The sequence below is a fragment of the Salmo trutta genome, chromosome 23 (assembly GCF_901001165.1).
Source record: "Salmo trutta chromosome 23, fSalTru1.1, whole genome shotgun sequence".
In the NCBI taxonomy this organism is placed as follows: Eukaryota; Metazoa; Chordata; class Actinopteri; order Salmoniformes; family Salmonidae; genus Salmo; species Salmo trutta.
The window spans coordinates 7,934,453-8,064,821 of record NC_042979.1 but is presented as its reverse complement, the minus strand read 5'-3'; the positions used below and the strand labels follow the sequence as shown (position 1 = coordinate 8,064,821).

At 42.3% G+C, this 130,369-nt stretch overlaps 6 protein-coding genes across 12 annotated transcripts; 4 read left to right on the top strand and 2 right to left on the bottom strand.

Annotated features, from left to right (window-relative positions):
* Nucleotides 1-13,677: 13,677 nt before the first annotated feature.
* Nucleotides 13,678-35,543, bottom strand: ntrk2b (neurotrophic tyrosine kinase, receptor, type 2b). The gene is made up of 18 exons (XM_029708696.1): nt 35,329-35,543; nt 33,801-33,875; nt 33,620-33,691; nt 31,743-31,811; nt 31,470-31,630; nt 31,081-31,217; nt 29,996-30,128; nt 29,258-29,569; nt 28,850-28,870; nt 26,198-26,206; nt 24,239-24,273; nt 24,031-24,130; nt 23,602-23,790; nt 22,980-23,110; nt 22,506-22,678; nt 20,631-20,871; nt 15,143-15,301; nt 13,678-14,476 (listed from the first exon to the last, which is right to left on the bottom strand). Exons 1-18 carry the CDS (start codon nt 35,532-35,534, stop codon nt 14,291-14,293), a joined length of 2,409 nt encoding a protein of 802 aa, XP_029564556.1. The 5' UTR covers nt 35,535-35,543; the 3' UTR covers nt 13,678-14,290.
* Nucleotides 35,544-41,909: 6,366 nt separating this feature from the next.
* On the top strand, nt 41,910-52,830 carry LOC115159208 (heterogeneous nuclear ribonucleoprotein K). 6 transcript variants are annotated; one of them, XM_029708691.1, is made up of 16 exons: nt 41,910-42,015; nt 43,820-43,928; nt 44,237-44,334; nt 44,473-44,529; nt 47,183-47,226; nt 48,325-48,397; nt 48,550-48,657; nt 48,947-49,075; nt 49,334-49,644; nt 49,923-49,976; nt 50,438-50,480; nt 51,007-51,022; nt 51,214-51,246; nt 51,381-51,448; nt 51,677-51,909; nt 52,028-52,830. In XM_029708691.1, exons 2-16 carry the CDS (start codon nt 43,868-43,870, stop codon nt 52,056-52,058), a joined length of 1,359 nt encoding a protein of 452 aa, XP_029564551.1. In that variant the 5' UTR covers nt 41,910-42,015; nt 43,820-43,867; the 3' UTR covers nt 52,059-52,830. The 6 variants fall into 6 exon arrangements, with proteins under 6 accessions (XP_029564551.1, XP_029564553.1, XP_029564550.1 ...); XM_029708693.1 differs by having other exon boundaries at nt 48,544-48,657; nt 50,441-50,480; nt 51,677-51,846; XM_029708690.1 differs by having other exon boundaries at nt 48,544-48,657; nt 50,441-50,480.
* A 136-nt stretch (nt 52,831-52,966) lies between these two features.
* LOC115159209 (guanine nucleotide-binding protein G(q) subunit alpha) lies at nt 52,967-61,357 on the top strand. 2 transcript variants are annotated; one of them, XM_029708694.1, is made up of 8 exons: nt 52,967-54,328; nt 54,630-54,813; nt 55,608-55,792; nt 56,986-57,137; nt 57,481-57,609; nt 57,884-58,013; nt 58,934-59,087; nt 59,632-61,357. In XM_029708694.1, exons 2-8 carry the CDS (start codon nt 54,678-54,680, stop codon nt 59,820-59,822), a joined length of 1,077 nt encoding a protein of 358 aa, XP_029564554.1. In that variant the 5' UTR covers nt 52,967-54,328; nt 54,630-54,677; the 3' UTR covers nt 59,823-61,357. The 2 variants fall into 2 exon arrangements, with proteins under 2 accessions (XP_029564554.1, XP_029564555.1); XM_029708695.1 differs by lacking the exon at nt 52,967-54,328 and having other exon boundaries at nt 54,338-54,813.
* Nucleotides 61,358-61,999: 642 nt separating this feature from the next.
* On the top strand, nt 62,000-73,301 carry LOC115159207 (guanine nucleotide-binding protein subunit alpha-14). The gene is made up of 7 exons (XM_029708686.1): nt 62,000-62,378; nt 67,225-67,409; nt 67,550-67,704; nt 68,872-69,000; nt 69,232-69,361; nt 69,515-69,668; nt 72,499-73,301. Exons 1-7 carry the CDS (start codon nt 62,258-62,260, stop codon nt 72,687-72,689), a joined length of 1,065 nt encoding a protein of 354 aa, XP_029564546.1. The 5' UTR covers nt 62,000-62,257; the 3' UTR covers nt 72,690-73,301.
* A 4,571-nt stretch (nt 73,302-77,872) lies between these two features.
* On the top strand, nt 77,873-87,431 carry prune2 (prune homolog 2 with BCH domain). The gene is made up of 11 exons (XM_029708685.1): nt 77,873-78,057; nt 79,183-79,239; nt 79,721-79,930; nt 80,522-80,698; nt 81,031-81,133; nt 83,538-83,669; nt 83,886-83,972; nt 85,053-85,151; nt 85,329-85,367; nt 85,851-85,902; nt 86,135-87,431. Exons 2-10 carry the CDS (start codon nt 79,185-79,187, stop codon nt 85,900-85,902), a joined length of 954 nt encoding a protein of 317 aa, XP_029564545.1. The 5' UTR covers nt 77,873-78,057; nt 79,183-79,184; the 3' UTR covers nt 86,135-87,431.
* Nucleotides 87,432-87,632: 201 nt separating this feature from the next.
* Nucleotides 87,633-124,934, bottom strand: pcsk5a (proprotein convertase subtilisin/kexin type 5a). Its single transcript, XM_029708684.1, has 37 exons — nt 124,434-124,934; nt 122,964-123,068; nt 122,477-122,650; nt 121,950-122,093; nt 121,550-121,626; nt 121,158-121,246; nt 119,001-119,173; nt 118,121-118,339; nt 117,656-117,756; nt 117,275-117,378; nt 116,810-116,927; nt 116,272-116,460; nt 114,095-114,231; nt 113,752-113,877; nt 113,343-113,445; nt 112,838-113,028; nt 110,866-110,950; nt 110,477-110,580; nt 110,082-110,223; nt 109,448-109,563; nt 107,727-107,829; nt 106,304-106,440; nt 105,868-106,068; nt 105,568-105,636; nt 105,406-105,448; nt 105,103-105,245; nt 104,698-104,898; nt 104,308-104,391; nt 103,894-104,092; nt 102,224-102,438; nt 97,789-98,031; nt 97,301-97,537; nt 94,915-95,092; nt 92,171-92,388; nt 89,870-89,970; nt 89,066-89,258; nt 87,633-88,765 (listed from the first exon to the last, which is right to left on the bottom strand). The coding sequence occupies exons 1-37, from the start codon at nt 124,614-124,616 to the stop codon at nt 88,323-88,325; spliced, it is 5,688 nt and encodes a 1,895-aa protein (XP_029564544.1). The 5' UTR covers nt 124,617-124,934; the 3' UTR covers nt 87,633-88,322.
* Nucleotides 124,935-130,369: the final 5,435 nt, after the last annotated feature.

The following is a 130,369-nucleotide window of genomic DNA, read 5'->3' as shown; positions in this document are numbered from 1 at the left end:
TGGGGTCATTGTCCATTTGGAAGACTCATTTGCTTTAACTTCCTGACTGATGTCTTGAGATGTTGCTTAAATTATGTGGATATATTGTCCTTCCTCATGGTGTCATCTATTTTGTGAAGTGCACCAGTCCCTCCTGCAGCAAAGCACCCCCACAACATGATGTTGCCACCCCCGTGCTTCACGGTTGGGATGGTGTTCTTCGGCTTGCAAGCCTCCCACTTTTTTTCCTCCAAACATAAGGATGGTCATTATGGCCAAAGAGTTCTATTCAGACCAGAGGACATTTTTCCAAAAAGTACGATCTTTGTCCCCATGTGCAGTTGCAAACCATGGTCTGGCTTTTTTATGGCGGTGTTGGAGCAGTGACTTCTTCCTTGCTGAGCGGCCTTTCAGGTTATGTCGATATAGGACTCGTTTTACTGTGGATATAGATACTTTTGTACATGTTTCCTCCAGCAACTTCACAAGGTCCTTTGCTGCTGTTCTGGGATTGATTTACACTTTTTGCACCATCTCTAGGAGACAGAACGTGTCTCCTTCCTGAGCGATATGACGGCTGCGTGGTGCCATGGTGTTTATACTTGCGTACTATTGTTTGTACAGATGAACATGGTACCTTCAGGCATTTGGAAATTGCTTCCAAGGATGAACCAGACTTGTGTGGAAGTCTACAAGTTTTTTTTCTGAGGTCTAGGCTGATTTTATTTTCATTATCCCATGATGTCAAGCAAAGAGGCACTGAGTTTGAAGGTTGGCCTTGAAATACATCCACAGGTACACCTCCAATTGACTCAAATGATGTCAATTAGCCTATCAGAAGCTTCTAAAGCCATGACACAATTTTCTGGAATTTTCCAAGCTGTTTAAAGGCACAGTCAACTTAGTGTATGTAAACTTCTGACCCACTGGAATTGTGATACAGTGAATTAATCTGTCTGTTAACAGTTGTTGGAAAATTTACTTGGGCTGTGCACAAAGTAGATGTCCTAACCGACTTGCCAATGCTAACTAGTGACTTGCCAAGACTTGCAAGCCAATGCTAACTAGTGTTAGCGTAATGACTGCAGATACCCATAGACTTCCAGTCATTGCACTAACACTAGTTATCAACTGCACTAGCGCTGATTTCCTTCAAACCGGACACAGACGTGAAAACGGAATCCACGAGTTCATCTGACTCTGGGGAAGTAGATAAAGGGCCTCATTGCCAAAATCCCAAAGTATCCCTTTAAGCTCTCACCTCTTATCTATGCACTGCAATGGCTTCCCTTTTTTTACTACCAGTATGACAGCAGTGAGCAGCGCACTGTACTTATTCTATAGCTTGAGGACAGCTGATATCTCCAGGAGTGATAAGTATAATTTTTGTATGTCTGTTGTCTAGTACTGTCTTTTTGCGCGTTAGTGCCGTCTACTTTAAGTGTTGCCTTTCTCCAATCAGGCCCTCGAGGTCTGGCGTTTCCCACCCCTAGCCTATGGGGAGGAGGTCAGAGACCTGACCATGTGGTGCAAGGACAACAACCTCTCCCTCAATTTGATCAAGACAAAGGAGATGATTGTGGACTTACAGGAAAAGGAGGACTGAGTACGCCCCCATTCTCATCGACGGGGCTGTAGTGGAGCAGGTTGAGAGCTTCAAGTTCCTTGGTGTCCACATCACCAACAAACTAACATGGTCCAAGCACACCAAGACAGTTGTGAAGAGGGCATAACAAAACCTATTCCCCCTCAGGAGGCTGAAAAGATTTGGCATGGGTCCTCAGATCCTCAAAATGTTCTACAGCTGCATTATCGTGCAGTAAGATGTAAGAACTGGTCCTGTATCCACAAACCGTCTCAGAATAGAACATTTGTCATAAGTGCTGAGAATAGAGACATTTTACTCCTACTCTTATGGAAAAACATTCTAGCTATGTATGAAGCCTCTTCAGTCATGAGTCACACCGAGTCGACAGATTTAGGGCATCTCGTGAGATGTCCTAACCAGTTAAGAGTTGTCAGCAGGTGTCCTGACAATAGAGAAATGCAGTGAGTCAGTGGTTCCCATGCCACATGCAATTGCTTTGGAGTTGTTAAAATGTTTTGATATTTCTAAACTCAGCAAAAAAATAAAATGTCCCTTTTTCAGGACCGTCTTTAAAAACAATTCATAAAAATTCGTCCTCACCAGACATCACCGGCAACTTCGTCGCCTATGGGCACAAACCCATCGTCGCTGAACCAGACAGGACTGGCAAAAAGTGCTCTTCACTGACGAGTCGTGGTTTTGTCTCACCAGGGGTGATGGTCGGATTCACGTTTATCGTCAAAGGAATGAGTGTTTTTCCGAGGCCTGTACTCTGGAGCGGGACCGATTTGGTCTGGGGCGGTGGGTCACAGCCTCATCGGACTGAGCTTGTTGTCATTGCAGGCAATCTCAATGCTGTGCGTTACAGGGAAGACATCATCCTCCCTCATGTGGTACCCTTCCTGCAGGCTCATCCTGACATGACCCTCCAGCATGACAATGCCACCAGCCATACTGCTCATTCTGTGTGATTTCCTGCAAGACAGGAATGTCAGTGTTCTGCCATGGCCAGCGAAGAGCCCAGATCTCAATCCCATTGAGCACGTCTGGGACCTGTTGGATCGGAGGGTGAGGGCTAGGGCCATTCCCCCAGAAATGTCCGGAAACTTGCAGGTGCATTGGTGGGAGAGTGGGGTAACATCTCATAGCAAGAACTGGAAAATCTGGAGCAGTCCATGAGGAGGAGATGCACTGCAGTACTTAATGCAGCTGGTGGCCACACCAGATACTGACTGTTACTTTTTATTTTGACCCCCCCTTTGTTCATTGACACACTATTCAATTTCTGTTAGTCACATGTCTGTGGAACTTATTCAGTTTATGTCTCAGTTGTTGAATCTTGTTATGTTCATACAAATATTTCCACGTTAAGTTTGCTGAAAAAAACGCATTTGAAAGTGAGAGGACGTTTCTTTTCTTGCTGAGTTTATATGATCACTCCATAAATAATCTAGACCTACAAACAACAGTATCTCTTGCATTTTGTACACCATATTAGCGTCAACATACATTATTAATTCAATTTCACATAATTATTTTGTATTTCATATTTGTTACCTGTAATCTTTTGGTTCAACCTTAATGTATAATGAGCATAATCAACAGGGGGAACATATTAGGGGTACGCTAATAAGCTGTAGAAAGAATATATCAATTTATAAGACTTGTTCATAAAATAAAGAGTTGTTCATAAGGGCCTGAGATCAAAGTCAATATTCAGACCACTAGGGGTCAATGTTTTTAGATAGGATATCCAGTAAGCCTCCCTTTGTAGTAGTAGGATCTCCATGTTACCTCCTCTCCTTGGTAGAGCAACATGCCCGATGTAGCAGCTGGTTTAATAGTGTAAATGAATAAGTCATCTAGTAATACATTATTATTCAATTTCCAGTAACCACAAATATTGCTACTCTTTTCTTTAGAACCAGCAAGACTATCATCTTATGACCAGATAAAGGTGCTCAATGGTGTGAGATTTCTGAAATCGCAAACAAAAAGTTCTGTTAGCATTGCTCCAAGTGAAGTCTTTTCCATTAGGGTTCAAAAACCATCAAGTGCATGATACCAACAACTGGTCACAAATAAATGAGATAGCCTTGAATCTTGATTGTTGTCCTTGGGGGCAAATGATCTCCTAAGTCATCCGGTGCATCATTAAAGCTCCTCTATGTTTATCATGGAGATTCTTGTGTAAACATAGTCATGGCCTTTGCAGTACCGTCACTCGCCAGACAGCTAAACAATTGCTATAAAAAAAGTTAGCTAAAGGCAGACTAGATAGTGAATCTGGCTGGCTAGCCAACAGGTGCACAGAGAAAGTTCCTTTTTGGGTCTTAACTAACAGGTAGATCTTGATTTTGGTTCAAAAGACATATTGTTAAATTCCTTTCGTAATGGAGATAAGTTTGCGGTTCAATAAATCAATGTGGTACTCGATAATTGTCCCAGAGTTCACATGGATGCCGCTGCCCTCGTCGCCATCTTGCATGGCCCCCGACAGCTGCCATAGCTAGGTTATTTATCATGCAATAAGACTACGTCGTACCTGTCTTGACTCCATCAAACCTGGAGAAGCTAGTTTAGCTAGCTAGCTAGGCTAACTGAGGCTGGACGCGCGTTCCCGCCCTACACCGTTAGAAATAAATCAAATCAAAATATTAAGTAGCAGCATACCTGTTGGCTCTTGGTCATTGTAACCTATCCTTCTCCTTTACCTTTTAATTACGTCATTTTAATTCCATCTTCCATTGATTAGATATAGCCTTATTATTATTCCCCAACAACAAGCTACACGTGCCGCACGCCACTCTCGAAAAGAAAGAGCAGCAGCATACAGTAAATTGTACAATTTCTCTTTATTGTTCTACGGGCCAGCTGCCATTGTCACTTAACTGTGTGTTTATTTTTAGATCCCAAAGTTGCCCTTCGGGATGCCTTTCACGACACTGCAAGGGCTGGCTCTATAAAATAGCCACCAGAAGCAATGGCGGGTTTACATGTCAAGTATCAATCAACATTTTATCGAGATGGACATCCCAACACAGTTTTCAGATACTCTGCCTATCAGATGCAGAACAGAAAGCTGGGTTATGTTCATTAGGTACCAAACTTAATAAAATGGACTGAATATCTGAACTTGTTCAATAAGGAATACTCGTTTTCTGTTGCAAAACGTTTTGGTATGGCGTGCCTGAATTAACGCAACCCTGATGGCGGCACTGAAGCAGTAAATCATTGCGAGTTATAAGGTACATGGATCAGATGAGTCCATTATCTCGTGGCTACTGGGGTACAATGACAAATGACCTCTGACAGCAATTCTAGGAGAGATTGGAAGCGCGGTATTGAATTCTGCTGCAGGTCGGTAGCCTACATGCAATAAATCATGTAAATTGATTTGATATTAAAAAAACGGCATATACCTGTAGCCGGTATATGATTTCATATGATTAGCTAACAATTGAACAGCTGCTCAAGGAGGACCAAATCTCAGATGTAATTCAATCAGCTTGGGGTTCTATGAATAAGATGTACAGAACATAATGTATGAGATTGGTAAAGCATAACTCAAAGTGACATTCTGAAAGGAGACAACTTATTGTAAGACATACCACCTTTATTAAATGCACATTATTACAAGGAGCATTTCCATTAATTGCAGAGAAGCTACTCTTATGATGCACAAAGCATAGAATTGATTGATAGAATCGACTATTACTTAAGCAGTGGGATTGAATCTGTCGGGAGAAAAAACACACATACACACCGCAGCTCAGGGGTATCACACACACGTATACACACACACACACACACACAAATGCACGCATACACTCGGACTCTCACGCGACATCATTCAGACAGCAGGTAAAACGTTACCTGCACAGGGATGAAAAAAATCTATTACGCTTTTTCATATTTACAAAATAAATCATTGACACTCCTCCCATCCCAAAATAGATTACATTCAAAAAGGTCCCATCCCTTCTAGATTACATTCAAAATAATATACTATTCATGATGCAAAGTCACTGTTATTCATCTGAAAAAACACCAAAAATAAGCTACAGTCAGAGATAGAGATGAGTGGTTGGGGGTTGAAGATATGGCCTCCGTCCCCATTGGGTCACCTGGTTACTGGATTTGGTCCTTTGACGTTCCAGGTGACCAAGAGTCTATGGCCTTCTCACAGACAGACAGACAGCATCACTCAGTCATAACCTATATGGTCCTTCTATCCGATAGGAAAGCAGAGTGAGCGGGGATATAGGACTCAGAAAACACAGTTTAATGAAATCTCTCCAGTTCCAAAGTTAAAAAAAATACAATAATTATTATTATTATATGAAATTATGAACAAGCACAAATACATTTTTTTTTTCTCACAAATAAATGTGTATTTACATATTGCCAATGGCCCATAACACATATTTCTTTAATGTCACACATTTTTTATATGGTACCTGTTTATAACAGAATATACTATAGACCATACTATTAATTTAGACAAATATCAGAACTGTACAGAATGGATTGCAGATTATAGGCGAGAGTATTCAAAGCAGACACACATGACTATAATACAGAACGGACTACATTGCATTCCGAAAATGTTCAGACAGCTTCACTTTTTCCACATTTTGTTACGTTACAGCCTTATTCTAATAGATTAAATAAATACAAAAATCCTCAACGTACACACAATACCCCATAACGACAAAGCGAAAACAGGTTTTTAGAAATGTTTGCAATTTCTTTTTGCTTTTAAATAACAGAAATACCTTATTTACATAAGTATTCAGAGCCTTTGCTGTGAAACTCAAAATTGAGCTCAGGTGCTAACTGTTTGCATTGATTATCCTTGGTTCTACAACTTGATTGGAGTTCACTTGTGGTAAATTCAATTGATTAGATATGATTTGGATAGGCACACATCTGTCTATATCAAGTATCACAGTTGACAATGCATGTCAGAGCAAAAACCAAGCCATGAGGTTGAAGGAATTGTCCATAGAGCTCCGAGACAGGATTGTGTCAAGGCACAGATCTGGGGAAGGGTGCCAAAAAATGTCTGCAGCATTGAAGGTCCCCAAGAACACAGTGGCCTCCATCCTTAAATAGTTTAGAACCACCTCTTCCTAGAGCTGGCCACACGGCCAAACTGGGCAATCGGGGGAGAAGGGCCTTGCTCAGGGAGCTGACCAAGAACCCGATAGTCACTCTGACGGCGCTCCAGAGTTCCTCTGTGGAGATGGGAGAACCTACCAGAAGGACAACCATCTCTGCCGCACTCCACCAATCAGGTCTTTATGGTAGAGTGACCAGACGAAAGCCACTCCTCAGTAAAAGGCACATAACAGCTCGCTTGGAGTTTGCCAAAAAGGCACCTAAAGGACTCTCAGACCATGAGAAACAAGATTCTCTGGTCTGATGAAACCAAGATTGAACTCTTTGGCCTGAATGCCAAGAGTCACGTCTGGAGGAAACCAGGCACCGCTCATCACCTGGCCAATTCCATCCCTATGGTGAAGCATGGTGCTGACAGCATCATGCTCGGGATGTTTTTCAATGGCAGGGACAAGTAGACTAGTCAGGATCGAGGGAAAGATGAACAGAGCAAAGTACAGAGAGATCCTTGATGAAAACCTGCTCCATAGCGCTCAGGACCTCAGACTGGGGCGGAAGTTCACGTTCCAACAGGACAATGACCCTAGGCACACAGCCAAGACAACGCAAGAGTGGCTTCGGGACAAGTCTCCGAATGTCGTTGAGTGGCCCAGCCAGCGCCCGGACTTGAACCCAATTGAACATCTCTGGAGAGACCTGAAAATAGCTGTGCAGTGACGCTCCCCATCCAAACCTGACAGAGCTTGAGAGGATCTACAGAGAAGAATGGGAGAACTCCCCCAAATACAGGTGTGCCGAGCTTGTAACATCATACCCAAGAAGACTCGAGGCTGTAATCGCTGCCAATGGTGCTTCAACAAAGTACTGAGTAAAGGGTCTGAATACTAATGTAAAATTTCTGTATTTTATACATTTGCAAAAAATATATATATATAGACACTGATTTTGCTTTGCTATTATGGGGTATTGTGTGTCAATTGATGAGGGGGGCACAATTGAATCCATTTTAGAATAAGGCTGTAACGTAACAGAATGTGGAAAAAGTCAAGGTGTCTGAATACTTTCTGAATGCACTGTAAATACTGGTCAAGAAAGAACCAACCATTGACAGACCACTGACAGACCATTATCCCCGAACAAATATGGTAGGATTTTTCAGCGGTATGTTGCAGACAGTCCAACATAGCTGGGGGCATATTTTTGTTGTGTTCAATGAAGAATGCAATAGTGATAATACAACACTTGAACTGACTGTGGCTCAAAGCATAGGAGTTTGGGTGTGCATTTCTGAAGTGCACTTAACATGATCTGTTGTCTCAGCAAACATTACTGCACTGAATTATCTCCATATCAAAAGCCAAAGCTTATGGGAACTGGGAGCTTACGTAGTATCACTGATAAACAGTAGTGTAGAGATCACGTTTATGAGTAAAAGTGACTCCAGTAAAGAGAAAATGGAAAGATTGTTTCTGCAGTGATATCAATGTACAATCTGATTGTACCTTACAATGAGACAGACACATTTAGCAAAGCACTGTGACATTAATGGTCCTTTTCCATATTGACTCATCATTCTTCCTTGGAGGGAATGCATGATCACCATGAAGATTCAGTCAAAATCAGGGGAGATATGGTGGTTGACGTTGTTTTGCTAATCATACTTTTTCTTGCGGAGACACCATTTTTTCCCGCAAGAATTTCTGGGGACCCCCCCCCCCAAGAAATTCTTGCGAACCCACCCCAAATCTACTGACAATGTACATATTTACAAAAACAAATAACCTTCAATTAATTACATTTTTATCTCTTATCAAATGGAAAAGAAACCAATAAATACATTTACTCAATACAATTTTTCAAAAGCGTTTGTAACTGTGTAACTGGAGAGATTAACTTTGACACCCAACAGTAGTCCCCCACCACCACCACTAATGGTCCCGACACCGACCTGGTATATTTAAGTGATAATGCCTGTGACGCCGGTGTTTAGAGGATGTATTGGCATGGGTGTTACGTATATATCCTCCAAACACCGGCTTCAAGGGAATTATCACTTTTATACAACGGGTTACCAACATATTCAAAACGTTATTTTGATTAATTTATTCATACCATTTCATCCTTCGACACAAATCTAGGGTTGCTAGAGACGCGACCCAGTCATTCAGTCTTTTTGTTCTGTATCTATGGACTCGACCCAGTCGTTCGTTCTAAATGTTCCATTGCCATACTGGCTGATAACGTTCTTATCCCTTGCTTGCTAGCCAACTACAGCTATCTTTCAGTCATGTCAAAAAAGTCCAGCCAGAATAACAGCAAAGTAGCAGCATTTGCATAAACTGTTTTCTAGTGACATTTATTTAGATACATCCATAACAATGAGCTAATGAGGCGCGATTTCACCTGGCATAGAACATGTGCTCATTCGTCAGGACACTGTTGTCCAAAGGAGCTAGCCAACAACACAGCTACAGTAACACAATCACTTCAAACTGAAGCTGGAAAGACTGCAAATTAGCTGCGTTTCGTTTTACCTTTTTTCAATTTATATATATATATATATATATATATATATATATATATATATATATATATACATATACACACACATACATTCACACACAAATTATGCCAGCTGATTATTGATTTCGACTGGCTGAGAAACGCTGTCTGCCTGTCTGTCTTGTTCCGACTCCTTCATTACTATGCGACAGCAGATCGAATTTGAATATTGAAAAAAAAATTGCAAATGTTGGAGAGACAGACAGCAAGGTTTATAGAAATATCCGCTGTTGAAAACTAAATGTTAGTCTAAAAGAAATGTGAGATAATGTCTAGATGCTTTTTAAAGTGGAGATCAAGTTTATAAATTACCTGGCTGGGCTGTTGAGACAGTGAATTGCGCAATCAGATGGAACAGAGTAAAATAGGCAGTTTGACTTCCTAGATTTAGCCGGTGGCAACTTGTTGAATAGACACCGGCTGGAACGCGGTTTTAACCAATCAGCATTCAGGATTAGACCCACCCGTTGTATAATGCTACGTACAGTGCCTTCAGAAAGTATTCACACCCCTTGATTTTTTCCACATTTTGTTGTGTTACAGCCTGAATTGATAATTGATTATATTTAAATGTTTTGTACCCTCCTACACACAATACCCCATAATGTCAGAGTGAAATTGTTTGACATTTTTACAAGCTTCGCAAAGGGCAGCTGTTGGTAGATGTGTAAAAAAAAAGAAAGCAAACATTGAATATCCATGGTGAAGTTATTAATTACACTTTGGATAGTGTATCAATACACCCAGTCACTACAAAGATGCAGGCTTCCTTCCTAACTCAGTTGCCAGAGAGGAAGGAAACCACTCAGGGATTTCATCATGAGGCCAATTGTGACTTTAAAACAGTTACAGAGAAAACAGTTACGGAGAAAACTGAGGATGGATCAACAACATTGTAGTTACTCCACAATACTAACCTAATTGATAGAGTGAAAAGGAAGCCTGTACAGAACTAAAATATTACAAAACATGTGTCCTGTTTGCAACAAGGCACTAAAGTAATACAGCAAAAAAAATTGCAAAACAATTAACTTTATGTCCTGAATACAAAGTGTTTATGTTTGAGGCAAATCCAATACAACACATTACTGAGTACCACTTTTTCAGGATAAAAAAGAAATGGAATGGAGCTAAGCACAGGCAAAATCCTAGTGGAAAACCTGGTTCAGTCTGCTTTCCACCAGACACTGGGAGATTAATTCACCGTTCAGCAGGACAATAACCTAAAACACAAGGCCAAATCTACACTGGAGAAGACAGTGAATGTTCCTGAGTGGCCATTCATTCTACTTGAAAATCTATGGAAGACCTGTAAATGGTTGTCTAGCAACGATCAACAACCAATATGACAGCGCTTGAAGAATTTTGAAAATAATAAAATGGGCAGATATTGTACAATCCAGGTGTGCAAAGCTAAAAAAAATAAAAAATAAACACGTACCTAGAAAGACTCAGTGGTGTGAATACTTATGGGAATTATATTTCTGTATATCATTTTCAATAAATTTGCAAGAATTTCAAAAAACATGTTTTCACTTTGTCATTATGGGCTATTGTGTGTAGATGGGTGAGGAAAAAAATATTTGATCAATTTTGAATTCAGACTGTAATAACAAACTATGGAATAAGTCAAAGGGTATGAATACTTTCTGAAGGCACTGTCCTAGGTCCTCTTCCCTATCAAATAATCTGATTCAACTCTGCCAGAGTTATTAAGTCGTCACGTCCCTGATAGAAGCTGTTCAGGAGGCCTGACAACCACATGGGGAATCCTACTAAATATAATCTTACAACTGTCCCTAGACTTAAGATACTCACAACTGATCCTAATCATTGCAATAGCCTATATGATATGAAAAAGTTGACACACCTACTCATTCCAGGGTTTTTCTTTATTTTTTAAATAATAGTGAAGACATCAAAACATATGGAATCATGTAGTAACCAAAACTGTTAAATAAAATACAAATATATTTTTATATTTGAGATTCTTTAAAGTATCCACCCTTTGCTTGATGGCATTCTCTCAAACAGCTTCATGAGGTAACCTGGAATGCATTTCAATTAACAGGTGTGTCTTGTTAAAAGTTGATTTGGGGAATATCTTTCCTTCTTAATGCGTTTGAGCTAATCAGTTGTGTTGTGACAAGGTAGGGGTGGTATACAGAAGATAGCCCTATTTGGTAAAATACCAAGTCTATATTATGGCAAGAACAGCTCAAATAACCAAAGAGAAACAACAGTCCATCATTACTTTAAGACATGAAGGTCAGTCAATGAGGACCATTTCAAAGAACTTTGAATGTTTCTTCAAGTGCAGTCACAAAAACCATCAAGCGCTATGATGAAACTGGCTCTCATGAGGACCGCCACAGGAAAGGAAAACCCAGAGTTACCTCTGCTGCAGAGGATGTTCATTAGTTACCAGGCAACTCAAATAAATGCTTCACAGAGTTCCAGTATCAGACATATCAACTGTTCAGAGGAGACTGCGTGAATCAGGCCTTTGTGAGACACAACAGATGATCTCCGCATGTGTGGTTCCCACTGTGAATCATGGAGGTGTGATGATGGGGGGGTGCTTTGCTGGTGACACTGTCAGTGATTTATTTAGAATTCAAGGCACACTTAACCAGCATGGCTACCACAGCATTCTGCAGCGATACGCCATCCCATCTGGTTTGCACTTAGTGGGACTATCATTTGTTTTTCAACAGGACAATGACCCAACACACCTCCAGGCTGTGTAAGGGCTATTTGATCAAGAAGGAGTGTGCTGGAGTGCTGCATCAGATGACCTGGCCTCCACAATCACCCGACCTCAACCAAATTGAGATGGTTTGGGATGAGTTGGACCGCAGAGTGAAGGAAAAGCAGCAAAAGAGTGCTCAGCATATGTGGGAACTCTTTCAAGACTGTTGGAAAAGCCTTCCAGGTGAAGCTGTTTGAGAGAATGCCAAGAGTTTGCAAAGCTGTCATCAAGGCAAAGGGAGGCTCCTTCGAATAATCTAAAATATATTTTGATTTGTTTAACACTTTTTTGGTTACTATATGATTCCATATGTGTTATTTCATAGTTTGTCTTCAATTATTCTACAATGTAGAAAATAAAGAAAAACCCCTGAATGAGTAGGTGTGTCAACTTTTGACTGGTACTGTATATCAATAAATATAAGATCAGAATTTCACACCCTGGTTCCAAATAATATGCTATACATAATGTAAACAAGTCAATTAGTAATTTAAGTGCATAAATCGCTGAGGGGCATTTTACCAGTGGTCTTTTCTAACTCTAGGGTGAAAACTAAAGCAGTGTCACTGTTGATTCCCCACAAATACAGCTGAAATAAATCAAATATCCTTAAAAGGCTAAATCCATCATTTCCTATTAGCTTCAATATACTGAAACATCTTATCTACGTCGACCTCAACAACATCCACGGCATTTCTAAAGCTGCCTTCGAAAATGCAAAACAAACAGTGTAGTAGATTTCTGGGCCTCCAATAGATTTATACAGTAGAGGATAAAATGATGCTCTCTCTAAGCCATTGCTGGTGAATGTGCTCTTCACAAATGACAAAACAAAATGACAATGTTATTCTATGCTACAGTATGGTCAACTTTCTTACTGCTTTGGTTTGAGTTGAGGCAACTCAAATTCCTCCCTGTTCCAACTTAATGCTGGGACGGTCCTTATTCACTGTGCTTTAGTTATCCAGTCAAGATTGTGACATGTGTAGTGCATACTAACCACATTCAAAAACTAACCTTCTACATGGAAATGGACAATGTCAGTATCTAGCAAAATAGAATCAGATAGAAAATACCACTGATAATGAACCACAACCTGAAATATTAATTTAAAAAAAGAAAATAATTCTGAAAAATGAATTATAAATATGGCATAGAGAATGCCCATATGTTTTAAAAGGTAAATCCTTATTTTTTATAACATTTAAAAGTGTTTTTGTAATATGCACATATGTATATGTACAGTAACACTCAGGGGTTTAACGGTGTTGTGTGGATGGATGGCTCTTGTTCTCTCTAGACTGAGGGTACCTACGTAGACTTTATAACACATGAATAACCATATATAAGCAGTACATAAGCATTTCACGAATGGATGTTTTTTTTTATACTGTGGTATATATGGGTTATTAATGTGATATGAAGTCATTATAAGTCCTAAGAGGTACCCTTCAAGTACCATCATAATCAACTCCACAGCTCTGGACTGGTTGGCCATGATGACAGAATTCAGTCACCAATCAAAATGTAAAGTGGTAACATGAAAACAACAGAGTCAAAAGCACCTGACATCAATAAGAAAGGTCTCACATCATAAAAATAGTCCATGACACTTATATAAGCGGTAAGCCTTACTTCATTGCAATGGGTTTAAAAAAAAAAAAGTATTACTTCGACTTTATATGTCGCTCCACATGAGATGTTCCTCATGTTAGGAGGAACAAGGAAAAGCTCTATCCATGTTGGCACGTGTCCATACATTGTCCATGATCATTTTGACACAGTCATTTTCCCTTTGTTCATCCCCAGCTATTACAGTGTACAAGAGTACAATAATACAGTTAATGATTTGTTTCGCAGACCCAGATTACAATTTCATCAAGATTACTGATCATTTGGTTTCATGGACATGGCCTCAATTATTGTTGGACTATGGTTAAACTTCATTTAAAAAGTTCCCGTCACAGTCCAGCAGTATGTAATTCAAGGTTAATAGATGTTCATTAAGTCATTTTTAGCTCTTGATGAACTAAATCAGAATTGGGCCTACTCCTGGATTATTTTAATCTGGGTTTGAGAAACTGGTCCTAAGAGTATCTTCAAATGGAGAAGGAAAGGAAATCTCAATCAAATTTAAGGCTTTTCTCTATGTGATGAGGAGGCAGAAGCACAGTCAGCACAGTCGGGCACACACGCAAACACATATGCTCACACATGCACGCACACACACACACATACACACAACTCCCCCTCCCCCCTCCACCCATACACCTGCCCAGACTCACTCAGCCCAGTATATCCAGGTAGACAGGCAAGGCCTTGGCCAGACTCTGGAGCAGGCTGTGGATCTCCTTGATGTTCAGTCTCATGTAGGATTCTCTCTGCCAGCATCCCAGCATCAGGTCGTACACCTCCTTTGGACAGGAACGCGGCCGCTGCAGCACGCGCCCCTGGGTGATACACTCGATCACCTGCATAAAGGGTCACCACCACAATGCAATTGAAATTCAGTTCAATTCAACTTTATTTATTCCCTCAGGGGCAATTAAGGAAGCCATTGCTCACATGATAACAGCATCTAAACAAAGTGAGGTTAACCAAGGTGATATGTTTTTTAGACTCAGACGTAGTAGCCTTGGTTTCATCTAATAGATTTCCAGAAAATGTATATTCATAACGCATCAAAATCTACACAGAGAATAAAACATTAGGAACACCTTCCTAATATTGCGTTGCAAACCCCACCCCCTTCTTTAACATGTCTCCTCCCCTTCATCTACACTGATTGAAGTGGATTTAACATGTGACATCAATAAGGGATCAAAGCTTTCACCTGGATTCACCTGGTCACGCCGTGTCATGGAAAGAGCAGGTGTTCCTAATGTTTTGCACAGTCAATGTATATGGACAATACAAATGTGATATACTGTAACTAAGATTAGAAAAATGGAGACTACAGAAGACTGATGTATTTGAAGTTGACGATAAGTCTCATCATTGGAGCTCAGGTGCTATGATACCAGTGTGGTCAATCTGCTGTAGGAAAGGTTTGAGTTTGTGTCTTAAGACCTTGTAATCTTCGGAAACCAGAACCAAATCTCAAGAGTGCTGCCTGTCTGTGATAAGAGACTACTGACCTCATTGTTGGAGAGCTGGTACCAGGGCTGCTTCCCATAGGTGAAGATCTCCCAGAGGACCACGCCCAGACTCCAGACATCACTCTCCGTGGTGAACCTCCGGTACATGATGCTCTCTGGAGGCATCCAGCGGATGGGCAGCATGGTGTGACCACCCACCTGGAAACAGACAAAGGAAACATCAAGAACCATTTACACTCAGTTACATTCATCTGTTTTGTATTGATTCTCCCGAGGGAGGGCCAGGAAGCAGCAGAGGGCACTGTTATCTACATAGACCCCAGGCCTGGGGCTGACTTGGACACAGAACAAGTCTGGATCTAAGAGCCAAATCTGAGCGACTGCCTTTAAAAAGCAACAAATCCCTTTGAAAACGGCCTACATGGCATCGATTTGAGTCATGAACAGTTATTCTAGTGTCAAAATTGACTACAAAGTGTAATAGGATAATTATGGTCATAAAGTCAGTCTCGCCTAAAATGGAGTTTGGAACAACCGTGTGTTACTTCAGAAATACTGCACCAAACACCTTAGTTCGATGTGAAATTGCGCAACTAAAACATCCTCTGCAAAAACGTCTAAATGAATTACAGATTTCTTGAGTTATTTTAGATTCATTCTGAAGATTACGAGGAAATTAAATAGACTTCTTCTGCATCTACAGTGTCTCATGGGGGACAGTCTTGAAAATGAAATCTTGTTTTTCTAATGAGCAACAGAAAAACACACGTGCCAATTGACGTGTTCAGTGGCTCTTTAAGATAATGCCAGCATGGCGCGAAAATATTTTTGGTAAAACAGATTGTTCTGGCAATTCTCACATAAAAACATAATTGGGAGGAAGGTTTAACATGCTTTAAAAAAAGTAAAATAAATAAATAAATAAATATATATATATACACACACGCACACACACACACACACACACACACACACACACACACACACACACACACACACACACACACACACACACACACACACACACACACACACACACACACACACACACACACACACTCTCTCTACCAGTCAAAAGTTTGGACACACCTACTCATTCAAGGATTTTTATTTATTTTGACTATTTTCTACATTGTAGGATAATAGAAGACATCACAACTATGAAATAACACATATGGAATCATATAGTAACCAAAAAAGTGTTACACAAATGAAAATATATCTTATAATTTAGATTCTTCAAAGTAGCCACCCATTGCCTTGATGATGGCATTCTCTCAACCTGATTTCACCTGGAATGCGATTCCAACAGTCTTGAAAGAGTTCCCACATATGCAGATCACTTGTTGGCTGCTTTTCCTTCACTCTGCAGGTCCAACTCATCCTAAACCATTTCAATTGGGTTGAGGTCGGGTGATTGTGGAGGCCAGGTCATCTGATGCAGCACTCTATCACACTCCTTGATCAAATAGCTCTTACACAGCCTGGAGGTGTGTTGGGTCATTGTCCTGTTGAAAAACGATTGATAGTCCCACTAAGCGTAAACCAGATGGGATGGCGTATCGCTGCAGAATGCTGTGGTAGCCATGCTGGTTAAGTGTGCCTTGAATTCTAAATAAATCACAGACAGTGTCATCAGCAAAGCACCCCCACATCATCACACCTCCTCCATGCTTCACAATGGGAACCACACATGCGGAGATCATCTGTTCACCTACTATGAGTCTCAAAGACATGGGGGTTGGAACTAAAAATCTCAAATTTGGACTCAGACCAAAGGACAGATTTCCTCCGGTCTAATGTCCATTGCTCCTGTTTCTTGGCCCAAGCAAGTCTCTTCTTCTTATTGGTGTCCTTTAGTAGTGGTGTCCTTGCAGCAATTTAACCATGAAGGCCTGAGTCACACAGTCTCCTCTGAACAGTTGAGATGTGTCTGTTACTTGAACTCTGAAAGATTTATTTGGGCTACAATTTCTGAGGCTGGTAACTCTAATGAACATCCTTTGCAGCAGAGGGAACTCTGGGTCTTCCTTTTCTGTGGTGGTCCTCATGAGAGCCAGTTTCATCATAGCGCTTGATGGTTTTTGCGACTGCTTTTGAAGAAACTTTCAAAGTTCTTGACATTTTCCACACTGACTGATCTTCATGTCTTAAAGTAATGATGGACTGTCATTTCTCTTTAATTATTTGAGCTGTTCTTGCCATAATATGCACTTGGTCTTTTACCAAATAGGGCCATCTTCTGTATACCACCACTACCTTGTCTCAACAACTGATTGACTCAAACGCATTAACCTCTTACATCTAGGGGGCAGTAATTTCACGGCTGGATAAAAAACGTACCCGATTTAATCTGATTATTAGTCCTGCCCAGAAACTGGAATATGCATATAATTATTAGCTTTGGAGAGAAAACACTCCAAAGTTTCTGAAACTGTTTGAATGGTGTCTGTGAGTATAACAGAACTCCTATGGCAGGCAAAAACCTGAGATGCTTCTGTTCAGGAAGTACCCTGTCTGAACATTTCTTGCCCTTCTTGATTATCTCTATCGTTTACAAAGGATCTCTGCTCTTACGTGACACTTCTCACGTCAACAATGGAGTCTCACAGCCCGGGAAAAACAGGAATGATGTAATTCAAAGCCCTGGCTGAAGCACACGAGAGCAAAAGCTGAGTGGTCAGTCAATGGACTAAGCCTTAGGCGCGTGACACGCCCCGCCCCCGGCTTTCGGTTTTTTCCTCAGTTTACAGACAGGCAGATTCCCGGTCGGAATATTATCGCTTCTCTACGAGATAAATTGCATAAATATTGGTTTTAAACAGCGGTTGACATGCTTCGAAGTACGGTAATGGAATATTTAGAAATTTTTTGTCATATTTTGCGTCATGCTCGTGGCCGAGATTTAGCGTTGGGATAGTGTCTAGAACGCACGAACAAAACGTCGCTGTTTGGATATAACGATGGATTATTTGGGACCAAACCTACATTTGTTATTGAAGTAGAAGTCCTGGCAGTGTATTCTGATGAAGAACAAGCAAGGTAAGAACATTTTTCTTATAGGAAATGTGATTTTGGTGAAGGCTAAACTTGCAGGGTGTCTAAATAGCTAGCCCTGTAACGCCGGGCTATGTACTTACATTATTGCAAAATGTGCTTCATCCGAAAAGCTATTTTAAAATCGGACATATCGAGTGCATAGAGGAGTTCTGTATCTATAATTCTTAAAATAATTGTTATGCTTTTTGTGAACGTTTATCGTGAGTAATTTAGTAAAATCACCGGAAGTGTTCGGTGGGAATGCTAGTTCTGAACGTCACATGCTAATGTAAAAAGCTGGTTTTTGATATAAATATGAACTTGATTGAACAGACATGCATGTATTGTATAACACAATGTCCTAGGTGTGTCATCTGATGAAGATCATCAAAGGTTAGTGCTGCATTTAGATATGGTTTGGGTTTATGTGACATGATATGCTAGCTTGAAAAATGGCTGTGTGATTATTCCTGGCTGGGTACTCTGCTGACATAATCTAATGTTTTGCTTTCGCTGTAAAGCCTTTTTGAAATCGGACAGTTTGGTTAGATAAAGGAGAGTCTTGTCTTTAAATAGCTGTAAAATAGTCATATGTTTGAAAAGTGTAAGTTTTCGGATTTAGAGGAGTTTGAATTTCGCGCCCCGCCCATCATTGGATATTGGAGCAGACGTTCCGCTAGCGGAACGTGTAGATGTAAGAGGTTGGAAAGAAATTCCACAAATTAATTTAACAAGGCACACCTGTTAATTGAAATGCATTCCAGGTGACTACCTCATGAAGCTGGTTGAGAGAATGCCAAGAGTGTGCAACGCTGTCATCAAGTAAAGGGTGGCTACTTTGAAGAATCTCAAATATATGTTGATTTGTTTAACACTTTTTTGGTTACTACATGATTCCATATGTGTTATTTCATAATTTTGATGTCTTCACTATTATTCTACAAGGTAGAAAATAGTAAAAAATAAAGAAAAACCCTTGAATGAGTAGGTGTGTCCAAACCTTTGACTTGGTACTGTATATAAATGATGAAAGTGTCAGTTTTAGGCCCTTTTTAGACCTATACATGCCTCTTGTAAGAAACAAATGATTTGTGAAGAATCTTGTCATTTTACTCCTTATAATGTGTGCTCTAAAACATGGAGTATATCTATATTCTGAAATAAAATTCCCATTAATTTATTCAACATAAAAAATATGAATAATATCTCAAAAGTAACCTTTTTGCTTTTGCTAATTTTTAGACATTGTTTGGAACAATATACTATTCAAACATCAACTTTCCAGTGTGGGCTCTCTGGTACTTTTGAAGAAATCATCAATTTTATACAAAGAAATTGACATTGTATGTCATTAACCAATCACAGCCCTCCTGTAGGATTGCACATTCAGCAAATCACCAGCAGAGGGAGTTCCCTTTGAATCCATTTCCCCATTCATTATGTTGGTGGTGCTCATAAAATGTATCATTACTTTGAAAGTAGCAGAGAGCCCACTTTAGAAATGTGATGTACTTGTAGAATATATTTTTTAAAACAATATGTCTAAAAATGAGCACACTATTAGGAGGATAATGACACCAAGGTGTTGTCTGTATCATGTACGGTTCACGGATCATTAAGTCTTACAAGGGGCATGTATAGGTCTAAAAAGGGCCTAAAATTGACACTTTCATTATGATTTTCAAAAAAATAGTTTCTTACACAAATGTAAAAAGAATATCAAACATCCGTCTTCCCAATTAAGTTTCTATGTGAGAATTGTCAGATCAACCTGAGATGGCCAAAATATTTTTGGGCCCATGCAGGCATGAAATCGCATTAAAGCCAGTAGTGTTGCCTATACTGTTCTAGTAGAAGCTAGACAGTAGCAGATAGCAGTTAGCCTGTTAGCCCAATCTGTTTGTGCTTTAAGTAGCCAATATCATGCCAATTTGACATAACAACAACAAAGGAGTTGGGTAAAACAGAAGCCGGTTAGGCTACCAGGCTATCTGCTAAGGTAGACAATGTTTTCCTCACTCATTTTATAAGAACTAGGTTAGATACTGGATAGAAAGGGGGGTGATAAGGAGAAGCGTGTTCATGAATCTAGGTATTTTAAGAGCAGTAGCTTGCCTCTGAAAAGGCCTTAAAATAGAGAATTCAAGGCTAAATTTGCATCACAGCATAAATGCAACGTCAAGCATGAACTCCTTGCTCAGGGGAAAAAAACTGCCAGTGCATTTTGCACTGTTGCCCCCTATTACCATGGAAACAGCAATTCTATGCAGATTATAGAATTTGCATTTAAATGGCATTAAAAATAGATTTAAAACATTTGTTGGTTAAAATTATTGCTGTAACAGCAAATTCTAATTACACATGAGTGTATTCCTGTCTTTCTGTTTTGCGTGTGTGTGTGTGTGTGTGTGTGTGTGTGTGTGTGTGTGTGTGTGTGTGTGTGTGTGTGTGTGTGTGTGTGTGTGTGTGTGTGTGCCCACAGACTCACTCTGTAGTAGTCGGTACTGTACACATCCCTGGACATGCCAAAGTCCCCAATCTTGACGAGCAGGTTCTCTCCCACCAGACAGTTGCGTGTGGCCAGGTCTCTGTGGACAAAGTGCTGGGAGGCCAGGTAGACCATGCCTGCAGCGATCTGCTGGGCGATGTGCAGCATCTGGGACTGGGTCAGCTCCACCATCAGGCTGTGCTGCCCATCAGCCATCAGCACTGCGTCAGGACCATGGGACCTACACCACAACACAGGTGGGTCAAACACAATGCTAACTATAGTTATCTACAATTGACTACAAAGAGGACTTAATCGGATAAGTGCAAACTCATTCGCTTCCATTGCAGTTACCCAGTTTCAATTCAAATAAAGTATTACATTTACATACAGTACTAGTCAAAAGTTTGGACACACCTACTCATTCAAGGGTTTTTCTTTATTTTTACTATTTTCTGCATTGAAGAATAATAGTGAAGACATCAAAAATGAAATAACATATATGGAATCATTTTGTAACCAAAAAAAGTGTTAAAACAAATCAATATAATTTTATATTTTTGATTTTTCAAAGTAGCCACCCTTCGCACACTCTTGGCATTCTCTCAACCAGCGTCAACTGGAATACTTTCCAACAGTCTCGAAGGAGTTCCCACATATGCTGAGCACTTGTTGGCTGCTTTTCCTTCACACTGCGATCCAACTCATCCCAAACCATCTCACTTGGGTTGAGGTTGGGTGATTGTGGAGGCCAGGTCATCTGACCTCCACTCTCCTTGTTGGTCAAATAGCCAATACACAGCCTGGAGGTGTGTTTTGGTTCATTGTCCTGTTGAAAATCAAATGATAGTCCCACTAAGCGCAAACCATATGAGATGGCATATTGCTGCAGAATGCCATGCTGGTTAAGTGTGCCTTAAATAAATCAGACAGTGTCACCAGCAATCACCCCCACACCATCACACCTCCTCCTCCATGTTTCAAGGCGGGAACCACACATGAGGAGGTTATCCGTTCGCCTACTCTGTCTCACAAAGAAATGGCGGTTTTCTTTCTGATGAGTCCAAATCTCAAATTTGGACTCATCAGACCAAAGGACAGATTTACACCGGTCTAATGTCCATTGCTCGTGTTTCTTGGCCCAAGCAAGTCTCTTCTTATTATTGGTGTCCTTTAGTAGGGGTTTCTTTGCAGCAATTCGACCATGAAGGCTTGATTCACTTGGTCTTTTACCAAATAGGGCCATCTTCTGTATACTACCCCTATCTTGTCACAACACAATTGATTGGCTCAAATGCATTAAGAAGGAAAGAAATTCCACAAATTATATTTTAACAAGGCACACCTGTTAATTGAAATGCATTCCAGGTGACTACCTCATGAAGCTGGTTGAGAGAATGCAAAGAGTTTGCAAAGCTGTCATCAAGGCAAAGGGTGGCTACTTTGAAGAATCTAAAATGTAAAATATATTTTGATTTGTTTAACACTTTTTTGGTTACTACATGATTCCATATGTGTTATTTCATAGTTTGATTCTTCACTGTTATTCTACAATGTAGGAAATAGTAAAAATAAAAAAAAACGTTTGAATGTGTAGGTGTCCAAACTTTTGACTGGTACTGTATGTGCCAAAATCTCCCATAACCTTTCATGACTGATTAGATTAGACACCTTTATTATACATTAAGTTTGCACAGAATGTAAATGTGTCTTTGGCGCTCTGGCTTACAGTGAAAGGATAAAAACAGACACAAAACATACACATTGCACACATGGAGTATTTACGTCAGTTGGTACTTTAATACAGTACACGTGAATTGGCAAACGTAAATCACATGCACATGCGCACAAAGGCATTGGGACACAGGACAATACCTGAGGAACTTGTTGAGGTCGCCGTGCTTCATGTACTCGAACACCATGATGAGCGGGTCACTCTCCACACACACGCCGTAGAAGGTAACGATGTGCTCGTGCTGCAGGTTGGTCAGTAGCTCCGCCTCCCGGTGGAAGTCGGCTCGGCCGCTCTCGCTGGCCTCTTTCAACGTCTGAGGACAGGGATGCACGTGCACGTGCAAGCACACGCACACGCACACCATCATTTAATCATTGATTGATGGGATTGTTGATTGTTTCAAAGTCTCCTTCCTACAAAATTCGATTAAATCCTAATATACTTGTTTGCCGTGCTATTATCCAAAACAATGTACATACAATCCTCACATATGGGAAAAGCACAAACAGCAAAATAGTTTATACTTAGCTGTTCTTTAAAAAAAAAAAATCTAAACCAGGACTTAAGTGTGTGTTGATTGTTTGAAATGGCATGCATAGATGGCCATACTTTACCTTGACAGCCACCAGGATCTTGTCCTGATCTGGGATCAGGTTGTAGCACTCAGCCAGGAACACCTTCCCAAAGGCCCCCTCTCCCAGCTCACGCTTCAGCACAATGTTGTGTCTCTTGATGTGCTGGACAACTGGGATGTAAAGAGAGATGAAGTAAGGCTAGCACAAAGCCCAAGTCTAGAGGCCTGAGTTTTTCCTGAACATCGTGTGAACTGACCAAGAAAAACTCTGGGCCCTAGTTAGAATTAGTCAGGTCAAGTGGTCAGGAAAAACTCCTGGCCCTACACATTACATGCACTAAAGTTAACAGCCCTAGTCTACTACTGTATAGAGGAAACTGTGATATTCTGGTCACTTGTCAGACAAGTATGGGAATTGTAGCCATTACAGAACTACATTTCTTACAGGGCTACAAGTGAAATAGTCAGATGTGTGTGTCTGTCTAGTGTCATCCTCTGTGCCGTACAGTCTGATATTACAGCATTAACTGCAAGTCATCTGGCAAGAGGTCAACCAAAGTCATCGCCATGAAGTCCATCCAGTCGCAAGTGGCCCTGTCATGGATTTATCAGAAAAAGACCGGGTTACAACAACAGCAGACCTCCGCACCACGGTAACTCACACGTGTCCGATTTCAGCATGCTGCCAGATTGGCGGAAATACTGTGGATTCTCGATGACAGGGATCTTTGTCATTCCAATGATCACCGCATCGTGGCCCATCTCTGAGGACGACGGGGTGTTGTTGCCATTGGAGACGTGATGAAGAGGACTGGCGGAGTCATCGTCGTTACTGATGACTGAGGAGGAGCCTGAGGAGGAAGGGGAGGACCCCAGTGGGAGGAAATACAATTATGAGGAGAGGAGTGTTTGACTTCTGTATGTTATTATGTGGCCGAACATAAACTGGAATGTGGTAGGGTTAAATAGAAATAAAACTGTAGAAATGTGCATCTAAAACAAGATGTTCATTGTTATCCAAATGGGAGGCCTGCAAGTCTCAATACTGGTTTGAAAAATGACTAAACTAAGATGAAAAATAAAATCTTTACCCTTCATCCCAAACTTTGAGTTTCTTCCGTATTTCAGAATGATCACCATCAGAACGCATCCAATTAATGCCACGCCAGCGATCCCCACCACTATGTACACCTGGAAAAAGACCATTCAACAATGCAAAATACTTACCAATAACAGTGCACAACATTATAGTATGCACATAACCATGCATGACAAATTATAACGTGTATGTTAACTTACTGCAACACTGTCCTCTATTGGGGGTAGTGGTAAGTCTGAGACAAAAAGACCAAGCACAGGTCATAATTAAAACAGAATGAAACAGCATTAAACATACAAACATTAAAGTACATAATCTAATTTCTTCTGATTTCTTCTCTCACATTAAAATTAACCTAGATTTTTTTCAAACGCTAAAAATACTGTCTGGTTGTGATGTAACCAGACAGTAGGTGTGTTAGCTACAGTGCCTTCAGAAAGTATTCACACCCCTTGACTTTTTCCATGTTTGGTTGTGTTACAGCCTGAATTTAAAATGGATTATATTTAGATTTTTTTGGCCTACACACCAACACCACACAATGTCAAAGCGGATTTTTTTTCTCGAAAGTTTTACAAATTAATAAAACATTTGAAGCTGAAATGTCTTGTCAATAAGTATTCAAACCCTTTGTTATGTCAAGCCTAAATAAGTTCAGGAGTAACAATGTGCTTAACAAGTAACATAATAAGTTGCATGGCCTCACTTTGTGCGCAATAGTGTTTAACATGATTTTTGAATGACTACCTCATCTCTTTACCCCACACAGACAATTATCATTAAGGTTCCTCAGTCGAGCAGAGAATTTCAGACAGATTCAACCACAAAGACCAAGGAGGTTTTCCAATGCCTCGCAAAGAAGGGCACCTATTGGTAGATGTGTAAAAAAAAAGAAAGCAAACATTGAATATCCATGGTGAAGTTATTAATTACACTTTGGATGGTGTATCAATACACCCAGTCACTACAAAGATGCAGGCTTCCTTCCTAACTCAGTTGCCAGAAAGGAAGGAAACCACTCAGCGACTTCACCATGAGACCAATGGTGACTTTAAAACAGTTACATAGTTTGAGGATGGATCAACAACATTATAGTTACTCTACAATACTAACCTAATTGACAGAGTAAAAATGAAGCCTGTACAGAATAAAAATATTCCAAAACATGCATCCTGTTTGCAACGAGGAACTAAAAGTAATATTGTAAAACATTTGGCAAAGCAATACACTTTTTTCCTAAATACAAAGTGTTATATTTGGGGAAAATCCAATACAACACATTATTTAGTACCAGTCTCCATATTCTCAAGCATAGTGGTGGCTTCATCATGATATGGGTATGCTTGTAATTGTTGAGGGCTGGGGAGTTTTTTTTCAGCAGGACAATAACTTAAACACAAGGCCAAATCTACACTGGTTGCTTACTAAGAAGACAGTGAATTTTAACTCTACCTACATGTACATATTACCTCAATTACCTTGACTAACCGGTGCTCCCGTACATTGACTCTGTTCCAATACCCCCTGTATATAGCCTCGCTACGGTTATTTTACTGTTGCTCTTTAACCATTTGTTATTTTTTCTTAACACTTATTTTTCTTAAAACTGCATTGTTCGTTAAGGGCTTGTAAGTAATAACATTTGTTTTGTTGTTCCTGAGTGGCCGAGTTACTGTTTACTTAAATTACTTCAAGATCTATGGCAAGACCTGAAAATTGTTGTCTAGAAATGATCAACAACCAATTTGACAAATGTAAGAATTTTTTAAAGAATAATGGGCAAATGTTGCACAATCCCCAGAAAGACTCACAGCTGTAATCACTGCCAAACGTGCTTCTACAAAGTATAGACTCAGGGGTGTGAATACTTATGTAAATGAGATCTTTCTGTATTTCATTTTCAATAAACATGTTTTCACTTTGATATCCATTTTGAATTCAGGCTGTAACAACAAAATGTGGAAGAACTCAAGGGGCATGAATACTTTCTGAAGGCACTGTAAGTTACGTAATAGACAGGGCCCAGAAACTGCCATTTTGTCCAGTCAAAGGTTTCTCCATGGATTATGCTTGTCTATCCCCTATTAGCTTTTGGGCCACCCTGGATTTTTCCCCAGATCCAATACGTTCCCTCAGGATTTCATACTTCAAGCACATACCAGTGGTGTCTGAGATGCAGCAGGGTGATGACATCCCACAGCACAGGAAGAGCAGTGGACAGAGGAAAGGAAAAGAACAAGGCAGGATCATCAATCTGTCATTATTCCTAAAGATTTTAGGGCCCAGCGTAGTCAAAAACTACATTTTCCTGTATTTTATACATACAGTGCATTCGGGAAGTATTCAGACCCCTTCACTTTTCCCACATTTTGTTACGTTACAGCCTTATTCTAAAATTGATTAAATTGTTTCTCATCAATCTACACACAACACCCCATAATGACAAAGCAAAAACAGGTTTAGATATTTTTGAAAATTCACATAAGTATTCAGACCCTTTGTTGAAGCACCTTTGCCAGCGATTACAGCCTCGAGACTTCTTGGGTATGATGCTATAAATTTGGCACACCTGTATTCGGGGAGTTTCTCCCATTCTTCTCTGCAGATCCGCTCAAGCTCTGTCAGGTTGGATGGGGAGCGTCGACGCAAAGCTATTTTCAGGTCTCTCCAGAGATGTTCGATTGGGTTCAAGTCCGAAGCTCTGGCTGGGCCACTCAAGGACATTCAGAGACTTGTCCCGAAGCCACTCCTGTATTGTCTTGGCTGTGTGCTTAGGGTCATTGTCCTGTTGGAAGGTGAACCTTCGCCCCAGTCTGAGGTCCTGAGCGCTCTGGAGCAGGTTTCCTTTGCTCTATCCATCAATCCTGACTAGTCCCCCAGTCCCTGCCGCTGAAAAAGATCCCCATAGCATGATGCTGCTACCACCATGCTTCCCCGTAGGGATGGTATTGGCCAGGTGATGAGCGGTGCCTGGTTTCCTCCAGACGTGACGCTTGGCATTCAGGACAAAGAGTTCAATCTTGGTTTCATCAGACCTTAGAATTGTGTTTCTCATGGTCAGAGTCATTTAGGTGCCTTTCCCTTTTGGCAATCTCCAAGCAGGCTGTCATGTGCCTTTTACTGAGGAGTGGCTTCCGCCTGGCCACTGTGCCATAAAGACCTGACTGGTGGAGTGCTGCAGAGATGGTTGTCCTTCTGGAAGGTTCTCCCATCGCACAGAGGAACTCTGGAGCTCTGTCAGAGTGATCATTGGGTTATTGTTCTCCTCCCTGACCAAGGCCCTGCTCCCCCGATTGCTCAGTTTGGCCGGACGGCCAACTCTAGGAAGAGTCTTGGTGTTTCTAAACTTATTCCATTTAAGAATGATGGAGGCCACTGTTCTTGGGGACATTCAATGCTGCAGAAATGTTTTGGTACCCTTCCCCAGATCTGTGCCTCAACAGAATCCTGTCTTGGAGCTCAAGGGACAATTTGTTCGACCTCATGGCTTGGTTTTTGCTCTGACATGCACTGTCAACTGTGGGAACTTATATAGACAGGTGTGTGTCATTCCAAATCATGTCCAATCAATTGAATTTACCACAGGTGGACTCCAATCAAGTTGTAGAAACATCTCAAGGATGATCAATGGAAACAGGATGGACCTGAACTCAATTTCAAGTCTCATGTCAAAGGGTCTGAATACTTGTGAATAAGGTGTCGTTTTTTTAAATAAATGTGCTAAGTTTTCTAAAAACCTGTTTTCACTTTGTCATTATGGGATATTGTGTGTAGATTTAATCAATCAAAACATTTCCTCATCACTTTTAGAATAAGGCTGTAATGTAACAGAATGTGGAGAAAGTCAAGGGGTCTGAATACTTTCAGAATGCACTGTAAACACACACACAATGTTGGAATAATACTGTAAAATTGTGAAATTTATGATAATGACCTTTTAGTGTAAGAGCTGTTTGAAAAAAACGTCTAAAATCTTTTGACTGTTTTGTCGGATGGTGTTGGCCTGACTGGTGACATCACCAGGTGGTAAATTAGTTAACAGACCAATAAGAAACAGTTCCAAACCTCTATCAATAACAGCTAGTTTTCAGTTTTCCCTTCCCAGCTCAGAACACTCCCAGACAGTCCCCGCAAAATTCTTGCTTGAGAAATAGCTTCTTAGCAAAGAGCAATGTTTGTTTCTTTTTGACAATTTAAATTGAAAACCTTCACAGTAAGGTACTTAATTGTATCCCAAAATTATTTGATATTGAGATAAAAAAAACGGCTGCGTTGGATATTTAAAATTAAAGTAACTGTCCAGTGAAAATCTCACTTTTAAAAAGTTCATATTCTGTTAACTCATACCTAAATAATGTTGTTGACTCGTGCTATACTCATACTGCATGTTGCCAAAGCATAATTTGGAGGGGGGGGAAAAACACCTCAAACTTCTATGTCAAACAGACCTTTTAAAAAAAATGCTTGCAATTTCCTCAGAGGATGATTGCATAAAGGCCAATCGGTGGTCTACTTGCGTGAATATTTTTTAGGATTGGTATACGCCCACACCATTCTGTTGTTGAGGTACGCCCACACCATTCCAACACAGAAAAGCTGCTTTTTAACATTCTTAATTGAAAAAATTTGGAAGGAAATCTATTTCACTCATATTGTAATTAATTATAGATCATATTTCATAGAAATCTAGAAACACTGGACAGTTATTTCATGTCATGTCAAGAGAAAAACACATATATACTTGTCTTTGTAACGGGATGTTTTAGAATTGTAATTCTTTGCAAAATTGCAATGTCTTAAGAAATACTTACAAGGGTAGGTATATGGCGGTTCTGAAATAAGTGAAAAAGGGAATTTACATGTTATTCATGAACATCGATTACACATACCATGCTACATAAAAAAAAATGAATATTCTCAGAAAAAAAGCTGCTAGGTTGAACCATTTGTTCCGGTAGGAAACCTCTGAAAAAAAGTTACAATTTTCAGGTCATATAGAACCCTTTTTGGTTCCACATAGAACCTCTGGTTCCAAATAGAACTCTTGAATTGGTGCTATTTGGAACCAAAAATAGTTTTATTTGACTTGAAATGTTTTTTTGATGGTCCTAGATGGTTCTACATATCACAGATTTTTTCAGAGTCTAAAAACAACTTACATATAGATTATAACATCTTATACAGAATTACAGTAACTATAAACTAAACTGCAGTGAGACCTGTATCGTAGTCTGTGTCTGGCGGGAGCAGGAAGTGGGCGTCGATTTCTTTACGATCCTCCCCATACTCGTTCCTGACCACCAGCGTATACTGCCCATTGTGGATGTGAGTCGGGTTGACAAGCTTCAGGCAGCCGTGGTGAACGCTCCCTGTGCTCTCGTGGATCTCGGTCTTGATGTACTCCTGTTCGTGGAGCTCTTGGTCCTTGTGGTACCACCGTAGCTCGGGCTTGGGGTTTCCGGTCACACTGAAGGGGATACACCAGTGGTGGAGGCGCAATGGCTCCAGCAGCTCCAGGATAGTGGGGCGAACTGACACAGAGACAACAGGAAGAATAGTCACAGGGTACTGGGAGTGGGTGCTAGACATGAGGAAGGAGGACTGGAGGAATGCAGTGGGATACTGGGGTAAGGGGGCTAGACAGGAGGGAGAGTATGGTAGGGCATTGAGGGCAACCAGGAGCTAAACAGAAGGAAGAGTACAGTATGGTAAGGTGACAGGAGACATGTAGAGTCAATCAGATTGTTGAGCAATACTATCATTTCAGTAAGGACACAGAACCACCAGAGGTGGTCTTTCAGAATGTAGACAACCAATACTAGGATGCTACAGATCCAGGATAAAATTACACTGTAGAATCAGTGAAAATGGCATTTTACATTTTGCAACCACAGTGGCAGACTAAAATAAACCAAAAAAATGGTATAGGCACTCAACACAACAGAACACGTCCTTACAGAGGATGTTGAGTTGGAGGTAAGCCTCGGTTTGGCCGACTACGTTCTCAACATTGCAAGTGATCACTCTGCCGTTGTCCGAAGGCGAGAGACCTAACAGTGTCAGATTGCTCTCCAGCTCCAAGGCATTGATCTGTAAATACATTTAGCAATATTAGCATTGTCATGATGAGCATAAGCATTATTAGCTTTAGCATTATTAGTAATAGTAACATGTATTACACAGTCAATACAGTTAATAACAAATCATTGTGATCATAGTGAAACATCTGGAGTTAAAATATTTAATGCTGTATGTTATAAAACGCCTAAAAGTATGGAGTAATGTGCTGTTATTATAATAATAAAATTATAATGTTCTTTACATATTGAAATGTAAAAACTTAACAAGTTTCATGTAAAAAAATTAAAACAAACATAAAATTGAAGTGCTATGGGGCCTCCTGAGTGGCGCAGCGGTCTAAGGCATTGCAGTGCTAGAGGTGTCACTACAGACCCGGGTCCATCCTGGACTATATCACAACCAGCCGTGATCGGGAGTCCCATAGGGTGGCGCACAATTGGCCCAGCGTCGTCAAGGTTAGGGGAGGGTTTGGCCGGGGGGGCATTTCGCTGCACCCGCAATAACATCTGATAAACACGTGAATGTGACCAATAAAATTTGATTTGACTTGGCTCTTCGCACTCTAGCGACTCCTTGTGGCGGGCCGGCCGCCTGCAGGCTGACCTCGGTCATCAGTTGAACAGTGTTTCCTCCGACACATTGGTGCGGCTGGCTTCCGGGTTAAGTGGGCGGTTGTTAAGATACGCGGTTTGTCGGTTCATGTTTTGGAGGACGCGTGACTTGACCTTTGCCTCCTGAGCCCATTGGGGAGTTGTAGCGATGAGACAAGATCGAAATTGGGGAGATAAAGGGGGTAATTTTTTGTTGTTGCAAGTGTTAAGGTGTCAGTTGAGGAAAGTGCATAACATACAAAGCCAAGAGTTTTTCCCTGCCCACATGACCTCATCAGGAACAACTCCTAGCCCTAGTAATAGTCAGAGGGTTGTGTCATAATATACCAAAACAAAGATCATCATCTTACCTTAGTGATGGTAAACAAACTGTCAATATTCCACAAGATGTCAGGGGCAGGAGACCCTGTTGCACTGCACACTGCTCTGCCATCACTTCCCTCCGTCATTTTGATGATAGAGGGACTGACCTCCGCTGCGGGAGCCTCTGTCAAACGTAAACAGAACCTTTAACAATGTTGTTTTACTGTACAAGTTGCACCTAAGTGACCTTCACTTGATTTCTACTTCATGCTGTTTACTGACTATTTGAAAAGAAAAGTCAAAGCAATACACTGGCATTCTAGTATGCTCGTCAATGTTCCACACGTACACAAGCTTTCTCTCTCTCTGCTTTGTCACAACATGTTTAGTGTAGTTCCCCGTCTGTATGCCTGTCTTTCTCTGGGGTTGACATTACCACAATCAGGGGGAGAGAATCTGGAGATGGCCCTCCTCACTGCTTTGTCATCTATGCATTTCAGATCTTGACTCTCTGTACTGTCAATGTCCTCTTGCAGCCTCAGTTTGATCCACATGTTCTCACATACACACTTCAGAGGGTTACCAGACAGGAGAGGACTAGAGGGGGAAGAAAACAGAGCATTAACACACACACACACACATTCATAGACATTGCACTTTAAAATAAGAATTACATGACATAAAATAGTAAATAGGGATAGGTACTTACAAAGATGTCATGTTTAAGTTTTGGAATGTTTTCCAAGAGAGTGTTGACAAGTTATTGTCTCTCAGATTCCTACGAGTCAAAATAATAAATCAGAAATGTTACAATAAACCAACTATTGTAGGTCAGACTGACATAACTAATGTTATCAATGTACAGGTAACTTCCAAAATAAAGGAAACACCAACATAAAGTATCTTTGGGGTGGCAGGTAGCCTAGTGGTTAGAGTGTTGGGCCAGTAACCGGAAGGTTGCTAGATTGAATCCCTGAGCTGACAAGGTAAAAATCTGTTGTTCTGCCCCTGAACAAGGCAGTTAACCCACTGTTCCTAGGCTGTCATTGTAAATTAGAATTTGTTCTTAACTGACTTGCCTAGTTAAATAAAAATATGGCATTGAGATGCCAGAACAGCTCCTATGCTCCTTGACATAGATTCTACTGGTGTTTGGAACCAGTGTTTGACTTGGACTGAAGTGGGTGCCGGTATTGTTTACAATTCATTGCAGGAGCTCCACAATACATTTGAGTTAATATTCTATAAGAGGAACAGGAGCTCAAGCAGTAGAACATTTGAGGTGCCGGTACTCAGCTCCGGTGGGCTCCTGCCCAAGTCAAGCTCTGTCTGGAACTCTACTGGAGGGATGCGACACCATTTTCCACAAGAAATTCCATAATTTGGTGTTTTGTGATTAAAAACACCAGGTGCCACTCCAGAATCTCCCATACATCTGTGTCACCAGGTTGATTTCTGGTGACACACACACACACACACACACACACACACACACACACACACACACACACACACACACACACACACACACACACACACACACACACACACACACACACACACACACAACCATTTAAACCCCCTATGCTCATTTGAGATCCCTCTTTCAAAGTCACAGACCTCTTCTTCTAGCCATGGTAGCCTAAATAATGGGCAACTGGGCACTTATACACTTATACTTATACATGATGGGATGTTAGTTGCTTAATTCACTCAGGAACCACACTTGTGTGGAAGCACCTGCTTTCAATGTACTTTTGTATCCCTCATTTCCTCGAGTTTCCTTTCTTTTGGCAGTTACCTGTATATACTGAACTCAATCCAAAATCAGTGTGTGTGGGATTAAACTAAAATGAAAACGCATGTGACTTTGGAACAGAATGCTTGCTCTATTTTCTCTATCACTTTCACTTGTTTTGCACCTAGCACCTTTTAACTATGCATTAACAAAAGAATATAGTCCGGCCGTTAACTGCTCCTCATTGTTTGCTGAGCTTGTCGTCCCGTTACCCAGCCATGAGGCTAAACTGTATGTGCTTGAACCAGCTCCTTTGACTGTAGTCGACATTATCATGCCAATCCATGCAGATTTGGACAAGAATTACCACATTAGAAGTGTTGACTGCAAGGCTTCACTGTAAGGTTAGTACAGATGTAGAATCTTCATTTGAGACAGTTTGCTACAGCAGGAAAATAATCCTTCAGCAACAGGAAATGTTAATTATTATGTGGATTATAATTAATGGACATTTTTGTAGGGGTTGATACATTTTTCATTAGGGAAAATCAAGTTTCAAAGTGGAAAACACACCGTTTAGAAGCCTATTTAAAACTCAAATACACTACAAGTTTGCATTTCCTACTGTGTAGGAACATTCTCAGCAAAAAAATATATAAATTAAGATCCAAATTAAGATCCTACATCTGTAAGAATCTACATAGTCTATAATATAAATTGGGCTTAATTGTTTTGATTGGATTGGGGGCCCTACATTTGCTCTTTGAAAGTACATTAGCTACATCTGTGAGGAGGAAGATAAGAAAAACACCTAACTGAGGATTAATCAAAGACTATACAGTACTTACAGATATTGAAGTCTTGTATTGTTGAAAAAGGCCTGTGATGAGATAGAAGTCAATCTCGTATTTGTCACAGTTCTGTTCGGAGTGGGGGAGTGAATGTGTTATTTTTAGTCACAATTACATATTAATATAGTTCAACCATAACATAGTCTGGATCATAACCTCGCGTAATACTAATACTTACAAATTTCTGAGATTTGAGTAGTACTTCAAGCTGTTGTCATTGATGTCAAATAGTCTGTTTTGATTTGCAATGTATCTGTAAAAGTTCAACACAAAATAATTACAAATGATTGTTATTACAAACACAATGGAAATATAGTATTTGGCCATCATGTTCATTTTGGGCAGTTTCACAGGTTTCTGAACTGTTTTGTGGGAATCTGTAGCTTCTCTTCATAATAGATTTGATAGCGGTACAAACTGGTGTGTCTTTGGACACTCGGCTAATATCTACTGTTTAAAACAGCTAGGATGATTGATATCTCTTTACACTAGAGTATACAACACCTGGATGGGTGATGGTTGTTCATGTAATATTCATATATGCTTAGAATTAATTATTAATGCTAAATATTCATAATAATGAATGAAAATGCTTTGCATGCCAAGGTAATAGGCCAGTAGACCATCATCAATTAAGGTTTACCTTTGATTAAGCTATGGATGGTATGAGAGGACACAGTTAAGTACAACACCACCCTGTCTAGATGTAGGCTATGGCCTTTGCATGCTGGTGGTGTTAGTTCTCTCGCTATCTGCATCTGCCCAGGAGCAATATAGGTTTCAGGCACAATATTATACACCTTATGGATATATGCAATAGGCCTACTGTACTGAAATATGGTACATCTAAACATATGCTGCGTTAGCTAATAGGCGTGATGAACTAGAGTAACACTTATCACCAACAACATGCAGTGGTAATGCATTGTTTTCTCCGCACATGCATTATCTGTTTATTGTCTATCAAATAAACTCATCCAGTCCAGCTCTGGTACTTCAACAATTGTAGCCTAAACCTAATAAATGGCTTTAAACCTGTGTTTTATACAGATACCACTGTGACTGTGTGCTAACGTGTTGGATATTTACAAGAACCACTTCGTGCGGCATCGATTGCTACTATGGGTATTTTGTGGGGGCGACATAGACCCGAGTCTGTGCTGAGTCTGTTACGTTGGCTAGCCCATTATAATCGTGATTTGGCTAATTTATCTGACATTGTTTTCCTTCGTGTTGTTTTCTTGCTTCCCCCAGGTCTCTGCATGTTGGAGCCACGGCAGCCATCATGCCATTATCCCCACTAAATATCATTACCACTATCCCTGCCAGGGCCTGGCTCCTAGAGAAAAATAGCCTATTCCAAATATTCCCAACAACGCGTGCCCCACCACCTGACACGCACGCTCGAACCACCCCCCCTTAGCATGATAATTATCCTACACTATTATATGCTGCAGCTATAGCCTACTTCTTTTTTGATTGTCGCTTAGGGCAGGCTGTCTCCATACGAAACAGAAAACATGAGATGAACAGCCTATATAGTATGGCAAAGTAAATACACCTTATTTTGTGATACACCTTAGATGTTTTAGTATTTATTTGTTTGAGAAATCTCACATTGGTTTGCTTAAAAACATGAACCGTTCATTGTAGGTTTGCCATGTCTGCAATGGCGTAGCCATTTATTTTAATTAATCGATACTTACATATCGGTGATGTTGATGTCCATTTCTATGTCATCTAACGTAAGGATAGGGAAATCCTCGATCCCTGGTTCAGGATCGATACAAGCAATCCTTGAGATGCTGCAAGTGCAGAACGCAGGGCAAGCAGCGCTAAACCTCCACAGCCCCATCAAAACCATAAAGATTCCCAAGCGAGCCATTCCATATTCCCCTACGTTGGAGTCCATCGCAGGTCCAACGATATCTCACGGTAGGTATTGATCAAATATGGATATTATTAATTTCCCCCGTCCTATAGCCAAATGAATCCGTTCGGCACCACTAACGAGACTACCTTTGATCACGAATGCGCAATCCCCTCAATGTAATATTAGGATGCCATGGAATGGCCTCTATGTCTCCGCAGAATTGGTATCACACTACTGCATATCGATGCGGTGAAGCAAGGTGTCAAGTGCTCCGTCCTCCGTCTCACCCGTCTCTTTCTCAGAGGCAGAGCGACTGTCTCTGCGTGGTAAAACGTGGCGCTCCAGATGTTGAGGGAGCAACCCGTTCTCCTTGTGATTCTTCTTCATGTGCAGTAGTGATGGAGATGGAAATAAGAGACTGCACGGTGGAGTCAGAATGCGTGGTGATGTAGCGACAGAGTGCGTGTGCGAGGAGGCAGGGTACCTGCATTCGTCTATTGATTACCGCTGTGGAAGAGCGCATCTCCGCCAGTCATCGCTGGAATTGCGTTTATACAGAGTTGTATTGCTGACAGTTTATCAACATTTATCAGTGTTATGACTATTCAATAGCTATATATTTGCATGCTTATTGTACACATTGTGAAAATAGATGGGAATAGGTTATCCAAACTATAGCCCTACATTAATTTATTTTATTTAACTATGCAAGTCAGTTTAGAACAAATTCGTATTTACATTGACGGCCTACCTACACAATTATCTTATAATAGAAGGCGTAATAGTTGGTTAAAATGGAATTATATTACCTCTATTTGTAATGTTTGATGTGCCAATTTTATTCTGCATACCGACAACCTCAGCCTACAGAGTGCTTTTTCCAACAATACCACAGCTCCATGGATGGCCATTACGAGTGTGACGTGCAGTTTGACGCACAAGACGGGCTGCATCTACGAAAAATAATTAAACAATATATATGTTTGTGTGTGTGCTTGAAATGGGTCTTCCATCCGAGGAAAAAAAAGACAGAAATACTGGTGCTTCAACCGAAATAGTCGTAATTTGTCAAAGCTATGTTAAGCATATTTTATTTAACTAGGCAAGTCAGTTAAGAACACATTCTTATTTTCAATGACGGCCTAGGAACAGTGGGTTACCTGCCTTGTTCAGGGGCAGAACGACAGATTTTTACCTTGTCAGCTCGGGGGTTTGAACTTGCAATCTTTCGGTTACTAGTCCAACGCTCTAACCACTAGGCTACCCTGCCGCCTGGTTTAAAAAAATACATATTTGTGGATATGTCAGTTATTGAAAAAAATTGCTATTATAATAGCTAACTTGGATAGATTATTTTTAAAATATGTAATTATGCTCAGTTCAACTTTTTCCTCTATGATCTTTTCAAGTAAATCTGCTGCAGACAAAGGTCATGGACAAGAAGAGTCCTGGCACATGACACGATTATTTTCATACCAGGTGTAAACACACACAGGTGCTGTGATGTTGGAAAATTGTATCTCTGAGGGATAAGTGTTATAATTTTGACAAGGTCCTTTAATGATTACATAAATATCACAATAAGCAAGTGAAGGAAATGTCAGATATCAATGGCTATTGAAATTAGATCATTTAAAACATTTGTGATCTTTAATAAATTAATGTTCTTATGACAATGAAAGAAAATGAACTGAACAAAACATTGCAACCATGTGCAATTCGTTTTCTACCCCTGTACCTCAGCTTAAAAAAATCACATGGAACATGAAGAATAGTCACAGAAATAGGATAGTATCAATTTGTGATTTACCCATACACTCCCTACTTACTGGACAGTGAAGCTAAAACTTAATTTGGCTCTATACTCCAGCATTTTGGATTTGAGATCAAATGTTTTATATGAGGTGGCAGTACAGAATGTCACCATTTATTTTAGGGTATTTTCATACATATCTGTTTTACCATTTAGAAATGAATGCGCTTTATATATCTACTGTAGTCCCCACATTTGAAGGTGTCAAGTATTATTTGCTTAACACTTCTACATTAAATGTAGATGCTACCATGATTACAGATAATCATGAAAAAAAATCTAGAAATAATGAGTACAAAGTTAATGTACAAAGATCATGCCCCCAAGACATGCTAACATCTCACCCTTACCAATAACAGGGGAAGTTAGCATTTTTGCTCCACAAGGAGGAGCAGAGGGTATTATTCTGATTAATGAAAAGACTAATGTGGATTTAGCAGTGTATCCAGTAGCAATTGTTACATTGAAATGAAAACCATTGTAATTTCATGTCTGCACCATTAGCTTGCTACGTTTTGAAAACAGATGTTAGGCTACTTTGTTTTTTTCTGAATCATTGCCAGTGGTGGACAAAGTACCCAATTTTCAAACTTGAGTAAAAGATACCTTCATTTTTTTAAAATGACTCAAGAAAATGTCACCCAGTAAAATAAAAGTATTTGGTTTTAAAATATACTTAAGTATCAAAAAGTAAATGTAATTGTTAAAATATTTATTTTAACTAGGCAAGTCAGTTAAGAACAAATTCTTATTTACAATGACAGCCTACCCGGCCAAACCCTAACGACGTTGAGTCAATTGTGCGCCGCCCTATGGGACTCCCAATCACAGCCGCTTGTGATATAGCCTTGAATCAAACTAGGGTCTGTAGTGACACCTCTAACACTGAGATGCAGTGCCTTAGAGCCCTGCTCCACTCGAGAGCCCGAGTATACTAAAGTATCAAAAGTAAAAGTATAAATCATTTCAAATTCCTTATATAAAGCAAACCAGACAGCATCATTTTTTTATTTGAGGATAGCCAGGGGCACTCTCCAACAGTCATTTATGTTTAGTGAATCCACCAGATCAGAGGAAGTAGGGATGTTCTCTTGATAAGTGTGTGAATTAAACAATTTTCCTGTCCAACAAAGCATTCAATATGTAAGGAGTACTTTTGGGTGTCAGTGAAAGTACATAATTTCTTTTAGGAATGTAGTGAAGTAAAAGTTGTCAAAAACATTAATAGTAAAGATACCCCAAAAATCTAGTAGTACTTTCAAGCATTTTTACTTAAGTACTTTACACCACTGATCATTGCAATGATGACTACCACATGGTGCTGCAGCTCCTGACCAATTCTGCTATTTTGTGTTTTTCGAGCTGATTTGAACTTTTTTTGTATATATTGTCTCAACCATAATGTCCTATGACCGAAAACAGCTTCTGGACATCAGAACAGCGGCCACCATCATCAATTTGGATGACCATTTCTACTTCAAAGATTCTACAGGTCTGGACATTCTGCAGACCATACTATTTACCAAGAGTTTTAATCTATATTTTTCATAGCCGTCTATTTACCACCACAAACCGATGCTGGCACTAAGACCGCACTCAGCAGGCTGTATAGGGCCATAAGCAAACAAGAGCATGCACATCCAGATGCTGCGTTTCTTGTGGCCGGGGATTTTAATGCAGATTTTAATGCAGGAAATCAGTTTGATCTCATTTTTTACCAGCATGTCACCTGTGCAACTAGTGACATTGAGGAGTTTACCACATCAGTCACCGCCTTCATTAATAAGTGCATTGATGACGTCGTCCCCACAGTGACCGTACATGCCCCAACCAGAAGCCATGGATTACATGCAACATCTGCAATGAGCTAAATGCTAGAGCTGCCGCTTTCAAGGAGCACGACACTAATCCGGACGCTCATAAGAAATCCTGCTAAGATCTCAGACGAGCCATCAAACAGGCAAAGTGTCAATACAGGACTAAGACCGAATCCTACTACGCCAGCTCTGATGCGCGACGAATATGGCAGGGCTTGCAAACTGTCAAGGATTACAAATGGAAACCCAGCTGCGCGAGCCTACCAGATGAGCTAAATGCTTTCTATGCTCGCGTAGAGGCAAACACTGACCCATGCATGAGTGCACCAGCTGTTCCGGACGACTGTGTGATCTCACTCTCCATTGCCGATGTGAGTAACACCTTTAAACAGGTTAACATCCGCAAAGCCATGGTGGAATACCAAGACGGGTACTTAGAGCATGCGCTGACCAGCTGGCAAGTGTCTTCACTGACATTTTTAACCTATCCCTGACCCGGTCTGTAATACCAATTTGTTTCAAACAGACCACCATAGTCCCTGCCTAAATGACCTTCGACCCATAGCACTCACATCTATAGCCATAAAAAGACACCCTGGACCCACTGAAATTTGCATCCCGTGCCAACAGATGACGCAATCTCTATTGCACTCCACACTGCTCTCACCCACATGACAAAAGGAATACCCATGTAAGAATGCTGTTCATTGACTATAGCTCAGCATTCAACACCAAAGTCCCTACCAAACTCAGGGCCCTGGGACTGAACACCTCCCTCTGCAACTGGATCCTGGACTTCCTGACGGGCTGCCCCTCAGGCAGTGAGGGTAGGCAACAGATCCGCCACGCTGACCATTAACACGGGGTCCCCTCAGGGGTGTGGCTTAGTCCTCTCCTGTACTCCCTGTTCACTCACAACAGCGTGGCCGAGAGCCTCAAGTCCCCGTGTCCACATCACTAAGGAATTAACATGGTCCTCACGCCCACACAGTTGTGAAGATGGCACAACAGTGCCTCTTCCCCCACAGGATTCTGTAAAGATTCAGCATGGGCCCTCAAATAGTTATACAGCTGCACCATTGAGAGCATCTTGACTTGCAAGGCGTTACAGAGGGTGGTGAGTACGGCCCAGTACATCACTGGGGCCGAGCTACCGGCCATCCAGGACCTCTATACCAGGCGGTGTCAGAGGAGGGCTCAAAATATTGTACCAGTGCATCAAGTCTGGAACCAACAGGAGCCTGAACAGCTTCTAACCCCCCATGCCATAAGAATGCTAAACATGGCTGCTAAGTAGCTAATCAAATGGCTACCCGGACTACCTGCATTCACGCTTTTTGCTCTTGCACTGACTATGCACACACACTCTACCCACACACGCTTACACTGACACCAACACATACACTTTTTTGCAATAACTGCGCACACTGGATTCTACCCACACACTCCCCGACATGACACCCCAACTTGGGCTCCCAAGTGGCGCAGCGGTCTAAGGCAGTGCCACTCAGTGCTCAAGGTGTCACTACAGACCCTAGTTCAATTCCAGGCTGCATCACAACTGGCTGTGATTGGGAGTCCCATAGGGAGGTTGCACAATTGGCCCAGTGTCGTTCAGGTTAGGCAGTCATTGTCAGTTAAAAACAATTTCTTATTTACTTGCCTAGTTAAATAAATCATATATATATATATATATTTTTTTACATTGAACCTCTATTTACTAGGCAAGTCAGTTAAGAACAAATTCTTGTTTACAGTGACGGCCTATCCTGGCCAAACCCGGATGGCACTGGGCCAATTGTGTGCCACCCTATGGGATTCCCAATCACGTCCAGATGTGATGCAGCCTAGATTCGAACCAGGTACTGCAGTGATGCCTCTTGCACTGAGATGCAGTGTCTTGGGACACACACACACTTTACCCCTACTATATACATACTACCTCATACCCCTGCACATCGACTCGGTACAGTTACTCCCTGTACGTTTTTTTCCCACTCATTGTTATTTACTGTGGAGTTATTCCTCGTGTCACTATTTGCAAAAATCACTAAAGCTGGAGACTCTTATCTCCCTCACTAGCTTTAAGCACCAGCTGTCAGAGCAGCTCACAGATCCCTGCACCTGTACATAGCCCATCTGTAAATAGCCCATCCAACTACCTCATCCCCATACTGAATTTATTTATCTTGCTCCTTTGCACCCCAATATCTCTACTTGCACATTCATCTTCTGCACATTCTACCATTCCAGTGTTTAATTGCTATATTGTAATTACTTCGCCACAATGGCCTATTTATTGCCTTACCTCCCTTATCCTACCTCATTTGCACATGTTGTATATAGACTTTTTCTACTGTATTACTGATTGTATGTTTGTTTATTCCATGTGTAACTCTGTGTTGTTGTATGTGTCGAACTGCTTTGCTTTATTTTGGCCAGGTCGCAGTTGCAAATGAGAACTTGTTCTCAACTAGCCTACCTGGTTAAATAAAGGTGAAATAAAATAAATGTATATTTTATTTATCTTTAACTGCATTGTTGGAAAAGGACCCCTAAGTAAGCATTTAAATGTTAGTCTACGAAGCATGTGACAAATAAAATTTGATTAGACATAGCCTAGGCTACTATAACATTTGAAAACGAGTGGGAATAAATATCAGAATTAGGCTGCCTGTCTAAACGCAGCCCACATTTCTTTGAAGACGTGTTGATTTTGAAAGGCAGTTGATTTATCCAATCTCGGCACAATATTTTGTTATCTCGAATCTGCACTCTCCAATCAGTGAAAGAAGACAGACGCCCTATTTTGCGGCCCGACTGTAATGGGAAGATTGTTCAACCAATTTCAGGACAAAAATTGGCTGTGAAGAACACGGTTTGGCAGCAGGTTTGTTTCATATTAGTTTAGCTAAAACAATCTAAATAGGTTAGTGGTTGGCGTTCAATTATTTGAGGCTGTTTTTTAGTTAACGTTATTTATTTTACATTTTAATCGGTCATTGGGGAATTAAATCAGTTTTGGGCTCATTTGGGGACACGCCTCGAACTGTATCGCTAATATTAGCTAGCTAGGAGTTGAGCCTAGTTAATCTAGTTACCCAAACGTTTGCGGTTACCTCCGTTGAGAAAAGTGTACCTAACGTTTAGCTATGCAAAACGGCCTTAGTTTTATACTGTAGTTGGCTAACTAGCTAGCTTGCTAACTCGCCTAGCTACATACAGCGCATGTAACGTTACACATATGGGTTTAGCCAATAATCATAACTACCTGGTTAACGTTAACCAGCTAATACAGGTTCAGACAACGTTAACAGAAACACAACAGCTGACTTCTTGACCAAAAAAATATGCGCTAGATAACGCGTTTCTGTAAATGTGTTTGTGCAGAAGTAGCTAGCTAGCTACTATAGGCCTTCAGAGCTACCGTGTAATCTAGTTGGGTAGCAAGCTAACGTTACTAGCTAGATTACTTCCAGTGTTGCCACGCATTAGGTCATTGACTGGCTAACGTTAACTAGCTAGATAAATAGCTTGTCCACATCAGTATTAAGCAGACGTTAACTTGCTAATGTCATCCCTGACTTACACTTTACACCCACGCCAGAAGTTACTTATCTAGCTAGTTACAATGAGAGGTGACAAACTACCCCCAACAAATTGTCGGGCGACTGTACTGTGTTAATTTGAGCCGTTTGACCCGTCAAAATTACATTTAGCTATGTCATCAAGCGGCAACCACTCGTATTAAGGGCGGTGATTTGGGATGTTTTACGTTAAATTACACTATAGTAAGTACATTTGTTTATCCTGTGGCACGGCATTAATAGGAATTAAAGTAGCCTAAAGACCGGTAGATGGCAATATTAAGTTGTGCCATCTTACCGTCCAAATGCATTGTATGCAGCCGGCAATACATTCATATCCTCTGTGGATAAAATAAAAAAAACGGGGGGGAAATGTGTACTTTCCTTTCCATTTCCACCACCATGCTACTGGAGTGGCTAAAAGCCAATGCCGGATGTTTTCAATCACGTTCAGCCAATCAGGTTTAAACTCGGACCAGGGGTTCGGTCTATTTTAAGCAAGCCTGTTGAGTTGGCAGCGTCGCATTAGTGGAAACCAAGACTGTTCTCAAGGCAGACCTGGATGTAACTAGATATGTTCGAGTCCCGGACAATTTTAGCTAACCCTTTTCCTAACCACAATCTAATCGTCCCAACCTGCCACTAATTCTCCTAACCTGCTCCATAAGTTTTCCCTCACCTGCCACGAAAGTAACTTCTGCTAGTCCAAACCAACAGACCCTCCAAGAGAGTCTTGGTTTCCACTAATGAGATGCAGCGTTGCATTAGGTTAGGGGTGAGAAAAAAAGACTGCTGCAACTTTATTGGCTGAACGTAAACAGAACATCCAGGATTATAATTTAGCTAGGAGGAAATCAAAGCCTATGCTGTCTGAATTGAGAATGTTGTAAGAACCGGTCCACGAGGGATACGAATGTATTGCCGGCTGCGTACAATGCATTTGGACGGTAAGATGACATGACTATTGCCATCTGCCAGCCTTTGGGATGTCATTTTAGTTGTAAGCAGGGGCAAGGCAACAGGTTTGATTAGTGACAGGATTGGTGAAGTCTTGTCTGACACATCCTCAAGAGGCATAGCCTTATTTCCATTGTTGCCTCCCCACAGCAGATCCACAAGAGGAGGCTGTTCACGTTTCATCGCTGGTGCAAGACAATGGAGACAGAAATCGAGCAGCAGGAAGAAGAGACCACGTTCAGCAACACTGACACTAACGGTAAGACATGAAGGATATTCTGTCAATGCGTTATCAGACATATCAACTATTGGAGAAAAGAGGGTGTTGTCAGTCTTTACAGAAGGGACTACTGGTATATCTGCATGCTGGCACCATGACTGCATGTCAGATGGCCATGTTGTTTTTTTGTCCAATCACTGCTGTTTTTGGAGCAGTTCTGCCCAGTTTTGATCCAGGAAGGGGAGTGGTAGGGGCTGAACACATGCTGGGTGGATGCTGTCGCTTGGCTGGAACATGTATAGGGCACAGTGTAGCATCAGGCTAACGCTCCAGGTTTCTCCCTCCAGGTAAACGCCCTGCCGAGGACATGGACGAGGAGCAGGCCTTCAAGCGCTCTCGCAACACAGACGAGATGGTTGAGCTGCGGGTACTGCTGCAGAGCAAAGTAAGCCTGTCAACAGAAATGGGATTTTAGGCCTATTCCTTTTAAAAATCAGAAATTCCTGATTGTTCCATGTCTATCATTCAGCGGACTATCTGACCCATTATTCTGTCCCTAAGTAAAACCCTCTTTTCCCCTCAGAATGCTGGAGCCGTTATTGGAAAGGGTGGCAAGAATATAAAAGCCTTACGCACAGACGTGAGTATACAGAATTGGCAGCATCAAATCTTTTCCTCGACCAGGGGATTTGCTGTAAAGCTATAATTATTAGAACTGAGAATTGCTAGGGACCTCAGGATACGATATCACAATACTTGGGTGCCAATACAATATGTATTGCGATTCTCATGATTGTCACAATTCTATGTGTATTGTGATTGGACGTTCCAAATGTATTATTGTTCACCATGTCTGCTGCAGAGACAAGGGGGAGCATAAGGATGAGTTTTGATCACTCAGGGAAATAAAGTTGCTGGCTTACTACTTAAAAAGATGGAGAATAAGCTATAGGATGAAATACCAGAGTTTTGACACAGCAGACTAGCGTGAGCTAACGCTACCTACAGTAGCAAATAAATATGTACAATGCATTCGGAAAGTATTCAGACCCCTTGACTTCCATTGTTAGATATTCTAAAGTGGATTAAACCCCCCCCTCCCCAAATGACAGAATTTAAAAAAAATTTACCAATTTAAACTGAAATCAGATTTATATAAGTATTCAGAACCTTCAGATCAGTACTTTGTTGAAGCATCTTTAGCAGCAATTACAGCCTTGAGTCTTCTTGGGTATGACACTACAAGCTTGGCACACCTGTATTTCCTGCGCTGTCTTGGCTGTGTGCTTAGGGTCATTGTCCTGTTGGAAGGTGAACGTTCGCCCCAGTCGGAGGTCCTTAGCGCTCTGGAGCAGATTTTCATCAAGGATCTGTCTCCTAGTCCCTGCTTCTGAAAAACATCCCCACAGCATGATGCTGCCACCCCCATGCTTCACCATAGGGATAGTGCCAGGTTTTTTCCAGATGTGATGTCTTTCATTCAGGCAAAAGAGTTCAGTCTTTGTTTCATCAGACCAGAGAGTCTTGTTTCTCATGTTCTGAGAGTCCTTTAGGTGCCTTTTGGCAAACTCCAAGCGGGCTGTCATGTGCCTTTTACTGAGTGGCTTCCGTCTGGCCACTCCACTGTAAAGGCCTGATTGGTGGAGTGCTGCAAAGATGGCTGTCCTTCTGGAAGGTTCTCCCATCTCTGGACTCTACAGCTCTGTCAGTGACCATCGGGTTTTGGGTCACCTCCCTGACCTAGGCCCTTCTCCCCGATTGCTCAATTTGGCCGGGCGGCCAGCTCTAGGAAGAGTCTTGGCGGTTTCAAACTTCTTCCATTTAAGGATGATGGAGACCACTGTGTTCATGGGGTCCTTTAATGCTGCAGAATTGTTTTGGTACCCTTCCCCAGATCTGTGCCTCGACACAATCCTGTCTCGACGCTCTACAGATCATTTCTTCGACCTCTTGGCTTGTTTTTTTTTCTCTGACATGCACCGTCAACTGTGGGACATTATATAGACAGATGTGTGTCTTTCCAAATCATGTCCAATCAATTTAATTTACCACAGGTGGACTCCAATCAAGTTTTAGAAACATCTCAATGATGATCAATGGAAACTGGATGCACCTGAGCTCAATTCCGAGTTTCATAGCAAAGGGTCTGAATACTTATGTAAATAAGATCTGTTTTTTATTTTTAATACATTTGCAAAAATGTCTAAACCTGTTTTCGCTTTGTCATTATGGAGTATTGTGTGTTGATTGTTACATTACAGCCTTATTCTAAAATGTATCAATGTGGAAAGAGTCAAGGGTTTTGAATACTTTCTGGGTGCACTGTATATGTATAGATAATATATTGCGATATGTAATTATAATTATTTTTTCTTCTCCCATCACTAATAATTGACGTTGTATACCTAACATTTTCATAGACATTATGGTAGCCAACAACCCCATTTCTAATGACAACCCTAACGAGCCCTATTAAACAAACGTGATCCCCGTATTAAATGGTTATCCTCTGATAAAGGTCATCTCCCATCTATAGACTGACTGTCAATTGTTTGACTTGATTGGTCAAATGGTGCATGTCCGAACACTTGGAGAGACAACAGCAGCTTTATTTTATACAGTAGTCAGATTCTCGCTTTCCCAAATGGCACATCTATAGGTTGGCTCATGTGGACAGACATGGTTTGGCTTGATTGGACCAGATTTGGGGTCGAGGGTGGGTGGGGCATTCTCATGGTTCAGATAAAAGGAAACGGTCCTCCCTACTGAACTCTGAATGTGATTTCTAATGCCCCTTACAGCTTTGAAACTATACCGGACTGTGGCGATGTCCCTTCAACTGGTGTCTCAAAGCCTGAGCGGACCTATAGTCTGTTACAACCTCTATAGCCATGCAGTCCATTTAGCTAACAGTGTGTTTGTTAGAGCTGGCTCAGTCTAGTCGCCGTTGTTCTTTTTTTTTTTTGTATTTTTTTTAAAGCAGTATAGTGATGGAGTATAGCGTGTATTCAATTAAAATGTATTCCTTCTCCCCCTCTTCCCTCTCCTTTACTTTTTTATTTTTGGCCACCTTCCTCCGTTGCCCATGTACTGGATCGACATGCCCCTCCTGCGTTGCCCACCTTGACGTTGGCCCAACCTCCGCCCCTGAACGCCCGCCCACCTGACACCCCGGTTGGCCCCGCCCCGCCCCGCCGCTCGCCCACAAACGTGCCCCTCCTTAAACGGGCACCTTACTTGACATCATGTGATTGAATGCCCTTGCCCAATGCCAACCTCCACGGCCAATGCAGTACAATGCCAGTGTATCAGTCCCTGACAGCAGTGGCCCAGAGCGGTATGTCCCACCAGTTATTGCCTCACTGCCTGATTAGAACAGAGAAACATGTCTTTGATAACCTGCCTTCTGTTTCATTTTAACATTTTTTTTACATATAGAACCCCTCCCCTTCCCCTTTATCAGGAGACGTGTATTGTTCCATTGAATTTTTCTGTCTTCTCCCCCACATTTAGGTATTTCCATTTAATTTGGACCTTTTTTTGTCACTATAAATGAAGTTACTTGTCCCGTACAGCGGGAGATTTAAAAATAATTATCCTCCACTTTCAGTAGTTCATATTGAACTGTTGGATGTTTCCTTGCTGTGATATTATTCGTCTTGAACTGTGGAAAGGAAAGCCAATGATATTTCTCGCTCTGTCCTTCTGGCCCACCTTGCTCCCCCCTACCCCCTGCGCCCCTCCCCCACCCCACTGTTCTCAACATCACTGTTCATGATCTGAACGCTCAAGCTCCGCCCACTCTGTCACTCATCACTGTCGTCTCTTTTTTTCCCCCCTTGTGCTGCATCTCCCTGTTTGGTTTCTCTCAGGCCCCCCCATCGGTCCAGACTGCCTGCCAAACCTCTCATTCCCCCCCTCGCTCCTGTCCGCCACCTAGTGGTTACCACTCGCATCCCCCCCACCCCCTGCTTTCTTTATTTGTTTCTGTTCTACCCCCGACCCCCTGTCACTATGAGAAGGTGTGCCGGTGGCACGATTGTGATGGCGAGTTTATTCTATATTTTTTTTAATTGCTGCACATGATGATTAAAAGAAGGCTTCTCTCTCCCCCTGACTGTGGCCAGCCTTGTGCCTCACGTTGTAATCTAATGCCCTGCCAAACCTGCCCCATTCCAATCTTCCTGTCTTTCTTTGTTGAATGTGAGATAAGCGAGTGCATGTCAAGTTGCTCGTATTTCAGTCCAGTGTTGGGAAAGCCAAAAGATGTACAGTATACAGCAGTCCTCTTCTTCCTTTGCTTTTTGTTTTTTTTAACTCTTTGTGTGACCTTCACGTGAGTGTTAGTCTTAAAGTAAGTTTTTTATTTTACTTATATTTTTATTTTTTTTCTGTTTTGCATCATTACCTTTGGCCACATGCCATTTCCTACCAGGATTCTGAGTGTGAGTGCAGATATTGACACCATCGGAGAGATTCTGCTGAAGATCATACCTACTCTGGAAGAGGTGAGTCCCCCGCGGCCTCCAAAGATATAAGAGCGTCTGCTAAATGACGTAAATGTAAAATGTGTAGGTTTGTATTTTTCCCTGATCCTCAGTCGAGAGTTAAAGGCCGTATTTGACCTGACTGATCTGTACCTGTTTTTTCCTAGTACCAGCATTATAACGGGATTGATTTTGACTGCGAGCTGCGTTTGCTGATCCATCAGAGTTTGGCCGGGGGAATCATCGGGGTGAAAGGTGCCAAGATAAAGGAGTTGAGAGAGGTAAGATGGGATCCTGCTGTCTGTCATGTGTACACCACTGGTTTCAAAATGTTGACTTGACTCAGTCCATAGTCATGGTTAAAGATAAGCTGAAATGTAGTGCATGATCAGTCCTTAATCGTTGTTGCCCACTTTTCCTTAGATGGCTATGGGGAGTGCATTGGAAGATGTATATTATTTCATGCTCAAAGCTGAAGAAGGGTCAAACCCATTTTGAACATTTGGCGTTGTGCGGAGTCTTCCTGTGTTGCGGGTGTATTTCATGCTGAGCTTCCTCTGTCTCCACCAGAACACCCAGACCACCATCAAGCTGTTCCAGGAGTGCTGTCCTCAGTCCACTGACCGTGTGGTTCTGGTTGGAGGGAAGCCAGACCGTGTTGTTGAATGCATCAAAGTTATCCTGGACTTGGTATCTGAGGTGGGTGAGAGTTCAGTTCTGAGCCGGTGACCACAACCCACTTCCCCATCACCCGTGTCTAAACATTGAAACTCACTGAAAGTCAGTCACTTATACTAGAATTGTACCAATTTAACAGCAGACACTTTTTTTGTTTGTTTTACATATTCCATTTACAACAGTTGTGGACATTGTAGTCATTTCAGAGCTACATTTCTTCACAGGGCTACAGACATGTAGCATCTCAATAGTATCATAGTGTTATCCATCTTTCTGTAGGCGCCTATCAAAGGGCGCGCCCAGCCCTATGACCCCAACTTCTACGACGAGACGTATGACTACGGCGGCTTCACCATGATTTACGAAGAGCGGGGCCGGCGGCCCATGGGGGGCTTCCCCATGCGGGGCAGGGGGGGCTTTGAACGCATGCCCCCCGGCCGCGGGGGCCGACCTATGCCCCCCTCCAGACGGGACTATGACGACATGAGCCCTCGTCGGGGACCGCCCCCTCCCCTGCCAGGTAGAGGAGGGCGTGGAGGGAGCCGGGCTCGAAACCTGCCCCTCCCCCCACCACCACCCCCAAGAGGAGGGTAAGGAGATTAGCTTCCTTTTTGTTCTTTCATTGACTTGTTCATGGCTACCTCTATCACATTCAGTTACTCAGTAAAAAAAAAATCTAACCGTGTACCTTCCCTGTGTGTAAGTATCACAGCTTCCCCACTACTGTTAGTCATATACATCATCTCGGATTTCTCCTATGTTAACGCGATCATATAGACCCAAGTCATACTGTCAGACTAATCCTTAAAGTAATCTTTTATGGCACAGTTCCACTGAGTCATGCTGCACATGTTGTGTTTGTTTGCAGAGGGGACCGGTTCTCCCACCAGAGTTATCACGGCAACATGGACGACAGACCAAAGTAAGTCATTTGTGTAAAAGGCATCAACTGCAGAGTGGTTAGGGTGAAACTTTTCCACTTCTCCAAATCAGCATAGTTTTTTTGGAGAATGGAGCTCTCGGCTGTGGAGTTGAAAATGCTGGGTTTACTCTTCTGTTGATTTAATGGGCGTCAATATGGTTTTAGCCATGGCACAGTAGCTATTCTGTCAACATGACCTCTTATCTTATAAGTAGATGACTATATGAACACCACATCTGTATCGGTGTCTGCTTATGAATACTGATTCCAAAACAAGTTGTTGTGGCTCTTCACACTCTCGGGTGGCTAAACGAAAAGCCAAGAAGGACTTGTCACACTTGTGTTGTATAGACTTGTCAGCCTGTTGGTTTGGGGGGCACTATCTGTCCAGTAAAGGTGGTAAACTGAACCCTCTCCATCTCATGCCATGTTAACCCTGACAACCTCCCATCTTATCTAAGCAGCGACAGGAGAGGAAGACCAGGAGACCGCTACAACAGCATGGTGAGTGACCTCAGCATTTCTGCGTTTGGATAAGGGTTTAAGCATGGTAGAGCGAGTTAGTCTGTCAATTGCCTGGTCTTATAATAGTAGGCAAGTCGACACAGTTTGGATTGTCGTAGCTACTCTACTTATGGAAATGGATTGGTATTGTTTTCCTGTTCTAGTGAAAGCACTGTGGTTTGGACACTGTGGCGCTGCTCTTCAACGAGCGAGCGTACTGGTTAGGCCTCTTGTTGCCTGGCAACAGTTGTCTCCTTGGTTACCAAGGAGCAGCTGAGTACATAGTCTGGAGCTGCTAAACTAACAAATGAACTTGAGGTGAAACCAAAGCGATTTCCGGGCAGGGTTGGTAGGGTCGTACCAATAATGTACAAAGTCGAAAATGAATAGGGCAGCTAAGATTCATATGCGCAAATTATGGAGCTCAATCTTAAATGTAAACCAGTATTGACTTGATGTAGGTTTCAGTGTTGTAATAAGCTTCTCATTTTGTCTTTCTCTCTTCCCCATGTCCTGCTGAATACAGAGTGGTGGATATGGTGGTGAGTCTCCTCTCTTCCACATTTACTTTTGGTCACGGTAGTCTCTACCCTGTTTGAATGTCTCTTAGGTCGGTGTAAAGACCTTTCTGTCCAGCAAGCACCACCAGCTGTCCTTTGTCACCCTGTTGGTCTATGTAGTCTGTCAGCCACAATGTGACGTATTGTTATTCTTTTCCTCCATCTTTTCAAAGACAACAATTCCTCGTGGGAGCCCTTTCAGTCGGGTGAGTGCAAATGGATCACATTTGTATCATGTCTCATTTTGTTGCTTCTGTATTTTGTCGTTGTCGTTTTATAAAGGGATGACTTTCCTCACAACAGTGGATAAATTCGAAATGGTATCTCTTGGTCTCTCCAGGTGGCCGAGGGTCATACAGTGACATCGGGGGTCCCGTCATCACAACACAAGTGACCATCCCCAAAGATGTGAGTAAAGGATCAAATAGCAGTCCCAAGCATAATCTTACCACCACACACACACATCCATAAAATATGTACTGTAGAAAAAAAAGATTTGAGAGAATTTCAGATTGATCAGAAACTCCCCACATAAGCCTCTATTCATACGTCGTTGAAATTGCCCCCGAAACCTGGTTGTCATTGTGTCAATTGCATTGTTGGGGAAAAGTAACCCTGGCTCCTCACTTGTCGTAGCTGGCCGGCTCCATCATCGGGAAGGGTGGCCAGCGGATCAAGCAGATCCGTCACGAGTCGGGAGCGTCCATCAAGATAGACGAGCCACTAGAGGGCTCAGAGGACCGCATCATCACCATCAATGGAACACAGGACCAGATCCAGAACGCCCAGTATCTACTGCAGAACAGGCACGTGCTAGCACCCTTTCCTCTTCTCCGGTGGAAACCTATTCAACCCGTCACCCATCAGTGGTAATCAAGGAAGAAAAAAAATAGTTCATGACTAATTGAAATGAAATTGAACATAATGGAGTTCTAGAAATGATTCCTGGGGTTCCTTTATTCACTTTTCCACTGTTTTGTGTTGCAGTGTGAAGCAGTACTCTGGTCGGTTCTTCTAAACAGGGAAGTGGAGTGAAGCCAAACTGCCATGCCCATTCTCTCCCTCAGAGCCAACATTCCCCTGCTTTGGGGAGATGTGCTCTCCCCCGGTCATTTAACACACCATCTTTTAATTAGAAGAAGTTTGGAAATTCTCTCAAAGCTGTCGAATGAATCCCTGTTATTTTTTGCGCTGCTTTTTTTTCTTCTGGATTCTTGTGCTGTTCTGTACTTGGAGTAAACTCATGTGTTCTCTCTCTGCCTCCCCTGAGCCACTCCTCCCCCAGTCAGTACAGCATGCAGAATGTAATCTTGTTTTGTAAGGAACATTTTATGATTAAAAAAATAAATGTAGGTTCTTTTTGCTTATTTTTTTTTTCCCACTGAAAAACTAGGTGCTGTATAAAAACTGAAATATACAGTAATCATTTCATAGGATGAATAAGTGCTAAGATTGTTTTATTTTGTTGGTAGACTGATGGGGCCAAAAGAAAAAGTACTGTTGATTTTAATTTGAGTTTAGTTTTCTACCTGATTTCAGATGTTTAACAAGCCACTCATCGGGATGAACATGATGTAACTCATGCATACATAATAATTGACATTCTGATCCATTTAGACTTGCTTTCGTGTCAGTTTGTAAGCATTTGTTACATTTTAGATGGGATCTTTGTAGACGCCAGTCAGTTTGCAAGGGGAATGTAGCCTTTCTGTTCATATGAGTGGCATGTTCGCTCTACCCGTCTGTAGTATCTGCTGGAAGTCTTGAGTAATAAAATCTGTGCCACCTTTTACTAAACGTGTGGTGGGGGGCAGGCATTTTCTATTGTGACATGTAGGTCTAACGCATCATAATTACAAATGAACTGTTTACTTGCTAGTCGAAACATTTCAGACTTGCTGATTCTTTGAACGCTGCATGTGTATAACTACAACCAGCTAGGTTTCCATCCAATTGGCGACAGATTGTCATGTCAATATTCTAAAATCCGCATAAAAACAATTGTACATTTTCCCCACCAGAGACATTTCCATGAAATTGACCTGTTGTTGATGAAAAGGCTGTACGCGATGACGTAGTTCACATAACTTTTTGCCAATGTACTGAATACAAGTTAAATGGGTTTATATCGTGTTTAACGCTACTGATGGTTTGCGTTGTAGGCCTATTCACTTTGGTCTTGCCACATGAGCTTTTATCAACAGCTAGCAAATACGGTGCGGGTAGGACAGCCTACATGAGAATATTATATATATATTCAAAATGCAGCCAAGCGTCGATCATGTCTCCAGAATAAGACACTCGATATTTATTGGAAAGTAGCATCGATCACCGCGCGCACTTTCACCACCTTGTGAAGTGAAAAACTTCTCTGTAGCCTAAAAACAGATTTTTTTCAGAGTCGTAGTGGGGGCACCACACAACACATCGTATAACTGTTTACTTCGATATGATTCGTATATCAATATTTTCGCATAAAGCCAAGGCGTTTCCATCGCCATTTCTCGCATCATTCATTTTATCGACCGTCTGGTGTGTGTTGTCGATATTTGGAAAGTTTACCGACAAAATGTGCTGTTATCCGGCCCTATCGTGAAATGTTTTATCAGACATACATTAGTCTTAAAATTGTTGGATGGAAACCTGGTTATAGTAACATGCTGGCGCGACATGCCCTCATGAGCCTTCCCCATCTAAACACACCCTCTCCTAACGTCACATGGATCGGGTCTGGAGTGTAGTTGCGTTACGCCAGAACAACACGGCAGCTGCAGCAATAATGGCTAGAATTGTGTCAAAATAAGAGTCCTTTACTACGAGAGACTGTCCGACCCTCCCTCACTCATGGGCCCACACTTTTTAAATTTGGTGAAGATGATTACGACGTATATTAGCATGATGTGGGAAAATGTAAATAAAGACTAGGATGAGTGATGAAGTTGAATAAGGATGAAGAAAAATGTTTTACATGTACTTTTCTGTGTGGAGCACTTTTATTTGGAAGGCTCTTGCCTTTTTGCTGCTAGGTTCACAGGTTACAGAGTAGCCTGTATTCTGTACATAATGAAATTACAAGATTGGACAAGCAAAGGTGAGAATAGAAAAAATGGAGCAAAGTTAAGCAGACAATTTTCAATGAAGACATATTCAAACGCACCATATTGTGGCATGAGATTATTTTTTGATATTCCCGTGCAATAATGGAATTTAGTTTTTTATAAATTTGTGCCGATATGGAGTAAAAGTCCGCCATATTCACTCACCACGCCCGGAGTTCAACATTTGGAGGTAAAGATGTGCTGGTATTTAATTATTCATTCTCCACAGATTGACTGCTACCCAATTTGGCTGCTACTGCATTTCTTTGGAGGACCGCAGTTTATATAAAAAGAAAACAACGTGGTCTATTTCTGCCAAAGTTTTTTTATTTTATTCTGGGAATTGCATTTGCGTTATTATTGCGCTTGGCTTTTACTGCCCAATCTGTACGGCACTGTACTGAAAATCCAAGCTGAGCTGAGGGAAGAATTTTTACAAATATAAATATCGTTAAAAATTATAATTGTTTTCTTTCACTTTGGGAATATAGGTTTACCTCTTCGACTCCAAAGTAGCCAAAGTGTTTTCCAAGGGAGTCATGACTTTGAACTCCGTAGGGGCCTGTTGCCTCAGCGAAGAGGGAAAGGAGGCTCGGCGGATCAACGGCGAGATCGAAAGGCAGCTTCGCCGGGACAAGAAAGACTCGCACCGCGAGTTCAAGCTGTTGCTTCTCGGTAAACTAAGTTCTGAATCCCACTCAAAGCACTGATATGACATCGTATCATTATTTTAAACATTGTTTCATTGTATGACTATCATTGTTACATGGTTGGCTCTGTTATTTCAATGTACACGCCTATAATAAGCATGGCAATTTAAACTTATATTCAAATTAGATATTGCCAAGAAAACAATGTTTATTGTTGTGCATTGTCTTTAGTACTCTTTGATGTTTATATAACTTGAATATGTTCATACAACCAGCTCACAACTGTCAGCTTGTTGGGAGTAAAATAAATGATAACTCAATGAAAGAATGTTGACAGCAAACGGGCCAATGTAGTTTGTTAGGCAACTAAGGAAGTGTTACAATTGCTAAAATAAACACTAGGTTGTTTAATTGCAGAGGGGGACACATTTCTTAGAAATCATCGAATCTTGTCATGGATCACCACCCATTTAAATTAGTAGATCAGAAATCTATTCCAGTGACATACTGTACATACAATGCACACACAGTAGCCAAACCCTCTGACACTTTTGTATCAACATTTAATGGCCAACACAGTCCCTCTCTTCTGTAGCAGGTGACGAATTGCAATTGCTTTAATCTAAATTTCACTTATTCATGAAATTGACAATATAAAGATGACACTATTATAAGCTTAAAATGTGCCTCACTTTCATCAGCAACCTCCGGCTACTGTGTGGGTTAGTGAGAAGAGAGCCACTGCACACATTAATGGTGTTTAAAAGTAGGCATTTAAAAGTGAAACTGAGTTAATCTCCAAGCTTTTTTTCTCCCCAGGGACTGGTGAGAGTGGGAAGAGCACCTTCATCAAGCAGATGAGGATCATCCATGGGACGGGCTACTCCGAGGAGGACAAGCGAGGCTTCACCAAGCTGGTGTACCAGAACATCTTCACTGCCATGCAGACCATGATCCATGCTATGGAGACCCTGCAGATCCCCTACAAGTGTGAAGGCAACCAGGTAACCCTTTTGTTGTTTAATCTATACCGACTTTGCCCGTTTATTGTCAACATTTGGTGTTGGCGCCCACAAGTCTGTTGGTGAGGAGTTTTTGCACCATAATACATTTTATGGACCTGTGTTTTTCCGGACCTTGACACCTTGTAATCTCACCTGGAAAAACTATGAGCATTAGTCATAGCCTCTAGTCTAGAGCAGGGATATTCAACCTTGGGTCTGCGGACCACTAGGTGTCCGCGGAGGTACTGCATGAGGTCCCAAAAATAAAAACATAAAAAAGTATATTACTAGCAATCACATAATAAACACATTTTGAATTACATACCTACAGTATAAAATAGGAGACTATCTTATTTCTAATGATGTTATCTTTAGTTCTCAATTCCTAGTATTGAGCGATTTACATTCATTGGAGCTATTTACACCCACTGGAGTACCTGACATAGGCTGTTAAAAAGTACCCGTGAGCACCAATCGCTGCAAAGTAATGAATAACTATCTACCAAGTCTATTCATTTAAAAAGGTTGATTAATTCTCCTTGCCATTATCATTCACCTTATGATAAGACATGAAACATATTTCTAACGTATGATGGGGGTCCCTGGGCCGCCGGTTTGGCTGGGTGGGAGTGCCTGGGCGAGAAAAGGTTGAAGACCCCTCGTTTAGGGGCTTTCCTGGCAGGTCACATTGTCAGAGAAAACTCCCGACCCTAGCTGTAATGGCTAGGCCCATGTTTGTACAGACCTTTTATTAGTTTCTAGAGGCTCAGTGAGGCTCAGTGAGGCTTGTAGTAAGGGGTTAGGTGATGTCATTATGATATATGTAACTTTGTTTACTTTCTGCCAAGCTGGTGATGTCATTAGTTACTGAGCAGGATGACAGACAAGGTCTTGTAAAAGGTACACTTGGTTGACTGCTGGCCCACACATAAAGTAGGGAATCTCCACGAGAGACAAATATACTTTGCTGACCTTTTCTATCCCGCAAAACCTCCATATAATAATCATACAAATTCACTGCTATGTGCTGCCTGCCTCACACTAACACCCATTTATATTCTAGATAGGTTTGAGGCCAAGCTAACACAATCCCTTGCCTGCCATTTACAAGAATGTGATCACTCAGACAAATGCCTCTCTACGTCTCTCAAGTAATGATCTCTTTCCCCTTCTCTTTGTCTCACCTTTTTCAGGGCCATGCAAATATTGTCATTGAAGTGGATGTGGAGAAGATCACGTTTACAAATCCGTACATTGACGCCATTAAGAGTCTATGGAATGACCCAGGGATCCAGGAATGCTATGATCGGAAGAGGGAATACCAGCTCTCAGACTCTGCCAAATAGTGAGTAAAGAAGTCACCATTACCAGCCTCTAGTCTAGATTGCCAAATAGTGACTAGACACAGAGACCAGTAAATAACTACTCCCTAACTCTTGCCAAATAGTTTCCACTGTGTCCAATACCAGTTATGTTAAGAAACATCTCATTCTCATACATAACAGGATGTGCAGATTTAGGGAAGCAATGAAGAGGTCCAATGACCAGATTGCTTCCTATTGTGATGCTCGGGTGAAAGATTACGTGTCTTATGACCTCTGTGTTTTTCTGAGAAGTGATATAATGAGTAACAGAACTGTAAACAGAATAATAATGATACTAACCCCATCCCTCTCATGCCCTTTCAGCTACCTGAATTCACTGGACCGTATAGCTGAGTCATCTTATGTGCCGACCCAGCAGGATGTGCTCAGGGTCCGGGTCCCCACCACAGGCATCATCGAGTACCCCTTTGACCTCCAGAGTGTGGTCTTCAGGTAAACATTCACATAGCCTACTACTATACTGTCTCCCTGTCTGGTGAACACAAGTGATCAAGATTATCCTAGAATATTAAACTGTTATCAGAGGCATCATTTTGATTTACTCAAATACAAATTGGCATTGTTCCATGTTTTACAGTTCAGTACATAGTAATGACATTTGAATAACTCATCATAACCCATTAGAAAAATAGTTTACTCTGTATTCTCTATACCTGCTTGTTGAGCGTTTCCCCTAAACCTCATCGTGCTGTGCTGCTGTTCGCAGGATGGTGGATGTGGGTGGCCAGAGGTCCGAGAGGCGGAAATGGATACACTGCTTTGAGAATGTCACCTCCATAATGTTCCTGGTGGCTCTCAGTGAATATGACCAGGTCCTGGTAGAGTCTGACAATGAGGTGAGTTTGGCCATTGCGGTTTCAACAGTCCAAAGCATTATGATGTTCTTAGAGGACATTGTATCAGTCCACAGCAGCCATGTTGGAGCCTCCCGGATAATGCTCCCAGATAATGCTGACCAATGACAGTCCATTTTAATCTGTGCTAACCAACTGTACTGCTTGAACTCATGAATGGGTAGATGGACTGCTAAGAGGCAGAACCATGACATCTTACTAGAAAGTTGGCCAAACTTTCTGCCTCTTGCTATCTCTCTATGACTGGCTCTGTTCTAGTGGAGGAGGGGATCAACCGAGAAAGACAATCAACCAGTCAGTCCGAACATAGAGGCACATTGTTCCAGCGCTAATGTTTAATAAGCCCAAACCTGTTATGTGAAGATGACCCAGATTTTCCCAATCCCCCCCCCCAGCTGATCTCCATTCATACGCATTCATAGGGTTGGAGTTGGACCTTGCCTGCTCCCAGATCTCTACTTTAGCCAACCCCTCTGACTGTTGTTACATGACAACTCCAATAGTTGTAGGAGTTGGCTAAATGCACATACAGATCTGGGACCAGCCTACGTGTTCTCTGAGATTTTTTTTTTGAGAATACCCTTCGCACTTTTTGAAAGTCTTTTTATTTTTTTGGTAACACACCTGCTACTTGAACTGGACTTTGACCAACTCAGGGTTTGTGCTCAGTGTTCACCTGCAGGGGGAGCCCTTCAGTCACTGTAATAATTATTGGAACACACTCAAAGCCTGGTTGTTGCACAGTATTTGCATCATACACAATCACTGCAAAGTAATTGTCCACACTGACTGTGTAGATCAGTGGGTCCAACACCAGCTTGAAGGAATAATACAAAAAATGAGTTCAAATACCAGCAGTCTCTTTAACATTGTGTGTGTGTGTGTTCATTTTCTTTACACAGAATCGAATGGAGGAAAGCAAAGCATTGTTCAGGACAATAATAACCTACCCATGGTTTAAAGATTCCTCAATCATACTATTCTTAAATAAGATTGACTTATTGCAGGAGAAAATCTTGTTCTCACATCTGGTGGATTACTTCCCTGAATATGATGGTAAGAACTCCCTTCTTTTCATGGACCTAATGACAAAATGATAAGAGCTTCATTTGCATGTACCGGCTAAATGTGATCATAAGCTACCAATGCAAAATGGATTAGCATTCAGTGATCGTATTACTGATATAGTGTATAGATATAAACACCCTAAATAAACCCTATTAATAGCATACTCACCATAAATAAAGTATTGTATATACGATGTAGCCGTCAAAAACCATTTACATGACCTTGCCCCTTATGGCCTATAATCGATCCTTGAAGGTGCAATTTGCAACCTCTTTGTCCCCTGTGGCCACAGAAGGACATTCACAAACAATGTTTAAACCTCAAGCAGCACACACACAGTTCCAGTTAAGGCAATCGGTGGGCAGTACACTTTCAAAGACCATCCTCTTCTGTCCTGTTGGGCCAATACCTTGTTCCATTAACCGGAAATGAAACAATATTTAATATGTATCGCTTTAGACCAATATAACAATAAAAAAAAGCATCTGTCATAATTTCATGAATCATAACTAATCGTATCTCCTCCTCTCAGGACCCCAGCGGGACCCACAGGCAGGAAGAGAATTCATCTTGAAGATGTTTGTGGACCTGAATCCAGAAAGCGATAAAATCATCTATTCCCACTTCACCTGTGCCACCGACACGGAGAACATTCGATTTGTCTTCGCCGCTGTCAAGGACTTCATCCTGCAGCTGAATCTAAAGGAGTACAACCTGGTTTAAAGACTCCAGCCGACAGCAGTTAGACTTTTATTGCAATCTGCTCCAACAGCTGCAGCCAGAGACCAGGGCCCGGAGCCATAGTACAAACTTCTTCAGTATGACTGGTTGTCTTCCACTACGGTGAAACCCTACTACCCACAATGGGAGTTGAAGACTGCATCTACAGAGCATTTCCATAAATGGCTGGTTTATTTCCAATGGATTTCAACTGCTCACCACTGCATTTTGTTTAAAATGGGCATCTTTGATTTTGTCCACGGGGTGTGTCATGATGATGAATAATACTGTGCCTTTTTGAGGAAAGATGATTCTGGTGTACACCGAGAGTTATTAGGAACTCTTTGTAAACCATTCAAAACACATTATAACAGTGTAAACACACTTCAGATGAGAGTTAAAGTGCTTTGATGTGCCACCTGTCTCTCTGAGGACTGTTGACCCATGGCTCTCTTGTCAGACAATGTCTGGTTGACATTTAGATAACTGCTATGCAGCTCTTCACCTTATATCCTCCAGCGGGTCGCAGTCTATACATTGTTTACGTATTTAAATGAGTAGTCATTCTCTGGGTCAGAGGATAGAATCAACAATCATAATCATCACCTAGGACGTGTAAACTAGCATACAGGTATTATTTGCACATCTGACACATTTTGTTGTTTTTCTATTGGTGTATACATTGTAAGTGGGGCTTATGTGTTGCCAAAATAGTATTACCTCTATTGACTGAATAGCCTGTACTGAAGTGTGAAATCTGAAGCTGTACCACCACATTTTTAGCTGAAATGTGCTTGACTATCAACACTTTGCAGTTGTAAATACTGTACACGTCAACTACCAGTGTTATAACATAACTATATTTACCCCCACTAAACAGAGCATCATGATACTGTTCCTCATCCAATAAGGGAAAGTTATCCACTTAGACAAGGTCTATCGTTGATCCGTAACATTGCTTTTTGTCGGTCCTTTGTATTCTCAGTGGAGATGTACTGTATTGCTTTGGCACAGTTTCAGTTCAGGGACAACTTTGATTAGCATTATTGAGTCACTTTCTGGTTTCAAGATCATTTGTGAAAAGGGCTGAAAATGACTCCCCATACAGTGTTTGTGTGTGTGTGTCTCTCTCTCTCTCTCTCTCTCTCTCTCTCTCTATATATATATATATATTGCACTTTGTAAATACAAACTGGTACAGTGATTTCCTGTGTGTTCTCTTGTTTGAAGGTCCTGTAAAATGAAAAGTGTTGTAATTCTTACCTGCTGAATGAGAACGTTGGGTCCAATGACCTGCTTTGAACACAGGCGTTCATTTCTTGAATCATATGTATATATGTAATATGAGAGTACAAATAAATACTAATCAGAAGGTTCTCTGCACTATTTCATTTGTGTCAATCAATCTGTCGTTACGTGCCATTTTTAAAGTCTGTTGAAAATAAAGCATATATATTTTGCATTTTTTGTCAAATACTTTTTGGAGCAATGTGCACGTTTTGAAATTGTGATGGAATAAATCATTCCAATTTACGCAACATCTTTCTCTGTGCTTTCTTTGCATATTTGTGTGATGATTGCCACAGAATCTACGGCATAGAGGGAATGCCATAGATGGTGTTGGAGGATTACACTGCCACTCATTGTTTGTCATGGGTTTTAATGTCTGTCTGCCTTCTCTCCCAGCTCATCTGTGAGAGTTAATGCTCTCTAATCCTTTCAGTGATATCCATCTGGTCAAAGACAGCATGGCTGCAGGGAGAAATGTACTGCTACTGATTTAGAGAGCATATTTCCTGTTGTGGATACAATGTGGTTCACACTGACAGGGACATGAGTGTAGGCCTATAGGATGTGTGTGTCAGCTTCATATTATTTGCACCAAGGAGACCAGGGTGGCTGCTATCATAGTAACACTTTCCTGTAGACTTCATACTCCATAGGGCTAGGCTACTCCTTTTATGATGTCCTTGTTTCATTGTTCAACTGGCAGGCACACACACGCCTATAAACCCAATGTGTTCCAAATAGCAACAGATCAACCCAGCCTGTGTGGCACTGGTGAGAAACCTTCCCTACTTGGCACAGAATACATGTGACAGAGTGGTCAAATTATAAAGAAATACAACAGAACTTTAGTGGGCGGGTTTAGTTTACACACTACTCCAGGTTTCATTTGTTAACTAACCCAGACAGTATAGGGGCCTAATAGAGAATGTAGCTTCGGTAATTTACCTCACCTTACCGGCTTTACCAGCACGGTAGGAATGCGACCCGGTCAGACCGCTCAGCTCCTCATACAAGTAGAATGACTTCTGAATTTTGACAGGCCACCTGTTACGAGAGAGGACGTTGTCTCTCGGGGAGGTCGGTTGGAATATAAATCATATATCCATCTACCTCACCTGAAATACGGACAGCTACAACACAGCACCGCGATGGGTGAATGCTGTATGTCAGCGGAAGACTCGGAGAGACTAAGGATACACCAGGAGATTGAGAGACAGCTTCGCCGGGAAAAGAATGAATTTCACCGGGAGAAAAAGTTATTGCTTTTAGGTGAGTCATGGCGTACGCCATCACGGATAATTGGTCATTCAGCGGGACCTTACACGTTTTTTGCGCGAGGTGTGCCTATTCAACTAGGCTACTTCATGTTGACCGAGTTTATTACATCAAATAATTGTTATAGGAATAGCATAGATAGCGTTTCCAACAATTATTTGGATCTTGCTAATGAAAAGGTGTCTTTCCTCAAGTGGTAAAGCCTACCAGCCTCCTCTGTGCTATGCGCGTTAGTGTAAACCTCGCTATAGATCAACTGGGGTACGCAATGCCGTCGGGGGTACGCCAAATAAAAATGTGATTCACATTCACGTCTCGCCTGAGTAGCCTCATTTCACTGCCGAAAATAAAAATGAAACAATCTGGTGTTCAGCGAAATAACAACACAAATACAGGTAGCCAAGTCAAATAATGAACATACAATCACATCAACTGTTACTCTCTCGCGGGAATTCCACTAATGGTCCGTCTGGAGCCAAACGTTCCTGCTGCTCTTTCCGGTTGCTCGAAAATGGATAAATGGTTATAAAAAGTGAGGCCTGCGTCCATAGAGACACATACCAGCTCTACTGGTAGTACTGATACTACCAGCAGTACTACACCTGCACCTGTCGACGACACAAGTTGTTCTGCTTCCACGAGCACATCCACTGCTAGCATCAGTCATTCTACATTTGTTGTTGGGCCCAGCTAGCATGGACACTGACAGTTATGAACCTGATGCAACCAAACAGCTACTGCCTCCTTACCCAGGAAAGCACCGAACAACAGACATGGACGTTGGACCATCGAAGAGGCACAAATATGATGAGAACTACATTGATTTGTGGTTCACTTATATATTGGGAGTAGTGCCTTTCTTCAGCCACAGTGTGTTATATGTGCATAAGTACTATCTCACAACTCAATGAAACCTTCACTCTTGTGCAGACATTTAGAAACAAAACATGCCAGTTTGAAAAATAAGCCACAGGAGTTTTTTGAGCGAGAATTAAGACGATTTTCGAGTAGCAACAGATACCATTAATAAGAAATGGCTAGAAGCATCTTATATGGTGAGCTACCAAGTGGCTAGGACAGGCAAGCGCCATACTATTGTGGAGTGATTTAATTCTTCCTGCTGCCCTGGATATGGCTGGGAGAATGCTGGAGGAAATAGCCAAATAAACTATACAGACAATGTCTTCATCAAACAACACTCTTTCACATGACACATCAGTGACATGGCAGGAGATGTTTTGAAACAATTACTGCTTCGCATACAAGCCAGTGAATTCTATGCGTTACAGCTGGATGAGTCAACAGACGTGGCGGGCCTGGCACAGCTCCTGGTATATGACGGTACGTTTATGGGGGGTTAATTAAGGAAGACATCCTCTTCTGCAAACCAGGACAATAGGAGAGGATATTTTTAAAGTGCTGGACAGCTTTATAACATCAAATGGACTTTGGTGGTCAAGATGTGTTGGTATCTGTACTGATGGCGCAAAAGCCATGACAGGAAGACATATTGGAGTGGTAACGCGCGTGCAAGCATTTGCTCACGACGCCACTTGGGTACACTTCTGGAATCCACCGAGAGGCTCTTGCTGCCAAGGGAATGCCTGACAGCTTGAAAGACGTTTTGGACACTACAGTGAAAATGGTTAACTTTGTTAAAGCAAGGTCACTGAACTCTCGTGTATTTTCTGCACTATGCAATGATATGGGCAGCGATCATGTAACGCTTTTACAACATACAGAAGTGTGCTGGTTATCAATGGGCAAAGTATTGACCAATTTTTTTTAATTGAGAGACAAGCTTAAAGTTTTCTTTACTGACCATCATTTTCACTTGTCTGACCGCTTGCATGATGACGAGCCAATCTGGGTGATGTTTTTTCTCGCCTGAATTATCTGAATAGGATTACCGTAACAGGGACTCTCCGCAACTATATTCAATGTGCGGGACAAAATTGAGGCTACGATTAAGAAGTTGTAGCTCTTCTCTGACTGCATTAACAAGGTCAACACAGAGGTCTTTCCATCATTGTATGATTTTTTTTGTGTGCAAATGAACTCAAGCTTACGGACAATGTCAAATGTGATATAGCGAAGCACCTGAGTGAGTTTGGTGCACAATTACACAGGTACTTTCCCGAAACAGATGACACAAACAACTGGATTCGTTATCCCTTTCATGCCCTGCCTCCAGTCCACTTACCGATATCTGAACAAGAGAGCCTCATCGAAATTGCAAAATGTGGTCCTGTGAAAATTGAATTTAATCAGAAGCCACTACCAGATTTCTGGATTGGGCTGCGCTCAGAGTATCCTGCCTAGTCAACTTGTGCTGTTAAGACACGGATGCCCTTTGCAACCACGTACCTATGTGAGAGTGGATTCTCGGCCCACACTAGCATGAAAACTAAATACAGGCACAGACTGAGTGGAAAATATTTAAGACTGAGACTCTCTCCAATACAACCCAACATTGCAGAGTTATGTGCATCCTTTCAAGCACACACTTCTCATTAACCTGTGATTCACTATTTTCGATGAACAAATAAAGTTTTATATGTAAGATAGCTAAATACAGAGCAAAATGATTGATTATTATTATATTATTATTTGTGCCCTGGTCCTATAAGAGCTACGAGCAGGGTTGTGACAAAAACTCACACTCATTCTGATGTTTAATAAATGTATCGTACAGTGTGTGTATGGCAGGCTTACAATGATGGCAACAACATTTGATTTTGAGTCCTACCTACCATTTAATCGGTCAGTAATAGCTAACTTGAAATCATGGATGGACATAAAAATGTCATAGTTTGGTATGGGGGGAAATAATCCACCATATTAATGTTTATATTAATTTAACTAGGAAAGACAGTTAAGAACAAATTCTTATGTACAATGACAGCCTAGGAACAGTGGGTTAACTGCCTTGTTCAAGGGCAGAATGACATATTTTTACCTTGACAGCTCAAGGATTTGATCTAGCAACCTTTCGGTTACCGGCCCAACCCTCTAACCACTAGGCTACCTGCCGCCCTAACCTGGATAACGCTGAGCCAATTGTGCGCCGCCCCATGGGACTCCCGATCACAGCTTGTGATACAGCCCGGGATCAAACCAGGGTCTATAGTGACGCCTCTAGCACTGAGATGCAGTGCATTAGACCGCTGCGCCACTCGGGAGCCCATAATAATAACCTGGGTGGTTTGAGCCCTGAATGCTGATTGGCTGACAACCAATGACCAACATTTTTTTTTTACTGCTCTAATTACGTTGGTAACCAGTTTATAATAGCAATAAGGCACCTCACGGGTTTTTGGTATATGGCTAATATACCACGGCTAAGGACTGTATCCAGGCACTCTGTGTTGCGTAGTGCACAAGAACAGCCCTTAGTCGGGGTATATTGGCCACCTTATTGCTTAAATATAGACCTACTGTAAGGTAGCCTGCTCTATATTTGAAAGAAACAATGTAGCCTCTAAATTACCTTATTTAGAAATGATACATTTCATTCTTTACAAATGAGTTCAATATCTAGTCAATGTATCACCTCTATGTTATAGCTAATGCTACCCTGACAGGACAAGTTTTACGTCTCTCTGTTTCCATCATAGTTGTTTTCTGTAGAACCCCTTGACAGCTATATAGGTATGAGTCACTCTAAACCCCATTCTCCACATATTTGATTGAAACCTGTTGAACCAGTGAGTAATTGAGCTGACACTCAGAACAAGGCTACACCGTTTGCCTTGGTGATTTTCAGCCCGGAAAGTGTTATTGGCAGAGTAATTACAGTCAGGCAGAATAACAGTAGGCAAAACATTTTATATTACTGTGTATCTCAGAATGATGTAGTTTCAATGTACTGTGCAAAGTGTGTGTGAATGTGTAGTCTACTGATAGTGAGTGGTCCTTATCATTCATAGAACAAGCTACTTGGAGAGTACCTATGACCAAGAAGCACCTATTAAAAGTCTCTATCCTATCATTACGCATATCTGTATTAACTGAGTCACCTGCATCTCGCTTCTATCCAAAGAACATCTAGCACATTTTGACTACCTGACCAGCAGATATGGATATGTGTGGTATGTTGACGAGTGGCAGTAGTTGCTCCTGGTTTGCGGTTGAATGCAACAGTCATGAGGCTAGTAAGCCAACAAGACAATGCATTATATTGTCTGAATTTCTCACAGTTAAATAATGACTAACCACACCCTCCGGACTCCAGAGTGGCGCAGTGCTTTAAGACACTGCATCTCAATGCAAGAGGCGTCACTGCAGTATCTGGTTTGAATCCAGGTTGCATCACATCCCGGCTGTGATTGGGAGTCCCACAGGGTGGCGCATAACTGGCCCGGTGTCGTCCGTGTTTGGCCGGGGTAGGCCGTCATTGTAAATAAGAATTTGTAATTAACTGACTTGCCTAGTTAAATAAAGGTTCAATTTAAAAATGTAAAAAATGATTGTAATAGCTATATGAAGGCCTACTGCCAAAGTCAATTTATTACTTAATATAAAAAAAATGGATTGTTCTTAGGCTATTTTAGGACGCGCTAAGCATTACAGGACATTGAAGAAAGGTCTAACCTTCTCGATGATTTCCTGCTCAAATGGTCATGTTAATGGCCAACAAGGTAAAGCATGCAATACATGTGCATGAAGTGGTGTTTTTATGTAACATACACCCACATGTTGCACACACACACACACACACACACACACACACACACACACACACACACACACACACACACACACACACACACACACACACACACACACACACACACACACACACACACACACACACAGACTAATGTCTCTCCTTTTCCAGGGACTGGTGAGAGTGGGAAGAGCACCTTCATCAAACAGATGAGGATCATCCATGGGACGGGCTACTCGGATGCAGACAAGCGAGGCTTCACCAGGCTGGTTTACCAGAACATCGTCAAGGCTGTTCAGAACATGATCCAAGCCATGAAGACCCTACAGATTGATTTTAAAGATCACCAGAACATTGTAAGCAGCTTGTCAACAGATTCAATGGCAGCTTGTGTTATAAATTGGCTTGTTGGTTCACAATATCCATTTCCTGGAACATCTACTCTGTGAATGGGTTTTTATTGCCACGTCTAAAACTGTCTGTGTGTGTGTTCTAGAGCCATGCAGACAGACTGAGCATGGTGAAGGCAGATCTAGTGACCAAACTGGAGCCATGGCAGGTGGATGCCATCAGGAGACTGTGGAGCGACCAGGGAATTCAGAAGTGCTACGAGCGCAAGCGAGAGTACCAGCTCTCTGACTCTACCAAATAGTGAGATTTGTCTATAGTCTTTACCGACTTACTCAGACTAAGCTAAGGTAGACCTAAATGTACACCTAACAAGTCCCAGCTTCCTGATTTTGCCAAATAGTGAGATTTGTCATGTTTATTGATTTTCTTAGACCGAGCATAGATAGATAGATAGATAGATAGATAGATAGATAGATAGATAGATAGATAGATAGATAGATACCGTTCAAAAGTGTGGGGTCACTTAGAAATTTCCTTGTTTTCCTGGCCAATAAAAAGAAAAGATTAAGATGGGCAAAAGAGCACAGACACTGGACAGAGGAAGATTGGAAAAAAGTGCTATGGACAGACAAATCTAAGTTTGAGATGTTGGATCACAAAGAAGAACATTCGTGAGACGCAGAAAAACTGAAAAGATGCTCGAGGGGTGCTTGACACCATCTGTCAAGCATGGTGGAGGCAATGTGATGGTCTGGGGGTGCTTTGGTGGTGGGAACGTGAGAGATTTGTACAGGGTAAAAGGGATCTTGAAGAAGGATGGCTATCCCTCCATTTTGCAATGCCATACCATACCCTGTGGACGGTGCTTAATTGGAGCCAATTTCCTCCTACAAAAGGACAAACTATGCAATAACTATTTAGGGAAGAATCAGTCAGCTGGTATTCTGTCTATAATGGAGTGGCCAGCACAGTCACCGGATCTCAACCCTATTGAGCTGTTGTGGGAGCAGCTTGACCGTATGGTACGTAAGAAGTGCCCATCAAGCCAATCCAACTTGTGGGAGGTGCTTCAGGGAGCACTGGGTGAAATCTCTTCAGATTACCTCAACAAATTGACAACTAGAATGCCAAAGGTCTGCAAGGCTGTAATTGCTGCAAATGGAGGATTCTTTGACGAAAGCAAAGTTTGAAGGACCCAATTATTATTTCAATTAAAAATCATTATTTATAACATTGTCAACATCTTGACTATTTTTCCTATTCATTTTGCAACTCATTTCATGTATGTTTTCATGGAAAACAAGGACATTTCTAAGTGACCCCAAATGTTTGAACAGTAGTGTATATACATATAAAGATAGATAGATAGATATTAATATGCACTCCACAATAAGTCAGGTATCTAGCTAGGGTGTTTAGCAAAGCATGTGCCATTGCCAATTCATTTTATTGTTATTTTCATGTCAGTTACCTGAGTGATCTGGACAGAATCGCTGCCCCCTCATACCTCCCCACCCTGCAGGACATCCTGAGGGTCAGGGTCCCCACCACAGGCATCATAGAGTACCACTTTGACCTCAAGACTGTCATCTTCAGGTAAATGTCCATTGGAGTAATGGTGTCAGAGCCTTGTAAATGTGGATCTGTAGTTGAACCCTAGCTTCTACTTATTTAGTCATGTTAGATCAGTGATTACTTCAAGGAAGGGCGGAGGAAATGAGGGATGCAAGTATTCCTGTGTCAGCATTTCAAATGACACCCTAAAAGTAGTGCCTTATAGGGGGAATAGAGTGTAATTTGACATTTTCCCCGTGTTGTCTTGATCAGGCTGGTGGATGTGGGAGGTCAAAGGTCAGAGAGGAGGAAGTGGATCCACTGTTTTGAGAGGGTCACCTCCATCATCTTTCTGGTGGCTCTCAGTGAATACGACCAGGTCCTCTATGAGAGTGCCAACGTGGTGAGGATAAACACTTTGACTCTAAGGGCCTCTTAAGTCTTACTATTCTACCACTAACAAACAGAAACGTATTTGTATCTTCATACAACAGTAGGTGAGTGTCAAAGTTTTGCTCTTCAAATGTGATGGAGTGTGGATTTCTTTTCCTTCCAGAATCGACTAGAGGAGAGCAAAGCCCTGTTTACAACCATCATCACATACCCCTGGTTCCTGGAATCCTCTATCATCCTCTTCCTAAACAAAACTGACCTTCTAGAGGAAAAGATCTGCCACTCCAACCTGGCAGACTACTTCCCAGCGTTCACAGGTTAGTACACTAGACTAGTTAGTACACTGGTTAGTTATACATTTATGTGTGTATAAGCTATAGGCTACTCCAACCTTACAGACGACTTCCCTAAGTACTATTGTTATTCATGCCTTGATATGTGTGTAAATATCATCTATCTGTCGCATTCAGAGTTGCGGTTAATTCCATCTAAATTCCAGTGAATTGGAGTTAATTTCTATTAAAAAAAAATCCATATTCAATTCAAGCAACAGGAACTGGAATTGACCCCAAATCTAACTGGATTATAGGCTACATGAAATGATTCCTAGGGCTCTATTTTAACAAACCTAACATGCTGACCACACCGCTCGCGCGCGTGTTGATTTTGTCCACCCACAGCAGACGCCATCAGGACACGCAGGTTGACGTATCAAAACAAACTCTGAACCAACTATATTCATTTGGGGACAGGTCGAAAAGCATAAGCATTGTTTCTAGTAATCTCTCCTCCTTTAGGCTTCTTCTTCTTTGGACTTCATATGTATGGAATCAATATCATGCCAAATGTATTGTGAACACACAGCATGCATTTTGTATTCGTGTATCATGATCTGTACAATTAAGTACCAATCCACAAATGTAAATCACCAATCCACAAATATAAATCACTTTCCACAAATGTAAATCACTTTCCACAAATGTAAATCACTTTCCACAAATGTAAATCACTATCCACAAATGCAATTCACTATCAACAAACACCTTTTGATTTGTATTTGTAAATCGATATATTGCATTAGAATTTTTTTATAACAGCAGATATGCAGGCCATTTCCAAGGGCCTTAAGTAAAATGACTGCCATAAAGATTTGCACATAGGAAAGATATGCGCAAACATGACAGATATTGCAAACCTGCAACTCCATATTTGGAAGTGCTTAGGTCACCTAACTTTTGGCAGGGGTTTGATGACAAGAAATAGACAAAAAGTTCTCACTCGTAGAAAGCGATTTGTAGTCATAGAAAAAAGGTTATCACGTGTAGAAAGCAATGCCTCTCCTGGGGAAACGGTTAGAGGCCTCAGGAATACTTGTGTCTCCTTAATCGTCTGTGCAACATGAGACAGCAGATGGATTATAATCACTTACAATGTATGACATATCCTTCACATTTAGTGGTGCTATCACACTGGCCAGCTAATTCAACCATTTGGGCAATAGTGTTGCAAATATAGAGTAATCTAGGGCTAAGATTTCGATTGTTTACGTTAGACATATGGTTATCATACTATAATTTCTGCAGCATTGAAAGGCAGGCATCAACATGGCCGAACGAGAGGCTGCCAGCGATTTATAGAAATCGCTTTCTATGGGAACAAACTTTTGTTCTACGACTAGAATTCGCTTTCAACGCGTGAGAACTTTTTGTCTTTTTCTTGTTGTCAAATCCCTGCCAAAAGTCAGGTGCATCTTTTTATTACGGCTAGACCTCTCCCCATCTTTACAACCATTGAATCTATATGTTTTGACCATGACAATTTACAATCTAAGGTAACGCCAAGTAATTTAGTCTCCTCAACTTGTTCAACAGCCACACCATTCATTACCAGTTTCAGCTGAGGTCTAGCACTTAAGGAATGATTTGTACCAAAAACAATGCTCTTAGTTTTGGAGATGTTCAAGACCAGTTTATTACTGGCCACCTATTCCAAAACAGACTGCAACTCTTTGTTAAGGGTTTCAGTGACTTCCTTAGCTGTGGTTGCTGATGGTATATGGTTGAATCATCACCATACATGGCCACACATGCTTTGTTTAATGCCAGTGGCAGGTCATTGGTAAAAAAATAGAAAAGAGAAGAGGGCCTAGAGAGCTGCCCTGTGGTACACCACACTTTACATGTTTGACATTAGTGAAGCTTCCATTAAAGAAAACCCTTTGAGTTCTATTAGATAGATAGCTCTGAATACACATTATGGCAGAGGTTGAAAAGCCATAGCACATACGTTTTTTCAACGACAGGTTATGGTCAGTAATATCAAAGGCTGCACTGAAATCTAACAGTACAGCTCCCACAATCTTCTTATTATTGATTTCTTTCAACCAATCATCAGTCATTTGTGTTAGTGCAGTACATGTTGAGTGCCCTTCTCTATAAGCATGCTGAAAGTCTGTTGTTAATTTGTTTACAGAGAAATAGCATTGTATTTGGTAAAACACAAATTTTTTCAACAGTTTGCTAAGAGATGTATTTCCAAGCGGTCTAAAGAGCCAAACAGTTTATCAACAGTCTTGACTACTTGGGGATTGCATTGGGCAGGACAAAAAAATGGCCTTCACCAAGAGGAGGGGAGGCTATGTTTGGTTTTTATTAAAACAAAACAGGGAAAAAACACATGTTTTTTTATGTGTCTAAATACAAATTATACAGGCACCAAAAGCACGTTACTGTTTTTCCATGCGCATTTGGGCAGTGTGCATCACGGCTGGGTAGATTCTGTTTCTGGTTTCAAAATGATTGCCGTAACCAACCGCGTTACAGCTAAAACCAACTTTTGGTAGGTTTTAAATATCCCTACCTGCACTGCCTGAAATTAGCACTGCGGATCATGTTTTTAAGGACACATCTGAAATATTTCCACCCCTCCCATCTGAGTGCAAGCGAGCTGATATAAGACAGGTCAATTATCAATCGTTGCGCAACAGTTTGAAAATAGCAGAGCACTGGCTTTAACCAAGCCAGCCAGCCAGCAACAGGTTGAAATTGCCAACAAACGTTTGACACTAGTGCCGTCTAAACGCCAGCCGAAAATAGAGCCCCTAGTGTATTTTACTTACGTTGTTTTTCATACATTTCTTCTTTAAAGGTCCCCGGAAAGATGCAGAGTCCGCTAAGAAGTTCATCCTGAATATGTACAAAGAGCAGCATATGAGGCGTCACAAATCCCTGTACAACCACTTCACCTGTGCAACGGACACAGAAAACATCAGAGTTGTCTTCAAAGCAGTCAAAGACACCATCTTCAGAGAAAACATGTCTAAGTACAACCTGGATTAGGGGTTTAGGACTAGTGTGACTTCAGATCTGTATATGGTGCAATAGTGTTATTTCACTTCCGGGTTCCAGTTTTGGTACAGACATTTAAGTAACTGTGGTCTTGAATTATAAGCTTTCTTAATATAACAAAGCCAGGGATCACAGTCATAGCACCAACAGAAGCACATCAGAATTGTTTTAATATAATCATTTCAAAATATATACTACTTAATATAATACAATATAATCATTTCAAAAACTCCTGAACATCTTCCATGTTACAAGATGGAGGGTATCAGTAGACTATCCCATCTGTATGACATAGATACTGATGAGACAAATACCCTGAGGCATGTTGTGGACCCTGAATCTCTGCCTGGGGTTGCTGCCATTAAGAGGAACTAAAGGGAAAATATGCCTACAGAGAGTGCAAGTTCCTAAGTTTACATTTGTGTTGTAATGTCATGTGTGTGTTTCACATATATGTATCATGATTTACACTTTCCGTAATTTTTAGGTATTTTTAAAACTTTAAATAAATTATTAACTCTGGTCATTCAAAGGATTCTGGAACAGTCACTAGTTTGTTTTAGTTTGTTAATGTGTGTGTTAGCAATAAATCATTCAAATCTACCTTTTGGAGAGTTCTGTCATACTCATTTCAGACAGGACATAGAGATAGAAATAGAGAAATAACGCATGGTTTAATACAGTAATAGTTTATGATGGCCTATGTAATATAATACAGTTGAAGTCGGAAGTTTACATACACTTAGGTTGGAGTCATTAAAACTCGTTTTTCAATCCCTCCACAAATTTCTTGTTAACAAACTCAAATTTTGGCAAGTCGGTTAGGACATCTACTTTGTGCATGACACAAGTAATTTTTCCAACAATTGTTTACAAACAGATTATTTCACTTATAATTCACTGTATCACAATTCCAGTGGGTCAGAAGTTTACACACACTAAGTTAAACAGCTTGGAAAATTCCAGAAAATTATGTCATGGCTTTAGAAGCTTCCGATAGGCTAATTGACATCATTTGAGTCAATTGGAGGTGTACCTGTGGATGTATTTCAAGGCCTACCTTCAAACTCAGTGCCTCTTTGCTTGACATCATGGAAAAATCAAAAGAAATCAGCCAATACCTCAGAGTTTTTTTTCGAGACCTCCACAAGTCTGGTTCATCCTTGGGAGCAATTTCCAAACGCCTGCAGGTACCACGTTCATCTGTACAAACAATAGTACGCAAGTATAAACACCATGGGACCACGCAGCCGTCATACCGCTCAGGAAGGAGACGTGTTCTGTCTCCTAGAGATGAAGGTCCTTTGGTGTGAAAAGTGCAAATCAATCCCAGAACAACAGCAAAGGACCTTGTGAAGATGCTGGAGGAAACAGGTACAAAGTATATTTCCACAGTAAAACGAGTCCTATATCAACATAACCTGAAAGGCCGCTCAGTAAGGAAGAAGCCACTGCTCCAAAACCGCCATAAAAACGCCAGACTACGGTTTGCAACTGCACATGGGGACAAGGATCGTACCTTTTGGAGAAATGTCTTCTGGTCTGATGAAACAAAAATAAAACTGTTTGGCCATAATGACCATTGTTATGTTTGGAGGAAAAAGGGGGAGGCTTGCAAGCCGAAGAACACCATCCCAACCGTGAAGCACGAGGGTGGAAGCATAATGTTGTGGGGGTGCTTTGCTGCAGAAGGGACTTGTGCACTTCAAAAAATAGATGGCATCGTGAGGCAGGAAAATTCTGTGGATATATTGAAGCAACATCTCAAGACATCAGTCAGGAAGTTAAAGCTTGGTCGCAAATGGGTCTTCCAAATGGACAATGAACCCAAGTATACTTCCAAAGTTATGGCAAAATGGCTTAAGGACAACAAAGTCAAGGTATTGGAGTGGCCATTACACCAGCTCTGTCAGGAGGAGTGGGCCAGAATTCACCCAACTTATTGTGGGAAACTTGTGGAAGGCTACCTGAAGCGTTTGACCCAAGTTCAACAATTTAAAGGCAATGCTAATTGAGTGTATGTAAACTTCTGACCCACTGGGAATGTGATGAAAGAAATAAAAGCTGAAATAAATCATTCTCGCTACTATTATTCTAACATTTCACAATCTTAAAATAAAGTGGTGATCCTAACTGACCTAATATAGGGAATTTACACTAGGATTAAATGTCAGAAATTGTGAAAAACTGAGTTTAATGTATTTGGCTAAGGTGTATGTAAACTTCCGACTACAACTGTATATAATGGAAGGGTTATAATATTGAATATTGCTGGAGTCACCTCATTATTTGCTTTGTGAATAACCCAGATTGTGTGTTAATTAATTACTGTATACAGTACTCCCAGTTCTTTGTCTGACACTCCCTCATTTACACACACATGCACACACCCACTTGCGTACACACACGCACAGGTGTGGCGGTGGCAGGGCATTGTGGCAACGAACTTTGTGCCAAACAGGTAAAGCTCCTTTCTCTCCCTCTTCCTGTTTAACTGTTGGGACTGATACCAATAACAGAGGTGAGTGACTAAGCAAACATGCACCCGTCCAAAGAGGATCTCCACAGGGAAAGGTGTTCCAACTATGTAGAAGGAAGGTTTATGGTTTACTAACTAGTGTGTGCGACTATTTAATGCACAGAAAATTGGATAGTGTTACCTAGTGTTGATTTTTCAGTGTTACATTTCTAGTGTTGATTCAGGTGTTAAATTAACCTTCTAAGTGTTGGTGTAAATAACCAGTGTTAAACCAAAACCCTACCCATCATTATATTTCTTAGCATGCTATATTGAAGGCCGATTTTTTAAAATTGCTTATTTCAACAACTACGTTTTTGAATGTACATTGATTGATTATGCCTCTGAAATAAACTCATCAAAAAAAGAAACGTCCCTTTTTCAGGACCCTGTCTTTCAAAGGTAATTCGTAAAAATCCAAATAACTTCACAGATCTTCATTGTAAAGGGTTTAAACACTGTTTCCCATGCTTGTTCAATGAACATTAAATAATTAATGACCATGCACCTGTGGAAAGGTTGTTAAGACACTAACAGCTTACAGATGGTAGGCAATTAAGGTCACAGTTATGAAAACTAAAGAGGCCTTTCTACTGACTCTGAAAAACACCAAAACAAAGATGCCCAGGCTCCCTGCTCATCTGTGTGAATGTGCCTTAGGCATGCTGCAAGGAGGCATGAGGACTGCAGATGTGGCCAGGGCAATAAATTGCAATGTCTGTACTGCGAGACGCCTAAGACAGCGCTACAGGGAGACAGTACGGACAGCTGATCGTCCTCGCAGTGGCAGACCACGTGTAACAACACCTGCACAGGATCGGTACATCCGAACATCACACCTGCGGGACAGGTACAGGATGGCAACAACAACTGCCGAGTTACACCAGGAATGCACAATCCCTCCATCAGTGCTCAGGCTGTCCGCAATAGGCTGAGAGAGGCTGGACTGAGGGCTTGTAGGCCTGTTGTAAGGCATGTCCTCACCAGACATCACCGGCAACAACATTGCCTATGGGCACAAACCCACCGTCGTTGGACCAGACAGGACTGGCAAAAAGTGCTCTTCACTGACGAGTCGCGGTTTTGTCTCACCACGGGTGATGTTTGGATTCGCGTTTATCGTGAAGGAATGAGCATTACACCGAGGCCTGTACTCTGGAGCGGGATCGATTTGGAGGTGGAGGGTCCGTCATGGTCTGGGACGGTGTGTCACAGCATCATCAGACTGAGCTTGTTGTCATTGCAGGCAATCTCAACACTGTGCGTTACAGGGAAGACATCCTCCTCCCTGATGTGGTACCCTTCCTGCAGGCTCATCCTGACATGACCCTCCAGCATGACAATGCCACCAGCCATACTGCTCATTCTGTGCATGATTTCCTGCAAGACAGGAATGTCAATGTTCTGCCATGGCTAGCGAAGAGCCTGGAGCCATGTCTGTGGAACATTTTCAGTTTATGTCTCAGTTGTTGTATCAGCATCCAGGAGTCGCCAGCATCCCGGAGTTGCCTCTTCACTGTTGACGTTGAGACTGGTGTTTTGCGGGTACTATTTAATGAAGCTGCCATTTGAGGACTTGTGAGGCGTCTGTTTCTCAAACTAGACACTCTAATGTACTTGTCCACTTGCTTAGTTGGGGCCTCCCACTCCACTTTCTATTCTGGTTAGAGCCAGTTTGCGCTGTTCTGTGAAGGGAGTAGTACACAGCGTTGTATGAGATCTTCAGTTTCTTGTCAATTTCTCACATGGAATAGCCTTCATTTCTCAGAACAAGAATAGACTCACGAATTTCAGAAGAAAGTCTTTGTTTCTGGCCATTTTGAGCCTGTAATCGAACCCACAAATGCTGATGCTCCAGATACTCAACTAGTCTAAATAAGGCCAGTTTTATTGCTTCTTTAAGCAGAACAACAGTTTTCAGCTGTGCTAACATAATTACAAAAGGGTTTTCTAATGATCAATTAGCCTTTTAAAATGATAAACTTGGATTAGCTAACACAACGTGCCATTGGAACACAGGAGTGATGGTTGCTGATAATGGGCCTCTGTACACCTATGTAGATATTCCATTAAAAATAATTTCCAGCTACAATAGTTATTTACAACATTAACAATGTCTACACTGTATTTCTGATCAATTTGATGTTATTTTAATAGACAGAAATGTGTTTTTCTTTCAAAAACAAGGACATTTCTAAGTGACCCCGAACTTTTGAACAGTAGCGTATGTAAATGTAAAATTCCATTTTTTTATTTATTTTTTATACATTTGCTAACATTTCTAAAAAACTCTTTTTGCTTTTTCATTATGGAGTATTGTGTGTCGATTGATGAGGGGGAAAAAACGATTTAATCAATTTTAGAATAAGGATGTAATGTAACAAAATGTGGAAAAATTCCAGGGGTCTGGATACTTTCCTAATGCACTGTATAGTGAATGTCTTGTATATAATACTGGCAAGGAATTCATTGTAATTCTACTGTATTCATTAGCTTCCTTTCAACTCATTGTTTGTCTTTTAGCCCTGAGGGATAATAAAACCTCTTTCAGCTGTCCAAATTTTACACATCTCCTCTCAGTTGGCCTCGAATAATAACACTCACACTCACAGCTGCACTGCCAGAGCCAGCTGCTGCACAGAGCTGTAGAAGCAGGTGATTGGCCTTATTTGGAGCTAGCCTGGGTCATGTGACCACAAAATGGTGGAAGCTGTTAGCTTTTTGTAAGCTGAGCATCTCTACCAAGAGCCTGGGAGGAAGAGAGAAAAAGTGTGAGATACAGCTGAAATACATCCATGCACTAAGACAGAGAAGGACAGAGATTCCTGTGCCCCAGTAGTGGTGAGTAGATGGATTTAATGTGATACAAAATAAACAAAAAGGAGAAGAGAGAGACGTATTTATTTTCTAGAGACAGGAAGAGAGAAGGGAGAGGGAGGGGCTGCTGTCATCAGCACTGTGGTCCTGTACTGCACTATGTATGAGGTGGCTCAGCATCCTCCCTGGAGCAAAGCAGCTGATGCTGAACTTGTTATACCTATCGTATGCATGCACGCGCGTGTGTCTGTGTGTCTGTGTGTGTGTGATTCAGCATCAGCAGTAGCTTATGTAATTCATCATTGCTGTTCAGAAATCAGCTATTCTGATCAGCGGTTTTTCTTTTGTCGCATTTGCTAATGCAATCAGATTTGTCTTCTCCCATCTGAAAAGGAAACCAGGATCATTTTAATGTGCGTGAGTGCACGTGCCGGTGGGTTTACTTACACCTGTGCCCAATCTGTGCTCGAGTAAGCGTGTGGACATTCGAGTCAGCAGATGAGAGACGGAGGAGGAGAGAGAGAGAGAGAGAGAGAGAGAGAGAGAGAGAGAAGGGGCTGCTGATGCTGTAACAGCCTTACCCTCTTCCCTCCCCATCCATCTCTCCACCTCCTGCTAGAAGAGATGGATTATTCACAGTGGAGGAGGAGAGATCTGATGACCTTTATCCTCAACACTCCTCCCACTGCCCTCCCTCCCTCTGCTGTGGTCATTGAAATCATCCCGGCAGCAATGATAGAGACACAGTCCTGACAGTGTGCCTGTAGGAAATGGCTTGCGCGTGACTATGTACTGTACAATACTGCCAACTGAGTTCACTCATGTGTGTGTGTGTGTGTGTGTGTATGAACAGACTAACACAAAACACAGTCAGGCTCTCACTGGTACACTGTATCGAGTCCTAGATTAGGGAGTGTTGCGTATGATGATTCTCCACAGCAATGTAGAGGTTGAAGGGGGATTGTGTCTGTGTAAACTGTCTGTTAAAGTTAAAATTCTATTCTTTCCTTGTGGTGCAAAGCGCATGCAAATGCGCCACCACACACACGCGCACGCACACACACTTGCCTCTCCTGTGTTTATTGGGTCTGTATTCAGTGTGTCACTTGTCTGCTATGTGTTGTCTTAATGTCCCCCTGGGTGATGAAGGGATGGACCTGGCGTCTCACAGTAAGACGAGCTCCGAGGGGGCCGAGGGCAGACCAGGTGAGCCTCAATAACACCGGCAACTCCGTATGGGATGACAGGTTGTTATACCATCATTACTCTGCGGCTGCCTACAGAACTAAGCTGTCAGTTAATTAGACACACTCTCACATTCACATGCAGCACCATGATGAGGTTAGTTACTCATACAGGCATTAACTCATTCATAATACATACACATAAGCTACGCACAGCTATGTCATGTTAAGGTCCAAATGTTCATCTTTAGCACAGGTTGGAGGACTAGCCAAATAACTAGCCAAAATGCCATAACCCTACAAACCATAAGAGACAGAGAAAAAAAAATATATATATACATATATATATATATATATTTTTTCTCTCTTTGTCTCCATATATATATATATATATATATATATATATATATATATATATATATATATGTATGTATATATATATATATATATATATATGGAGCCTTCTAACATTTCCACTGACTCCTCCCCTTCCCTCCCTCTAGCCCCTCCCAATTCGCTGCCCCTGCAGGGTGCTCCAGGTGGCCCGTCCCAGAGGAAGAAGCTCTCTGCCCCGTGTATCAGCCTCTCATTGGACCAGAGCGAGGACGACGCCCTAGAGACGCCCGACGACCTTGACATTAACGTGGACGACCTGGACACGCCCGACGACGCAGACTATCTGGACTACACCGACAATGAGCTGGATTGGGAGGGTTAGTCAGTCTAGGACCTCCATACTCAACTGGCGGACCGCGGTCCGGATCTGAACCCAGAAAGGGGTCAATACGGACCGCGGGTCCCGACCACTCACTTTTTCATTTTTTTACTCGGTTGACCCTGGTATCATATTAACACACATAATACATGCAAAATGTGTAGAATTACAGGAAATTAGCTTTAAAATTGAAACATTTTCTCTCCGCCAACAAGAGGGGTGTGAACAGTTTGAGGTCGCATTGGTTGCGAGGTGGAGGTTTGTTACTACGTTGATAAATGACCAAATCCATCCAGACCTTTGCCACATAGGACATTTGTGTCACCGGACGTTCTCAAATAGTACTTGAGTACCCCTGGTCTAGGAGTACGTCCCAAATGGAACCCTTTAGTGCACTGCAGTAGGGCTATTTCAAACACAGACTAATATACTAAATAACACGCCACTTGGAAGCTGGAAGTTCAATGAAAATGTTATTCCTTATACCTAATTTCTCTGTAATCATATTTTTGTTGTGCAGATTAGAAATCGATTTATAGTGCATCTGGATTTTTTGATAGCTGTGTTTCTGCCTTTTGCCCCAAACCAGAACCCCCAACAGCCAATCGTACAGCGGAGAAGGAGCCGTGCGAGCCGATCCCCACATGTAGCACGGAGGAAGAGCGTCAGGATGGGAAGCTGTGGAGGGCCGTGGTCATCGGAGAGCAGGAACACCGCATCAACATGAAGATCATCGAGCCCTACCAGAGAGTTATCTCCCATGGAAGTACAGGACAGTTCTGGTCGTTGTTCTGTGTTTTTATACCTTGGTTTTATTTTATAGACCTTGTCTTGCCTCTTTTTTCTCTTGATGGCGTCTTCCATACAAAATATATTTTAATCTCATAGAACGTAATAGGGCTTAATTGCAGGATAAAAAATGTAAAGGGCTAATCAGACACACAGATGGCAGATGACAGAGAAAAAGAAACAAACAGAGAAAGGAAACAGCCAAACACTGCTCTCCAGCACCAAGCCTCGACAGGGCACTCTTATAAACTGTTGTGGTGTGGGTCATATGTGAATATTTCTTTACAAGTTTTGTGTTTCCTTCATCAGGGTACTATGGAAATGGAGTGAACGCCATCCTAGTGTTTGCGGCGTGTTTCCTTCCTGACAGTGACAGTGAAGACTACCATGAAGTCATGGAGCATCTCTTCCTGTGAGTTACACCTAGAATCCTCCCCACCCTCAGAGCTACTGACTTGAATCTATTTCCTGGTCTGAACCCTACACCTTACACCTGACAAATACACCTTTCATTGAAAAGTTCTTAAAGGATATATTGCATTTATAGTTCTTAAGTCTGTCTGTATTTCCCCCCCAAAATCCCTTAACCCTGTGAGACCCATCATTGTATAAATGCAACTTTTCCTAAATTGCATCCTGTACCGTTCCTAAACTAAAAAATAATGTCAGACACTATATAGTGCAGCTTCTTAGACCCAGATGCGCAATACCAGTCAAGAGTTTGGACACACCTACTCATTCAAGGGTTTTTCTTAATTTTTACTATTTTCTACATTGTATATAATAATAGTGAAGACATCAAAACTATGAAATAACACATATGTAAACATGAAGTAACCAAAAAAAGTGTTAAACAAATCAAAATATATTTTATATTTGAGATTCTTCAAAGTAGCCACCCTTTGCCTTGATGACAGCTTTGCACACTTGACATTCTCTCAACCAGCTTCACCTGGCCATAAGACTGCTAATTAGTTCATTAATGGTTACCCAGACTATCAGCACTGACTCTATGCACACTCACAAAGACTGTATAAACACTACTTATAAACTGGGTGGTTCGAGTCCTGAATGCTGATTGGCTGACAGCCATGGTATATCAGACAGTATAGCATGGGTATGACAAAACATTTATTTTTACTGTTTTTAATTATGTTGGTAACTAATTTATAATAGCAATAAGTGATATATGGCCAATATATCACGACTAAGGACTGTATCCAGGCACTCCGTGTTGCTTCGTGCATAAGAACAGCCCTTAGCCGTGGTATATTGGCCATATACCACACCCCCCATGCTTTATTTCTTAAATACACACTCACACTATACTGACACTCTCACACAAAGGCCACACACACATTCCCATGCACTATATATGCATACGCACACAAACACACATGCTGCTGCTGATACTCTGTTATTTATTTTACTCTTATTATTATCCATCCTAATGCCTAGTCACTTTACCCTGCCTTTATGTACATATCTACCACAAATACCTCATACCTCTACATATTGATCTGGTAATTGTACTCCCTGTATATAGCTCCATTCTTGTGCATTTTATTCCTCGTGGTACTATTTTTCTTTTTATTATAACTTTTTAAAAACTTCTTCAGGATCGGTGGGTCCCCCACAGGATGGTTGAATTAACGTAAGCTAATGCGATTAGCATGAGATTGTAAGTAACAAGAAAATTTCCCAGGACATAGACATATCTGATATTGGCAGAAAGCTTAAATTCTTGTTAATCTAACTGCACTGTCCAATTTACAGTAGCTATTACAGTGAAAGAATAGCATACTATTGTTTGAGGAGAGTGCACAGTTATGAACTTGAAAAGTTATTAATAAACCAATTAGGCACATTTGGGCAGTCTTGATACAACATTTTGAACAGAAATGCAATGGTTCATTGGATCAGTATGAAACTTTGCACATACACTGCAAAGTTTCAGTTTATTTTCTTTGTATTTTCTTTTACCAGATCTAATGTGTTATATTCTACTACATTAATTTCACATTTCCACAAACTTCAAAGTGTTTCCTTTCAAATGGTATCAAGAATATGCATATCCTTGCTTCAGGGCCTGAGCTACAGGCAGTTAGATTTAGATATGTCATTTTAGGCAGAAACAAAAAGGGTCCAATCCTTATTATTAACTCTGCATCGTTGGGAAGGGCTTGTAAGTAAGCATTTCACGATTAAGTCTACACCCGTTGCATGTGACAAATAACATTTGAGATCAGAATACTGCCATTGACGACCATCTATTTTATAGTAAAGTAGTAAGACAGGTTACCTATCGAAACGAACAGAAAGGACAACCAAATATTACTAAAAGTAAGTTAGATGTTCCCCAAACATAGAAAACCCACAACATAGCTGATCCTTTCAAAAAATTATGTTCTTGACAACAAAATAGAAACATTTGAATCGGTCGAGTTGATCAATTAGTTTTTTTATGCCATTAGACAGTGTAAATGCTTTTCATCCAACACACATTTTCCCTAACATTGAAGCCCAATGTTGCATTTTTGCAACGTTTCCAGAAAATGTCAAATAAATAAATAATATATTCTTTTCATAATCAGAGGCCTATTACAAGTATTTCTGAAGGGTAATATGTTGTTCCTCATTTGGATCTATGCCTGGGTCTCACAGGGTTAAATGGCAATAAGGTTCTAATCTAACACATGTAGCACAATCATTCACCACTCACCATCTTCTCTTTACCTTTCACCTGTACACGTTTTAAATCATACACTAGGTTCATGATTGACGTGTACCTCCCCTACTGTATATCCCAACTTCAGGTATGTGATCAGCACGTTGGAGCTGATGGTGGCAGAAGACTACATGATCATCTACTTGAACGGAGCCACGCCCCACAGGAGGATGCCTGGACTGGGCTGGCTCAAGAAGTGTTACCAGATGATTGACAGGAGGTCATTTGACATATGGTTGATTTATGGATAAGTTGATGGAATTTTTTTTTGTATGGAAAATGTTTAAGGGGGGGGGGGATAGTCAGGCCCACAGGATAATATGTAAAAAGATTTACGTGTACTTATTTCCCATGTGGTCAACTGTAATAACATCGTAGCATGCCACATCACACAAACGTACTCAATATAAGAGTGTTGATGAATGTTTGGTTTCAGGCTCAGGAAGAATTTGAAATCCTTCATCATCGTCCACCCGTCCTGGTTTATACGGACCATACTAGCCCTCACTCGGCCCTTCATCAGGTAAACACACACATGAATTACTCTGTTCTAAGTAAAGAAATCTCGGAGCGCATTTCATTGCACAGGGAATGAAACGTAGCATACATGACCGTAATTTATTGTTGATCAGTCTCTCACATCGCTGTGGAGAAATTTCTGCCCACTCTTGCATGCAGAACTGCTTTGACTCAGTAACATTTGTGGGTTTTCAAGCATGAACTGCTCGTTTCAGTCCTGCCTCAACATCTCAATTGGGATTAGGTCTGGACTTTGACGAGGCCATTCCAAAACTTCAAATTTGTTGCTTTTTTTTTTTTTTTTAATGTAGACCTGATTGTGTTTTGGATCATTGCCTTGCTGCACGACTTCAGCTTCAGATCACAGACGGATGGCCTGGGTCCCATTATGGCTGTCGGAAACCAAACACTGCATTCCACAGTAAGAACCCTATATCAATGGTCAAGCGTGGTGGTAGTGTGATGCTTTGGGGATGCTTTGCTGTCTCAGGACCTGGACGACTTGCCTTAATAGATCAGAGAATTCTACAGGAGATTGTCAGGCCATCCGTCTGTGAGCTGAAGCTGAATGACAATGACACACAATCAAGTCTACATGAAACTGCTTTTTTGTTGTTGTTGGAATGGCCTAGTCAAAGTCCAGACTTAATCCCATTTGAGATGTTGTGGCAGGACTTGAAACGAGCAGTTCATGCTTGAAAACCCACAAACGTCGCTGAGTTAAAGCAGTTCTGCCTGGAAGAGCGGGCCATAAGTCCTCCACAGCGACCTGAGAGACTGATCAACAGCTACAGGAAGCGTGTGGTTGGAGTCATTGCAGCTAAAGGTGGCACAACCAGTCAGTGTAAGGGGGCAATTACTTTCTTTTCACAAAGGGGCATTGGGTGTTGTATAACTTTGTTCATGAAATAAATGAAGTAAGTATGTAATTGTTGTGTTATTTGTTTACTCAGGTTCCCTTTATTTAATATCAGGTTTTGGTTGAAGGTCTGATAACATCCAGTATCAAAAATATGCGAAAGTAGAGAAAATTAGAAAGTGGTCAAATACTTTTTCACAGCACTGTATATGTGTTTTGTCACAGCACCAAGTTCAGCAATAAGATCAAGTATGTGAACAGCCTGGCTGAGCTGCAGGAACTCATCCCCATGGAACACGTCCACATCCCAGAGTGCATCATTAGGTGAGCCCAGTCCACACATCCCCCCCACTCCCTTTTATTTTCCTTTCATCCTCCTCTCCCCTCCTCGCCTTCCATTCCCTTCCTCTCCTCCTCTTCCATATCATTCCATTTCCCCTCCTCTCCTGTGACCTGTAACTGACTCTCGATTTATCTTCTGTTGTCAACTCTCATCCCTAGTCTGGACGAGGAGCTGAAGGAAGCAGCGGTGAGCTCAACGTAAGCATAGATTTTGTCCCTCATTACTACATGGCTGCAGAAGCAGAACCGATGTATCCCCACTTCTGCGTTCTCTTAGCCAGACTCCCATTTATCAAATGATCCTGTTTAAGATCAGAAATGCTTTTATGTTGGATGAGAGCCTACTCCACTGCTGTGGGTTTGCTCTGACCACTTTCATAATGCAATTATATGAAAATGTGATAAATGTACCTCGCAACGCATTTGTCATCCACATCAACAAACCATAGATTACGATGATATGATTAATAACGGTGATATATCACAGATGGTAAATGAGACAATTCTGAGAACGTGATGTAGAATTCCAATGAGAAACATACTCAATTGACCATATTTGGCTCTGCCTTCCTGACAAAAGACACATACATACCATCTATTGAATATGTAGCCCGTGACATATTTACCACCGCACCCTAGATTCCCGTCTGACGTTTATTCTTTCTCTTCCTTCTTCTGCAGAGTGAGCAGTTTCCTCCAGGGACCCGAGCCGACGCCGGGGAGACCTGAGTGAGTAAGTAAGACCACTAAAGCTACTTGTTTAAGTGCAGTCTGAAGAGAGATGGCCTTGTCTGCCCTTCATATAAACATTCTAACTGTCCCTCCCATACGGCACCCTATTCCCTACATAGTACACTACCAGGACCTGATCAAAAGTGGGGCACTATAAAGGGGAATAGGGTGCCACGTGGGATGCATACTCTAACATTAATGCCTCTGTTCCCTTGGCGTCTCTTCCTCTGCAGAGCCGATAAAACCAACTCGAACAACTCCTAGACAAAGTGGCATTCAACAACAGTGGAAATGAATGCTCGTCTCGAAATGGAATGTCACATTGTTCGAAAACTCATGATTGTTTCGTATGCTGGATGCAGTAAGACAGATGTACCGTAAGGTATTTTCCTGTGTGTTTGTGCGACGTGGAGTCGACTATGAAGACACTCCATATTCCCTATTAGCACTCAGACGTAGATCCTACGAAGACCACTGTAAAATCCATCTACAACACCTCTGACAGACCAGAGATTAGCATGTGGGGTTTCTTAATCCTGGTCTTTGGGACCCACAGGTTGCACTGTTTTGTTTCTTCCCAGCACTAACATACCTGGTAGCACACCATGGTCTTGATGACGAGTTGAATAATCAGGTGTGTTAGTGCTGGGTTGGAACAAAAATGTGCACTCATGTAGGTTGCCCAGGACCAGTATTTAATAATCCCCACTACTAGGATACTTGACAGTAAATCCACATTACCATGATAGTTTGTGAAGAACATAATTATGATGTGGTCACTCACAGTGCAGAACACACGTCCATTCTTAGCGTCAAAGTTTTAATGTTGTACTTTGGTAATAATGCATGAGAAGCAGTGAGGCACTAATATTGTCCATCTTGGATTTAGACGAGTCATTATGTCCTTGAGACGAACATCACATCAATGACGGTACGTCAAAATCAATCTGACATATCTATGACATGCTAAAACCCAGTCCCCTTAGGAAATGACCAAGTAACGCGTCTCATCAATCTTTTTTTACATCTGAAAATCATTTGGATCTTGATGAGAGTGTTTGACAGATAAATCCCTAGATGTTTTCACTTTGAATCAATCTGACGTACAGTGGATGCCATGAGTAACCACGGAAATATAATGAATTATATTTGTGTGTAACTAAGTGAACGTGTGAAAACAAGCTATCAGTACATTGTGAGAGCGTGTCTTTTCAGATGACTGGTCCTGTGAGAGTCGAGCGTGATGTGTGTGTGTGTGTGTGTCCTGTCAGTGTGTTTCCGTCAGACATCCTACATGTTCACCATCTAGGGCTCTTGTCTCCGCCCCAAACAGTATATGACCTCAGAGGAGGACAGAGAGAGAAGCGAGGGTCTCTGTAAAGCACAATATCGCGTCCTGTGTGTGTGCGTGTATCAATGCATGCTTCCTCATAGATTCTCGATGGCTCTTTGACCCAGGGGTCTGATACATTGTGTGTAAAATGTGTTATAGGATGGAACGCTATATCAATAAATACAACTTTACTCCGAGCATTGCTCCTGTGCTTTTCCTCACGTTCCATCTATGCCATTGACCTTCCTATCACAACACCAGGGTCGTATTCATTAGGGCATGCAATGAAAATGAGCATTTCTTATTGAATAAGTAGAGGTTGTCCCTCCCTGTTTTCTTTCCTTTGGTGCCGTATGAATACGACACATTTGTGTCTCTATTAGTGTTATCACAAATCATTTCTTCAAATTCAATTAAACTTTATTTGAATAACAACACAATATTTTCTAATCAAAAGTCAATGACTGCAAACTAATTATACAAAGACAAGTGGCAAAACCATAACTCTGAAAGTGTTAGGACTCCACTCCATCAGCGTTACAGCGTGATTTAAATTTAAAGGCAATGTCCCCGAGTTAGCAGAGACTGCATTCAGGGTAAACGCTGCATATGTCGGCTCAATCGGAAATTACCTTAACATTTATTTTGTGCAATCTGTAACGCTTCATCGGTTCCAGACTGAATAGAGCCCGTATTAAACTTCAAAACCACCACAATTACAAAGAGGATTAACACCATTTTGAAACCGATTTTACGACGAATAGGATATTGTTTTACAGGGTTCATGGTTGAAGCCACACACAAAATAAACCAAAGACACAACAAAATAAAATATACATTTCCCATAAATGTTAAAAATAACTGGTCTTCGACTAGAACATACAGTTTTGTGAATGAACAACATTTGTTTTAAACACCCCTCAGTATGAAATAGCTATTCATTCTTGTTTTAACTGAATATCAAAGGAGGACAAATCAAATGGATGCAAGCCCTGAGGGAAAGATCTAGTCAGAGAGAGAGAAAAGAAAGAGGCAGAGAGAAAAAGGAAGAAAGAGGTAAAACTGTAGAAAAAGCGTAAAATCACTCATCAGCGAAATGTATAGCTCTCATCATCGTACTCCAGCTCGTCGTCATTATCATTCCCTGGCTGTCCGTACCTGAACTTCCTGTAGACCGTTCCATCCTGACCCATGTACACAATGTCCTCATCTTCGTCCTCATCTTCCTCATCCTTATCCCCGTAGCGGTCGGTGAGATCCACCAACTGGGCCTCGCGGAAATGCCCGCTGGAACTGGCGTGCCCGGCGGATGTGGTATTATGACGCCCGCCACCCAGCTTCTCGTAGCCACGGGGGGCCGTGATGGGGTCGGGGAGGGAGGGGCTCTTGGAGCGGGAGCGTCGGATGAGGAAGACTATGGTACCCAGGCCCAGCAACAGTAGGATGGAGGTGGTGATGAAGAGCGCCATGTTCCCGGTTGACTCCTCTTCGTCATTGCGGAAGGCCAGGTTAGTGCTGAGGACGCACTCTCCTGTAGACCGAAGAGAAAGACAACAGACATGCGAAAGGGTGGTTGAATACATGAACATGATACTCATTCCAGACCTGGGTTTAAATAAAATCGTTCAAATCCTTTTAGTGTTTGCTTTAACCATGGCTGGATTGCCAGATGGGTGAGGTTTGCACTTTTCTATCTGTTCCAGAGCACCAGGTAACTTCAATCAAGCACAGCTAAAGTACTTTGAATGATTTCATATAGTATTTGAACTCTGGTCTGCTTCATTCTAAGGGGTATGCTGGTCTGTATATTGGAACAGAACCCTGAGCCCACCTCTTGTCTCAGTGCAGTTGCAGCATTCCTGCTGCTGCTGCGCTGTGGAATCTCCCTCTACTGGCAGGTCGTTCTGACAGCAGAGCAGACAGCGCCCCCCGGCTGTGAGGATGGCATGGGCAGGACAAATGGTGCAGTTGTATGGACCAGGTCCGCTACAGTCCAGACAGGAACCGTCACAGTCCTCACAATCCTGGCCAGAAGACCACAAGTGGACAGGCTGTCACACAAACAGGGTGAATCTCACAAGTATTTTCCTTGATTCCTCGACAAAGAAACAGGGGGTGAGTCTCAATTCTCTATCCTTGATTCCTTGTATCCTCTCTCCTTGCCTCCTCCTCAGAATGGTTCTCCCCTTGGACCTTCTCCAATGCATTTTGAGAAGGAGTCAAGGAGAGAAGACGTGAGGAATCAGCACACAGGCCCCACCTCTAACTCCTAGCCGCGCTACTTTCTATAATGCACATGTGCAGATGTGAAAGGACAAGGTACGTTTAAGTCAAGGGTGCAGAGCACAGGTCCTTGAAAGCCACAAACCTGCCTTTTAACTCGGGACACATTTCTACCCGGTAACGAGGTACCGTTCTCCAGCCAAACAACACTAACAACTATCGATCAAACAAGTTTATTGTAATCAGTCATTTAACACCACACTCATTTCTGCATTGACATCAGGACGTATGTAACTTTATTTGTGACTCACTGACATCAGGGAGTGTGTCATGCCTGACATGTGTGACTAACATGAAGCACATTATACAGTACAGAGATGATGAGTGGTGAGTAATGGGTATTAGTGGTTACCTGTAGCACGGGGTATTGACCCATGTTGCAGTGGGACTCACACATTCCGTCTGACAGCGTGTAGCCCATGTGACACAAGTCACACGCCTGAGATCCTTTTCCTGGAAATATGGGACAATTACATTGTTGGGCACTTGGACTGTAGTGTAGATGGCATGACATTCCAGCGCATTGTTTTTCTTTCCTGTTGGATTTAGTTAGTCAATTTAAAAGACACAACTCAGCTAACAGATAACATTCTGACAACCATATGTTTCTGAGAGCTTGGTGAGAGTGTGGTTGTTCTATGGTTGTTTTGCAAACAACCTTTCTCACAACTTTCTGGGAATGATGCAGGACAGTTGCTTGGCTTTGGAACATTCTCAACACGTTTGACAAAAACTTGACAAAAACAAAAATGTTCTTGGTATTTCATTACTTTAACAGATTGTTCTTAAAAGTTCAAACGTGGTTACGTTTAATTTCAATTTTGGTCATGTTCTAAGAACATTCTCCAAATGGTTTGACACTAGAGAATGTTGTCAAATAGTTCAGAGAATGTTCATTCTCCTGAGGGAATTTCAATCTTTCAGGATAACGTTTTCTACAGGTTTCCTCATGGTTCCATTTAATGTCATGTTCTCAGAACGTTCAGAGATTATTAAGAAACAACTTTCTTCTGTGGGAATTTCCAGCCAGGCCGCACAAATCAGTATTCAACGTCCATCCATGTCTGAAGATGTCGGGAGATGACGTGGAAACCGGCCACTGGGGGCATTAGTGAACTCTGTTACTTTCAAGTAGATTATGGTTTTTCTAGGGCGTTGTGGACGGGGATGGCAGATGGGCATAAGCATCTGCCTTTGGTTCCAAGCATCTGCCTCTGGTTCCAAAGGTTGCATGTTCAAATCCAGCGATAGAAAGTTGTTTTTGAGATATGTGTTTTAAGCCAAACCTTAACCTTTACCTTAACCATTCAGAATGAATGCCTAACCTTAAGATTTTGGAGTAAATGCCTAAACTTAACCCTAACCTTAAAACATTTTGAGTTAATGCCTAAACATCTGTCTCTGGTGCCAAAGATTGCATGTTTGAATCCAGTGATACAAAGTTGTTTTTTCAGATTTTTGGTTTTAGCCTATCCCAAACCTTAACCCTTACCTTAACCATTCAGAGTTAATGTCTAAACTTAACCTTGAAAACACTTAGAAATTTGATGTTTGGAACAACTTCAAAATGTGAAGAATGTGAACTCGGAGACTGTGAGAGCTTGTTGGGAATTTCAGTCTTTAGCATTAATGTTTTCTGCAGGTTTCCTCATGGTTCTATTTAAAGTCATGTTCCCATAACATTAAGAAAACTTTCCATAAAAAAACACAAGAAAACATTAGTAAGATTCAAAGATCACTTTAAGAATGATATTTAAAATAATATTCATTCTCAGCATCAACCAAATTCTTAAGGAGCGCTTGTTTCCTTTGAAATGGGGTCTATTTGAATAGACTAAAACGAACAGCTTTGAATGATTTCTAAAAAAACATGGCATGCTGGCGCCATCCTGGTGGTGCAGTTGACTAATTCCATGGATACAGAACGGAAGATCAAAAGTTTGAATTTCACTGACACTGTGCTACAGTGAAAAAAAAAAAATATTCGCATGATTAATATATTTGCATGTGTCCTATCTGTGCTTGGAGGTTAAAACAATTAACCCAAACTAAGCTAACAGTGTTATTGAAACGTTCTCAGAACTTTATTTCATTACCTTCAAATCACCTATAATTTCCATTCTCAGAACATGAATAAAACGTCCCAGGAAAGGTTTTGGGAACCATAGTGAAACATTCTCAGAACCTCCCTGCAACCTAAAAATGTACGTTCACTTCCGTTCTCAGAACGTTTTGTTTTACCGGTCAGGAGACTTATGGCTTTGTTCCCAGAACCAATGGGAAACCAAAAACGTACGTTCCCACAACTTCTAAGGAATCAAATGTGCTAGCTGGGAAATCTGTCTCGTTGTTCTCTGTTTTAGGAATAGGTCGATATTCAATCACTTGTGAATGCCAAAAACAGATCGATGTACTTTTCCCAGCCCAGATTAAGGCTAATTCTGGACTAAAATGCATGCTCAATGAAAAAGCTCCATAGAAAGTGCCTTTCAGTCCTGGAATAGGCTTAATCTGGGTTCAGGTCCGGGAAACAGCCCCTTCATGATTATGCTAACAAGTATTGACTGGGTTCCAAAGTATCTTATGTGATCCAACTGTGAAAAAAAGAGACTAAGACAGAGACACACACACACAGGTCTCTCGACCTCCCTACCTGAGCAGGTTCTGCAGCTTGAGTGACAGGGCTCACAGGTGTGGTGCTGGCTGTCCTGATAGTGGCCCTGGGGACAGCTGGAGTGACAGCGTCCCTGTTTCCTCAGGTAGAGCAGTCCATCTGCACAGTTCAGACAGCCATCCGCCCTGCCCCCGGAACACTCACCGCAGCTCGGGTCACACCTCTCACACGTCCTCGAGGTCATGTTTCCATAGTGACTGTGAGACAGTGCAAGTCAGACAGGGACACCCATCATGGATGGTCTGTGTAGGTGTGTAGTGATGTGTGGATGTTTCTAGGTGTTTGTGTGTGTGTGTGTGTGTGTGTGAGACTGACTATTTATTGGTGTGTGTGTGTATATGTGGATGTGTCACTGTTTCTAGGTGTCTGTGTGGGATATGTGTTTTTTTAAGACAATCACGGTACCAATATTTGCTTCTAATACACCAGATGTATGTCCGTGAACCAATTATTTTAAAATCCCACACAGTAGAAGTTATAAGGACAGGCTAATTTAGTTGCTAATGGCAGCCTGCAGTACCCTGGTCTGACTTCAATTTCAGTTACTCAATGAGAAGTGGCAGCCTGCAAGGTTACTTCCTGGAGTAGCTCAAACTGTGCATGTTATGTCTCCATGGGACACCATTTTAACTGACTTCACTTGGCTTCAATGCACTATTCAGTCTTCACATATGAAAGTATTCAGACCTCTTTTTCCACATTTTGTTACGTTACAGCCTTATTCTAAAATGTATTAAATAGACGTTTCCCCTCATCAATCTACACACAATATACCATAATGACAAAGCGAAAACAAGTTTTTCGATTTTTTCCCAAATGTATTAAAAATAAAAACAAATACTTTATTTGAGCTCAGGTGCATCCTGTTTCCATTGATCATCCTTGAGATGTTTCTACAACTTGATTGGAGTCCACCTGTGGTACAATCAATTGATTGGCACACATCTATCTATATAAGGTCCGACAGTTGACAGTTCATATCACAGCAAAAACCTCAGCCATGAGTTTGAAGGAATTGTCCGTAGAGCTCAGAGACAGGAGTGTCGAGGCACAGATCTGAGGAAGGGTACCAAAACATTTCTGCAGCATTGAAGGTCCTCAAGAACACAGTGGCCTCCATCATTCATAAATGGAAGAAGTTTGGAACCACCAAAACTCTTCCTAGAGCTGGCCGCCTGGCCACACTAAGCAATCGAGGGCGAAGGGCCTTGGTCAGGGAGGTGACCAAGAACCCGATGGTCACTCTGACAGAGCGCCAGAGTTCCTCTGTGGAGATGGGAGAACCTTCCAGGTCAACCATCTCTCAATCAGGCCTTGATGGTAGAGTGACCAGACAGAAGCCACTCGTCAGTAAAAGACCAATGACAGCCCGTTTGGAGTTTTCCAAAAGGCACCTAAAGGGCTCTCAGACCTTGAGAAACAATATTCTCTGGTTTGATGAAACCAAGATTGAACTCTTTGGCCTGAATGCCAAGCGTCACGTCTGGAGGAAACCTGGCATCATCCCTACGGTGAAGCATGGTGGTGGCAGCATCATGCTGTGGGGATGTTTTTCAGCAGCAGGGACTGGGAGACTAGTCAGGATCGAGGGAAAGATGAACGGAACAAAGTACAGAGAGATCCTTGATGAAAATCTGCTCCAGAGTGCTCAGGACCTCAGACTGGGGGCAAAGACCACGACCGTAAGCACACAGCCAAGACAACACAGGAGTGGCTTCGGGACAAGTCTCTGAATGTCCTTGAGTGGCCCAGCCAGAGCCCAAACTTGAAACCGATCTAACATCTCTGGAGAGACCTGAAAATAGCTGTGCAGCGAAACTCCCCATTAAATCTGACAGAGCTTGAGACGATCTGCAGAGAAGAATGGGAGAAACTCCCCAAATACAGATGTGCCAAGATTGTAGCGTCACACCCAAGAAGACTCGAGGCTGTAATCGCTGCCAAAGGTGTTTCAACAAAGTACTGAGTAAAGGGTCTGAATACTTATGTAAATGTGATATTTCAGTTTTATATTTCTAAAAACCTGTTTTTGCTTTGTCATTATGAGGTATTGTGTGTAAATTGATGAGGTAAAAAAAAATATTTAATACATTTTAGAATAAGGCTGTAAAGTAACAAAATGTGGAAAAAGTCAAGGGGTCTGAATACTTTGCGAATGTACTGTCAGTGGTGTGTCCCAATGCTTGCAGGTGTGTTTTTGGGAAACGTCACAGCAATAAATATCAGTTTTTACCATTTGTGCGCCTTTTGTAGCCTCTTTGAGATATTTAAACAGGGCATCAATTGAACAGCACATTAAATGTAACCTTCTCAATCACTATCTGGTCTAATTAGCATTTATCAGGCCATATGAAAGGCCATTTCAATCTCAGTCGTGAGCTCCATTGTTATTCAATGGACTGTACCTGTTGTCTGAGGTCTCAATATATTACACAGCACGGAAGACAACAGCATGAAACAACACAATGTGACGGATGGTCTGCCCAGACTCCATTGGTCCGATGGAGCATGGTGATACAATACTAAAACGTTGTGTTTGTGAGTTGCTGTACATGAGCCACATATACTGGAGTTAATGTTAACTGTTCCTAAATTATAGAACCGTCATAAATAATATAAGTTGTTTTGGATCAAATAATATGGATCAAATAACTATGCAACCATATCGTAACGTTATCTTCCAAAGTCAAAGCGACAGCTAAATAACAACACTATAATTAAACCTTGGTTGGCAGGTGTCCACACACTCCTTGCCCTCTCTGAATAGGTGGTCCTTGCAGCTGAGACACTCGTGGCTGTGTCTGCCCATGCAGGTGAGACAGGCTGGGTGGCATCCTTCACATCTCTGGCTTGATTCCTCTTGGTAGAAGCCAGTAGGACAGAAGTCCATACAGGTACCATCTGCACAAACGCACGCACACACACAAATCATTCAACATGAAATGGTGGCTCAGGCAAAATGAACAATTTCCGATCACGACGGCTGGCGTGGAAAAGTGTCTGTTTGTTAAATTTGCTACTGCTACTCATGAATTAAACATCTAAACCAGAGGTGTCAAACACAGGGTCTAATCTGGCCGGCGGGTGGTTTTAACTAACTCAATATACTTTAAAAAGACTAAAACCAAATCGAAACTGTGTAGAAATGATAATGGACCGATATTCAAACAGTTTCTTGACTGTCCAGCTTGCTAATAATTACTAGACAGTCGGGGAGCATTAAAAATTCCAAGAACGATGGATAGAAGACTATTTTTAGCAAATTTTGACGGCAAGGAAATATAACACATTATCAGTGTGGCCCTCCGGACCCCAATGAAAACCGAATGCGGCCACCACGGCAAAATGAGTTCGTCACCCCTGTTCTAAACCAAAAACTACTTTCAGTGACAGTTTTTTCTCTTCTCTTCTCTTCTTAACATTGCACTTACAGTGAGGGAAAAAAGTATTTGATCCCCTGCTGATTTTGTACATTTGCCCACTGACAAAGAAATGTTCAGTCTATAATTTTAATGGTAGGTTTATTTGAACAGTGAGAGACAGAATAACAACAACAAAAAATCCAGAAAAACGCATGTCAAAAATGTTAGAAAATGATTTGCATTTTAATGAGGGAAATAAGTATTTGACCCCTCCGCAAAACATGACTTAGTACTTGGTGGTAAAACCCTTGTTGGCAGTCACAGAGGTCAGACGTTTCTTGTAGTTGGCCACCAGGTTTGCACACATCTCAGGAGGGATTTTGTCCCACTCCTATTTGCAGATCTTCTCCAAGTCATTAAGGTTTCGAGGCTGACGTTTGGCAACTCAAACCTTCAGCTCCCTCCACAGATTTTCTATGGGATTAAGGTCTGGAGACTGGCTAGGCCACCCCAGGACCTTAATGTGCTTCTTCTTGAGCCACTCCTTTGTTGCCTTGGCCGTGTGTTTTGGGTCATTGTCATGCTGGAATATCCATCCACGACCCATTTTCAATGCCCTGGCGGAGGGAAGGAGGTTCTCACCCAAGATTTGACGGGACATGGCCCCGTCCATCGTCCCTTTGATGCGGTGAAGTTATCCTGTCCCCTTAGCAGAAAAACACCCCCAAAGCATAATGTTTCCACCTCCATGTTTGACGTTTGGATGGTGTTCTTGGGGTCATAGGCAGCATTCCTCCTCCTCCAAACATGGCGAGTTGAGTTGATGCCAAAGAGCTCCATTTTGGTCTCATCTGACCACAACACTTTCACCCAGTTGTCCTCTGAATCATTCATATGTTCATTGGCAAACTTCAGACGGGCATGTATATGTGCTTTCTTAAGCAGAGGGATCTTGCGGGCGCTGCAGGATTTCAGTCCTTCACGGCGTAGTGTGTTACCAATCGTTTTCTTGGTGACTATGGTCCCAGCTGCCTTGATATCATTGACAAGATCCTCCCGTGTAGTTCTGGGCTGATTCCTCACCGTTCTCATGATCTTTGCAACTCCACGAGGTGAGATCTTGCATGGAGCCCCAGGCCGAGGGAGATTGACAGTTCTTTTGTGTTTCTTCCATTTGTGAATAATCGCACCAACTGTTGTCACCTTCTCACCAAGCTGCTTGGCGATGGTCTTGTAGCCCATTCCAGCCTTGTGTAGGTCTACAATCTTGTCCCTGACATCCTGGGAGAGCTCTTTGGTCTTGGCCATGGTGGAGAGTTTGGAATCTGATTGATTGATTGCTTCTGTGGACGGGTGTCTTTTATACAGGTATCAAGCTGAGATTAGGAGCACTCCCTTTAAGAGTGTGCTCCTAATCTCAGCTCGTTACCTGTATAAAAGACACCTGGGAGCCAGAAAACTTTCCGATTGAGAGGGGGTCAAATACTTATTTCCCTCATTAAAATGCAAATCAATTTCTAACATTTTTGACATGCGGTTTTCAGGATTTTTTTGTTGTTATTCAGTCTCTCACTGTTCAAATAAACCTACCATTAAAGTTATAGACTGATCATTTCTTTGTCAGTGGGCAAACGTACAAAATCAGCAGGGGATCAAATACTTTTTCCCTCACTGTAGCATTGTCTTATCTACAGCTAGCGTAACACTGTATGATCAAGGATTGAGGAATGAGAATGACTCCACTCACTCAGTATAAAATGGTTCTGGTTGCAACTCAGACAGTGGCTCTTGCCCGGCCCGTTGCACTGCTGACAGTACTTGTGGCATGGGTGGCATTCTCCATCCTGGTCAGTGTAGTGGCGGGGGGTGCACCTGTTAACCAGGGGGTCACACTGCCCGTCGGCGTCCAGTTTCTGACCCTCTCTGCAGCTGGAGCAGGAGCCAGCTTGGGGCCCCGAGCATGTAAGACAGGAGCCATCACAGTCTGGAAAAAGTGAACACAGTGAAACGAGATATCACACAGAAACCAGATATGTCACAGCACTGGGTTGCATGGAATCTAGATGACCTAGTCAAGAGTCTAGATGACCTATAGTACACAGGAGAAGTGCATACTTTTCCCCTTATGGTTGGCTTTCTTTATTTGGTGGGTCACATTAAACTTTCAAAGGGTTTCAGGGGATCTCAGTCCTAAAATGCTTGGGAACCACTGTGTCAAGATCCAAGCCTCCTCACCTTTGCACTGCCCAGTCCTGCTGTCCCTGTAGGTGTGGGAGGGGCAGTTTGGCAGACAGGCTCCGTTGTGCAGGGTGGCCTCTGGGTCTGCACAGGAGTCACAGTCGTCCCCATCCGGACCATCACACCGGGCACAGTCAGGGTGACAGCGGACACACACGTCCTGCTCAGAGTCCCGGAAGAACCTCTCGGGACAGTCCATCACACAGCGGCCCTCGTAGAGGAAGTGGTACTCCTCACAGCCTGGGAAGGAGGTGAGGGAGGGAGGAATGGAGAGAGGGAGGGAGAGAGAGATGAGGGAGAGAGAGAAAGGAGACTGATGGATTAAGATAGGTAATTTCTTGTTCCCTGTCTGGCTCCCTATTGATTTTTATATTTATTTTTCTCTCTTTGCCCTTTATCTGGATAATGTATGTGACATCAACAGAGAGGTATATGTTCCGGGTGATTTAAATATTGACTGGCTTTCATCAAGCTGCTTCAAACTGTAACTTGTGTCTGCAACCTGGTCCAGGTTATCAGTCAACCTACCAGGGTAGTTACAAACAGCACAGGAATTAAATCATCAACATGTATTGATCACATCTTTACTAATGCTGTAGAAATGTGCTTTAAAGCAGTATCCAAATCCATTGGATGTAGTGATCACAATATAGTAGCCATATCTAGGAAAACCAAAGTTCCAAAAGCTGGATATAGTGCCTAAGAGGTCAGATAAGACATTTTGTAGTGATACCTATGTTGTTGATGGTGTGTAATCCGGAGCAATTAGACGCTGCATTTGACACATTTATGAAATTGCTTATTGAAGTTACTAATAAGCATGCACCCATGAAGAAAATGGCTAAAAACCTTTAAATCGCCTTGGATTGACGAGGAATTGAAAAACGTTATTGTTGAGAGGGATGAGGCAAAAGGAATGGCAAATAAGTCTGGATGCACAACCGATTGGCAAACGTACCGCAAATTGAGAAATCCTGTGACTAAACTGAATAAAAAGAAGAAACTATAGTATGAAACAAAGATACATGATATAAAGAATGAGAATAAAAAGCTTCGGAGCACCTTAAATTACATTTGGGGCAAAAAGGCAAACTCAACTTCATTTCATCATTCATTCATCACAAAACCCACTGACATGGCATTTACTTCAATATTTTTTTTTAATTGGCAAGTTTAGCAAATTTAGGCATGGCATGCCAGCAACAAACGCTTACACTACACATCCAAGTATAACTGATCAAATTATGAAAGACAAGCATTTAAAATTCTGTAAAGTGAGTGTGTAAGAGGTGAAAAAAAATGTCAGCACGCTTCTAGGGAAAGACATTCAGAAGCACGGCACTTACACAAATTACCGATGATTGGCTGAGAGAAATTGATGATAAAAAGATTGTAGGAGCTGTTTCGTTAGACTTCAGTGCGGCTTTTGACATTATCGATCATAGTCTGCTGATGAAAAAACGTATGTGTTATGGCTTTACACCCCCTGCTATATTGTGGATAAAGAGTTACCTGTCTAACAGAACACAGAGGGTGTTCTTGAATGGAAGCCTCTACAAGATAATCCAGGTAGGATCAGGAATTCCCCAGGGCAGCTGCCTAGGCCCCTTACTTTTTTCAATCTTTACTAATGACATGCCACTGGCCTTGAGTAAAGCTAGTGTGTCTATGTATGCGGACGACAACACTATACTAGAGGTCGACCGATTACGATTTTTCAACGCCAATACCGATTATTGGAGGACCAAAAAAAGGCACTGCCGATTAATCAGCCGATTATTTTTCCCTTTTTTGTTATAATGACAATTACAACAATACTGAATGAACACTTATTTTAACTTAACATAATACATCAATAAAATCTATTTAGCCTCAAATAAATAATGAAACATGTTCAAGTTGGCTTAAATAATGCAAAACAAAGTGTTGGAGAAGAAAGTAAAAGTGCAATATGTGCCATGTAAGAAAGCTAATGTTTAAGTGCCTTGCTCAGAACATGGGAACATATGAAAGCTGGTGGTTCCTTTTAACATGAGTCTTCAATATTCCCAGGTAAGAAGTTTTAGGTTGTAGTTATTATAGGAATTATAGGACTATTTCTCTCTATACGATTTGTATTTCATATACCTTTGACTATTGGATGTTCTTATAGGCACTTTAGTATTGCCAGTGTAACAGTATAGCTTCCGTCCCCCTCCTCGCTCCTACCTGGGCTCAAACCAGGAACACATCGACAACAGCCACCCTCGAAGCAGCGTTACCCATGCAGAGGAAGGGAAACAACTACTCCAAGTCTCAGAGCGAGTGACGTTTGAAACGCTATTAGCGTGCACCCGGCTAACTAGCTAGCCATTTCACATCGGTTACACCAGCCTAATCTTGGGAGTTGATAGGCTTGAAGGGGTGGGTATAATTTGTGGAACGTTCCAACAGGAATCTGTTCCAAAAAACGTAAAGTAAAAGGTTGCCAACCAACAACGCATACAAAGTAGCAACGCATACAAACCTAGCTAACTAGCTGCCGAATAGGCATCAACTCACCACGTAGCTTATTCTTAATGTTTGTCCATAGGCAAACAGACATGTGAGGAGAGACATTTTTCGGAATAAACGTGATGAGTGAAAAACGCAAAGAAATAGACCACTCCCTACCCGGTATCTTATTCTGCCGCTATACAACTTTGTATGCGTTGTTTTTTGGAAACCTTGTTATTTACGAAGTTTTTGGAATAGATTCCTGTTGGAACGTTCCACAAATTATACTCACCCAGGTTGAAGTCGTAAACAGCGCAATGCTTGAAGCACAGCGAAGGGCTGTTTGAATGAATGCTTACGAGCCTGCTGCTGCCTACCACCGCTCATTCAGACTGCTCTATCAAATCATAGACTTAATTATAATATAATAAACACACAGAAATACGAGCCTTAGGTCATTAATATGGTCGAATCCGGAAACTATCATCTCGAAAACAAAAGTTTTTTTCTTTCAGTGACATACGGAACCGTTCCGTATTTTATCTAACGGGTGGCTAAGTCTAAATATTCCTGTTAGGCATTGATGTTTATGGTTAGGTACATTGGTGCAACGACAGTACTTTTTTCGCAAATGCGCTTGTTAAATCAACACCCGTTTGTCGAAGTAGGCTGTGATTCAATGAAAATTAACAGGCACCGCATCGATTATATGCAACGCAGGACATGTTAGATAAACTAGTAATATCATCAACCATGTGTAGTTAACTAGTGATTATGTTAAGATTGATAGTTTTTTATAAGTCTAATGCTAGCTAGCAACTTACCTTTGCTTCTTGCTGCCCTCGCGTAACAAGTAGTCAGCCTGTTAATCCTTGTGGAGTGCAATGTAAGGCAGGTGGTTAGAGCGTTGGACTGGTAACCGAAGGTTGCAAAAACGAATCCCCCCTGAACAAGGCAGTTAACCCCCGTTTCTAGGCCGTCATTGTAAATAAGAATGTGTTCTTAATCTGACTTGCCTAGTTAAATAAAGGTGTTACATTTGTATTTTTTTATCGGCAAATCGGTGGCCAAAAATACCGATTACCGATTGTTATGAAAACTTGAAGTCGGCCCTAATTAAAACTAAAAGCATTGTATTTGGGACAAATCATTCACTAAACCCTAAACCTCAACTAAATCTTGTAATAAATAATGTGGAAATTTAGCAATTTGAGGTGACTAAAGTACAAGGCAGGTCCTACAGGCTCTAGTTTTGTCGCACCTGGACTACTGTTCAGTCGTGTGGTCAGGTGCCACAAAGAGGGACCTCGAAAAATTGACTCAGAACAGGGCAGCACGACTGGCCCTTAAATGTACACGGAGAGCTAATATTAACAATATGTATGTAAATATGCATGTAAGTGGAGGAGAGATTCATTTCATCACTACTTGTTTTTTTAAGAAGTGTTGACATGCTGAATGCATCGAGGTGTCTGTTTAAACTACTAGCACACAGCTCAGACATCCCATGCATACCCCACAAGACATGCCACCAGAGGTCTCTTCACAATCCCCAAATCAATAACAGACTATGGGAGGCGCACAGTACTACATAGTGCCATGGCTACATGGAACTCTATCCCACATCAGGATTCTGATGCAAGCAGTAGAATCAGATTTTAAAAAACATAGAAATAAACCTTATGGAACGGCGGAGACTGTGAAGACACACACATATACATGATAAGACGCGCTCTACAGCCACGTACACATAGACTGTAGATATGAGATAGTAGAGTAGTGGCCTGAGGGAACACACTTAATATGTTGTGAAAAGTGTCACTAAATGCAATGTCATGTAATATTTAAATTGTATATAACTGCCTTAATGTTGCTGGACGCCAGGAAGAGTAGACCTCTAATGGGGATCCTTAATAAATACAAATATGCCATCACTACTCTTGTCTGTGTGTCTCACCTGTGCACTCGCCGTTGGGGCTACACTCCTGGCAGGCTGTGGGACAGTGCTGACACTCCCCGTCCCTGAGTGTGTGTGCAGGGGGGCAGGCCTCCACACACTGGTGTTTGTACAGAAGGAAGGGTTCCACACAGCTCAGACAGTGGGTGGCATTTTTCTCACAGGAGGCACAGCCTGTCGCACAGCCGCGACACACCTGGCCCGCTGCATACCCACTACAGTACACAGTGGGAGAGCAGAGCACATAAGACGTTAAGTTGCACACTGAGGTTTACGGGCTCATTCTCTACCTTTCTCCCCAAAGTGTGCACTCGTTCACTCCCTGGTGTTGGAAGTAAGGTGTAAATTGCCTAGACCAATCCAACGCTTCTAAATCCACAAGGGGGAGTGAGTAATTGGAGTCAATCCATGACATTGTGATGGAGAAGAGCATCTCCGGGAAAGCTGTCATTACAACTGAGAGGGTTTGAGTAGGTACAGTAGAGTTCAGCAGGCACTCCAGTTCTGTAAAATGAAAGGTATATACGCCATTTAGATAAAGAGGTGAATACATCACCATGTCATACAATATATCATCATTTTCCACAGCAATGATGTGTGGGGAGAGGAGCAATGAATCATGATCAAAATGGTGTATGAGTCCTGGTTTGGAACAGAAACCTGCAGACCCTGGGAGTTTCTAGGAGCAGGATTAAAGATGAAAAAAAAGTGTTACATTACAGCCTTATTCTAAAATCAATCGACACATAATAGCCCATAACGACAATGCGAAAACAGGTTTTTAGAAATGTTTGTAAAATGAAAAAAATAAATATATATAAAGTATTCAGACCCTTTGCTATGAGACTATAAATTGAACTCAGGTGTATCCTGTTTCCATTGATCATCCTTGATTTTCTACAACTTGATTGGATTCCACCTGTGGTAAACGCAATTGATTGGCACACATCTGTCTATAGGGGTTGAAGGAATTGTCCGTAGAGCTCCGAGACAGGATTGTGTCGAGGCACAGATCTGGGGAAGGGTACCAAAACATTTCTGCAGCTTTGAAGGTCCTCAAGTGAACAGTGGCCTCCATCATTCTTAAATGGAAGAAGTTTGGAACCACCAAGACTCTACCTAGAGCTGGCCGCCTGGCCAAACTGAGCAATCGGGGGAGAAGGGCCTTGTTCAGGGAGGTGACCAAGAACCTGATGGTCACTGACAGAGCTCCAGAGTTCCTCTGAGATGGGAGAATCTTCAAGAAGGACAACCATCTCTGCAGCACTCCACCAATCAGGCCTTTATGGTAGAGTGGCCAGATGGAAGCCACTCCTCAGTAAAAGGCACATGACAGCCCGCTTGGAGTTTGCAAAAAGGCACCTAAAGGACTCTCAGACCATGAGAAACAAGATTGAACTCTTTGGCCTAAATGTCAAGTGTCAGGTCAGGAGGAAACCTGGCACCATCCCTACGGTTTTCATGACGCAAAATGAACTCGCCCATTGTCAGACTCTGGTTACCGGTCCGTATACACGCTCGGCTGCCTAGAACGGCTGCCTAGTTGAACAGCTAGGTATCCAAGTCGTGCAGTACTTGCATGATCACTGAGAAGCAAAATAGCAGTTAGTTGGGCCTCCGCATGGTTAAAACACAGATCGTTTTTTTACCATACTCATATGAACTCTGACCTCTGGCATTGACGAACACACTGTCCGTCTTGCAGGTAGAGCGGGGCCTTGCGTACCACCTGACAGCGGGTGCAGCGATGCTCGTCCACACACTGCGCACACCCCCGAGGACACGGCTCACACACACCGCTCAGCCGGCTGGCGAACGAGCTCGCTGGGCACTTCAGCACACACACCTGCTCTGCCGACAGGAACCGCCCTGGGAGGAGCACAGGAAGGATACGGTCAGAATACACACAGACGCAGGCGCAGGCACGCACACTGTCACGGTCTGCAATCGGACCAGAACTGAACCAGTGGGATGTGCTTATCTTTCTCTTTTTCGCAGGGTTTAAGGTGACCTCACTGGAAACAGGCGAGCACACACTACACACATTCTGACAAACTGACAGGCAGAAATATCGTCAGGCAGACCTTTCACACAGGTTTTACACTGGCTCTTCTCCTCTCCTGAACATGAGTCGCAGGAGGCATGGCAGGCCTCACACTCTCCTTCACCTGCAGGGAGGAACATGAGAAAACACCAAACAAGTCAATATCATACAGTACCAGGGGATTTATTCTCATAATAATCATAGCCTACAACTAAAGTTGTTGGGATTAAAAAGTTATTTTCGAAATGGCTTTCCTGCAGCAAGGTGCAATGTTAATGTAACAAACTCCCTCACAGGGTAAAGTGAAGTGCCAAGGTCATTAGCAATCATCTAACAATAACTTGTGTAATGAAATACATTTCTGAAGTACGCCCTAACAGTGTGGTAACAATCCATCTATTTTTCGGTAAATTGATCCTTTAAATCTCACCAGTGAGGAAGGTCTTAACAGGGCAGGAATCCTGTTTAGAGACACACTCCCCCTCTTCCCGGCTTGTCCCCTCCTCACACGACACACAGTCATCACTGTCTGGACCGCTGCATGTCACACAGTCAGAGTGACACTCTTCACACTCCTGGGTGTCTTCGTCTCCGTAGAAACCGTCCGGACACTCCGGCACACACTTCCCCTCTGGGTGGAACAGAGCCCACTTTAAAACATGTCAAGAACACACACACACACACACACGCAAGCACACACACACACACACACACACACACACACACACACACACACACACACACACACGCAAGCACGCGCACACACACAAACAAACAAACACACACACAAACCCCAACGCACACACACAAACAGTTGCACCGACCAAACCCTTACCTGATAAGAAGAGGTCGGTTTCACACCAGTAGCACTCATGTTCGTCACAGCTGACGCACTTTTCATCACACGGCACACAGGTCATCTCCTCCTCTACGCTGAACGTCTTCGCTGGGCAGTTCTTGTAGCAGCCATCTTGGAATCTAAACTCAATGCAAGAAATTGGTTTGTGTCGTCTTCCTCCCCTGTCCCCCATTCATTTACATATCACACATGGAGATATTGATAACTGAGGTCATACTCCATATTAAGGGGGGTTTCGTTAAGATTAAAACAAGATTTTTTATTCCTTGCTCTACTTACTTGTAAAAGCCGTCAGTGCAGGATAGGCAATGCCTGGGATTATCTGACGAATACAGAAAAACACACTCAGACATCTTCTCATCCTATTCATCTCCCCGTGGCCCTCGCCAACCGTGTTCAAACTGTTAGATAGATAGGGTTCACATGGGTAGACTAACTTACACAGTACACACTTCTTACAGCCTTCCTCACAGGCCATACAGTCATCATACTCTGGATCCTCCACCTCCCCTGTAGAGGGAGAGAGGGGGGGGGCAGAGACAGAAAGACAGACAGATAGAGGGGAGCCAGACAAAAAGAGCGAGCGAGAGAGAGCGAGATGGGGGGAAGGGGAATTACGATTCTCTATGGAGACAGAAATACTTCAAAGACTTTTCTTCTTCATGTTCATACCTGTAGCGACAGACATTACATAAGAACACAACATCAAACAAAACACAACATTCTGGCTATATCTGTCACCTTCTCCACACTCCAGTCGGGTGCAGACTCCATCAGTGGTGTAGTAGGAGGAGTTACAGCGCAGACAGTGTGTGGCGGAGGAGCAGAGCTTGCAGTTGTCGGGGCAGGCCTCGCAGCTCTTCTCCTGGGTATGGTAATGTCCTTCCGGACAAGCGTCGACACAACCCCCCTTGTACAGGTAACGGTCCATGTTGAATTTATCTGAGGGAAACGCATATGGATGGATGTACAAGCATATGTTTGGATGGACAAGCAGGCAGGCAGACAGACGCACAATCGTTACACACACACACACACACAAAACACACTATTAAGTCTATTACTGTGAAACATCGTTTTTTTTGTGATATAAGTGCAATGTGTTTGTTGTCCCAGAGCCAGAGCACGTGTCCACTGGACTGTGTCAGTTAGAATGACAGGTGTCCCTTCCCCTCACCGGTGTCACAGCTGGTGCAGTTGGCAGGCCCTCCATCCAGGCACATGGCACAGGTGTGGTCACACAGGTGGCACTGCCCACCTGACTGGTACTTCCCCCGGGCACACTGAGCCACACAGCAACCCTGATCCAGAGACCTGAGACAATGAGACAACAGCACCTAACTATTAAACTACATTTGCTTCCGGTGGAGCATGCTAGCGGTACTTGTACACTTCCAGTCATTGCGCTAACGCTAGGCTAATTCTGTTTTTGAATTGCCTTGTGTTACCAAAAGGGAATGTAAAGTTACCAGAATGCACCTTTTATATGTAAAAATAAGTGTCTCAGACAGGATGACACAGGAAGAGAGCATTTCATATCCATGACTGAACTGTACAGTATGTCACCTGAATCAACCTCTTTGTTATGACATCTGTAAGTCTGCTACAGTATATCTATATATTTCTCAGACTATAGACACATCTAGAGGGGCCACAGATGATACAATCCTAACCATAGATTAAAGGGATACGTTGGGATTTGGCAATGAAGCTCTTTATCAACTATGGCCCCTCTTGGTTATTCTATGGTGAAGACTATCAGCTGTGAGCCTTCTAGGTGAGTCAATGGTTAGGACTGTATCAACTATGGCCCCTCTAGGTAAGTCTAATGTCAGGACTGTATATCAACTATTAAGTCTATGGTGAGGACTGTCTCAACTATTTCCCCTCTAGGTGAGTCGATACCATTTTTATGTCTGTGTCCAGCATGAAGGAAGTCAAGAGGTAGTTTTGTGAGCCATTGCTAACTAGCGTTAGCGCAATGACTGGAAGTCTATGGGTATCTGCTAGCATGATACCTCTAACTTCCTTCATACTGGACACAGTGACATAAAAATGGTATCCACGAGTTAATCTACTGTAACTCTGGGGAAGTATATAAAGGGAGTCATTGCCAAAATCCCGAAGTTTCCCTCTAAAGACATGAAGCGGTGGAGGAGATGCCATTCATTTTCAATGCAGCTAGACGGGGGCGGAATTCTATCCAGGCGGAGCGATCGGCGGTGCTCATGCATGTGAAAGCCACTCAGCCAAGGCGGAGAAAATAAGAATCTGCTGCATTATGGGGAAATCTGCTCCGCCCCATCTCTTCCTGTATGGAAATCCCTTTACCTAGAGGGGTCACAGCTGTTACAGTCCTCACCAGACTCACCTAGAGGGGCCATAGTTGATCCAGTCCTCCCCATAGACTTAACTAGAAGGTGCACAGCTGCTACAGTCCTCACCATAGACTCACCTAGAGGGGCCATAGTTTATCCAGTCCTCGCCATAGCCTTACATAGACACCATAGACTTACCTAGAAGGCTCACAGCTGATACAGTCCTCCCCATAGACTTACCTAGAGGGGCCATAGTTGATACAGTCCTCACCATAGACTTACCTAGAGGGGCCACAGCTGATACAATCCTCGGACTTTGGGCCTGTACACTTCAGACATGTGGCGTCACATGCATGGCACTTCCCATGGCTATCCTGGTACTCTCCTGCATGCAAAACACAAAGACAACATTTTACATTTACGTTGCTCTAATTCAATGTAATTACCCTGTAATATTTTAATACAGAACGTAAGTATTCAGCTGTACCTAGCAACTGCAACTATATTTGATTTGTAATGAAAGGAAACTGATCAGATTACGTTTAATTAGTTATATGTATAGTTACTTTGTAATAATAATATAATGTGTGACCTACACTAACACAGTAGCTATACGATTCCCTATCTGAATAGACCAGGGGTGAAAGTAGAATTCATTCTTCGCTGTAAGTGCTGTAATTGTGAAATGGAAACGTCTAGGAGCAACAATGGCTCACCCGCGAAGTGGTAGGCCACACAAGCTCACAGAACAAGACTGCTGAGTGCTGAAGTGCGTAGAGTGTAAAAATCGTCTGTCCTCGGTTGCAACACTCACTACCGAGATCCAAACTGCCTCTGGAAGCATTGTCAGCACAAGAACTGTTCGTCGGGAGCTTCATGAAATGGGTTTCCATGGCTGAGCAGCTGCACACAAGCCTAAGATCACCATGCGCAATGCCAAGTGTCGGCTGGAGTGGGGTAAAGCTCGTCACCATTGGACTCTGGAGCAGTGAAAACATTCTGTGGAGTGATGAATCATGCTTCACCATCTGGCAGTCCAACACACAAATCAGGGTTTGGCGGACGCCAGTAGAACGCTAGGCCACTTAGTTCCAGTGGAAGGAAATCTTAACGCTATAGCATACAATGACATTCTAGATGATTCTGTGCTTAAAACATTGCGGCAACAGTTTGGGGAAGGCCCTTTCCTGTTTCCGCATGACAATGCCCCCGTGCACAAAGCGAGGTCCATACAGACATGGGTTGTCAAGATCGGTGTGAAAGAACTTGACTGGCTTACACAGAGCCCTGACTTCAACCCCATCGAACACCTTTGGGATGTATTGGAACGCCGACTGCGAGCCAGGCCTAATCGCCCAACATCAGTGGCCGACCTCACTAATGCTCTTGTGGCTAAATAGAAGCAAGTCCCCGCAGCAATGTTCCAACATCTAGTTGAAAGCCTTCCCAGAAGAGTGGATGCTTTTACTGTATAACAGCAAAGGGGGACCAACTCCATATTAATGCCCATGATTTTGGAATGAGATGTTCGTCGAGCACGTGTCCACATACTTTTGGTCATGTAGTGTATTTCCAGCCTCCAAACAGTGGTGAATGGAAAGAGACATCTGTTACACAAAACACCACACAGTGTAATGACATTTGGTGGTTGTCATTAGGCCAGAATTTATGCATCCACTGCTGTCCGTGCGCGTCTCGGTGTGGGCCATTCATCTCTGCCTTGGCAAAATGTCTGTGTGCTCGTGGAGCCACATGGCATTTTGGAGGGTAGGCTACACAACACGTTTTCATGTCCATTGGTGGTGGTGAAATAGCCTACAGTTTACTTGAGATTTCGTTTTAATAATTGTGATAGGCTCACGTTTTTAAGGTATGGTGTACCCCCACTATTTATTTTGCTGGGATGCCGTACCGGACCATAGCGCCTTACTTTCACCCCTGGAATAGACACTGGGTTGTACGAGTGAGTTTAAGGAGAGTGATTGATTGATTGATTGACTGACCATCACCACAGACAGTGCTGACCATACACATTTTGTCCATAAGACTGTGTCCACCAGCACAGCTGCTGCAGTTCCCCTTCCCTGCTCCCACACAGGTGAGACAGCTGGAATCACACCTGAGGAGGTACCAGCAGACTGGCTGAGATTACATAAACAGACACATGTGCACAGAAATAGACAGAAACACACAATAGCACACACACACACAATAGCACGCACACACACACACAATAGCACGCACACACACACACAATAGCACACGCACACACACACACACACACACACACACAAGCAGGTAGCCTTGCAGTTAGAGCGTTGGGCTAGTAACCGAAAGGTCACTAGTTCGAATCCCCAAGGTGAAAAATTGGTCAATGTGCACATGAGGAAGGCACAACCTTAATTGCTCTGGGGTCACCTTGGAAAATGGCAGACCCTGGCTGTGACCCCACTCTCAGGGGGAGTTGGAATATGCAAAAAAAAATGCACTGACAATTCACACGGGTGTATTAACACACGCATGTGTAAAATCGGACAAATAAGCACCCAGCAAATTATTATTATACATATGTTGGAATGAGGCCAGCCATAATAATAATGAACGATCCACCTACACCAAGACACAGAGCTCACTCACCTCCTGCATATCCTGGGTCCATCACTAGTTTTTTGTGGGCTGCTCTCCGTGGCATAGAAGCCAGCACTACAGGAGGAAACACACCTCCACTCCTCCATCAGGTACCCATCAGCACACTGGTTACACGCCTCAATGCCCGCACCTGTGATAACACACACATACAAACACACGCACACACACACCCTGTAACCCATCTAAACACCTGCACCTGGTGACAACTGCACTGTAAACACATAAATTGTCCCTCTCATGACACATTATCGTTTCAGGTAGATGGTGACGCTGATGACTAGCTCCATGATTAGTACTGTATTTGTTTTACACACATATATATATATATATATGGCTTAGGGTCCTGTTTGGTTTGGTATTATGCAAGTCACCCCTCCCTTTACCTGCACAGGTGGCACAGGCCTCGTGGCAGGGCTCGCAGGTGCTCTCCTGTTCGTTGTGGTAACTTCCTGGTCCACAGCTCCTCTGGCAGCGGTTCCCCAACAGACTGGAGGGGGGGATAGATAGATAGCGAGATAGAGAGAAGACTCATCATTATCTGAGCTCTGTGTTCCGACCCAGAGCACACACTCATTGAGAAGTTTCATCTGATAACGATCAACACTGCAAAATACAACAAATATTATAATAGGAGGTGGCTTTGTTGCAATAGATTTAGAATGTGTGTGTGTGTGCGAATTAGTATTCTCTGTGGCAGAGATGGAGAATCACTGTGTACAGAGAAGAAATGCATGAGTTGGTAATTCGGCTGTCATCAGAGGGATTGGTTCACCTTGTGCCTGATTTGCATTCTGTGCAGATGTTCGCCGAGGTGCATCTCAAGCAGTTTTCACTGCACTTCCTGCACATATTTGCATCTGTGGGGAAAACAACAATACAAGCATTCATACCTGCCAAGTATAATTCCACTCCAGTTGAAGTAAAAGCATTGTTCATTAAGCACATATTCAGTAGAGACATCGGCTTGATTTTTACAACAATACAGCATAATATCCTTAAAACCCTTTACACTTGGGGGAATTGGCCTATATGGATAGGGCTAAATTGAAATGTTTCTTACATAAGAAATATGAAAAGCATGTGCATAACAATCTTAGCAATTGAACAGTTTGGAGATGATGGGATCATTATTAGACCAAAAGGTGAGGACACAACAGTTCACCTGACAAGTCTGAATCACTGTTGAGTTTATTTCTAGTTCACATTTACTGGACTTTGCCACATTTGTTGATAAAATCTGAAAATATTCTGCATACCTTCAGTAACATGAGAAGAATATTCCTGGAAAATTTGGGGAATTGCAACATAAGACAAATAATTGACAAGGGTTTAAGTGAGAGGTCAAACTGATGTCTCCAAGTGGCCACACACCTCTCCAAAGTGAGCACAGTTCCTGAGCAATTTCTATGCAATTTTTTGATTCAAAGAAGAGTCTTCTACTATAAGGTGCTTTTTTGAGCTCTCCTAGCTGTGCCGTTGAGGAACTACAGCAAGCACACTTGTAGTTGTTTTGGTTGGAACACAATCCTCCATCACCGCCATCACACAATCCAAAAATGGTCCATTATAAATCCCAATCTGGCTCAAGTGGGCATCATTTGAAGGCTTGTTCTATTGCCAACATGACTAGCTAAGTTAGAAAATACGATATTGCAGTGTTAGGCTTTCAAAATGCAATTCAGGGAAACAGATCATCATTTTGGTGTGCATAGAAAGGAGTAGAGTGCATTCAGTTGCGTGATGCAGCAAATTTTCATAACAACAGACGAAAATAGTCGCATTCGGTTCAGAACAACCCAGGGTATAACAACGATATGATATGGAAATGTGAAGTGCACATTTTGATTCACGGGCGTTTGGCTTGCTTGTATGACATCAAAGCAGTATTTATAATAATCCTCAACGTCTCATCTTTCAAAATACATAAAGTCCTCTTAAAATGTACAGAATTTCCCTCACTCAAACAACAAAACATTTGCAAACGCTTTGCCCAAACAGCGGGAGGGATGGGGGCAACTGATGTCACCAGGTTGCTGATGTCATGCAGCCTGTAGTTGTTGTGTTTATGCGTTCTCATAACGACAACAACAAATGTTATATCACTGCGACAACTGTCTACAGACATGTCGATAGACGTAGTATAAACCAGCCTTTAGTCTTGAAATCTTTGGTTGTTTAGTACACGAGTCTATACTTTTATCTAATGTAAAAAACACAATTTCAAATGTTGTCTACATAAGACCGAATCGAGCTGGTTGGTCACATATACTCACCATCAATTTTACAATTGACATGCTGTAAGATTTCAGCTGCCTTATTACTGTAATCATTTTTTAGAACTAGTGGTCAGGGAAAATACGCCTAATTTCCCGGTGTACTGCTCTAATTCATTGTTTTCTCCTTCCCCCTGTGAACGTGCCACAGAGTTAGCTAGCAAGTCTAACGATTCGTCACGATATCACCTTCCATCTACTATAAAGTGTGTCCCTATGTGATGAACACAAAGTGGTTTTGTTTCGCACCTTCAAATTGTGTTCAAGTTTTTAAAATTCAATTTGATATAGATCGATGTGTGTTTGTCGTAGAATGACGATGAATGCCTCACAACGTAGGGGGCAAATCCTGAATTGCATCCTATTCCCTATACAGTGCACTACTTGGACCAAAATTCTATGAGAGTCTAGCCATAAGTAGCGCACTACTTAGGCATTAGGGTGTTATTTGGAACACACCCAGGGACATACCATGGTCCAAGTAATAATTGTCACCACAGCTTGCCGTGCAACTACTGGTTCCCTCGGTCAGGTGGTGTCCAGCGCGACATGTAGTACACTGGTCACTGCGGCTGCCCGTGCAGATTTCACAGGAAGAGAAACACTTCTTACAACGACGCCGGTCGCCCCAGAATCCCACTGGGCACACAGACACACACGTCCTGTAAGAGAGAAAGCACATGCCTTGTTGGTTGGTTGGTTGGATGTTGTTTAGTGCAACACTAGGATTGTCTCCACATGGGACACATACTAAATGTATGTGTTAACTGTGTGTCCTACAGAGTTCAAAGCTGGAAAGCCGGAGGGCTACTGTGAGAAACATCTGTGACTCGATAACAGCCAATTAAATGAGGTTCGTAAGTATGTAATAATGGGCCGCCGGACTATTGCGGCAGCCCATGATTTACAGCACGAGTGGGAGACCTAGTGCAACGTCACTGAATCCAACCTATACATTTAGAGTGAGTAGTCTGACCTGGTGTTGTTCTTGAACTTGAGGAAGAGGTGTAGACATGTGACACACTGCTGGGGGCCTGGTCCCTCACAGCCATCCTCACTGCACTCTGAGTCACATCGACCTGGAAGGAACGAAACAAAACGTAATTTCTCATCATGCATTTTTATAGCCTGGAATAATTCATTTGACAAAGCAAGATAGTCAGAATAGGGAAAGCATCTCTTACAAACACAAAAAGTGGTGGAACCCTTAAGACTTGGTGAAGCCTGAAGACTTAGCTTTGACGTAGGCTACTAATTAAACAAATGGAGCTCGATACAGGCTACAATTAGTAGTTAGATTCCGGTGTCAAAGCTATAAAAGGGTGTGATAATTGTGTGTCGTCTTGTTCCAAAGCTGCTCTGTGACAGCGGGTAAAGTGACTCACCGTTGTATTCCTCAGTGAGGTCACCACCGTCAGTTGGCAGCTCTGCCGAGCGGGCTTGCTCACGCCGCATGGAGTATGGTTGCTCTGAGGTGCCATAAAGCACTAGAGACCACTCTCTTAATTCCCCTGTAAATCAATGGAGAGAGAGGAAGAAAAAAACAACATGTTATCAGGTTTTTGCTAACTACATGACTTAACCAGAATCAACTAGGTCCCCAAGTCTTTCCTGGTCAAGTCACGTGATCAGGAAGAAAAATCAGGACTCCACTCATGCGTAACAGTATTTGATATCTGGTATAATTCTTGTGGTATTGAATGATGGTAAAAGTATAGCATGGCAAACCTGTTTCACTGTTGTCCCTTTGTTGAGAGGGAGTATCCAGGACCTCCAGACTCCACTCTCCTGATGCCTTCTCCCCCCAGCAGTGAGTGGTCATGAACTCCCAGCTCTGGAAGCCCTCAGTGGAGTGGTCAAGAGGCCTGGACCAAAATACAACCACAGTATAATAAACTCGGCAAAAAAAGAAACGTCCTCTCACTGTCAACTGCGTTTATTTTCAGCAAACTTAACATGTGTAAATATTTGTATGAACATAACAAGATTCAACAACTGAGACATAAACTGAACCAAGATCCACAGACATGTGACTAACAGAAATTGAATAATGTGTCCTTGAACAAGGGGGGGGGGGGGTCAAAATCAAAAGTAACAGTCAGTATCTGGTGTGGCCACCAGCTGCATTAAGTATGCAGTGCATCTCCTCCTCATGGACTGCACCAGATTTGCCAGTTCTTGCTGTGAGATGTTAACCCACTCTTCCACCAAGGCATCTGCAAGTTCCTGGACATTTCTGGGGGGAATGGCCCTAGCCCTCTCCCTCTGATCCAACAGGTCCCAGACATGCTCAATGGGATTGAGAGCCGGGCTCTTTGCTGGCCATGGCAGAACACTGACATTCCTGTCTTGCAGGAAATCATGCACAGAACGAGCAGTATGGCTGGTAGCATTGTCATGCTGGAGGGTCATGTCAGGATGAGCCTGCAGGAAGGGTACCACATGAGGGAGGAGGATGTCTTCCCTGTAACGCACAGTGTTGAGATTGCCTGCAATGACAACAAGCTCAGTCCAATGATGCTGTGACACACTGCCCCAGACCATGACGGACCCTCCACCTACAAATCGATCCCGTTCCAGAGTACATGCCTTGGTAAAACGCTCATTCCTTCGACGATAAACGCGGATCCGACCATCACCCCTGGTGAGACAAAACCGCGACTCGTCAGTGAAGAACACTTTCTGCCAGTCCTGTCTGGTCCAGCAACAGTGGACAGCCCAAAGGCAACGTTATTGCCGGAGATGTCTGGTGAGGACCTGCCTTACAACAGGCCTACAAGCCCTCAGTCCAGCCTCTCTCAGTCTATTGCGGACAGTCTGAGCACTGATGGAGGCATTGTAACTCGGGCAGTTGTTGTTGCCATCCTGTACCTGTCCCGCAGGTGTGGTGTTCGGATGTACCGATCCTGTGCAGGTGTTGTTACACGTGGTCTACCACGGCGAGGACGATCAGCTGTCCGTCCTGTCTCCCTGTAGGGCTGTCTTAGGCGCCTCACAGTACAGACATTGCAATTTATTGCCCTGGCCACATCTGCAGTCCTCATGCCTTCTTGCAGCATGCCTGAGGCACGTTCATGGGCATCTTTCTGTTGGTGTTTTTCAGGCAGTAGAAAGGCCTCTTTAGTGTCCTAAGTTTTCATAACTGTGACCTTAATTGCCTGCCGTCTGTAAGCTGTTAGTGTCTTAACGACCGTTCCACAGGTGCATGTTCATTAATGGTTCATTGAACAAGCATGGGAAACAGTGTTTAAACCCTTTACAAAAAAGATCTGTGAAATTATTTGGATTTTTACAAATTATCTTTGAACGACATTGACCACTATGACCAGGACCACAACACAACCATGGTGTAATATAATGCAAATGTGACCCGGAACCAAAATACAACAGGATAGAGCCATGTTACACTGTCATTTCTGGATTCTCTCCATAACCAACGTTTGTCAATACGTTTTCAGACCCAAAATGTCATCCAATGTCCACAATAGTCCACGTCCCATGCCCTCTGTTGTGTAGATCCTACGGTTCCTATTAATTTAGCATTGAGGGATGTATCTGGGATCTACAGCAGATGGCGAGGGATATGGACTTATCTCCACATTAGACCACTTTTTGGGTGAGAAAACTTTGAGGTGAACTATCCCTTTAACTCCCTCAGCACATCAGCCAGTTTCTATCACCAACAAATATTTTGAATTTGTTATGAGTGGGTGAAGCGACCAATCCCACTTGTATTGAGTACTATAGCACAACACCCTTTTCACACTCTCATGCCAACCTGAACCGTACTTTGTTCCTTTTCACATTGTCATTTTCACAGCTCCAGGAACTATGGTGGATGTGTAACCAGGCCAGCGCAATACAGTTCATCTTGTCTTGGCTCAGAAGTGTGAAAAGGGACTTACCTGTTTGCCAGTAGCTGTGACTTGGTCCCAGTGGGTGATGTGAGTGTGATGGAGAGGTCACCTCTGTGACTGTGGGTGATGGTGACATGGATGACTACATGTTCCAGATAAACAATGTGCTGCAGGGGATGAAGGGAGCAGCCGGTGGACTCATACACAGACCTCAGCACAAGGCCTGGAGGAATGGTTCTGTTTTATGAGTGAGAGAGAGAGAGAGAGAGAGAGAGAGAGAGAGAGAGAGAGAGAGAGAGAGAGAGAGAGAGTGTGAGTGAGTGAGTGAGTGAGTGAGTGAGTGAGTGAGTGAGTGAGTGAGTGAGGGAGGGAGGACAGGAGAGCAGAAGAGAGGGAGAGGGGTGAAAGAGAATGTGGGAGAGCGAGTGAGAGGGAAGGACAGAGATACAGAGAAAGAGAGAAAGTACGAGCGAAACACAGAGAAATTGTGAGGAAATTCCCATGCCGATGGATTCTCTGTGGAGATCGATATGCTTCAAAGGGAATAGAGGATTGTGTCCATGGTGGGAAGCAGTCAGTCAAGTACCTGCTCTGTTGGGTGGGAGCCTCCTTACACACATGCTGAGAGGGGACCAGTCTCCATCGCTCAGCCTCCTTCACCATGCTCTCTGCATCCAGCAGCCCAAAGCCATACAGGTGACTCACTGCCAATTCATAATTGAAAGAATGAATGAATGAATGGACAGAAGGAATAACAAATACACTAACAAACACACAAATAAATGAATGGATCAATGTAAGCAAAACTTAAGTAAGCAATCAATGAAGCAATTAGTCGGTCAATCTAGGTAGGAATGTCTTAAATGTGGTTGTTTGTCGTTTGATGTGTAGTGGTAGATAAATAGCTGTTCCCTTGTATGTGTTTTTGAATGTCATTGGAAATTATTATAAATGAAGGAAAGCCCTTTTAGTTTTCTGTAGCCAAGTGTTAAAGAAACACAAACTAATTTGTGAACAGGGTATGGGGAGAAAATTCAATCAAATCAGATACCCCGGTATCCAGCTCCGTTGGTGTGCCAGTCAGGGGAGGTCAGTTGACTGGTCTGTGACGTTCTGACAATAATGTGCTGCACGTCCCTCCAAGTCAGCAGTGGGCTGGATCAGGATCCCACAGACACAAGTTAACAACACTGTATAGCATATTATCTTAGTAATACTACAAAAACATTCTCAATAGCTTATAACTAGGGCCAGGAGTTTTTCTTGACCACGTGACCTGACAAGGAAGAATTTGCAGTCCAAGTTTCAGCCTTTAACTAGGGCCCAGAGTTGTTCCTGGTCAGGTCATGTGGTCAAGAAAACCTCCTTGTTACCTATAATATTATCATGAGATTTAGATATCGGTGATGATATTTCTAGGAAAGTAGGTTACTTGGCCTCCAGGGTGAGTGCGATGACCCCTGCTGCCATTGGAGCGGAGACTGAGGTCCCAGAATGCTCCTTGCTACAGCCTTGTTTCAGGTCCAATGTTACCTGCCAGATAGAAAGTCTTGTTGTGTGACTACAAAATGGTACAGTAGATGTGTTATTATGCCTTATAAACATCATACGGGGCTTTAAAGATACACTCTGTAACTTTCAGGTCATTTAATTTCCCCTGTGACAACTACAAACACATTCTGTCAAGAAGCAAAATAAAAAAAACAAATGGATATATTCACCCCATCCTTTCATTTCACAAACAAGCGCTGCAGCTGAAAAGAGCTGAAGTGGCTGCACATTTAACACGTTTTAAATCTGTCATATGCAGCTATTGTATCAAATCCAATAACGAAGTCAAATCTAAATTTACTCGTCACGTATAGCCGGGTTGGGGCCGATATACAGCTTGACTCACCATCTTGGCTCCCTGTCTGTCGGTGGAGAAGGAGCTGTAGGTGGAGGCCAGTGTCGAGGGGCATGGCTCCAGGTAGTCGGGCCTGGCCCCGCTATGGGTGGTGCTGCTGATGGAGATGGTGTAGATGCTGTTGGTGTAGCCGTCACAGGAGCAGTGATCCCTGCTCCGCCCACCGTTACCCGACGCCCACACGAAGATGGAGCCACGCCCCTTCCTTCCCTGGGGGGGGTTCATGCGAGTAGTAGTTTTGGTCAAATTACCTTCATCAAGGTTTTATAGGATTTGGATTCTAGACACTGATCTAAGGTTGTTCTTGCGTATTCCCCTCACCGTTGGTTTAGATTGGGGGGGTGCAAACTGATCCTAGATCTAAGGGCACCCTTCTCCCCTGTGATTAATGCCAAGCGTGAAGAGTCACTAATGATTCATATTTGTATGTTATTTACATATTGATATGAAGATAAAGATAAGCACTAGAAGTAAACATACAGCCTGAGGCCAAACACTCACACACAGCTTTATTTTCATGACATTTCTGGACTTTTTGTGGAGAAAAATAGTTTAGGATTTTCAATGGTCATTTTCCCTAACCCTGACCTTAACCCCAAAAACCCTAACCCTAAATGTAACCACAAAAACCTAATCCTTAAACTTAAAATAGCAGTTGAACAAATTCAGGACATGGAATAAAGTCCTGACTTTTCGAAATAAAGTCATTGTTTTCCTACCTTGTCAGGACATTCTGTTGTATTGACATTGGGGCCCTGATAAGGTAGGAAAACAAGTATATACACATGTGCACATGCACACACACAGTGGAGAATAAACGTTTTGACTGTACTGATGCAGAGGAGTTAGACAGACACACAGACACACTCACAGTGCGTATGCCGTTGTCTAATGCGAGGCGAGCCAGAGGGCCAGGTCCTTCCACAGTCCTCCCATCATCCTCCGGCCCCCAGCTGGCAGAGTAAATATCAATGTGCTGCTGCCTGAAGCTCAGGGATTGGGCCTCTACTATGTCCGTCACATCTCCGTCCAACATACGAATGCCTGCAGATACGGGAGTGGGATGGACCTTCATAACCTTAGTATTCACTACATAGGATGGATCACCCATAGGAATAGACCGACTAGAATGAGATTATATTGTTATTGGACCGCCTGACTTAGAGACCTTCAGCACCATACAGTATGTATGCATCTTCAATATATATTTAATATTTTTTTAAACTGAACTTGAACTGAATATACACTATTTGTCCATATTTATGGTGCTTGCACCAAGGAGATACATTTTATGATTTTTTTTTAATCGCCTTTTTCTCCTCAATTTCGATTTTGTCTCATCTCTACAACTCCCCAACCGGCTCCGGAGGCGAAGGTCGAGTCATGGGTCCTCCAAAACATGACAGGCCTGACTGCGCATCTTAACTTCTTTGGGATAGGGGGCAGTATTTTCACGGCCGGATAAAAAACGTACCCGATTTAATCTGGTTACTACTCCTGCCCAGAAACTAGAATATGCATATAATTAGTAGATTTGGATAGAAAACACTCTAAAGTTTCTAAAACTGTTTGAATGGTGTCTGTGAGTATAACATAACTCATATGGCAGGCCAAAACCTGAGAAGATTACATACAGGAAGTGCCCTGTCTGACAATTTGTTGTCCTTCTGTTGCATCTCTATCGAAAATACAGCATCTGTGCTGTAACGTGACATTTTCTAAGGCTTCCATTGGCTCTCTAATGCCGCCAGTAAGTGGAATGGGGTGTCTGCTGTCTCTGGGCAAAGAACAGCAGCAGAATTTGTAAGTGGTCAGCCTGGGGACAGTGAGACTGAGATGCGCGTTCACGAGTCTACTCCATTTTAACTATGGATTATTTGGAACCAAAACAACATTTGTTGTTGAAGTAGAAGTCATGGGAGTGCATTCTGACGAAGAACAGCAAAGGTAATCCAATTTTTCTAATAGTAATTCTGAGTTTAGTGAGCCCCAAACTTGGTGGGTGTCAAAATAGCTAGCCATGATGGCCGAGCTATGTACTCAGAATATTGCAAAATGTGCTTTCGCCGAAAAGCTATTTTAAAATCTGACACCGCGATTGCATAAAGGAGTTCTGTATCTATAATTCTTAAAATAATTGTTATGTTTTTTGTGAACGTTTATCATGAGTAATTTAGTAAATTCACCGGAAGTTTTCGGTGGGTATGCTAGTTCTGAACATCACATGCTAATGTGAAAAGCTCTTTTTTGAAAGAAATATGAACTTGATCGAACAAAACATGCATGTATTGTATAACATAATGTCCTAGGAGTGTCATCTGATGAAGATCATCAAAGGTTAGTGCTGCATTTAGCTGTGGTTTGGGTTTATGTGACATATATTCTTGCTTGGAAAATGGCTGTGTGATTATTTGTGTCTATGTACTCTCCTAACATAATCTAATGTTTTGCTTTCGCTGTAAAGCCTTTTTGAAAATCGGACAATGTGGTTAGATTAACGAGAGTCTTATCTTTAAAATGGTGTAAACTAGTTGATTGTTTGAGAAAATTTAATTGTGGTATTTTAGTTGGTTTTGTATTTCGCGCCGTGCGATGCCATTGGCTGTTGGCTAGGGGTTCCACAGGCGGAACGGGGTTCCGCTAGCGGAACGTCTGTCCTCAACAGGTTAACACCCACCAGCTTACTCCGGAAGCCAGGCGCACCAATGTGTCAAAGGAAACACTATTCAACTGATGACCGAAGTCAGCCTGCAGGCGGCCGGCCTGCCACAAGGAGTCGCTAGAGTGCAATGAGCCAAGTATAGCCCCGCTGGCCAAACCCTCCCCTAACCCGGATGACGCTGGGCCAATTGTGCGCCCCCCTATGGGACTCCCAATCACGGCCGGTTGTGATACCGTCCGTGATTGAACCGGGTCTGTAGTATCGCCTCTAGCACTGCGACGCAGTGTCTTAGACTGCTGCGCCACTCGGACGTCCCCTACATTCCATGTTTTTATAAACGGGACTAATAAAGAACTCAAAACTCACCACCTATCCGAGCATTGAAGGCGATTCCAACGGTGCACTGAGAGTTATTTGCTGCCGCGGCAACCATCCCAGCACATTTTGTCCCATGGCTTACCAGAAAAAAAAGGGAATGTATACCACATTAGCTTAGTTTCATATCTATGAGGAGACAGGCTATATGTACAATATCAAACTGGCAAAGAATAGACACATTCAAACAAGTGAATATGCATATTCATATAACATGAACATAATATATGAGTGTATTTGTGGGATTTAAAAAAAAAGTTGCTTCATAAAATGGGCTAAGATTCTGCAAAAAGCTGCAATAAGTAGGGCCTTGAGTATTTCCTGACCACAAAAAACTCACAGCCACAGCTATGAGCAATATGCATATTGAAAATAAGAATAACCTGTTGTCATTGCTGGAGTCGTATCTGGGTGTGGGGTCATCATCATTCCCATTGAAATCATAGCTGGCAAAGGGGTCCTAAGAAACAGCGACACATACAAAAAACTAAAGTCAGTGGCTAATTGGCTTTTAGTGTCTTCCAGTCTAGTCTGGTCTAGCCTATACTCCACCAGTCAGAGCCTATTGACTCACAAATCAACCAGGCGTGTCTGAACACTAAAGCGGACAAGACGTTTAGCCTGTATTTTAATACTCTGCGTTGACCTTTAAAAGCTCCGGGCCAAGAGCTTTGACTGCATATTGTCTCAGCTCTGGACTTTTACATTCGGGACATATGCCAAATTGCTTTTAATAAATGTCCTTGTGAAGTCTTCAGAAGAGACGGTTCCCGAGGCACTTACATAATTTGGCCTGAGATCAGGATGCTCTCTCTCGATGCCGTCATCCAAGACGGACACCACCACTCCCTTCCCTGTGTGTCCTCTCCTCCAGGCCCCCTCGATGTTCATGTAGGAAGGACAGCCCTGGGAGCCCTCACTGCAGTGCTGTTGATGGGGGAGGGGGGATCAGTACATGTCATGTTTACTTGTTTATTTGGATCATTAGCTGTTACTTCAGTAATAGTTATAACTACAAGGCGTCCTCGCAAAGCACAATACAAAACAATGGGGCAAATGTGGGTAATGCACACACACCTGTAGCATGTTTGACCCTGTTTAAATATACCTTTTAAACTCATCCATCCTTCCTTCCTTGAGGTAATCACTGATCTGTTTCGCGCTTACAATGCTCTCATCAATCATGTCATGTCGGATTAGTGGGTACCTCAAGGTAAGAGAAAGGATGCATTTAAAAAAAAAGTGTTGGAACGCGGCCATTACTGTATGTCTTCAGTGCAGTTGTACCCTCTCAGCTGAGAGATACTCACAATGTACCACAAGCTGCACCACTGGGGGTCATTGAAAACCAGTGTCTGGGTCTGGTTAGGTTGGACGGGGCCTGGGTGAATGTGTTTCGTCCGAACGTCAATGGAGTAGATGTGACTGGCTCTGGAGTTCCTCTTAGTCCTCCAATGGACCACCTGCTGCTGCACCCACTCCACCTGCAGAGGAATGGAGGTTATAGGACTCCTAGTGTAGGCTACTTACAGTAGTATGAAATGCACACTTTAGACAGTACAAGGTGGAGTTTTACATGTTTGCTGAGTCTGCTGAATCCTGTACAGGTAAAATGATATTCATATAGATTAATTTGTTTTTACGTCAATTGAGTATGTCTTTTGTGTGTGCATGTGTGTGCGTGACTGCTTGCTTGTGTGTGTGCTCGTTCATGTGTGTGTGTGCAGCATGTCATGCAGCTAATAAATGATATAGGAGGGTATCAATAACACCTCCAATGGGATCAAGTTACTCTACCTTGGTCTCCTTGGCGATGAGGTCGGTAAAGTCTTTGTTGGACAACGTGGACCGCTCCACCGTCCCACTGTGGCGGAAACTATAAAAGTTGTTCAAGTCTCCAATCTGCGCAAAGTAGGAAACACATTTTTTTATTTATTTAACTACGCAAGCCAGTTAAGAACAAATTCTTATTTACAATGACGGCCTACCAGGGAACAGTGGGTTAACTGCCTTATTCAGGGGCAGAATGACAGATTTTTACCTTGTCAGCTCAGGGATTTGACCCAGCAACCTTTTGGTTACTGGCCCAATGCTCTAAACACTAGCCTACCTGCCGTGTATAATCGTGTATATGTATCCTAACGAGATCTGCCGCTTGTTCAACTGTGTCCCCATGTCTAAATGGCTGATAAATAATGAAGCTGTCATTGACATCAGTCATTGAGAAGGTTACTTTACACCCCTACTAGACTTTCAGGCCAGGGCAACCTGAACCCCAGGTACCGAGCCATGGGCCGGGCTATACCCTGTGGGCACACTCCTTTCTGACACCCAGGTTTATCATAATACCACCATTATGTATGTGTGCCTGGACCTGAACAGAATGGAACTTAGGCTAGGCTACACAAAACAGACCATGTTTCCATCAGGGCGCTAATAGAGGGAAAGGACAAAACAGTAAGAGTAGTGCTTTGGCTATTCTATTTAGGACCATACTGCTGTTGTAATCCATGAGTGGAAATGATGACTCCTTGGTCCCAATTCAAACTATCATACATCGACCTACTGAGTTGTGAGGTCACTGAACTCAATCTTCTCCTTGAACCAGGATGGCAAATTGTTGCGTGAGCCTTCCTTTCAGCTCTGAAAAGATGTAGGCCTAGGTCATATGAAAATAGGGCTTTTGGCCTGAATCTTCTGATAAGGAAGATAGTCTGATGTGGGTGCTCACTACAAGGTCAATGACTTGGCTAATTTGATATGGGGGCCACATGACTGTTTGAAGTCTCAGACACGAATCTGATGTCTGCCCCAGCCAAACAACCATGAATGATTCAGATCCAATCCAGCATTTCATGCAAAAAGCTTGTCATCCACATGGGATAGAAAACGTCTTTCATCCAAAAATAGGCATACTTTAAAGGAAACAGCTAATAAAAAATAGACATAGGCTATGTATCAAAATGCTGGGTCGATGGACACATTTGACAAAGGTAATGATGTGCGCACGAGTCAAGTTAGACATCATGTTTAGGCCGAAGAATAGCGGACTAAACTCCACGGTGAATTTAAATTCTGTCACCAGGAGTTTAGTCCGTTAGCCAAAGAGAAGTTTAGTGGGCCTTGGCTATAGACCGGTGTAACGTTTTTCCCCATATATTTGCATTGCAGTCGATTCATGAATGCTAACTTTGTCTCTGCAAAAGAAACATTATGCCACAGTAGAAAAAGTAGAATGATCACATGCAACTTTTGAGGAGAATTTACCTGACCCAAATTGTGAAATCCATATTTCTCCGCTATACCGTCTGCAGAGGCGGGTGCCCCATTTATCCTGACCGCCCAGTCATTTGTGTATATTAACGGTTGACAGAGTGGCACGAGACTCCCCATCCAAAGAAACGCGGAAAGAACCACCATTCCGGTTGAAAGAGGTACATTCCGTGTCATTTCGCTCAGAAGTTTTTACAAAAGTTTTCTCTCGGACTCCCTTTCACCGTCTGAAGCGCCTTCACATAGCGAGGAAGTTGTCATTTACTGAGATAGACCTATGTTCGGGAAAAAAAGAAGAATATTATCCGTGAATGACTGCGTTCAAAAACGTGTCCTGCAGAAAAAATGACATTTCCCTGTTGAAATCTACCAGTGAGGACCAACTTCATTTAGAATGCAGACTAGCCTAGATATCAGATTGCCATCTTCAGTGACCCCGTAGTATCTCCTTTCAGTCACTCCTTGGTGACACAAATCAAATAGGCCTATTATTGGTCAAACTGTAGGCCTATATTGCACAATGTTTACAAAGTGATTTGATTGACAAAAATGATATCATTTACAAATACTTGACGCATCAGTAGTAATGGCCTAGTCTATGAAGGATTTACTGACTGAGACATGTTGACTGTGTAGCTCAGTTGGTAGAGCATGGTGTTTGCAACGCCAGGGTTGTGGGTTCGATCCCCACGGGGTACCAATAGTGGGACATTTTTTTATGAAATGTATGCATTCACAACTGTAAGTCGCTCTGGATAAGAGCGTCTGCTAAATGACTAAAATGTACTTTCATTTCAATTACTCCCTTAGAAGTGTTAACTTGTATGATTGGGCCTAGACTATTCTGTGTGGCAGATGAGAAGCCTTCTAGTGAGGAGTTGACACCACTGTCCTTGGGAGGTTTTTAACAATGTAATTATGTCAGACTCAGAGTTCCTAATTAGATTGACAATCCCTCCTATTCATTTAGGATCACTTCAAGACAGAGGCCTGCAGATTTATTGCAAAATATTTACTGGGATCTACACATCAGTGGCATATGGATCTTTGACGAACAACTTTTGAGGTATGAAATCATCTGATATACAATGAATAATATTCCCTTTAACTATCTGTTATCCATTGAAAACACCATTTGTGTTTACAATACCTTGACCTGACACCCTCTGAATGAACATTAGATCCACTAGTACAATGAAGTCTCAATCCATTCCTAAAATGTGATAATATTTGAAATGTTTTTCTGATAGAATATATACTGAACAAAAATATAAACGCAACAAGTGTTGGTCCCTTGTTTCATGAGCTTAAATAAAAGATCCCAGAAATGTTCCATATGCACAAAAAGCTTATTTCTCTCAAATTTTGTGAACAAATTTGTTTACATCCCTGTTAGTGAGCATTTCTCCTTTGCCAAGATAATCCATCCACCTGACAGGTGTGGCATATCAAGAAGCTGGTTAAACAGCACATTCATTACACAGGTTCACCTTGTGCTGGGACAATAAAAGGTCACTCTAAAGTGTGCAGTTTTGTCACACAATGCCACAGAGGGAGAGTGCAATTGGCATGCCTGACTGAATGTCCACCAGAGCTGTTGCCAGATTATTTAATGTTAATTTCTCTACCATAAGCTGCCTCGTTTGAGAAAATTTGGCAGTATGTCCAACCGGCCTCATAACCGTAGACCACGTGCAACCGCGCCAGCCCACATCGGGTTTTCTTCACCTGTGCGATCATCTGAGACCAGCCACCTGGACAGCTGATGAAACTGTGGGTTTGCACAACTGAATAATTTCTGCACAAACATTTTTTAATTTATTTAACCTTTATTTAACTAGGCAAGTCAGTTAAGAACAAATTCTTATTTAAAATGACAGCATTCCCTGGCCAAATCTGGACAACGCTGGGCCAATTGTGCGCCGCCCTATGGGACTCCCAATCACGGCCGGATGTGATGCAGCCTGGAAACCGTCTCAGGGAAGCTTATCTGCGTACTTGTCGTCCTCACCAGGGTCTTGACCTGACTACAGTTCAGCGTCGTAACCGACTTCAGTGGGCAAATGCTCACCTTTGATGGCCACTGGCACGCTGGAGAAGTGTGGTCTTCATGGATGAATCCCAGTTTCAACTGTACTGGGCAGATGGTAGACAGCGTGTCTGGCGTTGTGTTGGCGAGCGGTTTGCTGTTGTCAACATTATGAACAGAGTGCCCTATGGTGGCTGTGGGGCTATGGTATGGGCAGACATAAGCTACGGACAACGAACACAATTGCATTTTATCGGTGGCAATTTGTATGGACAGAGATCCTGAGGCCCATTGTCGTGCCATTCATCCGCCACCATTACCTCATGTTTCAGCATGATAATGCACGGCCCCATGTCGCAAGGATCTGTACATAATTCCTGGAAGCTAAAAATGTCCCAGTTCTTCCATGGCCTGCATACTCACCAGACATGTCACCCATTGAGCATGTTTGGGATGGTCTGGATCGACATGTACGACAGAGTGTTCCAGTTCCCGCCAATATCCAGCAACTTGGCACAGCCATTGAAGAGGAGTGGGACAACATTCCACAGGCCACAATCAACAGCCTGATCAACTCTATCAACTCGCGCTGCATGAGGCAAATGGTGGTCACACCAGATACTGACTGGCTTTCTGATCCAAGCCCCTACTTAAAAACAAATGTAAATGATTTTTTACCCCTTTTTCTCAATTTCATAATATCCAATTGGTAGTTACAGTCTTGTCCCATCGCTGCAACTCCCATACGGGGACTCGGGAGAGGCGAAGGTCGAGAGCCACGTGTCCTCCGAAACACGACCCTGCCAAGCCACACTGCTTCTTGACACACTGCTCGCTTAACGCGGAAGCCAGCCGCCCCAACGTGTCGGAGGAAACACCGTCCAGCTGGCGACCGAAGTCAGCGTGCATGCGCAAGGGCCTAATGAATTTATTTCAATTGACAGATTTTCCTTATATGACTTAACTCAGTAAAATCTTTGAAATTGTTGCATGTTGCGTTTATATTTTTGTTCAGTGTATATTCTTTCATCATCGAGCCATTGCAAGTTTGTCAAATTATTTATTATTTATATGAATCATTCATTATACTTCTACATCATGTAGGCAGCGTGTTGTAATAGTTGTAATATAATTCCCTTTATTCAGTTAAATGTATTCCTTTTGAATTGCACATTTTAATAAAAGGGTCGGTGATGCAATATGCACATGGTCTTTATTATCTAGTATTTCACTTTGGAAAGAAAACAAACTGGATGAAAGCTGAAGAAAACAAAGAAAAAGCACCTCTCGGCAAGCAGTCACAGGACTTTGAAGTTATCTAACATGTCCTTGGAGAGACTGACTTTGATGTTACAAAAAATTAAGCTCAAACAAACTGCAAATTCCCCTGGAAATAATTGTCAAACTGGATTCTTGAGCACCTAGACTACCCCGCGGGTAGCTAAGGCATCAGCCCTCCTACCTATTTATTTGGTGTTAAAATGTTTTTCTTTAATACTAACTCTTAATGCACCTCTAGAGTACAGGTCCCAAGGGGATAGTTGTTCAATGCAAATGCAAACAAACATCTTGAAGTTCTGACAGTCTGAAAGTCTTTAGTTTTGTTTTCAGCATTTGTTGCTTATTATTCAAACTGTATAATTATTCAATTGTTTGAGCGCGTTCCAAGGGACTTTCTCTGTCTGAGATTGCGTTTTTCGGTCTGCTGTTTTACCAGCAATAACAGCTCTTACTGAAAGAAATTGGGTTAGCCCTCATTTTGAATACATCCCCTTTCCCTTCCCCTTTATGCAGTCTAATAAACAGGCTATAGGCCAGGTTGCTTTACCTACACAACCCTCTAATAAAACTAACTAGCTACTGTGACAAGTGGCTGCAGGGCTAGGCCTATGATTAGGACAGTTATTCATTACACTTCGCAGCACAATAAATATCTCAAACCCATTTTCCTCCTGATAATGGAAGCCAGAAAAATCACTCTGTGTACCCCCCCCCCCGACTCTTTAACTGGGCTTTATTTACATATAGTGATTAATGCCCTGGTCTTTCTTCACTGTGATGATGTCGGGGGTGGCGGGGGAGAATTTAGCTCATATTTTATTAAACCAATCTGCGCCTGAATTGACTCAAACTTGGCAGGTCCTTAATTCATTATTCACTGTTCCCCTGTGACATAGCCACTGCAGCGGCACTACACATGTAGATGGCACTCCGATAAGTGCGGCAGTTCTGCCTTTGAAATCCCTCAATATGACTTTGTGCCAGCCGAGCTACGAGATGTGCAGAGGCAATGTTTAACTCCCTGCAGTCAAGAAAAGTTTATTTTCCATTTCCACTGTGTTTGTGTGTGTGTTTTGTGGTTGTGTGTGTGTGTGTGTGTGTGTGTGTGTGCTCAAATCTTGCATGAAATCACATTTTCTTCTGCAAACTATTCAATATATAATGTTTTCCCTCTCCATTGTTGGCAATACAGGGTCCTCATCTTTCAGCTTAATGAGAAAAATCTTTGTGCAGAATTACAGGTTAGCGATGTATTTAATCAAATCACTAGTGAGGAAATAATAAAAGTCATCTAGCTTGCTCCGCATCATTTTGTGGACATTTGGCAAACAATACTTTGAATAGCTGTCTAAGTGGATGGTACTGTTCCTCCGACAGTTTTTATCACATTGGCTGTACAGTAGAAGGACCGTATTTGTTGTCATCTGATAAGAAAGAGAGACATAATTTCTCTATTCTTTAACAGCTTAGACTAATGACTCATAATAGCATTAATCTTCAGCACGTACAAGGGCAGACATGGATTTCATGCACTTTTGTTGATGCCTCGGGTCAGAATTTGTCAGTGAAGCCTATTAGCTGCATTGCATTGGATTGCGTTACGTTGCGTTGGCCAACTTTGACCCTGGCATCGCTTTGAAGTGTCTCGAAACAGACATTGTGTTCATCCATTTGAACCCATCACTCCCGCTTCTCAGCCACTGTAATGCTACACTTTGACATCTGCCTTTAGACTCACACCGACAGAGCAGAGCTGAATTGATGTGAAGGGGAGCTGCTTTTGTGAATCACCCTTATCTGTTCTGCAGCACTGACAAAATGTGTTACCTTTACCATTTTCCAGTCCAACCTGGCTGTGTATTTGTATGTATTCCGAGCCAGTCTTCCTCTCTTCCCCTTTGTTCCTTCCTCCCAGGCAGACCTCAGATCTTCTTTTCTGTTCTGTAATCCCTGCTCTGTCATCAGGATTACAGCTCACTGCTGTACAGGATTAATGACTGACAACTCTACACTCCTCACACAGAGCCAAGGAAGGGAGATGGGGAAAGGCCTCTGGATGTGTGGGTGAGAAACAACTGTGTTGCTCTGGGGGGGGGGGGATCATGTAATATCATCTGGGAGAAGCACTATACATTTGGGGTGTGTATGTTGGAGGGGTTGCTGTGTGTGGGAGGGGGATTGTGCGCGTGTGTGTGTTTGTGTGTTTTTAGGACTGTGATACTTGCACAGCAAAAGCACTTCCACTTATATACCTCATTGGAGCACCACGGGATGCAGGGTTCAGTTGGTGAGCCTCGGGCCTCTATTGAACTGAATTAGGCTGTGTGATGCAATGTCCCAGAATGTGTGTGTGTGTGTGTGTGTGTGTGTGTGTGTGTGTGTGTGCGCGAGAGAGAGAGAGAGAGAGAGAGACTTTGTTACTCTGTGTGTGTGAGGATCCATGTCCGGGTGCTCAGCAGCAAGAACTTGGCAGTGCTTGCTCTCCAAATGTTCAACCAAGTGTCCTATCTATTGACACACGAGGGCGTGTTGCTTGAAACCTGTTCAGAGTGGCAGCCTGAAACAGTTAGGCTGTTGGGTTGTGTCTGTGAAGCCTTGAAATATCAATTCTGTCTCTGCA

Excerpts from the sequence above, each read along its gene's own strand:
- LOC115159209 (XM_029708694.1), top strand. The coding sequence starts at position 54,678 with ATGACTTTGAACTCCGTAGGGGCCTGTTGCCTCAGCGAAGAGGGAAAG. Across the intron at positions 57,138-57,480 it reads CTCTCAGACTCTGCCAAATA|CTACCTGAATTCACTGGACC; the intron begins GTGAGTAAAGAA and ends ATGCCCTTTCAG. Across the intron at positions 59,088-59,631 it reads TTACTTCCCTGAATATGATG|GACCCCAGCGGGACCCACAG; the intron begins GTAAGAACTCCC and ends TCCTCCTCTCAG.
- pcsk5a (XM_029708684.1), bottom strand. The coding sequence starts at position 124,616 with ATGACACGGAATGTACCTCTTTCAACCGGAATGGTGGTTCTTTCCGCG. Across the intron at positions 116,928-117,274 it reads CAACGGAGCTGGATACCGGG|TGAGTCACCTGTATGGCTTT; the intron begins GTATCTGATTTG and ends ATGAATTGGCAG. Across the intron at positions 110,224-110,476 it reads GGCCTGTGCCACCTGTGCAG|GTGCGGGCATTGAGGCGTGT; the intron begins GTAAAGGGAGGG and ends GTGTTATCACAG.
- ntrk2b (XM_029708696.1), bottom strand. The coding sequence starts at position 35,534 with ATGGACTCCAACGTAGGGGAATATGGAATGGCTCGCTTGGGAATCTTT. Across the intron at positions 31,812-33,619 it reads AATACAAGACTTCAATATCT|GAATCTGAGAGACAATAACT; the intron begins GTAAGTACTGTA and ends TTTGACTCGTAG. Across the intron at positions 30,129-31,080 it reads GTTTGTTTACCATCACTAAG|ATCAATGCCTTGGAGCTGGA; the intron begins GTAAGATGATGA and ends ATGTATTTACAG.
- LOC115159207 (XM_029708686.1), top strand. The coding sequence starts at position 62,258 with ATGGGTGAATGCTGTATGTCAGCGGAAGACTCGGAGAGACTAAGGATA. Across the intron at positions 67,410-67,549 it reads TTAAAGATCACCAGAACATT|AGCCATGCAGACAGACTGAG; the intron begins GTAAGCAGCTTG and ends TGTGTGTTCTAG. Across the intron at positions 67,705-68,871 it reads CTCTCTGACTCTACCAAATA|TTACCTGAGTGATCTGGACA; the intron begins GTGAGATTTGTC and ends TTTTCATGTCAG.
- prune2 (XM_029708685.1), top strand. The coding sequence starts at position 79,185 with ATGGACCTGGCGTCTCACAGTAAGACGAGCTCCGAGGGGGCCGAGGGC. Across the intron at positions 79,240-79,720 it reads GGGGGCCGAGGGCAGACCAG|CCCCTCCCAATTCGCTGCCC; the intron begins GTGAGCCTCAAT and ends CCCTCCCTCTAG. Across the intron at positions 81,134-83,537 it reads GTCATGGAGCATCTCTTCCT|GTATGTGATCAGCACGTTGG; the intron begins GTGAGTTACACC and ends TCCCAACTTCAG.
- LOC115159208 (XM_029708688.1), top strand. The coding sequence starts at position 43,868 with ATGGAGACAGAAATCGAGCAGCAGGAAGAAGAGACCACGTTCAGCAAC. Across the intron at positions 44,335-44,472 it reads GGGTACTGCTGCAGAGCAAA|AATGCTGGAGCCGTTATTGG; the intron begins GTAAGCCTGTCA and ends TTTTCCCCTCAG. Across the intron at positions 51,910-52,027 it reads CAACCCGTCACCCATCAGTG|TGTGAAGCAGTACTCTGGTC; the intron begins GTAATCAAGGAA and ends TTTGTGTTGCAG.